The 108,375-nt window shown below is 33.7% G+C and overlaps 1 protein-coding gene across 2 annotated transcripts; it reads right to left on the bottom strand.

The window, feature by feature from the left end:
* Window positions 1–2,565: 2,565 nt before the first annotated feature.
* LOC132948418 (beta-1,4-glucuronyltransferase 1) lies at window positions 2,566–76,950 on the bottom strand. Of its 2 annotated transcripts, XM_061018858.1 has the most exons (9): window positions 76,592–76,950; window positions 40,159–40,197; window positions 26,931–27,067; window positions 26,131–26,360; window positions 18,497–18,983; window positions 17,324–17,810; window positions 5,686–5,928; window positions 4,486–4,847; window positions 2,566–4,151 (listed from the first exon to the last, which is right to left on the bottom strand). In XM_061018858.1, the coding sequence occupies exons 3-8, from the start codon at window positions 27,017–27,019 to the stop codon at window positions 4,650–4,652; spliced, it is 1,734 nt and encodes a 577-aa protein (XP_060874841.1). In that variant the 5' UTR covers window positions 27,020–27,067; window positions 40,159–40,197; window positions 76,592–76,950; the 3' UTR covers window positions 2,566–4,151; window positions 4,486–4,649. The 2 variants fall into 2 exon arrangements, with proteins under 2 accessions (XP_060874841.1, XP_060874842.1); XM_061018859.1 differs by lacking the exon at window positions 40,159–40,197.
* Window positions 76,951–108,375: the final 31,425 nt, after the last annotated feature.

Genomic DNA, 108,375 nt, shown 5'->3' with positions numbered 1-108,375 from the left:
AGCACAATATAGGTATTTTTTTTTTATAAGTCCAAAACAACGGTAAATTATACTACCGCAGGGAGGGAAGGCACTCGCAGTAGCACCACGACCCGACAATAATTTTGATAGTTATAATTCCATTTCCGTTGCGGCAAAAGTCTATATTTTCCTGTGTACTGCGCACCCGGTTTCGCGCATACAAGTGTACGAAGCTCCAATAGCCCCGTGACGCATACAATTACACGCGCGCGCACGTTCTTCGTTTTTAAAACTTTTTTCGAGTGGTTTATGCATATATATAGTACATACCGTTCGCTATCCGTGGCACTCCTCCCCGCGCGGGCACTCCAGATTCGTTGAATTTAAAACCTCTCGCGATTTCGTCACGATTTATTTACAGAATCGCTCGAACCGATTCTTGCGTGTCTTGCAATATTATTATTATTATTATACTTGTTGTATAATAGGTATATATTTCGAGCACGCGGAATACCCGAATACACGTATAATAGGTATAGGTTGTCACCCACCTACTATTTTATCGTGTTGCTCAAAACAATATTATCTAACGCCAAACGCGTAAGTCTTATGCGTATGCACAAAAAAACACTCACGGTCACGTTTCAAGTGGTTCGTACGCAGTGTGCCTTGCTAACTTTCATTGGCGCTCCGGGGCAATAGTATGTGGCACCCCCCTATTAAACACACGTATTTAAACATTTTCCACCCTTTGAAATGTTACTACTTCTGACGGCCTTGGGACACTTGCCCTATTTGCAACCCCCTTGCAGGCAAGACTTTATAACACGACCATTATGCACCCCCGTATTGCAGCAACACCACATGAGGAAATACGACGGAATATATAAATACAAAACGGTAATTATCTACAAAATATGACTGGTTTAATAGTGAGAATTAGAATTAGAATAGCGGAATACTAATTATTCCAGAAATTTTTATTTCTTTCCATTTTCTGAGACGCGTGCGATTTTCACATTTTGTATTGCTTTTAGGGATTTTACGCTAGTTTTTAAATGTAAACCACTATCAACTGGAAATTGATTTTCAAATGGCAACTTATATTTTTTAATAAACATTATTATCTCTAAGTTGAATAATACTCTAACAACAATTTCGATGTATACACAACTTAGATCTTGAGATCTATTAAATAATCTTACAGTTTGCACATTTTCAGGGGTATACCGTATACTGAAATTGGCTTTTTAGTTAGTTCTCAAAATATTGAATGATTATCATTCATTAATATTTGATATCACTAAAAATAAATCATTATTATTTATTACAGATAAAAGTTGCCGTTAACAGACGAATAATTGATAGTGGACCCAACAACAAACATAAGTGCGTGAAAAGAATATCGGCAATCTAAAACGTGTTAGAAGGGTATATATTTTATATATCTAAGTACCTATTCCTAATACGTTTTCATAAAAGAAAATGATCGTTTTAGAAATAAATTAGTGTCCACTGTTAACATAATAACTATTAATTAATAACCAAGTAGGTATATGATTTATTATATTAATATATGTATATTTCTCTATTTGCATCATCAAACGGAAGACAATATGTTTTGAGCATTAAAAATCACCAATAATTTTTATTTCTTGTCATCAATAGTACAATATATTAAGTTAATCGTCGTGTTGATTATATATAATAGATGAAAGCATTCCAATGATATTGAAAACCATCTACCGTAAACAGTAGCATAATATTTGAGGTGGTGTATAAGGTGGAGTGGTATCGATAGATTAAAAAAAATAAATCAACAATCGATTTATTAGGGAACTTTCGATTTTTTTTCTTCAATTGTAGTAAATTATTTACCGACAGATGAGATATTAAAATACTCTTTCATATATTACATACAATTTTTTTTAAATTTTTTTGTAGAAAAAAATCTAATTAAAATTGTAACTGATGGCAACATACTATATATATAGTATAAGTGTATAAGGTACTCAAAGTTTAAATAAAGATCAATAATAATAATGATGAAAATATTCTATCAGTTATATCAACTCGACGATCTGGTAAAAAAAAAAAGTAACTTCGGCCACGGCTTTTCGGTAAGTTAAGAAGTGGTGGATATAATTTGAATACATTATAGTGAGTGGTGAGTGTATACTTTTATTATAATTTTACAATAACAATCAGAATAATATTGAGTTATTATTGTATTGATTATATTACATAATACGTCTTATTATAATATTACAATAACAATGCAATGCCTCAGAAACGGAATTTCGGCATTTTTCATTTAGATGTACCTATAAGTAGTTATTACTCGTGTTGAGGAACGATATTATGGAAATAAAAGACAAATACCAAACGTTACAACGTATATAACTTTATTACTTTTCAAATAAATTAAAAATATCATGTCCGTATATTATATTATATTGGCAATTGATTCTTACAAGCAAAAAAATTTTTTTTTTTTTTTTTGACTGGAGCTATAAAAATTATTTCTATCGATAAAAATATTATATATCTGCACGTTATTTCGGATAACAATAAAATGGTACGACATCGAACATTAATAATAAAATTAATGTTTTAAATATCAAACGGTTACAACTTTTAATACCTACTATTACGATAATCACGTACCGTGCAGTTATACATTAATATATAGATCTAATATACATTGTATGTAGGTATATGAACAATTGTTACAAATGCAATCGATTCGGTTATATCGTCGTTGTCAACATCATTGATTAGTCTATAAAAAATAATCTTACAAGCATACGAGAGATCACGATAAAACGTTATAATATCTTCTATACCGTTATACTGATTTTTTCGTAAAATATATATTCATATTTTTTATAATCATAATAATATAATATTCGTACATAGGTAAGTGTACTAATGTGTATAGTCAAAATTTGATCTGGCATTAACGATAGTCATACTACCAATAAAATAATAATAATATTAATAATAATAATACATATAATAAAAGTATAATATAATGACTGTATATATTATTCTCGTGTGTATATTAAATAACTATTTATCGTACATATTTTTCTTATACGCTAATTAGGTTAACTTAATATGCCTACGTATTTGTTTTACATCATCAATACGTATGCATATAATAATAGATCAGCGATTGATTGGCAAATTATAACTTTATATAATGGCATAAATATTAAATCACAAACTACTTAATGATAGTATAATAATAATAATAATGATAATTGTATACAAGAAGGACTTAAAACAATACTTATGATCGCATCGAATAGCATAAACGTTTTGATACTCAAAAATTGACTAAAAAAAAATAAATAAATAAAAGGGTTCTGACGATTTAAGTGTATGCGCTGAGGGAGAAGGACGAAGGGTGAACGGTTCGATACTAAAAATGTCAATGGAAAATTGTCTAAACGTTTGCAATTGGAGGCGATCCTTTTTATCCCTTTGAAAATATCCCGAACACCAAAATGAAAGAAGTACAATAGTAAGAAAATTAAATATATTGCGCGTTTAAGAAGATGTATGATAGAAAAATCAACATAATATAATATTGAAGACGAATGAAAGTGAAAAATAATATTATGTAGCGGAGCATTAGCGTGTCGAGTGGTGTGCTCGGAAAAGTATAATAATTCCGTTTGATTGAAGGCTTCAAATGTACACGTACCTATAAAACTAAAAATTGGCATCTATTTTGTACAGGCGTTAACAAAAAAAAAAAAAATTTAAAAAAAAATACAATTACATTTTTTTGGTTGTCGACAAGAACACATACGATACATATAGGTATAGTAGGTACTATTATGTACATCGAGCTATTTTATACGTATATGGGCTGTGTGATACCTAATTAAAAAAAATTTAAATAAACTTATTTTACACGATAATTTTACGATACAATATTATAATAATAAAAAAAAAAGTGACGCGAGAGACAACACCGCGCGGTGACGCGTATAATTCAATATCGTATGTCGCTGTCGGAAATGAAACACTCGTCCCGATAAGTACTGTACACCAACCCACATACACACACGCATACACAGCCACCACGTGATTGTACGTATTGGATGATATCCGGGAGGGGAGAGGGGAATAATAAAGGAAGCGTATACATATTTTAATCTATCAGTCGATGAGTCTATCTGAAAAAGACAAAAACAAACGCGTAAATTAGAAAAAATTAAACTCGGTTAAATATATATAGTATGCAATATAGGTACATAATAATATTATAATGATATGATTTATCAACCATGCACAGCCCATTTTTATGCGCACTTCAGTTGTGCAAAATCATCAAAATGGCGAGTGTAGCGTATGTGCTTGAAAAATCATTCATCACTTTGCACATAATATTATATTGTCATCAGGTAATTATATTATATTATAACAATATAATATATAATAATTATATGATAATAATATTATTATGTAAACAAAAAAGCTGAGTATAATCCGGACGGACATTTCACTGACCTGTGGTCCCTAACGCGCACGAGTGTCCTCGGCGCGACCGTGCGTCCCTATATATATATAATAGATGTGTTTGTGTGAGTGTGTGTATGTGTGTGTGTGCGTATATATATATTATATTATCATATAATATTATATACAATACGTATGCGTCATACGTATACGCACTACACGGCGCATCCTTTTTTCACGCCGTACAGGACCTTGAGCTCGGGGAGTATGACTTTCTTGATGAGACTGTACGTCTTGGACGCCAGCACCTGTCGGGCAGGGTCCTTTTTCAGCGTCTTGATGCCCGGCTTGTGCGTCAGGAAAGCGTTGTCCAGTATGTGGAACTCGTAGTCGAGCACGCACAGCGTGTAACCCTGTGTGCACAGAACAATAGAGACAATGAGAACCAATCGCACTAATTTGTTGTATAGGGAGCAATCATATTATCGTAGTGGTGCCTTTTAACCGCACCTCCCCCCCCCCCACCACCACCACCATGATAACGGAAGGACCGCAGACGGATCCCGAGGGCATATAACCATGCGGTAAATAAATTATTACTCGATATGATAATAATATAATATTGTGATATTTTTATGATGGCGGATTAGCATATATATACCTATACATTATATTATTATTATTATTATTATTAAGAGACGATGATCGATTGATGTTATTATTTTCGTAAAGACGACCGTCGGGACCAATAAACCCCTTCGGTATAATATAATACGCACAACGATATAATACGTTTATACTTTTATGGGTATAGGCACATAGAAAATGGCATAAAGTTCTTAAAGATTTTCAAATTGAGACTTGAAAAGTATTTTTCAGTGATTTTTATCGATTTATTGCGAAACAATTGAAATGGCATTAATAACAATAATATTAGTATAGCATAAAATATTTTTAAAATTATAAATTTATCCTGATTATAAAATATGGGACTATCTACTAGTATTCTATAGAAGTACCTGTGTAATTTATATTATTAAAGTTTACTCGAATATGCAAAAAACAAAGTATTACCAACTATCGAATCTACGTGTTACAAAACGTCGACATATTCAATCAGAACTACTCCAAGTTAATTAAAGAAAAATATGCACATATCATACAAATCCGGATCCTACTCACTACTGTAAATATTACAATAATTATTAACGTTATTGCTGGTGACGATCTGTATTATACACGCTCGCGTACCTGAGTCATTTTGTCCATTTTACCCTCCCAGCTCAGTCTCTCGTCGTACAACGGATCGTTGTGTGTGCCGATGAATATCGGCTCCCAGTGCAGATGATATCCGGTCCGCTTACCCGTGTGGAACACGCTGACACCAGGTTTGGGCTTGGCGCTGGCCCATTCCTTGAACTTGGGCACCGTGTGACAGTCGGGACACACTTTTTTGTGAAAAGTGATGGCCGACCCGTTTTTAAGCATCGACACCTGTTGTAGAAAAAAAAAATGATTTAATAAAAAATTGCAAAGGCCGTCGTATATGTATGTACAAAATAAAATTATAGCAATGTATTGGCGCGCATAGTATTTTAACATATTATACTATCACAATTGTAAACGAGAGACCGGTATAGACGACGACGACAAACATCAAAAGCCTGTAAAAACTGCAGAGTGAAAGTTTATAATATCGAAACGTTTGTATTTTGTGCAAACAGACGTCGTTATATAGACGGGCGCCAGCAGCCTGCAGAGGACGAGACATCTCTTTCAACAAGAAAGAGGGCGATCGTCTCCCCCCCCCCTTTCTCGTGGGCCGAGCTCCGAAGAAAAAATTATGTATCGATATCAAATTGCGTATACAACATGAAATTTTTTTTTTCTAAAACTGAGTTTAAATACATTTTATTAAAAATTAAGAGTTGCCTACCTAAATATTAATGACTTCCTAATAATAATTAACATGGGTAAATAAAACGTATTTACAGGTACAAATGGGTATTATTATAATTGTACAGATATTATATGCACCTATTGGCTATTATTGACAAAATTATGAATACTGATGTTTGGGGGGTTTTTTATTTTATTGTGCTAGGACTCACGACTTTGTATTAAAAAATGTTTGTAAAATAGCCCTCGTCCCCCCTCATTTGAAACACTTCTGGATCTGCCACCAGGACGAGATATCGGTGTAAATCTGGTTTGTTTTGTCTTTAATCACGCCTATATTGTATCCGGCACCGAAGATACGGTTATTATTTTGTACAACATGGCGACGCGGTCATGTTCTCGTGACGGAATCCATAAATATTATAATACGCAACGTTCGTAAAATTATATGTGGGTAGGTACACTTATTATATTATTATACATTGTCTACATGCGTCTCGACGTGTTTGTCTCCGTTGGTGCAGCCTAACTTTTTATTCAGCTACTTAGTGTATTTTAGATTCTGAGCGGAACGATGTATAAACGGTCATAAAAGTCGTCTGATTATCAATTTATACGAAAAGGGGTGTGATTCTCGTCTGAGAAAAAAAAGAAGTCCGTTCCTGATTGTTTGTTAAATTATTGTATTAAAACAAATTATCTTCCGGTTGTTTTGCGGTCAAATTAATTTCCACCACACGCGTCAGGATTATAATGTAATCTTGATAAAAGGCGAATACCATGGACTATTATTTCATTAACAATATTATTTTAATGGTACGTCCACCCGGACGAACGATGTCACGGATTAATGCCGAACACCGCCACTCGCGACCCCGTCGCCAGAGCGACTCGGCTTTTGTTTCATTCTATCCGCGTCGACACGTCTCTTCACTTCTCGCCGTCCCATTATTATTATTATAATAACATCGATGGGGGAGGGGGGGGGGGGGTTAGGAGACGAAACTTTTATAATTCTATTGCCGGGTGGGGTGGCAAACCACCAGTCACCACCCACCCCCACCCGACCGGTGGAGTATTAAAAAGCGTTTTATAAGGATTATTGCGCCCGGCAACTTCACCGCAGCGTATTATAATCATTTAGCATTCGCGTTTTCGCGTACGCAAAGGTCGCGGTACTCGCGAGTCGCGATAACGGTTTTAATTGTTATTATTATTATTATTATTCCTATAAAATAATAAATAATAATAATATACTAAGCACAACAATAATTTTACATTCGCTCCGCGTTCCAAACAAGTTTTTGTTATTTTTTCTTTCAATAATAATTCCAACGAGGCTTTATTAAAAACTATAGAGACAAACGGGTTTCCTCCTTGTGACCGTCGGCTGCACATAGATCGTTTATTATAATATTATCAAGACTATGGCCCCGCGGATTCGGGTAGATGGATAACTTTTATAACATAAAACACGTACCTATACGCAACGACATAAATCATACGCGTTTCGGATATTATTATTATTATTATTTTCCTAATACGAGTTCGGCCGCCTGTTATACATTATATTATTATGTTATATATAAATGTGTATTAATCGACATCGTCTCATTATTATATGCACTCGTAATTTACGACGGAATCAATTACGCTCCGGAAACGCGTATTTTCCGTATTTTAACCGGTGAATATTCTGTCCCGGGGAGGAATCCATTATGACAATATAATAAAGTTAATAGTTATTATCCTACACTATCGGTCTGTACGAGAAAATGAAAAAATAAAAAAATAAAACGACTAATAAATAATGGGACGCGGTAAACGCCGAAGCAATCGTTTTGAATGTCTATAGAAGATGATATTAATATCCGTTATGCGAGTTACCTATATTAAATATATATTATGTACAGGTATTATAAATGCAATATAATAATATAGACGATACACATGATAATATCGTAGTCACGTGGCAGAGTATCTATCTATATCGATCGAAACGTCGACTGTGGTCTGCAGTCGTGGGAGGGGGTGTGAATAACAAAAATAAAATAATACTGTAAAAGTTACGACCCGATGATACATAATATTATATTATATTATAATTACCTACACGCTTGTGCTTACGATATAGTATAATGTTATGATATTACCATCATCAACCTTGGAATGTGTTTCACAAACGGCGGCGGCGTTTGTCAATTATTATTATTTTATAGGTGTAGATATATTATTATATACAGCTCTGAACCCATTATAAATATAGTAGTAATAATAATAATAATATGTATTATAATTATTAGATATTATTTCGTGGTGTTCCGTCGTTTTTTTTTTTCGGTGGACAACCGCGTTTCACATCCAAGCGAAGACAATACTAACTATCATAACACGATAAATGTATATTATGTTATTACAATTATATAGTCGGGTAGTGTGGCCAAAGTGCTGCTTGCCCGTCGACGATCGTAATAATAATAATAATAATAATATAAAATATTAATTTTAGTGAAAAGTTCCCCCCACCCCGTTATTGCGTCGTTATAATTTTGTATCGGTTCAGAATTATTGTTTTTAACTAAATCGGTTCCCATCAATCAGAATTTATTATTAAAATTAAAAACAATTTGTTTGAATTTCAAATCATTATGACAAAACGTGAAAAATATATAACTAGTGTTATTCCGCTTCGTAAATATTTTATGATCAGAATTTTTCAAACAGGTTATTTTTGTCTACTTAAAATTAGATAATACAATTGATGACAAGTAAATTGTAGACTTGTCATCTGGCTCTTGCAGGTCGTCGTCGTTGTCGCCGTCCCTCCCAACCGAACCCGCGACGAATCTCAAGGCAACCAATTCCAGAAGACATTCGTTATGGTGTCGTACTAATATAATAATATAATGTATATTTTTTTTCTTCGCATATTATATAAATTATACATATTATACTTGTGCAATTTCATACATGAAGTCAGGTACCTAATAGTACCTAGTGTTAACAAAAAATATATAATATTTAACTCTAAAAGTTAAATGCAATTTAACGTTCGTATTATCATTCTACAATGTCGGCTATAGTGGACAACTTTTGGGCAGCGTATTATTCCCGTAAAAAACGACTGAAACGAACCGACTGAAGATTTATTGCGAAATATAAAAACGTTTTTTCTGGTATTTCAAAACGTCTATGGGCAGTGGCGGATACCTGCGCTCGACCGAAATGGTATAATAATAATAATAATAATAGTGATAATAATAGAATGCATCCTTTTCTTTTCTTTATTTTTCTCTCTTACGCTCTATTGTGTATCCGCAGAGCTACACAACCTTGCGGTTCGTCAATGGAACCATAATTCAAATATATACGTATTTGTTTATAAAACTCCTATTGTTCTGCGGACGAGTGTATTTGGTACCTAATGCAGTAGTACATATTATTATTATTATTACAATACACGCGCATAATAAAATATACCTATTACCTATATAACATTGTTACATCGAGATGCCCGCGGCCGAGTTAATATTATATCCGCGTGAGGATGGCGATGACACGATAACGATCGGATTATGCACTACTAGGTACTTATAATATACAGGGTGATTCATCAAGCACGCGCACCTCCACTTTACTCTTTTATTTATTTAAACTTTTGATTTTTAAAATTTTCATGAAGGTATTCTTCAAGACAATTTTTTCATAATATACATACTATTGGATTTTTTAGTTCATAAAGATTGCTGATTCAAAGATTACTAGTTCGAATTTAGATTAATGTATATACATTAACATTTAAAAAAAAATCCATTTGTTAAGCAATTTACAGTAAAAAAAAAAGAATGGGCACCCTCCGTGCGCCGTGGCAAAAAATCTGAATATTGAAAATGTGGTCTTTAAGTAGACACAAGACACCCGCCTACATTTAGAAATTCCGAAATTCATAATTTAATTAAATTAGTGATTAAAAGGATATTAAGAGGACGCACACCTTCATGCGTTGTCTCAGTCTTACAAATGTGCAACATAGCAATGACCATTTTGGTTTAGACAACTCTACTCACTCTATATTTTTAGTAGAATTACCAAAATTCCACGACGCATAGGGAAGAATTTTATCTTGTCGCTGTTTTAATATATTTGATAGCACCGACTATAATAATTTTTTATAACTAAATGAAAAAAACAAAACAAAATAAACCTAATGTTTTCGAGCTTGCAACTTTAATTGTATTTGTGTTATTCAAATAATAAAAAAAATGCCACTACTCAGACAAAGTATTGTTCCCCGTGCGTTGTGGAACTTTGGTAATTATACTATAAATGTAGAGTGAGTAAAGTTGACTCGCGCAAAACAGTTGTTGTTATTATATATGTTGTACATTAATATTGTAAGACGGAGATAACACGTGCGGGTGTAGCGTCCTCTATTAATGAGCATAGAGTGACTAATGGGCGAACAAGCTTGGTGAATCACCACCCTGTATACATACATGATATTATAATAGTATGTATATTGTATAATGTGCCTAATAATATATATTAAGCACTCGCTCATATTACTATCTGTGCATTTTACGTATTCCACCCATAATTAATGTGATGCGTATATTCAGCCGCCGTCGCTCTCGTACCGTTAACTGGTTGTTTTTACATTTTCATTTTTTTTATCATAACATAATATTATTATTTCCTGTAGTCGGTCGCCGCGGCCGATAGGCGAACCGTGAAAATATACATTATATACCAAAGCGCGTGTACAGCGTGTGTATTATTATATTGTTCATTATTATATTATATAGGCATTGTTATAGCCGTGTTGGGTTTCGTCTCTTTGAACTTGAACTTTAGATCCGAATCGAAGACGAGAAGTCGTCGCAGTCGCAGCCGCAGCCGTCATAGTCGTCCTCGCCGCGGTCGCGGTCGGTCGTGTTTCGCAGTGGCGGCGGAGGCCTTGAATGATAATAATGATATAATAACAATATAACATTATGTGCTATACTATTATGTCTACGCGTGGTTTTGCCGGAAAATCGTAAAATAAATTCCGCCGCCTCCGCTCCAGCGACTTTTAATAATACACCCATATAATATATAGGTACCCGACAAACAGAAATTACACCGCCGGCCGTTGCAGTTGGCTATATACGTTGGGCAGTAAAACCGAAATTAGTTTTTCCCGCCGTTAAGGTACCTATATATATTTTTTTCCAGCTAATTATTAGGTTCTCCCTCAAGTTTTATGACCGACCTCTGGATTTTATTAATATACACCGCGGCGTTTTCCGAATAATAATAATAATAAAAAAATAATCGTGCATTGTATACAAAACGGTGTACCTATAGTTTTTCCGAGACGGAACTTTTCGCACGAAGAAAACGCTCGATATTCGCGGTGGCGAAGGGCTTTCACGAATATAAAAACGTTTCGGTCGAAAAAAAAATCAAGAATTAATCCAAGTTCACCAACTACCGATGCTATAATATTATATAATACCTATACCTATATATTATTATTATTCTGTACCTATACATGATATTCTATGTTGGCCAAACGACCGGAATTGGACCAATCAGCTCAAAGTTCTAAGATAATATAGGTACTTCAGAAAATATAATGTTTCCGGAACAATGCGCTGTTACCATTATTTCTGCAAACGCAGTTGATTTATTAATACAATTTTATCGACATAAAAATAATATAATATATTTATCCGCTTCGACTTCCCGGAATTTCTCTCGGATGTATCGCGTTGAAAAACTTCTACCGATCGTAAGCGAATTACGAGGGCGCCGAAGTCCAATAGTTGACCTCTTTTTTGAAAAACGTGGCCGGCAAGTCACATTTTATTTACACCATAACCTTATTAAGAATATACTTAAGCCATTGTTATGAGTAAATGTATATCAGGGTACCTATCTCTATTAACTATAATTAAGATGTATCGAGGCCGCGAAGTTTTGAAATTGCCCAACGATATTTTAAAAATTTCGGCGCCACTGCACTGGTAGGTAGGTAAGGCGTAGCCAACGCATCTAACCGGCCCTTTAAAACAATCACTGCCGTGTGTTGCGAATTGTCTTAAATGTATTTCGTCGGTCTCGGATGTTGTCGTACTGAAAAGCTATGTCAGCAGAACACCGAAGACTCGGATAAATCATTATAATGCAGTGTGCGCGGTTTGTGTGGAAATTCATATGGTACACCGAAGACATAATAATATTATGATATTACACGTGCTAGCTATATTGCACAGGATGATTCACCGAGCGTTCTCACGCCGTTTTTCTTTTAACAACTTTCCAATTCTGATTTTTGATTTTTTATATAAGTATTCGAAAACAATTTTTTCAAATTCTTAATTTTTTTTTTTGTGCTACTTAAGGAATGTCCTGTGGCGATACAACCCCCCCTCCTTTTTAATGTGAATTATTTAGCGGATAACTTTTTGTGATAACATTTTGGTGTACTTTATTCAAAATTTGTGCGAGTAGTTATAAACCCATTACCATGGTTATTTTATCTTAAGCTATAAATAACTCAAAAACTACGAATTTTAATTCTGATACGTCGAGTTTTTTAGAAAATTTATCCACTGAAAAATGTGCAGTTGAAAAGAGGGGTACTCATTTTAAAAACAGAAGTCCGTTTCTCCATCGGGACACTCCTAGGGCAGTACACAAACATCTCAAGGATTTGAAAATATGGTGTCTGTAAGCATAATTGAAAATTCCAAAAATCAGATTTTAATAACCGCGTTATTGGTGAGTCACCCTGTAGACACGCTGTTTTAATGCCAATCCGGTGCATTGCGCGCTGTATAACGTTCGGACAATGGCAATATAATAATAATATACGACATATAAATTACAATAATAATAATATACTGTGCGTGTCAAAATCCCTGTCGTTTTGCGCTTTGTATAATACATTGCAGCGCTTACGGGACTTAATAATGATAAACAATAATAGGTATAATAATGACGATAGATACCTACCGTGAACGAGGTAGGTAAACGTTTCGAACAGAATATGATATAATATTTTTGAAATTGCGGTCCGACCCCGGACCCGATTCGATTTGTACATACATTATTTCGGAGGCGTGCGATATTGCACGTAAATGGAAATAATATGGGAGAAAAAATAATTATGTTCATCAAACGAGCCGAACGACGTTTGGTGGTAATAAATACTCGTGATCGTCAATATTGCACCAATCGTTTTCAAAATATACAAATTAAAATAAATAATATTATGTTAATAATTACCGAGAAAGTATTACTTAGTAAGATGATAGAGGAATAGGATGTTTATAGTAACTATAGGTGAAACTTAAAATATGTGATTTGATTCATATTATTTTCTAATTTAATCAAAATATGCATCATAATCGCATCGCGCATATTTATTTATTAATATGTATTTTTTAAGCTATTCGTTTTTTAATTAACGTCTCAAACGTGTTTTTTGTTTTGTTTTTATCGTTTATTTGATATTTTGCTTTTACCGTAAAATATGTATTGTAATATTACGTAAATGTTGAGATTAACTAAAACGTAAATTCGATAGATTATTTATTCATAATTAACCGTATACGGTGTAAATGTGCTATTTTATTTTTATGCATGAAAAAAACTATATTATTTACGCATAGCCTAAATTTTTCAGCACGGTTGACGAACACCTTATTTGCCTGATAACGTTTCAACTTTGCGCTCGTGTGCTTATCAAAATTATAATATACTTGAAGATTTTGATTTTAACTTATACAAATATACCCACGGCACAGTGCACGTGCAGGTATCGAATGGTATGCGTGGTTTGTTACCGTGGGTACAACACCATAAAACGCATTAACGTGCATATCACAGTCGTGTTCTTTTGTATTTTGTTTTATCGTTAAGGGAAAAATCGTTAATTTTTGTGTAATAGCTTAATAGGTACATTAAGGGCGGTCTTATTATCATGTCATCCTTCGATAGAACGTGACGAAAAATAACTAGGTACTATATGTTATTATTCCTAAACTGAACAAAATATCTCGCTCTGGTCGGGGGAAAGTCCTGCTATGTCTAGAGATCGGACATGAATGCCATACAAATCTATTCAAAATATTATATAGGTATATACAGTCATATGCGCTTAAATAGCAACAAAATATTCATTTAAATTTTGTTTTTTTATTCGCGGACTACAATATTTTTACATTTAAAATTAAGGTGAGTGTATTTTAAGTTTGTGTGAATTTTAAATTATTTCAAATATTAACATAAATAATTTAATTATCTACGTTTGATATCTAAACAATCAACTTACGATATAGATACGTTGCATTATAAAACAGCTATATAATATTATAAAATATATTGTTAGTCATGAATTCACGAAATGGATACAAGATTAAAATCTCAAATCAATATATTTATTTTTATTGGCGAAGTTTTAATTCTGTATATTACTATTATAGTACTTCTATATCGACAGCAATCAAGTGCTAAAATCTTAAAATGTACAATAGGCACTTTAAATTTAAAGTCTGTACGGACAAAAATCTGCTATATTTGTATTCGTAGGTAGTCTTGAAATTAATTTAAAAATACCTCATCTACAGTAAGTTATGATATATATATATAATTAGTAAAAAAAACGACACAGAATTCAAGATAGTTCGAGCCCTATAACCTATGACGTACATTCTTTCTTTTGAAGAAAATCCTAATCAATATTTTTGCCCGTTCGAGATGACAAAAATTATTATTATAATGTTTACGTTTACCGTCGCCCGGATCACAGAAGATATAATATTGATTATGGCTTTTCGGACAAGGAAAATCGAAATGTCGTACGACGTAATACGCTAATATATATATATATATACATAGCTGTTTCGAAACTTCAATTATTATTACGTATGTACTATGAAGAAATAAAATAAAATAAGAAGCGTTTAAAATTTAAGCGCTACCGCAGACTGTTCGTACCTCGCAATATTTAATGTGTGCTCGCAGATGTATTATAGTTGTACGCAGACGGAATGAACGCAGTTTGAATAATAAAAATCTTCTGTGCGTTATTTTTAATTTACACGAATCTAATTCTCGCGAAAGCAAGTATAGGTGTGCAATGTTTATTATTATACCTTGGCAGCTATTCGGAATCTTAACTCAGATACGCACGGATTTCAAAACAAAACGTTTTCATTTTCAGACAAACCGTATTGTATATAATATATATATATATTGATTAATCATATCGTCTTGGACGTACTACATATACGGTTTTTTTTTCGACCTCATATAATGTGTCTCGCTGATAAGTGATCGGAGATCAGTGGTCACTGATTATACAACGCCATACTGTGTATGACGTGTCATATCGAACGATTAATGCAGTCGCAGACTATAACAGAGATTGTTATACCGAGTATTGAGATTTAAAGTAATAACATAAAATATGTCGTTAAAGAACTTCGTCAAGACACGGTGGATTGCATTTAAAATTGAACCGTAGTACGCATTAGCTTTCACCCGATAATTGCTACTCGTGATGTAACTGCAATAATGCACAGTAATTTTGCATATAATGCGATAATTGGTAAGTAAAAATGATTAAGGTTACTTCGTGTGTAAATGCACAATGCACACGATTGTGTGTCCATTTTCAATATCACCAAAGCGTATTGTAAATAGAATAATAGTCGTCGCCTTGAAATTTTAATTAAACTCCTAAATACATGTTATTTATCATAAAACTCGGCCGATTGAAATGTTTGTTTGGACTATATACATTTTTTTTTTTGCAGTATACCGCTATACACCACCAAAGTACTATGTTTACACTGTAAAATTATTTTTTTCCTTCGGTGCCAGTACCTACACTATAATATTATAACAGAGCGTATTTTTATTGTTCGCGGCACATGCAAAGAAAAAGTTAAGTTATTTTAACGAGGTTTTCATTCAATAGAAAACTTATACTTTTTAGCTCTTTCAATGATTTAAAAACTCGTTTAAAACCGTAAACTGTTGCGTAAAAGAAATATAATTATTTCTCATATTATATATTGTACGATTTAAACGATTTTCGGATGAATATAGTAATATATTATGGCGTATAGTTATATGAAAAGACGGCGGCGGCCGATCGCGGTAGTAAATCGTCAGTATACCGACGCGATATTGGCGTTGAAGATTTTGTTATAAAAAATATCAGTTGCGGTGACTCGTCGTCGTCGAGTACAATGATAGGTATATAATATTACAATGGTAACAACAACCACTACTACAATGGTAGTCATAATAATAATATAATATGGATCCCTGGCCATTGCAATATAGATGGCAACGAACAAGCCGATACCAAACTCGCCTACTCATCTCCAGATGCTCTCATCTTCTCCTATAACGACTTGAAGAGAATAATATTGAAAATGACACGTTACTGCGGCGTGTGAAATGGAATGGAATGAACTGTACACCAAGCTAAACGAAATTAAAAAATCCGTTCAACCTATTCGCTTCCCTGTCAACACCACAAGAAAATACTAGACCTCCATCGATCGTCTTAACACACACCCCACACACACACACATTTAATGAAGAAATAAGACCCCCCCCCTATATGTGTTCATGTTGTCCCTTACAGTAAAATATATTCTAACCGAATGTAGAATATACGACAAGGAGAGAAGACGATTTCAAATATCCTAGCTGAAAAACTCAACCCTGAACCCGCAACAACGTATCCAATAGCAGCTCATCCAGTTCCTCCAATCAGAAACTCACCTTACAAATAAATCGTATATCTAATACTTAATAGTTTTTCATTATTCGTTATAATATTATATTATATCGTTATAGTTAAGACGTAAAAATCGTGTAATTTATAAATGTATTTCCAATGTAAAATGTCTACTACGGCCGATGGCGCTGACGGTTTGCTCGGCGGCCATCTAAATAAATAGATATAATATTCTTCACTCACCAGTTCCTTCTTGTCGGCCGGCAATTTCATGTGGGACGCCAGCTCGAATATCGGTAACGGGAACACCATTGGCTTCGGGCGCCGGAGGGGCGGGTCTTGTCTCCGGACCAGGTCCATGAACCCCTCGATGACGCCCGGGCTGGGGTACAGCTCGATGTCGGACGGCAGCACGTAGTGCGTGGTGGCCGACTCCCGGGCCACGTTCCGGCCCACGTTCACCGGGTACAGCAGCTTCTTCTGCACCTTGTACGCGGCCGACGCGTTCGTCCACGGCGGCGGCGCCGAGCAGTTGGCCACCGGCGCGTCGATGTCGTGGTCCGTGTGCGGCACCGACTTGGGCACGTGCCCCGACCCGAAGTACATGTGGAACGTAACGTACTCGGCCACCAGAGGCGAACCGCACTGCCGCAAGTACCGGATCGAGGCCAGCGTGGGCACGAAGTCGTTGCCCGGCGTGTACAGCGCCACCGATATCGGGCCTCGCCACCTGTGGATCATCGGGTACACGATAGTGATTATCTACAATATTATTATCATCATGTACGGCCATATACGGGTGAATGTGCGAATAGCGTCATATTATGCCGTGCGTTACTTCCTATACGTGGGTACTTTAGAGATGAGATATTTCTTTTACTTCACATAACTTCGTTTTGGCTCTGATTTATTGTGGCCCTTAATTTTTTGTAAGTAATACCTATACGTGTTGTTTTCGAAAAAGTTTAGGAAATTTTATCGTTTTAAATATATTATGTGGGGGTTGCAGTTGGTCAGATAAAAGTTCGAAATAAAATCCGAGTGAAAACTTTCACACCCGTTTGTTCTATGGATAGATGATGTCCATTATAGCCTATAAATATTTTTGCAATATTTAAGCCGTGTACGGTGTACAGGAACTATACTAACACAAATGTATAGGGTTAAGAAAATATTGATTTTGTTGGTCTGATCGAAAAATCGTTTTTTATTATCTTTTGGTGTTGAAATGGAATATTAATGTAAGTACGGAAGAAATGATAAACACCCGTTTAAAATGTTTCCACATCGCGATCGTCGTGGAAATCGTCATCCCACGACCTGCACCTCCTTCGGCTTTCATCGAAAACTCCCCTCAACAAACCAAAAACATCGAACCACGTGTGGGGTCGGGATAGAACCACTCTGTAAATTTACCTGTCCAACAGCGGTTCCAGGTTGTCGAGGAACGTGAAGTCGGCGTGCGTAGTGTACGTAATGGACTCGTCGCACCGGAACCAACGGCGGGCCGGCACGTAGTTGTACAGCACCCAATAATCGCCACGCTGGGCGATCCGCCGGCGGTTGGACTTGTCCTTACAGCCGAGCAGCTCGCGGAGCGGCCGGACCTGTTGTACTGCAGCGGCCGAGTTCGCCATCGCCATGGCCACGGCGGCCACGAAGGACGTGCCGGCGGTGGTCGTGGCCGACGTGGTGGTCGTCGTGGTGGACGTCTGCTGCTGTTGTTGGGTGGGCGCGTCTTTTTTTTCGGGCGTCCACGATTCCGCCGGTGCGGCCGCGGCCGATCCGCCGCCGCCGCCGCCTGAAGCAGACGAAGTGTCGGCCGCGTCCAACGATTCGGCCGCAGCAACCACTGACTTGGGTTTGATGCGCATCACATGACCGTCGTCCCGCAACGTCGTCCCTGCAAACAGCGATTTAAATTATAATAATATGTATGGGCAAATATATATAGGTATGAACAAGGCCCCCACGAGGAGGGGGGATGGTTGGACCTAGAGTACAGGGCCCCGGCTGTTTTAGGGGCCCGTTGAAATTAATTTATAATTTTTGAAATATAGGATAGGAATACGTCTTATTTTATATCAAATAATATTTTACGATATAAATGTATATTATAATAATATATTAAGTCGTTTTGTTATTTTAACCATTGATTGCCTAGAAATCGTGTATGAGACACCCGTATCGCTTGTAAGGGGTTGTATTTTATTGGAAGTTTTGTACAGGGTCCGCAAAAACATTTAGTACATTTGATGTGAGGGGGGCCTGGGTGGCTGGGTATATGAACATAGCTGATACAGTGGCGGACACCATTATCATTATGGTCTTAAACGATGACCTTGCCATTTTAACACTAGTACTGCTCAACGCTCGATCCAGAAATAATTCAACCTCCTAATATTATAATTTAAATATTTTAAAACCGAATCGGTCCAACTCACTGAAAAAATTGCAGTCTATTAGATGGGAACATAACATTTGTTTTGGCACCAAAATATTAATAATTACAGTTCCGCGGGAGAGCTCGAAAAATGTTTCCTAAAATAATATATTTTTGTTGGTTAAGCCGTTCTGGCACTCTACACTTCAATGCCATAGGTATACGTAAAAAGTACATTATGTATGTACGTTTTTTAAATTTAAGTATTTTAACAACAATATTGTTAGTTTTCTTTATTATAATACTTATAACAGTTATATATGTTTGAAGTTAGTTAGTTATAAGTTTGTCTGTTGGAGGGAAATTAGCTCATATTTTTTTTGCTTGTAGAGTTTCATATAAATGGTTGGACAGCCTTTTTCGTTTCATATATTTTTAGGTTCCATATAACCCATATTTGATTAAAAATTCGAAACATGCTGAACACCAATAATAATGTTATTCGTTAATAATCACTAATTATTAATATAAAAATGTTTGTTTATTATTAAATCAGTTTTTGTTTTTATAATATGCTTGTGTATCAATAACAAAGAGAGTTTTTCGTAAGTAACTACCTATTCAGTCTTTAATAACGATGAGTTCAGTTCATAATAATTTATTTTATAAAACTGAAATATACTTTTATAGATTCGGGTCACAGAGTGGTCTGTAAATTATGATGTCGCACCTTTGGTATTATTTAGGTAAATTATTGATGAGCTGATATCAATTGCACGTACTTTCACGGTGAATGAGCAGTCTAAATTACTATCTCCAAAAATCGTTTAAACAACCACTTGTCGATAAACGCGTTTACGAAACGATAAGAAAAATCTCAGCGACTGTGACGGAGGGTCAACGGGTTAAAATCTCGGAAAATCGTAATACATGAATAGTCCGGAACCTATTAATATACAAAAAAGACCGCTAAACGGTTAACCGTTAACCGTATTGTCGTCACTACGAAAACAAAATACCAACAATTAAAAAAAAAAAAAAAAAAAAATATAGAATGCCACTTGATATCTACGTAAACCATAAATATTGTTTCGTTAATAATAGTAACCATGACGACGAAAAACCTTAAGAAAAACCCGTCAGAAACAAAAAACGTGCATCCAGCCCAAAAACCTATATTTATGTTAGCAACCTTTATCCAACCTCTCGCCCCACCGCCCCCCTCTTAACCACGCAGCAGAAACGGCGGACGTCGCCGACGACTTCGATGAGTGGACGATGCGCGGCTTGCGATCGAACGTAAATATCAAAACATTTTTCATTCACGAGGTCGTAATGTGTAGCAATAGTTGTGGCAACAGCTCTATATAGCAACGCGTACATGACGTTACACAGCGCCTACCTAGTGTAATGAATAATAATAGTCGTCGGGGTAATTCGCGCGGCAGAAGGTTGTGTGGTTTCTGGACGCGAGGGAAATCGGTAAATCAGGGCACGCGTCACAATTGAATTCCTTCGCGCACGGTTTTCGTTTTAATTATGCGCTCGTTATACTATTATTATTGCATATTGTGCGATTTCACCGTCGTGGCGGCCGACGAGCTTCTTTATATAGGTACGTAGTATTGTGATGATCAAACGTATCATCGTTGTAGTGCAATCGGTCGGTCGAATGTGTGTGTGTGGATTTTTCACGCGAATACCACAAAACGGGAGCGGACGGTGGGTGGTAGGATGGGGGGAGGGGGAGGGGTTTGGACAAACTATATGTCGTCGCCGGCGACAATTATATCATTTTTTCGATTTGTTTTTTAAGTCTGCTGCAACTCAGTCCGACGAACGCGTGTGATCGTGAACCGACGACGTAATAATAGTATTATAATATAGTATAATAGCTCCTCGAAATACACCATCGCGCATGAGACCAGAGGTAATTGTATAAAATTATAATAACGACACGAATTTTCGTAGCTAAAAATAATTATGTTGTATATTATTATGCACTGCGCATGTGTATTATACACGTAATTAAACACTATACCTAAACATAGTATAGTATGGTACCACGATAATATACGGCAATACGACGACGATTACACGGCCGAGATAACGTACGAAATGTCATTTTGTTTTGCGGGTTGTAGCGATTGGGGCGGGGAAATCGCCCTTGACGACGACTGCCGCGTGACAAGTCGCATTCAGTGGCTTTTTTTTTGTTGTCAGTGCGCCTTTAAACGATGATCTCGATTACTTAGCACCGCACGAACGTCGTCCACGCACGTGGGGGGGAGGGGGGGGGGGAAACAGTAGGTATTATACGATGTGTATTTACAGTATACAAAATATAATGGTATAATATATTATCGCGGGCAGCGCACAATACGCGCGCATCGAACAGTCAGTCAAAACGGCACGTAACGCATATATACCTACCTACCCACCGTTTACGATAGTAATATTATGTAGACAAAACTTTGCTTTTTTTTTTTTTTTTTTAATCCGAGGGGGAAATATGTCTAACCCTGCGGCCGGGGCCCGCGAGGAAAACACAATGCAATAACGACGACGGTTTTACTTTGATTAAACGTAAACACTCATAACTCGTACCTCCTATAGCCATATTATGCGTATGCATTATATATTATGTAAAATGTGTGCGTAATACGGATAGTTTTGTGTCGCTAAAACGGTGGTGTATGTACATATATTATACCTGCGGCGCGGCAGCCAACGCGATGCACGAGTATAAATAATAAATATTATATACTATATATATGTACACCGCGTCCGTGTTGAGCATTATACATATACGATGTACATTTTTTTTTTCCCATTCGGTTTCGACGAGCAGCATTTTAGCAGAGACGAGTTTTTGGTTTACTCCCACACTATATGCGGGACAAAAAAAAAATTTCGTGATTTTCGTGTTCGATAAGTATATAATATAAGATTATAGTCGGTCGGTTTAATCAGGTGAACTGCACCGTTAGAATCTGGTACGCATATTTTCATGCTAAATATACATATTAGCCACGTCGAGGAGTACAGCAAGACGCGTGCATGACGTAGGAACCTAACACACACAGTGCCTAACACTATAATATTAAAATATATATAAGTATACATAGTATATATATATAACCTGAGACTACTACGCCGCCGTACAATTTATTTAAGAAATAATGATAGACTGCCGAGCAATGGAATCCAGATTACACTATCGGGGATAACACTATAATATGCTCAATAGTACAAAAAAGTAATTTCTTTTCGAAGATGCAGTTTTTTTTTCCTTTTCAATTAGCTAAAATACGGTAAAAATAGCAACGGGCGAGAGTAGACGCATAAAAAATGTACCTAAATATATTTTGATCGCCTCGTCCGCTTAGTATATAATATACTGTACAGTGATTGTGGATTGCCTTGAAGTTCAGTTTTAATTTGTTTAAACTAGTTATGATTTTATAAGCATGTTTTTTATTTATTATATTCTAATGTTTACGATATGTGTATTAGTGTCACAATACTCCAGCAGTGTGTAATAATATTGTATATTTTGCAAATTGCACGTGTACTGTAAAATCTGAATCTGCAATGGCTTAATTTGTGGATTAGCATATCTGTATCCCGTAGATAATCTACGGGTGCATTTATTTTTTTTACCCATTTTTAATGTAAAGTGTTTTAGAATGTCGAGAGTTTACTGGGACGGACGGTGATGATGCAAGTATACCTAATTCTCTCGGGAATAATTTGGCCACTCGTACGAAATCCTTGAGAAGTTTACCCAATTGCTTTTTTTCCTTTTGGAGTTAAGCTATTTATACGTTGTCCAACTTAAAAGTCAAACACCAGAAGCTCGAAATAAATATGACATTATAACATAATAATATTATTATTTAGTGTCAATTGAACTGCACATAATACCTACTATGTTTTCTCTTTAGAAATCGGTAGTAATTGTAGCTGAATCTTAAGGGCATGCCATGGCAATTAAATGAGTAGGTTAGTTTTATTATTCAACATTTATGGTACATATTTTATGATTTATCAACGCAGTTATAATGAGTTTGTGATTTTAACTGAATTTTGTTTATTTAAGGTTTTTAAATTAATAATAAACTCATTTTAGTGTAACCCAATTTTATATCGAATACCGGAGTCCGGAGGTTATAATATGAGACGTATAATATATAGATTATTTATATGATCCAACTGCATAATTTCACCTGTTGATATACGTAAGGCTATTGCAATTTACAGTGTCGTAAATGATAACGGTTTATCGATGAAAAAAAATCAGAAATTGATGTTAATAATATATAATATATCGACAGGTTTTCAATGGATAAATAGCTATGTGTGTAAGTGTATTCTAACCATATATTATTATAATAATCAATCGAATGATCTAAATTATTGTCGTATTCTATTACCGTCGTAAGGTTAATGGTTATCTATACTTGTCTATCACGGTAGGTATACCAATGTGGTATTATTCATTGACTATAATATCGTACCTATATCGTATATATATATATATATATATTGCAATGCACACCGTCGTTTCGGTTTTCTCGCATATAAGTGATGTCATCCGTTTTCGAGACCTTGCGAAAAATGACGCTTCCTATTCAGAATCAAATTATTATTCGGCTTTGCGCATCAATCTTTTAAAAACAAAATAAATCCCCAGCTGTCGCCTTGGCGGGTGAATGCGTCTGTGTACAGTGCGCACTGAGAAGCGCTATCGCTGTATAACAAGCGGTCATAATATCGTTATAGCTGTAACGTGTTTTTTTTTTCCCCGAAGGCCGACCTCTGGCCAGCAGCGAGTTTTATTAGCACGAGGTAATTCGACAATAAACGCAATTATAAAACAAACACCGTCCGCCGTTTCAGATGATATTTTCCCCTCGCATCGCGCGCATTACGACAACTAATACTGTACGATGGCCGTCCGTCGCGTTTTCGTCATTGTGCGCAGGTACGGCGCTTAACCCCCCCGCCGCGCCAGGTCTGCCGACGTAAACATGAAATACCATTCTTTTATCCCGCAAAACACCTGCGCCCGCGAGGGTTTTAGGGCACACAGAAAACGCGAAAAATCAAAAATCTTGTTTCCAAACAATCATACAAGTGCAGAATAACATGATGTACAAGCGATATTGCGGGGCATATTAGTACATATAAATATATTAAATAGTATGCGTATTTGTTTCACGGAAGCTTAAAAAGTTAAAAATGAAAACTCGAGCCCAACGCTCGATGTAAAATACGCACGTGTGTTCCTTCAGAAAACAGTGCACACAGAAATGCATAAATCATAATAATAGTATTATTATGTCGTGTTAAGTAAAAAATGTTCATCCCCAACACCTCTCTGTACCTATATAGGTGTCTTATGCGTCTTCTAAGGGGTATAATAGCAAAATAATTATAATATTGTTCTATCCAGTATCCAATAATGATCGTGTATTATAATAATATGATGATAGACCACGAAAGCGAAGAATAACGCGTATATGGTACGTATTATTAAGAACGGCATACGAGCACGGTAACAATCCGTGACGTCATATTATAGGTTGGGGGTACAAACGCATGGGGGTTTTTTTTTTAGTTCAAGCTTATTTTTTTATCCACTAATTTATAATGAAATTCCGAGGTGAATAATATTTAAGAGGATTGGAGTGCCTGTACATAATACGAGTATAATATTGTGGGTGTGTTGCAGCCGCTATAAGTGTATCGAGAATTATTTATCGTACACATTATATTGTTAAGGAAAACGGTGCACACTCCGACACTCGTTATAACAGTCTGCCACCCAGAATCGCGTAGTATCGTCTACCATGAATTTATCGCGTTCGTTAAAGTTGCGTGTAAAAAAAAAAATCTTAATGATATATTGACATCTTTAGAGCACCTACCTGCTGGCTAGGGGGAGTGGTCGGGGTACGCGCGTACATAATATAATATTATTAAATAAAATACAAACGCGTATCGTCGTGGGCAGCATCTATATTATAATATGATGTTGCTGTCTACAGGAAACCCCGCCGTCGTCGGGTCAGGTGGGAGGTTGGTGTATTTGGCATACGTTTGCGAGTTTGTTTGTTTGTTTCCTTTATTTTTTTTTTTGTGGTAGGGGCGCAGAGGGGTGGCAAGTGGATGTAATGAGTGGGGAAGGTTCGACAGTGCGTCTATATACAATAATATATCAACCATGTGGTCGCTGTATAAAATACACTGAAAGTAGACGCGAGACTGAAGTGGATATTAAAAGTGATTCAAGACGACGGGCGCACTCGAAACCGAATAAGGTATATACAGAGGTGTTCAGTTGCGCTCGGTTCTCGCGGGCAAATACAAACTTAATATAGAAATATTATGTACATATTGATATTGTACAATGTACATTATACGTTTATATGACGTCCCGTCGTTGTGATTCGTATAGAAAACTTTTATTATTGTACTTTTAACATAAAAATGACGTTTTTTGGGGTGGATACACGGTAAAAATATGTTTCCGATCAATTTTTCGTAGGGGTTTTCGTTGTCATGGTTACTTATTGACAAAAACATAATTATGATTTATAGATTTTCCTTGCAGTGGAAAAATATCGTGTGGGGCGTGCTATGGGTTTTTTTCTTGGCGTACCTTGGACCGGTGTTTGGACAGATGAACCCTGTTGTTGTTGCTGTGGCTGTCCAGCGATTGGCTGTATGCTGGCCAAAAGCGCTAGCTCAGGATAGTTGGCCGATCCGCCGGACGCGCTCTGGTAGTAATACGCCGCCGTTTCTTTTTCCCCGTTTTGAGAGGCTTCGGCGATGGAGGCCAAGTTCCTTCCGGACATCTGCACCTCCTCCACGATTTCTGAGTTTCCATTTCTATAAGAACAAAAACCGTTTCGAAACATTACACGACCGTTGTCGTATTATATTATACAATACTACAAAACGATAAACATGTTAGTCGAAGAGTATGATCACAGATTATATCAAACCAGATGTCGCGCTCCTTATTTGGACCAAGTAATTCTCAAAAATGTAAAAAAATAAAAACCCGCCCCAAATCAGTACCACCACTAATAGAGAAAAAGAGTTTTTATGAGAATTTATTGATTTTTAACTATGCATCACTGATATTTAGCGCCAAATTCCTAACCATTGTCATATTATTTGATACAATAATTATATAGTAAAGGTGTTTTACAATAATTATTTTTTCACATGTAATCCTACTGCATCGAGATAGGTTTTAGCTATCAGTAAATTCAGAAGTGCGCCATCTGGTTTTATATAATCTGTGGTATAATATCATATTATCATAATACACTCTACGACCAACGCGTTAGTTGAATCCGCGGATTCAATAGAATCAGTATATGGTAATAAGGTATACACCCGACGAAGGACGACAACGTAGGGAATCTTCGTCGTCGTCATCGTTTCACATACCCGATGGTCAAGTAGGACCCGAAATAGAACAATACGGCTACATTCAAAACGACGCTCAGTCGTAGTAGCCAGTTGCGTCTTGTCAGCATAATCTAAACTGCTCGCTAGCCACGACGTCTTGTACACCATTACCGAACCTGAAACACACGACATTTACATAAATACCAGATTGCAGACGGCGTGTATAGTATTTTATCATTTTCCGGCTACATTATAGGCAGGGGAAGGCGAATCTCCGAATCACACGCGCGCGCGTGACACCGAAATCTGATGGTAACAACAATCGTTTTCCGGAACGTCCACGTGAATATATATTTTGTACAACATCGTGAATCACGTCCCAGTGGAACTTAGAAGCTGGTTTGGCGTCTTAATATATCACAATGTATAGGCATACTATTACGACTACCGGCTGCACTACACGCCTATCCGACACTGCAGTTGTCGTGGGCGTCGTTTGACTTTCGATGACCGTCGTCTGTCGCGAGTCACTCGTTTCGGTCCGGCTAGGCGTTACGCCAAACCGAACCGCGTGCTATAAGCGCATTACTTGTAAGCGTACGATGCCGTGTTTTCAAATGGGGATATCCGGCAAGACATAGTGATTAAAAAACACACATATACCTACTTATATATATTATTACCTAAATTCATTATTTAGAGAGAAAAAAACTACATCAATGTGATACGATCGAGTAGTACACGCGCTTAGTACTCGAATCCTATATATATATTATATATTATTATAATTTTAATATAATATATTGCGTGCGTATACCTTACGAATAGGTTGCCCATATCGGTTGTGTCATATTGTACGGCCAAATTGGATTTTTTTCCGCGCACAAAGTGTTTTTTATCGCCCATACTATTTTTATTACTATTATTATTATTATTTTATTTTACGCGTGACCTAGAGATTAGAATGTTGGTTTGTCGTCGATACATATTTAACGATTGAATTATACCGATCGTCGTATATACAGTGTACAACGATATTATATTAAGCCCACGTACCGAATATTTCTCCCGAAATAGTGATACACATCACAATAATGATATATTATTATATTATGCTCGGTATATTATAATAATAATAATGTCATGTGCCGTGTGTAGATCGAATGCGACCAGTATAAATCCCGATCGAAATAACAATATAGTATAATATCGATTCCTCTAAATAGCACATGCGTACATTACACGACGGGGCCGGTTAACATTTATTTCGATTGTCCGCCTCTGTGCCGTGTCATTTGCATTGAATTATATTCTGATCTCGTCCGAGTTAGGTTGTCTATCCATTTAGACGGCGCCGCCGCCTTGTTTGAATAGATTTCTCTTTACGGGTTCATCTTTTTTTTTTCACACCATTATAGCTGACACGTAGGGGTTAAAAGGGTAAAGATTTTGAACCGGGAATCGCGTGTCAGCTATACCAGCAAATAATATATTATAATTATAATAGTCCTCACACACAACAACAACAACAACAACATAAAAAATGTTTAAAATTTTCCTTTCAGAACTTCCCTATATCGACATGTGTATCCGCTCCGTTTTTGCGTTTCTCTCGGTTGGTTATTAATAATATGACGTGTAAACGATATTCGGTCCTTTAGTCTGTTTGCTCAAATCATCCACCGAGGTGTATACTGTACCAAAGACGGGCAACTCAACTTAATAATGGTAGGTCATAAAACGCCTCACGGGCCAAGTTGTATTCAAATTACCATTAATTTTCTTGCTCAATTTCCAATCGAAATTCTTAAACTATTTTTACTTTTTATTTGGCACGGGATTCCCACCCCCGAGTACAATCAAACGTGTCTCCGATACCAAAATCGAAATTCTAGTTTCAGTATTAAATTAATTGTATAATATTATTAATTTGTACCATTGCTTATTCGTTGATATGTAGGTATGTAAAAAAAAAACAACCTACAAAAAATGGGTTTTAGTAATCATAAATATCTTCTAATATTAACATGCGCAAAAACAACCACGTAACGGTGAGGGTTTATTTTGTTTTCAATCAAATTCTAACGAAATATCACAATATTCGTGTAACGAACGTTAGCTAATATAATAATATATATGGTGCCTAAGCTCTGCTGAAAGTTAATAAAATAATTGGATATTCGTATCTGGAACATGCAGTATCTACTTGTACGAGAATTGTTTTCTATTCACCTCAGTCTACAGAGGTTATCCATCTAATTTTTTTAACAAGTGTACCGTTAAGTCGGAATGACGGAAAATGCATTGCGCACGATCACAGTGCCAAATAATTGCAATACGCCATACGCCAGACGCCACTTGGGAAGTCACGACTTTCTCCCCCCCCCCCCCCCATATTCCCACTATTTTACTTTGTTGATCGGCTATTATTCTATTGAAGAAAATAAAATTAAAATAGTTTATTTGTATGATATTCCTATGCCGCAAGTACCTATATAATATTATGTACCTATAACATAAAAAGGTTGGTACCTATTCATATATATATAATGAAGTTCCAGTATAAAGTTTAGTTATGCATGTTAAATTTTAAACGTTAGTTGATTTGAATGTCCTTTGTATAAAAATGAGTTTTCTTCAAACACTTCCAAAACGTTTTAAGGTGCTATATTTATTATTATTATAATATAACCCATTTTATACTCTTGTCTATTTGACTAAAAAACATTTAAAACAATACCTAGGATGATTCATTCAAAATTACTTTAAAAGGGTATTATTATACATTTCGATAGATCTCTGTGATACCAATATTGTATAATACCATGTAACTAACGAAGTACATAAATTACAAAAATAGAAGAATATAATATACATAATAATTATTGTTTTGTTTTTTAATGATTTCATTTCTCAACAATCAAAATAAATGCACTAAATTAATTAAGTAAAAGTACCTATACACATTTAGGTCGTGTTACATATTTTTTTTCCCATCCAATTCTAATTACTTTTTATAGACAATCATTTTCAATTTACTTTAAACGTGTTATAATAATAGATTATTAGGTAATCATATATAGTTTTGATATATTTTTATCGTACGACTATATGTCAATAAATGATGAACTCATTTGTATACATAAAATAATCAAGTATTATAGTGTTTATTTCGAATAGGTATCTAATATCATAAGGTTTAACGTACCGTACAAGTGTAGAATATAACCTAGAAAAAAAACCCGTGGGTAATGATATTCGTTTAAAAATCGTATTCCGTATTCAAATTAGTCACCCCAACGTCCCCAACACCGCAAATATTTCGAAGGTAATTTGATGACTAATATAAACAGAATTCTTCAAATACCCACTGTCGGTTAAAAAAACTCCAATCGGAATAAATTAATTCATCTAAACAATGCGTCAACATATTTCGACTGGAACGAATAATTATATGTACTTTAATCAATGTTTTCACGGATCAACGGAATTTACGATTATCTTAAATAAATAAATATATATATATATATATATACTAGCTGATCCCGCTGGCACTTCGTTGCCCGTTAAATGTACCAATCCTATATGACTCAAACTTTGTTCAATTCGTTATTTAATATTCGGTGTATGGTGTATGGTGTTCAAAATGTATCTTAACTTTTATGCTGCCCGGAATAAAAATTCTGATTCGCAGCCGTATATTATCAGGTAGGCAATCTATCTGCGGTAGATCGCGGACCCCGTGCTGTTTGTACGTAAGTGTATGATTTAACTCTATAGTATTAAAATTGTACCAAGTTTGTCATTTTTACTTAATTCCACCTACGGAGGATTAATATAATCAATTAATACAAAAGCCTCACGCAACCGTACTAAAATCCGATGAATAAAAAAACACAAATTTAACACTTTTGATATTAGCCTATCTTCTTCCCAGAGGTCTAATCTACACACGAACATTCATTTTTATCTATACTAATATATAAAATGATACTACAGTGGTTACTGGTAACAGGTAAGTGGTTGACAATTTAAAACTATAAAGTTACTATTACACCGTCACCGTAATCCGTGTAACCGTGTTCCGTGTTCAGAATTTTCTTATAATTCACCAAATTAAACAATATTGTTTGGGTAAAACGATTTCACTAGTCATATTAATAACCACATTTAAATAACCCATGGTCGAATAGTTGTACATTTTCAACTATTATTTGCATACTTTGGTAACCGGGGTTAACTACACGGTTTACGGAGATAGTGTAATAGTACCTATTAAGACGCTGTTAATCCTATAAATTTAATTTATTTTTAAACACACACACACATCACTTAATTATCTGTTTCAAAATAACTATGTTAACAACCGAGCTGGATCCCAAACACTTTAATCACTGGTAGTATACTAGTTTGGGTTCCAGATTTTTTTCGGTAGGCAACTATAACATTCTCCTACTTATTTTAACAGATCTAGGGTTGTCCATGATATATTATCTTTGACCACAAATATGGTTAAATATGTTTTTTAGCCAACAAAAATAAAGATCATTAGAATCTTACAAAATTTAATATAGATACAACGCAAACGAAAAAATAATAATAATGTTAAAATTACATAACATACGATTTAAAAAAAAATCACTTTTGTGTTGTCAAAAATTGTATGTAAAAATAAATTTATATTTTTATTGGCAAAAAAACATTTTCAACCATACATGTGTTCAAAAATAGATCATAGACTCGACTGGACACAACTCTGGCACAGCCGTTCATTTTGTCGATATCGTTAATCGAAGTGTGTTCCATTGAAAATTAATTAAAGCATTATTATCATGATATATAGGTAAGTCATGTTCATTGGGACAAAATATAATATAGGTAATAGTTGTTTATTGATTTGGTTCTTATACAAACTGTAAGTTCATAATGTTCACATAATATTGATAAGTGACCTTTATTAAAAGTTATAATGGTATGAAACTGCTTTCATTAAAAAAAAAAAAGTATTATAGGTCGTCTAAACGTAGCGAAATGGTCATGCGTTCCAATTAATGATATTTTATTTGTATAATACCATCTACAAAACGAAAAACATTTTTGTTTTTTCAAACAATCGTTTGTTAAATTTGATACGCTTACGTTTTTTCCCTTTCTTTTATACGAATATTCATATTTTAATATTTAAAGCCATACACATTCATATTATATAAATGCACTCACTCGGTTCAACGAGTGCCTTGAACTAGAAAAGCGATTTTTTTTTTTTCATTATTTCGGGAAAACATTGAAACGCGTGTTAATGACACATTTTACACTATATAATATACATACATGTATATGGTTTTTTCACTCGGTGGGGAAAATGATTTCGATGTTTATCAGTATGATTCACACATATCAAAAAGGGTAAGTATACATAATATTTACATGACAGTGAAATACATTACATATACACACACACGCACACGTCACACACCCATACTATATATATTATATGTATGATTTATTATTATATTTTTTGCGAGTACGAGTCATACACTGCAATTAGGTCAGATGGTCTTGCAGTTGGTCATTGTTATTTGTTATGAATCCGAGAGGAACATCACTTTCATCCGACAACCTTTAAACGCATATGCGGTTATGATATTGTTATATACCTACTGCGGTTATAGGCACCTACGCGCGTTTAATGTCACGGACCGGATTTTTCTTTTCCGCTAATAAAAAACCTAACTGTATTAGTCGTACCTATATAATATTATTATGACGTTTGGTTACCTTTTTTTTTTTTTATTTTTTTGTCACTCGTCCGACCCGTTTGGTGTAAAACTAAATAATATTACAGAAATATCTAAATAAAAGCGTATTATTTCACAAACTTCGCGTAATAACGACGTTATGCAAAACTCGGCGGGCGTCGCGCCGGAGAGAAAACTCGTACCTATACCCATATAATACGCTTTCATTGTATATTATCCTCGCGCGATGTGTATTATTACTGTATATTATTATTATTATTATTATTATTATTATTATTGTTATATAGCAGTCCGTGGCAAAAAGCAACGGGACGCGTAAACCTCAAAATCAAACGCGTCTTCGCCGTGCCATATAATAGAATTAATAATAATGATTAATAATAATAATATACGTATAATCGCCGTGTCGTTACTCAACACGCACACGAAACTAAAACCGTTTCCCGGTAGAATAATAATAATAATAACACTATTTTTTTTAGTCGGCTCAGACGAACGTGTGGTGTGCAATACGTATATTATAATATTATTTAGTCGTACGCAACGTGCAAATATCAGTGGAGGCGTGGGGTCGTCTTGTCATCGTGGTGAGATTTTTTTTTGGTAGTGGGGGCCTGATTAACCCTAAACCCTTAAAGGCGACAACTTATGTAACAAAACTATAATACCTTTATGGAGGCCTGGTGTGGCTCGGTGGTTGGCCTCAGTCACTGACGTGTTCTTGAGGTCAAGCATCGGCCGGCGCGGCGTCACTATAAGTTCCCGGATGGATGACCACCCGGGATTTTAGTGACAAATCCTCGCCCCACTTACACCTCAACCAACCCTAAACACCTGTTTTAAGAACAATTAAAAACAAAAAAAAAAACCATAGTATAATATAATATATACTATAGGTACTATTATGGTCAAACTTGGAGGACTTTGTAATCAACCGAGCGCCGTTCCCCCCCCCCCAAAAAAGTGACCGAACAACTCGATTTTATTACGCAAAACCGTTGTGTCGAAGTGTTGTAGAGGTTTAGTAGACGGTTGTGGCGATTTCGCGTTTTTATCACCCGTGGCAGAAAGGAGAAACGCGGCCAGCAGTGAATATTATAATATAGGTACCTTACATACATTATTATATTATATCGTTGTGACGTCGACGTGATCAGCTGCAGACCGCGTGTTGAAAGGTCTGCCGGGACGGAGACGCGACCTTTGAAATAGATTATATTATTATATTAGGTAAATTTCCTTTTTTTTCCTTTCTCGAAAACGCAATTCAACCCGACTTTCAGCGTCCAAACGCGGCGTGACGGTAAACTCTTGCGTGCACGGGGGAGAGAAAAATATTAAACCCCGTCAACGACACGTCCCGGGTCCGTGACCGTCGTCATAATAATATACACGTCACGTGTGCGTTAGGTTTGTTGCCTCCTTAAACTGCAGCCATACATTAGGCATACCTATATGTATATCTTATATCCGTCCAGATTTTTTGTTTTGAGAATGTTTCCGAGCGTCTCAGATCGCGTCGGAACACTTTTTGTCCGCAAAGGATAGGTAGTCACAAAAAAAAAAAATTCCAAATTAAATAATATGTATAAACGACACGGACTGCCAGTGAGACACGTTTCGTCGACGCGGCTGCAGCACACTCACTTTTCACCTCCACAATATTGACGTACATTATTCGTCGTACATTATTCGTTGTACATTATTCGTCCATCCGATGCAAATGTAATTTTCTATAAATGTTGTTCGATTGTATGCCAAAGGCCACACTGCAATGCGGACACCTCGGCCGACATACACAAAAGTATAGACGTCCGAGACAATATTGTTGTCTATGCTAAAATCTGAATTAAATGGTTTTTGGCATCGGTTTATCGTTTATCCGTTGGAAATTTATAGCGTTTCTCGACATTCGTTTTCTAGCTAACAATAGCAGTACAGTCGCGTAAAAGAATGTAAAATACAATTTATTATTTTAATTATGGTTAGAACGATATATTTTGATCTATTTGATTATATTATTATTATATTGAAACCATTTCAAAACAATATTTTATTTTACACCATGATTAATTGTAATACTAATTATTACTATATCGATTAACCATTTTGATACTAATATGCTGTTAAATTAATTAACTCGTTAATTTTACGTTAATTAAAAAATAAATTTAGTAAGTTAACAATTAAGTTAATGAAAAGCCAAAAGTAACTAGTTAAGTTAAAGAGTTAAAATAAAATTAACTTTTAACTCGTTAATGCCCAGCCTTGCATAATAATAATATAGTCTACCTATTTAAAATAGGTACATAGTTTTTTATTTTAAAATTTGTTATGCACTTGTGCGTAATAATTATTATTGACTAGGTATCGGTTTACAGCGCTATATAAATTATATACATTGTTAAACTGCAGTTGAATTTTTATGTTCATTCTAAACGAATGGATTTTAACTCTACAGGAATGTCCTGTATGTGTAGTGCGTATATGTACATTATATTGTATAGTGTGTCTAGAAAGTTGAAATATAGGTTCATTATTACTGCATGCTCGTCAGTATGCAGCGCAGAACGTTTAAAAACTTTCTAGACAACATAGTACCTGTGTAATGTGTACAATGCAGGTAGGTGGGTATATATTAATATTATTAGCAACAAACATGCGTTTTTATTAAAAAATATATATTATATTGACAATTGACAATATTATGTACTAAATAGAACGGTGTGTACTATGCATTTCAGATATTTTAATTGGTTTTTTCCAGGTGCAAGGTGGTGTAACTATACCGTTGGTAATTTATAGTGTTTAAAACAATGTAATACGTCATTATATACCAACTACCTACATTTCTTTAAACAATTAATTTGTACATTTTTATATCAGTGTCGACACGAGCACACGAGCACAGTACCTACATGATATTCAGCTGTAATATGTATTGTAATTCCGCGGACAATGGGCACTAACGGCTCCTACTTTGAGACATCTAGGAGATGTTCATTCCCGTTCGTTTTTGATTGAAGATTTAAATGGGATAAACCGAAGTGTAACGCGAACCGATTTTAAATCATTTCGAATCAGATGCCAAATTGTGCGATAGTGTCTTCAAATTTATACAGTCGTTAATCAAATCTAAGTAACATAATGATGATATAATACTATAATAGTATAGATAATACAGATACGGTATTCCATCACAATTTATTGTTATGCATTGCCGTTTCGACGGATTGTTTTTCTGCTCCGAAAATATTTCGCACGTGTGTATTATATTATACTCGGCGGCTCTGTGCTGTGCACAGTGGATACTGCGGCTGGTACACTATTTCTGAATTGATAATTTATTTTGATAAATTGCATCTTGATACGCATAACGCCAGAATTGTGCGTACAAATAATTTGCGTTAAATGTATGGGAAAAAACCATTGTTTTATAAAACAATAATTTTATTAGCGTTCCGTGAGACTCGATCTGTACGAGGCGTAATTGTCATCACTTCACGGACGGTAATACAATATAGAGGTGTAATGTGTATACTCTTTATCTGTTATGATAAACAGATAACAAACGACTGCAGTCAATATAATATTACACCGTTTAGCGTTTCCAATCGATTGCCCCGCGATGATGGACCGATCACAGCAACAACATATACGCCTGTGGCTTGGTAAAAAAGGACTGATGTCGAGTAGGATTTTTAGTTTTTCAAAAATAACATCATTTATTATTTATTAAAATCAAAATTGCCAATCACGTCGTGTGTATTAAGTTGTTCATAAAATATATTAATGTTTCATTATTTTTTTATACTTATTTTTTTGTTTTCAAACAAGTCAAATTACTACGTTTGCAAATAATCTCAATCTCACAAAATAGGGAAATTGGCCGTTCAAGTTTTACCGAGCAACAGTCATATTATTAAAGTAAGTATACTTATATATGAGTACCTATACATAATAATTATAGCAGAAGGAATGTACAGTAAACGTTCTTCCAGAAGGCCGTAAAAAAATTCGACGACATTATATTATGTTTCCGATTATTATTCTTATTTCTCGCACGAAACCAAACTTCGCGTGTCTTAAACGCACGACGGAACGTGTACACGGAGATGGTGCACGTACACGTGGAAGTCGCCGTCGGTTCTGAGAGTACATAATACCATACAATATTGTACGTATAGATTGCACGTCTGAGTATTATATTATACTATTATAGACGCGGAAGAAGAGTAAGAGAAACGACCACAGCAACAGCAGCAGAAGATCACGACCCAACGTTTCCACGGCAAACAGTATTCGCCGCACCGGGTCATGAGGACTCTACGATCACCGTCGCGAATCAAAGCTTCAGTGGCGAGGGCGACAGCGAAAATTCTGTCTATTCGGAACGATTACCCGTGTAGGTTATAATCACGGTTATCTCATACGAGTACTAGATAACCGCGGTTATGATGTATACGAATCGTAATTTTAATGACGTTACCGCCGATAATGGTCAGCTCGTCTAATATAATATTATGACATCAGTGGCGTAGCCAGGGAGCGCCAGGGGAGGTTAGTGGACTGAGGGCCGAAGGGACTTCCTCGAAATCTCAGCAAAATTGGAAAATGCTTTCAGTGTTTTGTGAACGTATCGTATTTTTCATGACATCGCCGATGGATAACAGACCAATCGAACTACCACTACGAACTAATCCTACACGGCTACACGTCTCTGTTGTTTTTAAGTAATGTACAATAATATACATATTGTAATTTATAATAATATTATGTATTATTGACCACGGCGATACGCGCTGGCATTTAAATGGAACCAGCAGGCACGTTTTTATCGGCGAAAACAATGACGTTTGACATCGCAACAAAAGCGTAGTTACAATAATACATTATCATGTAATGGCGAATACAAAAAAAAAATTGAAGAAGTTACGTCAAGAGCGTGTGACTAGAGAAATACTCTCGTCGTGTCAATATGTACTTACTTATTATTCACAGGGCAATGAAAAATTGAATGCGTACATTATAATATTATTATTGATAAAATTAGAGCTGGGTAATTAATATTTATTGCCGCACAATAGTTCCACTAAAATAACAATTCAAAAACGCCTTTAGTAGTAATGTATGAATATCACTCAAAATGTGTATTTTACGTGTTTTAATTTATATCATATTATACAGTATTTACACTGTATACATTATAATTGATCAGTTTCTTTTATTCTAAAAAAATACTTGAAAGTTACCAAATTATCGGGTAATCACAACCCAAATACATCTTTCCCTTGGTTATTGGCTGAACATGCATTAGTTGCGTTGGTAGCTAATATTGTGATTCGCGTCACAACATCACACGACGAATATTTAAAACATAGGTATATGAAATACGGTAACCTGTACAAAAGAAACGCTGGACGTCTTCGTTTGCCGCCCACGCGGTTTCGGCGGCGACGAATCGTAACATTATTATGACAGCGTCTGCACGCGATGAATATATTATTATTTTTCATCGAACGGTTTATCATTATTATTGTTTTTTTACGTACAACCGTCGACCAACGGCGTATATATGCGCGTATAGGGTAATTATAATATTATCATCGTAAAGTCGTATGATGATATCGCTGAGCTGTATTGACATCCGACGTGGTCGTCGGACGGCAAACATATTATAATATTGTCGTCATCGTCGTTTACACGCGGATAATTGAGGACGAGCCGTTCGCCGTCGCTTATAATATACCTACGTGTGCCGTGTGAAGTGTGTGTGTGTGTGTGTGTGTGTGTGCATACGTTTTCGGTCAAGCACCTCGCTCTGGCGAGCAACAACAATAATAATAATAATAATAATAATAATAATGATAATGATAAAAAAAAAAAAACAATTCGGATTAGACTAAAATAACGACGGTGGACTTGGGAACAGAAGAAAGAAAAAAACCAAACCCGCAGCACTGAAATACGCGCGCGCGTTTAAATTGTTTAAGGTCATCCGTTACAGCGATTTTGTCCGCAAACCGTGCAGTATATTATAATAATACATACGCCGTATACCTACCATCTATAAGACGTATATAATATTATTATTTTACTATTTTACATGACGGGCTCGTTTATATATTATATTTTTATTTACTACCGCAGGATTACAGACCAGAGACACTTTTTTTCGCTAATATTATACTACACGTCGCGATTATCGGAGACGGTTTTCTATTTTTTACTCCCTCCCGCCCCGCGTCTATATTATATTTATATTTTTCCATCTCTACTATCTATGCACTGCAACGTGATTATCGACGACCAAGTTTCCGTACAATGTTTTCCTTTTTAGTTTTCTAACGAAGGAATCGCTACTGATCGCCGTCTCCGAGGTCTCCTATAACCACCACCACCACCACCACCACCTCCACCACTCATACAAGAGAATCGTTGCCGCTTGCCGAAGGCCAAAAGTCTCCGAGGCAATGCGCCTATAGTGCATTTGTCGCGTGTACACGAAAATCGTTGCGAAACTATAAATTAGAATATTATAATATTATACCGGAGAGTGGCCCACAGGTCGCGGCGGTCGCTATTTACGCGTACTTTATAATAATAATAATAATATATTGTTATGTGCAGTATACGCGTTACAAGACAAATAGACAATATTGTTGTTGAATGGCCAATACACATTGGGGGGGGGGGATAGAGCGTTCATAAGTAGGCATACCGCAGTGTTAAATTAACACCATAACTGGTCGGCCTATAATATGCAGTGCGATGTATTATTTTCGTTTACCCCGTTTACGACCAAGGTATAAGTATATCGATCCCCCCCCCCCCCCCCCCCATACCAAATGTGTATAATATTAGTACCAAACTCATGAGGGATCCTATAGTTAAGCCTCACCTATATAACAAAGCATTCCCTCCCCTCTACCAAGCAAAATCCTGCAGGCTACGCCACCGCATAATATATAATGTCCTGCGGCATAATAATACAGCGAAGCTTCCACATTACGAAGCCTCGTGGGCACCAAAAAAAAAAAAATCCGTATCGTAGAGAATTTCGTTAAATAGAATTAAATAAATGTGGTTCTAATTTGGTTTAGTCCTCAAAAATATTTCGTTAAACAGAAAATTTTGTTGATTGGAAGTTCGTTATATATTGAAGTTTCACTGTATAACCTATTATATGGATTTCGTAACTCCGGTGCACGCGTATAATATAATAACATCATATATAGGTTGAAAATCTGGTGTAAGTATGCCAAACTAGTATGTGTGGTATATACTTACATATACTGAATATACACGAATATTATCATTATAACATCATGAATTCGGATTTTAAGAACATACATATTATTGTATCATAATAAGTAATAATACCCAGGACGCAATCCACATGTTATTATATTGTTCTCCGAGCCAGTTTTGATATATTATTATAAAACTCATATACTTAATGTAAATAATAATTGCACGCGTTTTCGTCACGTCACGTCTGCACTTACTTCATTGATCATTAGCTTCGAGACCTCGACGTCTACCGGCTGTAACAAAAACAATACCAATATGCGTTAAAAAAAAAAAAAAAAAACGAATAAACAACATAAACACTATTTACAACGTAATAATAGTAATATATTATTATATAGTTGCAGTTGGTCATATAGTATATGAATTATTATATAGGTACTGCAGTGAACGACGAACGCAAGTATCGTTCACTACGGTATAGGCGCTGTTATATTATTATTTTTCTCACTGCCTACGATAATATTATTATTATTACATATTGTACAGAGATAGGAACACGAGAGAGGTCTGAGCGAATTTGTCTCCGTTCGAATCGGCCGGTGGAGATTACAACACGCGCAATAATAATATAATATACAAGGTTTTAATGCGACAAACACAATTATTCTTCTGAAGTGTAATAATAATAATAATAGTAATCGCAACAAAAGTCGTATAGACACAGTGCCGATAAAGCAAATGTAGGTGGTAGGTACCCACATAATAAATAGTAGGTACATGGCGTATACAATATAGGTCCTAGTTGCGAAATGTAGTACAAGTGTATATCACGTTTTTACTTTTTTTTCAATAACTTTTTGACTCGGCTGATTAACCTCAAAAATACTATACGACAGCAGTTGACTTTTCAAATGAAACAATTATGTAGGTATTACAGTAGCACTTAGCCGTTGGGTATAATGTTGTTTGAGACTCTGTTACTGCAACACTGCAGCAGTAGCTATAGGTAATACATAATATTATGCACCATTAAAACACGTATTTTCTACCATTATACGTGCAGTATCGATTTGGGAACTACATATAGGTAGGCACTAGGCACCTAAGTAAACAAAATTAAGTGTTTAAAAATATATTATATACAATTATAGTAATTAGTAATCGCATACATAATATTGTTATATACACATAATACTGTTTGTGTTTGGTAGTAGATTGTTTAAGGATATAATATAATAAATTATGTACGTGTACAAATAACCAAGTACCTACCTACATGTATAATAATAATGTGTATATCGTATTATGGGCGAGACCTTGTTATCGATCATGACAAAGATGACCAATCACATTATCATTGTTGTTTGATGTTTGACGTATATGAGTGTCATAGTATGACTCTATTGGGTAACGTTAATCAAGGACAGTACAGTATACTCTCCTGTCATATATTATATCTATATAATAATATTGTACAGGTATGCGGTCACATTAATATAAAAAGGTTCGTTTGTCTCAGATAGTCAGATCCGTCACAAAGGCAAAACTATAGGAACATTGCAGCGATGTATAAAGTGTGCTGTATAGAAGTCATTCCGGTCCACTCTATATAGGAGGCATTTCAAGGTAGACACGAGTGTCGAGTACCTATGTTATGTTAACCAGACGTCGTAGGTACTTGCATGTATTATGTCTCAGTCCTACTGAAGCATATAAAATACGGGAAATGTACGTTCAGCAGTTTCAATTTTGTGTGGTCAGCGCGAATTGACCTGTTATCAAACTTAAAGGTATATAAGAACATTATCCGTATCATCTCGTTGGAGTTTTCCGATATTTTCAGGGGCGTAGGCAAGGGGCGGCAGGGGATGCAATTGCCCCATCCCGTTCATACCTAATAAATATACTAATGTTCAACGAAATTTTAAATTGGGGTAACAATTTAAAAATACACTTGGTTGCCCTCCCCTGATGAAATTTCTATAGCTACACACTTGGATATTTTAATTTTTAATTTTTACAGTGGGTTATATAAACATCCTGGATATGTAAAATATTAATATTTAAAAATGCTCATAGTTCACTCAAAAGTTAAAATATCATCGTATGAAACCAACGAGAGAACACAATATATGCGGGTACGACGTTCTCTTAAGCTTTTTTCAGTGGCTAAACGATGACACGAATCATCCACGACCACACTATCGACTGCCTTTCTCATGGCGTTCACATAATCACTCGGATAGTTGTTATGCAATACCTACTGCAATAGTAATTATTACTGTCTGTTGTAGACTACAGCCTGTATAGTCGACGAATATAAACGTATTTGATACGATGGTTTTGACGCATAAATTATTACATTATATTATACTCATCAGGTATGAATATCGAAAACCATCGTTTTTATAGAACTAGATATCGGATGTAGTGTGCCTGCCTATAACTATCGTTTTTCTTTCTCATCACGAATCCATCGAAATCCTGTTGGTGTTATGCAACTGTATGAAATATTATGCCTAAAATAAAGTATTTAGTTTTATTATGTATACACACAAATGTAACTCCTTTGTATTGACTACAAAACTAGTTGCATAACCATCAAATAGACATAATATTATAAGCGATAAAATGTTAAGAAAAAACTGCTAAAATCGAATTAATACATATTTTGTCTCGAACGAATTTCTATGTTGGGTATACACGATGACGTGATTTTTTTTAAACGAAATGTCATTAAAAAAAATCCTGTTTTATCGGAGAACATTATTTAGAAACCAAATAAAAACGTTATACGGCGCATAGTAAATACATAATATAATATGATAATGTAACAATATTATTATCATGAATTATCATTTGCGGATATTCCCGCGGCGGAGCTTCCACGCACATCCGGCACCCGCGAGGCCGGCCAAGGACGCGCGGGCGCCACCGTCCGTCCGGCCATTCTAGGACGCGGACCGGTTCGATGCTCCGAAAGCAAAAGAATAATAAAAAAAAAAACACCGAAAATCCTAAGCCGCTCTGACGCCGCCAAGTCTTCGTCGATGATCATATTATTGTGGCCGTCGCTGTATATCTGCGCACATTCCAATGACTAGCGGTTACAAGTCCCCGCCACCCCCCCCCCCCCCTCATGTATGCGGTCCTAAATAGTTGCGAATCCTACGCGTGACCTGTCCGCCGAAAACAAACTAGACCATTCCACACGAACGGTTCTCGTGCGGGGCGCCCAATCGATATAAGTAATAGTAATAATAATATAATATTATTATGTTAATTCCGCGTAAAACGGCCGTCGCCATAATCCCACTAACGGCGAAACGAACAATAAAGTTGTAACGACAGAGAATAATGAACGACAATTTATGTATACACAGTATAGGCGGAGGTACAGATTTTTACGGCAGAAGAAATAACTACGCATTCGAGGGTCGTAAATATTATATTTTTATATAAAAAAAAATATTATTATTATATTATTTTGTCATAATGTATCTACGGGAAAAACGACGGGCGGTTTGCCGGATATTTTCACGCGGGACACGAGCATATTAATCGGAGACGTTTCACGGTAACCCTGATATCTGTCTATTTAAAATATTAAAATATCTGAAAAAAATCGCCGACGCTTGAGCACGGATCTTACCAAAAAGTCTGACAACAGATCGATTATCATTCACTCCGACGTCGAAATTGCAACAGCACACTATATTTAGCAAACTGGTTAACGACAATAATTGTCCATGTCGTGCGCGCGTATAAGACACTGTCGGACAATAAGACAGAGACGACAAATGCGTCCTCTTCAGGGGATTCGATACCGTGATTTTCTGTTTTTGTCTAACACACGCGCGACATAGTATTTTAGACGTGTTTTTTGCCAAACATTCGAATTGATCTATTGAAGCGATAAGAATTCTGAAAACAGATTTGAATTCGTCGTCAAGTCTACTTGAAATCGACTTTTCCACATTTATGATAATATCCCCCAAATTCCAGAAAACGTCATATTAAAAAAGAGAATTTGAACATTTTTGTATTTCAATTTTTGCAGAAGCTAAAATTTCAAAAATCAAAATTGTGGGAAAGTCGATTTTAAGTAGACTTGACGACGAATTCAAATCTGTTTTCAGAATTCACATCACTTCATTGGATCAATTGATGTGTTTGGCAAAGAATCCGTCAGCAATCCTATGTCGCGCGTGTGTTAACACAGAAAATCACGGTATGGAATCCTCTTAAGGTATTATTGCGTTCGCTTAAAACGCGTCACTGAGTGCTCATCTGTAATATCATAGTGTACTCTCCGAAAAGCGCGTGTCACCGTATAATATTATTATAGTACCTAGGTATGAACAATAATCGTCCGCTTAGTATTTTCTTCTTTGTCGTTCAGTAATGCATTATAGGTACGCGATGTCGACCATACAATATTATTTCTGGCGACGCCTATTTCATACCATATCGCGTCATTGCAATAGGCATAGGTGATATATTATAATATAATATTATCGTACACACGACGCGTCCGAGCAAAGTGTACAATATAATATTATTATATTATATTGTCATGTACCTACGGGAAAAACGACCGGCGGTTTTCCGGTGTGTGCACAGTGTATGTGTCCATCTCATATTATTATAATATACATATATATATATAGCAGTACGTGAACCGATTTCGCACACACGCACCCACACACACCCACATGCATGGGTAAAACGTACGTGTATGTCAATGTGTACACGAGTGCAGTAATAATAACGACACCGGTCAACAGCGGCGGTTCATTACCATCGGCCGAGGTGTTCCGCTGGAGGTCGATTACGTTTGGGCACTATAATAATATTATCTTCGTCGTCGTCGTCGTCGAGTTTTTCAACGCATTCGTCGCGTCTTTTTCTATTCACACTCTGCGACGCTCTGCGCGGGACGGGCGGCGGGGGCAGCGGGACGAATCGACCGCGCGAGATGCGTCCTCCTCCGTGCTGCTCCTTCTATAATGTCCTCGTCTAGTTCTCTTGTCCCCCGACATCACACCATAGCGAAACGCGTGTGATTCGCAGGCGCCGCGGCATTCAATGACACAACAACAACAACAACAACAACATACGTAACATGTATAATTTCAAATTATTAATAATTATGCCCGTGTGTCGTACAATATTATATGAGGGGGTCGACGAGTCATATTTTATCGAACGGCACGCGGTATCTGGTAGGCATACCCCATGCCTATTGTGCGGGTATACAGCTGTAGACTTAGTGTCGCGACGACGTGTGACACCACCGAGGTATTAGGCCGACCTAGAGCGAAATCATGAACTGTGCGCGGCAAATGTCTTCGGCGTGCCTCGGTTATCACTGCGCGTGCGCGAATGACTGACAACCCGATCTCAATTATTAATCGCACATACGCAGTCGTCAGTCGCGGTTCTAGGTTCATACGCAGTGCACGTATTCGTCATACGACACCAAGAGTTAGCTCGATGACTACGACGCATCCATAGTGCGATACCTAAGAACACTGCTGAGCGAAATCGTTAATTATTACGATGGTATACATCTCTTTCGTGCGCATGTAACGCGTCTCGTGCAACGGCGCAATATACGATATAATATGTATAGGTGGTAGAGTATAATCATTTTATGCGGACGGCGGAAAGAGATGGTCGGAGGAAGGGGGAAAAAGTTCGCCTTGGCCGTGCCCGTGCGCTGAACAACACTGCTCTCGATTTCTTCTAGACCAGGGTCGGCTTTCTACGCGTGTCGCGGTCGCGCGGCCCCGCGGGCCAAAATTGTTTAATGAGCCCGGACGCCGCACATTCCACTCGACGTGTAGTCGTGTGTACAGGAAAGTGCGTGGACAATTTAATCATCGCATTATTACGACGTCGCCGGCTGCAGCTGTTAAAATAACATATATGCGTATGGTGTCGATAGTCGGCACGTCAAAAGGTGTGTGCAGCTATTATAGCCGACGACGATGTTATGGCTCTCCGCTATTTTCTGATCGGCACGGAAATTCGTGATGTACGCGCCTCCGTCTGCCGCTAGAAACTTCGCAACGGTCGGTATACACCAGTATTATACCAGTCCAGCTGTATCTACCTATCCGTACCTAGGTACGTCATAACACGCTGCAACAGGTATAATTCGACACGCATTATCACTGTAAAAGACCTGCACTCGTCGGCTTCGGTGCATATCATATATAGGTAGAACCCACACCGTCACCCCGGTCTCGTTCGGGTCGGGTCGAATATAAAATAATAATATTATTATAATATCCATATTCTATGTATATTATACGAGTGTCTACCGCCGCCGTCTGCTGAAAAAAAAACCGTAACATTTCTTTTTCCACGTCGTTCGATTAGCATAAATAGAACGTTTCCGGCGTGAAATGCATACGCCGTTCGAGGATATTAAAACATACTACCGTATATACCACGCATTATTATACTCTGCAAAATGTAGGTATATACGAAGACTTGGCGTGTTTAGATACGTGCTCGTTTGTGCTGAGGTTATTATAACCATTTTATTATTAGTAAATTTAGGTACGAACGTACAATATAGTAATATAATATTGTGGTTCCCATTTCAGTCGGTGACAAAGTTGGAAGTTCCGCGCCCAGTGAGAAAATATCATCGTCGTTGTCGTCCGTCATATACAATGTATATTATCATAATAATTATAGTACGTTCGTATAGATTATATATAGCTCACTACTATATGGGCGCCCAGGTACGTTTAGTATGTGTGTTTTACGGTGCCAACAGATGTGCATATTATATTATAGTGTGCGTATAAAAATAAAAAACTTAATAGTTTATATTAATTAGTTTTGACGATGCAATCGCATAAGATTATCACGTCTAATAATATTATCGTATTTATACACCGATGTGCGAATCTCGATAAACTAGAATATTATATCGGAAATGGTTACAAACGTGTTTTACAATTAAAATTTATGATTCGATCACAACGTAAAATAATTTATTATCATTATATATTATATATACAAGGATAAGGTGACTGACAGATCTATCTACGCACGGCCCGAATCACTGGACGGATCGGACTTAAATTCGGCACGCAGATAGCTATATGTTATGACGTAGGAGTCCGCTAAGAAAGAATTTTTTGAAATTACGGAGGACTCATAGGTGTACTCGATATAATAATGTTACATCTAACCGGCGATGATATTGGAAATCAAGCTACGATGGTTAAGACTTTTCTGGGGACACATTACGTTGGAATTACGTGCAACGCGTCACTATAAGATTTGGGACCGGCTTGCGAATATGCGACGAAATTAGTAGACGTCGATAGTTCGACGACGAGTGCAAGTCGACGTGAACAAAACCGGAACAACAAAAAATCGCTCCGTGACTTATCTGTGTATCTGCAGGTATTTTATTATTATTATTTATTATAACTATTATTGTTTCTTTCCCCTCGTGTTATTGATTAAACTCAAATATTTCATATACCTTCATTATATAAACGCTCTGATTATTAGTCTCGAGACATATAATTGGCGCTGGATACGGTGTGTTCCGCATTTTCTAAGGTTTTCTGGAGGGAAAAAAATTCCTTACCATAGGATCGCCGGCACCGTAGCTCAAGCGAGCCCTCCGCCTCGTATAGTCGTACCTATATATTATACAATAAAGAAAACGGTGTGAGCTCCCCCGAGAATAAAGTCCACTCTTCACGACTGCAGTGTCCGACCTTGAGATATTCTTGTCAATATCAGCAGCTATTGCTTTTTACACATTGTAAGGACGTTAGCATATTTTATTTTACTTTTTTTTTTAAATTTACCGTCGTATAGAAATAAAAATAACTCGACGCAATTACCGAACGCTTATTAAAAAAAAAAAAAACGTGAACGGGAAAATATTACTGGAATGTGTATATACAAGCACAGACGCACAGAGGTATAAAATATTGTAAACAAATAAGACACTGTTTTTATTTTTTAATTAAGTCTCCTGCAGCTCAACTGATTTTCAATTTAGAGTAACATTGCTTTAGCGGGCATAATTCGAACTTAATACGACGGATTTCCTAAACGAAATACTATTTAATAATTATATTATAATAATAAAATAAATTACGTACCAATATATACAGACCTCGTATTTATTAACATTATAATAATTTTGTATTGAAATTGTCAAACAACCTCGATAAATATTAGGTGATAATAATTAGTAAATGTACCTATGATAAAAAAATAATTTTTTTTTTCATTCAGGTGTAAATCAATTGTCTCAATGGGTATAAACTCTCTATTAACAGTTACGCTTTTATTGGCTTGTGTAGACGAGCAAATTGATTTCAAGAATGGGCGAGAGAAAGAGACCACTGTCTGTGCGTGTCCCAAAACGCGTTCAATATAAGACTGATGATACAGGCATATTATAATACATTAATACCCGCCGGATAGATTTTTATCGTTTTTACCATTATGAAAAAGAAATAACGAAATAGGACATTATATTATATATGGGGGACACCCCGCGAGTGCGAAGACGAACGATTGATTTTATTATACCTACCTACATACGCTATTGAAGACTCGGACGGATAGTAAATTATTCAACCGAATACCGCCGAACAATGAAATGATTCGCTTGATATTCACCAGATTGTTACGCCGAAGAATACCATTATTAATTAGACATACACACAATTAAATTATTATTATATTAATCACAATATGTTATAGTACGTCCGGTAGGTACAACAGGTATATAATATGACTATTTCCAAGCATACACGCGGCACTCACCCTCGGGCCGGTAAAGACAAGACAATCATTACACTTTTCGGTTTGTATACAAAGTACAGGTATAGGTTATACGTATGTGTGTATGTGTGTTCGTTTGTGTGTGTGTGTGTGTGTGTGTGTGTGTGTGTATAGGAATACTTACTCGTATTGTATATTATAGTATGATTATATTATTAATTATTATTAGTTTTTTTGGCAACACTCGCGCGTCGGAATGACATTATTTTACAATATAAAACAACTAAAATATATAAAACATACGTGATATAGCGTACCTACCTCCTTATAGCATTAGGTAATTATTAGCATAATATAGTGCGTTGACTATAGAACAGTAAAACCTTGGACCATATTTAAAACTAGTTATATCCCACCCACGCAACGGCGCCGCGCCACATTCAATCGAATGGAGTTTTTATAGTTTTCATCACAACAACAACAACAACAACAACAACAAATGTGGTAAAAGGTATTTGAACCGCTACTGGGCGTTGGTGCAGTGGCGCACTTTTGACGATATTATTTTATAATATCCCCCCCCCCCCCCCACGGGAAAAAATTGTTTGTCCTATTTATTCGAGGTTTTTTGAAAAACGTTTTGATTTTCTTAAGTTAGGTGAAACAGCTTTCTAAATCACGCGAAAGTATTTAACCGCTGTATAGTGTTGTAGTTGTATAGCAGCGCCTATATAGTTGTATATAGGTATTCACCGTATTACATACCAATACACACAGTAATTAACGATAATAGAGAATATATTGGAGAAAATACGTCAAATGATAATAATACATCAACGAGCGATGCCGCTGCCGAGTCGTCGAGACCTCTCAAACACGCACGCTGGATTTAATCTAATACACGTCATTTCGGAGCGGACCTATGCCACTATATTAATACAGTACATTGCAGTGTACATATATAACATATACCTTCCGTCGTATAGTGATTTATATTGTTAATTATAATCGTTTTAGGGTAGATTACAATGCATATAACATATAATCAACATTACATGGTTATATTGTAATCTATACACCACTAGCTCGCTGATCGTCATTTACATCTCCGACACTACAAAACGTACAAACTTGAAACTTGGAACAGTGGTTCCTCTGTAATGATCTAGGTGTGCAATAATAATAAAGGATTTTCCGAAATTCGCATTTTAAAGAGGTGCTCAAACGGGTATTTTGAGATTCACGATGGATTTTTTTTTTGTTTATATAATTGGTTGAGGTTACAAATATACAATTATACACGACTGGAATTCAGGCTAGTGTATTAATATATAATATATATAACATCTCACTCCATCTCGCGGCAGTGGCGTACCTGAGATTGGCGATTGATGGACTGTCTCTACCGGAGTTGGATACCTATTTGGTATTTTTCATACATCCATAATAATAATAATTGTGTTAGTATATTAACAGTAAAATAATAATATTGTCAAATTGGCAGTAAACGAAATAAAAAATTAATTTTAAAATCACTGTTCAGAATAAAGTTCTAGAAGTTTATTAATGTGGGAAGTCCAGGGGGAACTCTTATTACGAATTCGTACCAACAGTTGTATTGAAAAATATTGTAATCCCGTTGGTTATTAGATTTTATTATATTATTAAGTTCAGATATTACGACATAATATTTGCGGGGGCTTTTCAATTTTCCGGTACTGCGACGGTGACATTGAAAAACGGCTGCGTTCGTTTTTCTTTCTTCGGCAAAATCACAAACAATTCTCCAATGAGTGAATATAATATTATCTTATTTCATAAAATATTTATGCGGTTAATGGACTTTTCGTATACTCTGGTACCACCGACACCACCACCACCCTTCCAGACGGCGGATAATTTTATTTAAATACGTAATGTTACATTTATAAGTTGCATATTATTTTATGCGTGCCCGCTTTAAACAGGTTCGAAAAATTACCATACAATGAACTGTTGCTCGTGCGTGCGTGTGGGTTGTTGTTGCAAGGTCGGCGCTTAAAACGACACGCGTTATCGGAACATATTGTAACGAAATTAAATAAGCCCGAGCGACGTTTGTTTTTTTTTTTATTGATCTTTAAGCTCGGCATCTATGTCCATTAGCTGTTTGTAGGGTTGTATTGTGGCGGTGGTATAGGGTTTGGAACGGTGAGTGTTTGTGTTTGGCAGAATTTTTAAGCGGGCTCCCGTAGGTATCTGTCATGCCCGGGTGGGGGGGGGGGAGATGGCGGCCTTTCTCTCCGGACACCGTGACTGCCCGAGGAAAAATGCCACCCGTAGCCGGGATCGAACCGGCGAGACATTTGTTTGTTATTTTTCATAATATTCTCTATAGTTCTTATCGCGCATACGAAACGTATTCTTTCATTGATCGACTTCATTCCGGAGGAGTCCACTTTGAAACAATACTATAATCCGGTATAGGTACGTCCGATGAGACGTCATCATAATATTAATATCGTTACACGCGTTATAGGGCAGTAGGAAATAATCGTTATCAGGGACATGCGGGCTGGGCCAATCGGGGCCGACGACGTCATAATAATAACGTGTGATATTAATTGATGCGAACGATTATTCCAAATGAATGTAAATATTTGTAAACGTAAGAGTTAATTCGTTTGCACAAATCATCAAAGCTAAAACTTTAAACTAAAGCCACTCCAATTGGACGTCATAGGAGTGTATAGAATATAATGCGATATATTATGAGCATTTCATAGTATTTCCAATAATTTTTTGTGAAATTTAATCTTACCTATATATCGCTTAAAAATTTGAACATTGAAAAAATTCAACGCGGGACTCCGCACAATACTAGCCACTTTTGGCTTGCGCAATATTTTAATTTATTATAATATATTAAGAAAGACGGGTAAAATGGATTCCTCTGAATGATTTAAAACGTGTGTTGGTAAGACGGAGTCAACACGTCATGCGAGCACTTATATTCTTAAAGTCGCTGCGGCGATGTTACAGTGGGCAACTGCGAGAACGACACGCGCAGCAGCATTATTATTATTATTTATTTGTAATCTCAAAACGGCTGACGAACGGTGAAATTGATGACCGACCGCTCGTAGATTAATACGTCTCGCGGTCGCCGGATTCGCGTACAAGGCAATAATAATATATACATATAATATATATATATATAGGTAAACAAAGACGAAAGAGTTAACTATATAATGAGTGTACAGCATATGTAGTTGCCGTATTTGGCGCATACCTGTAAAAACCAGTATCTGGTAGGTATACGATCTGTAATGAATCAACGATATAACGGTATGGAGGTATACGCGATTATGTGTCGGATTTTTTTCTCGCAAACGACCAAGCCAATACGACACGACATAGGTTAAGATGTCGTAGTATTACATAGAATAGACACTAAAATTTCAAACGCACTTATACTGCGTAGGTATATACGCATACATATGCATATATTATCGTATTATATACCGTATTATATAGTCGTGTCGCCGTCAAATTTCGATCGTAATTTGAATTTACCACCGATATGATATTATTATGTTATTACGCTATACGCTGCGAGTATTTTGGGTTTTTTTTTTTTGTTTTTACGTTATATTATATTAATTGAATAGGTAGATTATTTAATTTAGGACCCGTGAAAGGAACGACGGCTGTCGAAATATTATAATATAGGTACTGCAGTCCGCACGATCCCGTTCTCCGATCGAACCAGCTCACACGAGTGCAATACCTCGTCGAAACAATATTGATGTAATATCATACGAGTAATATTATACATAGATATTCACTATATATGCAGTCTATTTTACTTAATTTACGTATCGCGACATAATATCACTGTCACCTATATATACATTCGTCGGTAATTTTAGATCATTTATCGTTGTCGTCTGTTTCGTGTTAGAGGTATACGTGTTTGGATGTTATTTTATTTTTTTTGTTTTATTAAAGACCGTTTCTAGACCATTCTAGATTAATAATTAAACAGAAAAATTAAATATATATTTCAGTATATATAGTTGACACGTTAATATATAAAGTTCATACGTTTTTACATTTTTAAACCAATATGAATGGCGAAAACAAGGACGGCCTTTACGTCTTGGATGACGTCATTGGAGTAAAGAAGTGTTATAAGATAACAGTAGGGACCGAGATATGAAAAAAGGTGTTTTAAATTTAATCCAATGAGGTGGCGAGCAGGACAGTCAATCATAGTAAGTGATGGAAGTCACACGCGCGAAGTCCCGCCACAGTTGGGAATGGAATAAATATTAAATCGTATTAAAAACCGTTTGATTGAATGACGTCGTTTAACCACCCACGTCATGGCGTCCGAAAACTGACGGTTCTCTGGATTTTCCCCAAAAATTCGTCAAACCATGCGATATGACCGCGATTTGATTTGCTGTCGCGCCAAGACTTCCGGTGTCCCATTTTAAGCTTCCGCGTACTAAACTACGGTGATGGTTTGGGTTTCCGCGCCATCGTGTACAGTTCTACAAACACACACACACACACACACACACACACACACAGATACGTATTTTTATACTTAAGCTTTATACAGTGTACTTATATAACATCGCCTCCACCGCGCCGTGGTCCAGGAACACTGAGTGCCAACATTTCTGCGGCCAAATTGACCTTTTTATATTAAACCATGGAAGAAACAGAAGAATATGAGCGTTGCGGTTTTAATTCGGGGCCAGACTCTACTTTTGACTTATAAATCAAGTCAACAAAAAAGTTGTAAAACTGTGACTCTAGGCACTCGGCAGTGTGTCCAAGCGAGTAGAAACGTGCCAAAAATAAACGAGTATACAAATATGTGCGACCGCTGTTTCGCCAGTGAAAAGTGAAATAACTGTATTATACAATAATATATAATAGTATGGAGAATAAAAAGAAGAGTTAAAAGTTGAGACAAAAACAAACACCATACGACCGCATACGTACGACTATATGACTATAATCAATCCACTATAATAATAACATCTTAAGCAACGATATTTTTATTGTGAATGTAGGATAATGACCTAGAAGTCGAAGTCTTTATTTCTAACGAAAAATTGAAATATATTAATAGAAAAAAAAAATAATAAAATTTTAGAGCATTTAAAAAACAAAACCGTAAATAATGAATAATCAATGGAATATAATATTTTATGGTGCCGATTCGTACTATATATATATTGTAATGATATATTATGTATATTATGTACCGTATTTGCATAATTATTTCACACGTCTATTTTGTGGTGTTTTGTCCCGTTTTTAAATTTAATTATCGATCTGTATTCCGTATAGGTATGTGAAAAATATATTAAATAAGTAGTAGGAGGTACCTACTTCATTTCATTTCACGGGCCTGTTTCGTGAATTCTAATATAGCGCGCAATTCTTTAACGTCGTTTTGGGCTCTTTACCGCAAACCGATTCATTATTATTAGAAGTTTCGGTGTCTGCCCTTGACCAGCGTAGCGTACAATTTAAAACATTGAAGACTTAAAGGGCTGGAATTTAATACACACATTTCACAATAACACGACTATAGCTGGTATAGTAAAAAATGTATCATAAAGCATAATATCTTTTAATATAAATCAATATTATATCCTTTGTTATATAACAAATATACATTTCATATAATTATCAGAATATAGTTTTATAGGCTCGTACGATTTGTAATAGTTGTATAATATTATATTGATTACGGAGAGTAAAAAATGGCTGTTTTAACGGAACTTGCGCGAATTAAACGTAGTACAATGTGTTTATCGCATCCATAATATTATAGTCATGGATTTTATTCATAACACATTTGGAAATTATTGTGTATATTTTTAAAATCGGGGTCAGATGTTATTAAACCATAATAATCTGAAAAACGAAATAAATGTTTATTACCTATACAGATATAGCTTCACAGCCGTAACAGCTACTATATAGGTTTTTAAAACCATCGTTAAACGCATCATTAAGTCGGAGGTTATACATTTTGGGGCACTAAAATTTAAACGGCTCATTAAAATCAAATCATCGTTAAACTATGTGCTTCATGATAATACCGACGTTAATGTTATATATATCAGTTTACCTGCATTTTAAAAATCGTGTACAGGTACACCTAAGTGCGTATTACTTAACACCGTTGCTTCGGTAAATATTATGTTAAACGTAACAACGTAACTAAATACATGGGAATTATATAGGTTCTATGTTTGAAATAAAATTATAGTTTTCGGACGATTGGCCACGTAATGAAACATAATCATCGTAGCCATCATTTCAATCGATCGATGTTTGTTACCACCGTATATGTTTTCAGGCTGTTCCGCGGTATAAAAAGGATGTTAATTAGAGTCGTATGCAGTATGAGACATCATAACATTGATAAATATGCCATGTCACTTTATGCTCATGATGATGTCCTGCAGACATAATTATGTATAATATTATTATCAAACGACACATTTCTATTTGGTAAATGAATCATTAAGATTAACATGCACGAAATATTATATGCGGCCATGTTATATTGGTAGGGCGGGTACGAGGGCGTTAGAATGCTGATAAGATATCGCCGGAAACGGTTTTTTTTTTTTTTTTAAAAAACGCGCCCGAGTTTGCGCCTCAATTTCAATCGAATTTTCTGACCCCAATGATTATTGCACACAGCACACGACGTGGCACCACGACGATTTACCATTATCTCATAGAATACGAGCACATAATATTATAATCACCAAACACGAGTTCCTCCGTTAAACCCATACACAGACGGTTTATGTAGCGTGGCCTCTGCAGATACGTTCGGTCATTGTAGATAATAATATTTCATTCATCCGCGCACTCGCCGCCTGCCGACCCAGATACGACCCGACATCAGTCTTCGTCGTCACCGTCATCGCAGTCATTCTGCACAGGTGAATTATACACGAACTCAAACTGGTTCCGTCGTATATATATATAGGATTATAACACCGTACACGCAGTTAATTTAAAATTATAACCGTTAATCCTGCGCGCAGCGTCCTGCAGGCGCACGTTGTTCGAGGAGTCTTTCTCGTCCCGACGACAATCGAACACAAAAAAACAAATCACTTTCGCCAGTCATCCGCGCTACGTTCATTCATTATTCACAATAATATATATACCTACACGAGTATTCACAATATCGTTTTAAGACGTGTGTGTGATGATCATAATTATACAGTACGCGTGTAACATCCCTCCATACTTAACATTTACAGAATTATCACTGTATTATATCTCTCAAACGAATACTTCGGACTTCTATGCTATACGTTTACTGAATTATCACTTTATTATATCTATCGAACGAATACTTCAGTATATGACTATGGCGCAGGGTATACGCTCGCAGCTGCTGTAATCAGCTGCAATAAACGATAGAATTGTCTGAAATAATTCTTATCCCTTTTTGTTTTTATTGTTGTTATTAGCGGTTTAGGATTTGGGTTTTTTACTCGTATACGATTAAGCTAACTCATAACTAGAAAAATTAATTAATGAAAAAGCCTAAAGTTATGAATTTTTTCGTGAAAATCTAACCCGAGATATCGAGATCCTGTTATTTTTAACGAAAATGGTGAATGTTGCGGTACATTATGTCGGTTGAGTACTTTACAACAAATATTGTGGTGAAATTAATTTTTTTAATAGCTAATTAGTTTCAAAAAAAAAAAATCTTCCTATACGTCAATGAATATAATTATACCTACTATTACCTACTCGGAGAATAACAGAAAAAGTGGGTGTATTTTGTTAAATTAATTAACGAAATAAATTTTAGCTCGAGAATATAATATATTAGACAATCCGTCCGGTGTGAATTTCGTTGAAAATAATACGAAATCTTATTTCAAGCTTTATCTTAAAATCTATATAATGACAGATTTCATCGGATAGGTTTTTACTGTCAAACGCAATTTTATAGTGTTTGCAAATAAAAACTTATAATAAATTCGTTGGATTTGGAGACGGAAAAGAACGGAAAACCGTTCACATTTTCCGCTCTGCCTAAATACATTTACACTATGTATTATACGCACTATCTGCCTAATATGTATACATTAGACGTTTACACTATACAAACGGCTGTTAATATATGCACTAAATAATACATTGATATTATCGATATCATAATGTACGCATTATAATATATTATTATATTGGATCGCGTTGAAATAATATCTGCGTACACAGACACACGTGTAGAGCTTACACGAAGTGTATAAACATCGGTGCGGAAAGATAATATTATTTGAATTGTGACGTAGCTGCATGGACCGTAAATCGCACGTGGATACAATGGGGGCATTTTATTATCTCCTCGGTATACGCCCTATTTTCGCGGATTTCGTAATAAAATAGTAATTAGTACCTATCTGTATATACATTCGCGCAGAACACCATTAAAAATGTTTTATCACAATGCGCTGCACGGCACGCTATCAATTATTATAATAGTATAACCACTGCAATACCTATGGCAATGATAACATGTATATGTTTTTAATCAGAACAATATTTGATTTATTGCGTACATAATTCTGAATGGGATTTAATACATTGCAATCGTAAAATTATGTTGTATTATAAAAGATTCAGAAATCACTCCAGACCCAAGCAAATAATAATAATAATAATATTATTATTCTGGAGTGATTTTTGAATGTTTTATAATACATCATGATTCCTAGATAGATCCAATCCAATCACATTATTTTTGAAAGTACTCCTGGCCGCGCCGCCACGAAATTGGTCATCGCGTAAATCTTTACGCGGTATAGTTAATAGAAACACGGCATTCTTTGGCTTTCGTGTGATAATAATATAAATTATCAAATACGTACCTATTATAGTAGACATGAGCGTTTTCGAAATTGTATAATCCGTTATCGACATATCATTATCATTATTATGAAGATTTACGGGTGTGCGTGTGCAGTTAGTTTTTTTTTTTTAAATTAGGCAGATTTACGCGTATGGGTGCACACCGGAGCGTATTACCGCTCGGGCGAAAGTCGTACGAAGGAACTGCAGATGCAATCAACTAAATTTCGGAAGATGTCGTGGATATAGATTATGAGAAAAAAAATTGTGCGAACATGTGCATGCGCGTGCGTGTAATGATTACTAGAAGACGCACCTCGGGGGGAGAAAAAGTCACGTTCCGGTGAAATTGCCGCCGCGTACGTACAGGTATAAAACGGGGCAAAATATCGAGTCGGTTGTGTCCGCCGAACTGGTGCAGTGCGTATTACGCATTATAATGTGGGACGAACGATAATCGTTTTTCCTGGCAGCGAGCGGATATAAAAAATGATTTAAAAAAAAAATGAAAAAGAACAGTTAATAATAACAAGAATTACATTATGTTGTGTTGCGAATTTTCAAAAATGACGGCTGAACGGCGTCATAATATTACCAGGACACGTTAATACATAGCAGCGGATTCGACTTTTTCACGTTTCAGACTTCGCTCAAACCGGGTCGTGGCTAAAACGGTATATACGTATGTATATAATATAGCGCAATAAATTAAAACCAGCTGTTATCTGTCCGGTATACTAACGATAACGCGATTCGAGAGATACAATATAATATCATTTCCGTTGTATATACATATATACCTGACCTTATATCGCACGGGGTCACATATAATATATATTATGTATAATATATGTGTGTGTACGATGGTTTGTGTAGTGGAGCGAACCAGCAATGCGCAACGGCGCCGTGGAAGCTGCAGTGCATCGACGATGGACGACGAGTGCCAAACATCGGTCGAATAATTGGCACGCGCGTATATACCACGACCGAGATTTGGTGGTCCCGGGGCGAGCGATAATCGAATGATAACATGATAATAATTGTATAACTATGTCATATACTGTCAGTTCCACCAAGACACGTGTACACGGCGTGCTCGATACGTTCACCCGCTTTCAGTGTATTTTACCTTTAGCCTGGAGCACTGGGTCGTCGTATATACATAGCCGCGCTGCGACGGACCTATATATATGGTGGGATCCTCTGTAATGATATATATATAGATCCTATAATAATATGGTCCTATGGGAATGATATCAAATATATTATATTATATTAGCGAACAGCGATCGCGGTAATATTATTATTACGCACGAGTATACCTTGGTACATAACATAATAATACCACGCGTATAGGAAACGCGCAGTCATACACGTGTGGTGCAAAATATGTTTGTCCGCCTGTCTGCAGTGGGCGCGCGCATGCAGCTACGAAACGGATAATGTACGTCATAATAATAATTATTATACGTCATGTATACAACGTGATACATATTTTATGCGCCAACACAATGCACTCGTTTCATTGTTTCAAAAATTTTTTTTTTTCATCAATAATTTGCAGGTGTCATCGCAAAACTGCGATATTATTTTTGAAAGAAATTCAATTTTATACTCTTATTGATTTTTAAGAATTTCAATTTTTTTTTTTTTACCACAACATAACATATTTTTAATATCATATTCAGCAGCAGAATATTTTACAGAGATTCCATTACAATACTCGAATTTCCAACGAGTGGTTAATTAATTATGATTTATAAGTACATATAAAGTATAATAGATGAACACGAGTAGATTGGTACCGTGCATAGTGTCGGTCCACTATATAATACTTCTCTCGTATAGATTTTACGTTAAGACTATAACAATCGCTCTTCGAATATTCGATTTTTATTCAACGAAATCACTGTAAAATATGACGTTTTGAATAACGATATGATATTAAAAATGTACACGGTCGAGTTACGTTGAAAAACTAATGACGGTGAAAAAGAAGTATTTTTTTTCAAAAATGTTGTTTTGCAATGGCCGTTGAATCGTGTAAAGATAATATTTTCAAAACAGCCGAGACCTCTCGTCGGCGTATAATATGAGCGTGGACACTTGAATGGATCACCCTGTGTGTCTTGGCCGTGTACAACACTGCAGCGGCACGCACAGTACGCCGTGTGCTGCAGCGGGGAGACCCTAAAAACCTTGACCGTGTCCGCGGGGAACTGGAACAGAGCGTTACGTTATTGCTGGAGGTGCACACGAATAATATATGTACAGTATACACGGACACGCTCACACGCGCATACGTGCGGTGGAGGTATATAATGAACGTGTGTGTGTGTGTGTGTGTGTGTGTGTGTGTGTGTGTGGTATATAATCGAATTAAATCTGGGTTAAGTGAACGTCGACGAGTGCGCGGTGTGCGCGGGGTTGGCGGCGGACAACCGCGCGGTTTGTGTACGAAATAACACAGTTACGTGTTCGGCGACGATTATTGGACGGACAGCGCGGCGGCGGCGGCGGCGGCGGCCGAGAAAGACAGAAGGAGAACGAATAATAATATTAATAGTACGGAAAAAAAAAAAAGCAACAGTAAATATTTTTCGCGTGCGCGTAAATATATAGAGAAAGCCCGTCGCAAAAACGTCTCGATGGGTGCGGGCACGCGCACTACCCCTGTGGCGCTTGCGACGACTTCAAACACGCGTTTCGAACGGAATGCAATTTTACAACGAAAGTGGTCTACGCGAGCGAGTGCTCTCGATTTTCTCGCGTTCGGTCGGAATCGACGAAATAAGTTGTCGACTCCGGCTCGGAGGGTAGTTTATCGATATTATAATATTATAGTATACTTTAAAGCAATGCGGGCAGTAAAATTACGAATTATCTGTACAGTGAAGACTGTATATTATACATTAAACGATCTTTTTTTTCGGAACTTTACGGGGGAGGGGTGGGCACCCGTCGACTACCCTTAATGAATGCGCGCATCTTTGTTTGCCAACAATTTTAGTATCTATTCAGTGCCGACATTTTCGCACTAAAATAACAATTATATTATATTCGGTTACCGTAAAAATTCAAAAATAATATATTACAATACCTATACCAATGTGTACGTCGCGTGCAGGATGTTCGTTCTGAAAAACGTCGCTAGTGTTTTTTTTTTTTTTTGTAAAATAAATAACTACAATAATAATTATATTATTATGCACAATGCACTCCGCTGCCACGCCGTTAATGAATAAAATAAAAAAAACCAAACTACTCCTACGCCACCGTCACTATACATAACCTAAGGTGTAACTCGAGGGGTTATTGAGGGGATGAAGTCCTGCCACAATTGTTTGAATCCCACTCAGATTTGTAGACTAAAATAAAATTAATATAAATTATGTACCTATATATGCACCTACAATATTTTCATTCTTGATGTACAATTTAAAAAAAAATTACCCTTATGTTTGATTTATAAACTTACACAAACAATATTCAATTTTAATATTGTTATAACTGTGTGGAGATGACTCTCGACTCTGTTTACATTATTCGACTCCAGCCCCGCATCCAACTTAAACGCTTAGTTATACGCAATACGCATGCATATTACGTATATCGTATTGCACCCGACCGACATATATACATATTATTATATACATTTACCCACGCGTCTTATGTGCGCCCATAAGACTTCCGATGAACACATATACATTAGTTAAGTGTAATTATTTATGCTGTGCGGTAAATCGTTGCGAATATCGCGAATTAAACCCGTCAAGATGGTGCACATAATAATATATAACACTATATTATACGCACTGCAGCAGGGCCGACCGGACGTCGCAGAAAAATGTAGACGCGGACACCATGTGTGAGTGTGGGGCGCCTCGCACGAGTCGGTCAAACAACACGTGGTCGACACATCATACATTATTACTACTTGGATTTGTTTTTTCGTCGTTTTATTCTCCCGAAATATTCTATACTCCGCAGCACTACAGGGCGTGTAAGTATAATAATTGTTGTGACTCGGTGCAGAGTCTTATCGGTTTCAGCAGACCACGTGTTATATATTATACACTTTGTATGCGTATATAATGTATTATATATTATATCATCGTAGGTATACGCTCGACGATAACGTACGATTTTTAAACTGCGGTGTACGCCTGCGGTGTCATAATATAATGGACAATCACAATATAATATACACGTCATGTGTGTGTTACAGAGATTTTTACAATGTCGCATTAAATTTACGTTTAAACAACACGTCAAATCTTCGCGATACACGCCCCTTGATGAACGTTTACGAGCTTTAGCATTTTGTATTTTATATTATAATAATATAAAACAAGAGTAGTGTTTTTTGTACGACATAACCTTGTAGTAACACGTACTCCAACCGCCTTTGTCGAGGATTTTTTTTCTCTCCCGATGTTGCTGGCTTATATAATGTCCTGTCCCGCCCTAATATTGCACCATTCACCTCGTCTCGTTTTTATCTCTTTTCCCCCTGTTTCACAAGCACATATAATAATAATAATATACATATTATATTGACGTAGACATAATATTGCAACTATATGAATTATCGAAAAATGTGTACCTCGATGTTTGCAATTTTTGACGAACATGTGTCTTCTTATCGATCGGTACAATTTTTTTCCAAGTATTATTTCAGTGGGTGTATGGAATGTGTACCAGCAAATATTGTCAGAGCTAATAATATTACTAACACGTGGATGAATCATCTCACTCGGACTTCGGAGCAATAGAAATACGCGTCACAAATCACAATACTACTATTATATTATTACGCGGAGGACACTGTTGATATATATAGTGAAAAGTGTGTACATTATCGTACGTATATATAGTTTTCAATCGAAGTATATATCTCAGTGGGTGTAATATTGTAACGTGCTCAAATATCTTTAAAAGCTTGACCAGTGGAGCACGAAATTTTCCAATAATATTACCAAGAAATATAACACGCCAACGGGTCGCTTGTGACTTATTGCGTCACCTATAAATACGTCTAACTGAAAATATTATTGAAGCTGACGTTGTAACGGGATGTGCGATTGGACATGAAATAGTTTTTTTCAAAAATACCAATATTCCCATATGATTTTCTGGTACGATTCCGGGGGTTAGGTACTTATACAGTTTCCAATAAAAGTATATAATATGTTTCGATGTGACAAATATAGACAAAACCCGAGGTACATATTGCGGTGTTGTTCTGGAAGGCTGTTATAATTTTTTTTATTCTACATATTCCCGTACTCGCATTGGTCTAAACTAGAGGTTTCCAAACTTTTTACGGTACGACCAATTTTTGGAAATTTCGGAAATCTTTGCGACCCATATGTCACAACATATACCGATGGCCGTTTTTTTTTTTGTTTCATCGATGTTCGCTATCTTTGTGAGAACGGCAGATCGTTGTGGTGACACATTGACATGTCACTGGTACACTCGTAATCGCGTTCGCGAACAATAATAAAACAATTCAATAGTCACATGGGAACTAAACTGCATGTATACCAAAGTATAGATTCTATAATAATTTGCTACAATAAATTATTGTATATTATATATAAGATCGCGACAACATATTTTGCGCTTTGAGCGTCCGACAGATTACCCAAAAACGGTTAAGGACGATAAATCGTATAGATTATAATATAATTAATATTAACATAATATTATGTATAAAATACATCGTAGTTTTGTTTCGAACGTGTGATCAGTGTGATCAAGAGACAGTGCGTGTCTACTCTGTACTAAGCAATACTATTATAGTGCCTTGTTAATAAATAAGCATAATATATTAGATGCTATATAATATAATATTTTGTTCGGTGTATATAAAAACCCGGTTATTAGAATTTAATAATATACATTTTTAGTGATTATTTTTTAAGCATACTTTTAGCAATTTCGCACATGTATTTTTGAGAATATTTCGTGGTAATTTTTTAGTGCGTTGACGACTTAAACGTCATAGACCCTTTTTATAATATTGTAATTTAGGCCGCGGTAACGATTCCATACAGGATAGGCATATAACGTTATATTGACTCAATCGGTACGTTGGCATGGGAACATTTGGTATAAAAAAAAAAAAAAATGGTGAACCAAAGCCGGTATATACCCGGTGTACGGTTATATATTTATATGATAATTACACGCAGCTCGAGACGGGGTTCGTAAATTTTCCGTACCGCGTGTGGTGCATATCACGATCGACCACGTTGGCGGACAGCTCACGCGAAACCGTCACTCGATGTGCCGGCCGCCATCGCCGCAGCACATAATATTATATTAGGGGATGATTATTGTGTTCATATAATAACGCGAGCGACGACAAAAACGTGGTCGAAAACGAGTGTGTTTTCGTGTGCGTGCGGGTTGCCCCGAAACCATAAGTCGTCGTGTTATAAATAAATACGTAATATATGTCATATTATTATTACTATACTATTTACCTACGCGTGTCGTACATACTGCGGATAGTCGACATCCCCCCACGCGGGAGAAATTAAAAATCAATAATACGAATAATAATGAACCAGAGCCTGTAACAATATAAAATAATAATAATATACTCGAGTATATAGGTACACTATAGAGTCGTGCAAATCTCGACGGGGAGAGTAGCGTGTGTGTTAGTTTTCTTTAGTTTTTTTTTTTTTTATTATATTTTTATTTTTATTTGAGCTGCGAGTGAATCGATCTGTTCGCTATAATATTTTTGAAGATATTTACACACACAGGGTTGTTGCAACAGCTGCTGGACGTCAATTTCGTAGAATGTGTTATGCGTTTAGTAAGACCGGAACAACAACGCTGCACATATTATGGCCATCATGTGCGCGTCTCGTAGGTTAGTCTGAGCGACCACCACCACTGTATGTGCAGTATTTTTTTTAACGTCAATTCTTCGATCGTCGACGAACGGGGAAAACAATCGTCACGGCCGTACGATACACACGATGTAATGTTAACCTACAAAAACAAGTGGCGCGTCTTGTGCGATTCCCGCGGACCGACCACCGGATATCCACGCCGCGCACAAGTCGCACACAACTCGCGTACATAAATAAATTGCTGCGTGATGTGCATTATTATAGTATATTATAAATTATAATACGATATAATACGACTGCGATAATTGCGGGTCTGGGCGCGCGAGGATTATCGGTCGGAGGCTTCCCGCGGTGGACGTACGACTCGTCGTTACGTATCATAGATATAATAACATAATCGCAATTGAGATTTTCAGTATATAATATAATAGCGTACGCCGAGACTATATTATATATGCGATTCGTGACGGACAACACGACATTAGACTTCCGCGTGCGAGAGTATCGGAGGTAGGTGTATACCCATTATTATATAGCGGTAGATATTATAGGTACCTGAGATTTAAGTATTATATTTTATAGGTACACCACAATCGATGACTTCGGATGATTGTGCAAGACAATCGATTCGCGATTTTCCGCGAGTGCCTATTATACTCCCGCGATAAATATGACGTATTGGTATAGCTGGTACTCGTGATAAACACCAGCTGAAAGAGTCATTAGTCATTACAATAATATTATAATACATATGTGGTGCCGATGTCCACCGTAGCCGGCTACTTATAATCGATGCACCAAGTCGCGTTGGGTTACACACGTCTGTGCAAAATGAAATATTTATCAGTGCGAACGTCATTGAACATCGTCGCGGACCGAATGCTGCACCAGTGTTTGGCATGAATACAATCTTGATTAAATTCAACTAATTAGGCGCCTATTAAATATTATAATGTTGTAGTACGCGCGTGTCTCAACGTACAAATAATACCCACTCATTTTGATAATACAACTTATAACGCGATTACCGTACCATTTGAATGAACCTGGAAAAATGCTCTGTCGATAAGGGTGATTTATGTATGGAAATGCGGTGCATGTAGTAAATTATAGCAATTAGTTTATTAACACTCGGCAAACCTCAAGGTAAAGTTAATTACGAAACAATAGCGATTCGTTTATTTTTTTTTCAAGTATTAATTTTAACTCGAATATGCAAGAACAAATTATTTCCCCAGTAGAAAGCGTTTTTATATTCAATTATATTCAATTATTATTAATAATACAATAAACGTCATGCATAATAATATTTATAAATTGTAATGTACCTACATATACTATACATATATTATATTATATTATTTACCGTTGTCAGATTCACTAACACGTCAAAATGCTGCAGGGTCAAGTTAACATAATGTGACAATTCGTTTATTATATTATATAGACACAAAGTCTCTTAGTCGGTTCTCCTTCTCGAATGACGATGGAAATTTTATTTAAAAGAAAATCAATAAATGCCTATAATAAATTACGATTTATCTAGTAAACCGCATATAATACCTAGGTATAGGTACCCAACATATTTCATATGTGTGCGCCTGCATTGATATTATGATAAACTGTAGTAATATACACAAACGTATTAGACAAATATTTTGATTTCAATGCTTCTTCGTATTCGAAGGACAAAAATAATAACATTTAAAAATGTTTTTAGTCACGAATTCATTAAGTTTGCGAACCCGTATACTCGTTTTGACGTATATAATAAGAATTTTATGAAGTAAATCGCGAATTTATCTGACGTTTTCAAAAATATACGACAAAAAAAAATTAAATTTACAATATGTTTTGAATAAATTATTGTCATTTCAATATTATTTATAATAAATAAGCAATGCAAAAAAAATTATTGAAATAAGCAAAATAATACTTATGTAAAATCTCTAATCGTTTTATACACAATACACACACAACACACACATGCATACGCGTACATATTATATTTGTTTGGAGTAGATCATAATATCATTTATATCATATTATGATTTAATATTATTAAAGTACCTATATATGAATGTATTAAATGTGCGACTTCTTTTCGACACTTTCCAATGAAATAATGACGAGATGTGCGTCCCCTCGGGGGTTTTGCGGCTTTGCGCCGCATCTATATCTATATTAAGCACGTCAGTTGTGACGTTTTAATAGTATATATTTAAAGAAAAAAACTCAGATAATAACTGAGTAATTTTAGGTTAATCGTAATATAAGAAGAAGACATGCCATGAGTAGATTGTTAAGTAGGTACTTATTATGCATCTACATAAATGTGTATATTATGTTTGGCATAATTGAAATATACAAAAAATATAATATTTAAACCAGAACCTGAGGTTGTTTAAAAAATATAATAATTGGCACTGTTCAGTAAAATACTAAACCTAAATGATATTTGGTATACATAGATTATGGGTCGATCAATATCCGATAGTTCATATTATACCTAAAACCTAATACACGTAAATCCATCGACGTTTGTAACTATATCTTTATAACTGTTGTATACACCGAGTAAATAATTTTTCAAACATTATAATATGGTTTTCGTGTTTGACGGTATAAGAACAAAAATAAGTAATAATATATAGTGTTATGTATCGGGGTTACGACGACTACGTATATTATATAATATACACAAACGTTAATGAAACTTAAATCTATACGTGGACATAATATGTGTCCTGAAATTTAGACGATTAGGCCAAGTCGTGAATTCGATCATCAAAGTTAAATCAAACGATATAATTGAAACGGGATAAATTTGTTTGAAAAGTAATAATATCTATTGCGTTGGTATGCATATAGCGGATTTGTATTGTATACGCGTATTAATCATAAGAAGTTCTAGTAAGGCGCATATCCAATAGTAGGTACTTATATTATAATAGTGCATTGACGGTGCATTTGCTTCATATACTTAACTACCCATACTGCATAAATTGCGTAAGTATTTCAAAGTTATTCGCGTATTTGTGATACGTGATAATAATATAATATGGGACATGGGTACTATTATATATATATATTATAATTAAATTCACAAATCTTTATTTAATTAGTCTTTACATTGAAACCTTCGAAACTGAACAAAACGTTTGTACATCATAAACGTATAGTACGAATAGGACTATATATAGGAGTATTATTTTAAAAATATAATACCATCTAGAGGATTCTATACTGTATCGTCACGGTTGAAGATAAACCCGACTAGTGTTGACGACCGAACTAATAATTATTATAAATTGCAATAAAACTTTGTGGCCGTCAGCGTCTTCCGCGGCCTGTCGATCCACGTGACACATTCAAAACGGTTAGCCATCATTATTGGACATACACAATTAATAGTATCGTACAACATTCGCTTACAACGAAAATCCCATTTGCATTGCTATGATGACGAAGTTAATAATTTTACACAAAGTATAATATTTTTCGTTAATGCGATCGGCGTCCTACATAGGCAATATGAACGGATATGAAACCGTCCAATGTTTACACTTCTTCTACATGCTCATAATAAAATGTAGGTGCTCGCATGACCGAAAATTATGAACATTTAGTGAGTGTGTAATGTATATATCATAGACCTATAAATAAATTGACAGTGTAAAATATAGCAAACAACTTGAGGCCATCTACAGAGAGAGAGAGAGAGAGAGAAAGAAAGAAGTTCAACGACATTTTTATAAAAATATAGCCGTATACTTTAGGTATGCACAGGTATATCTCTTATTCTAACAATTTTTATTCTTAGCTCTTAAAAATACTAGAGATTTTGATTTAAAACGTATTTGAAGTTTGAAGTTTCACCTAAAGGCTAATGTCACCAAACATATAGGCATACATTATACTTTTCCAAATATATTGATTTATGGGAGTACCTATATTGAAAACGATCGATATTGATGTACGCATATTTGTACCTATAATAATATAATCTATATCCTTATTTTTAAATTTAGTTTTTTATGCATCACATAATATTTTTATGTTACATGATTTTAAAAAAACTGCCGAGCCCTTGAACTTTGACACAGTAGCCTTTCGGTGGGCCACACTAAAATGCCAACGTGTTTATGTGTATATAAATTGATGTATTATATACAGTGCACGTGTATTATGTATACTGTACCTATACACTATACAGTATACTCCCTACATTATAATAATGCAATATCATAATAAATGTCTTTGCAAATAAATATGTACAAAATGTTCCGTATAATGTGTCAGTGTGCGGTCGAGTGCTTAATATTCTATGGTGATGTGGATGGTGCTGTGGTAAGATGATATGGTAGCCGTTATGTGTTTATAATATTTACCTAGTTGCCCTTCCCCGCCATCGGAGAGAAACCAAAATAACTCCCCCCCCCGTTCGCGCCTTTTGGTCTTAGTGGTGTAGTGCTACCTACCTCATTATAGTGTATACTTTATGTGGAAGAGTCTTTGAAAAAATAAAACCGTATAGGTATATAATATAGTAGAGGCGTGTTTGGACGTCGTACACCAAACAGCATAATCGAACGGGCACGCCTATAATATAGTGCCATTTTAAGTGCGGTATATATTATAATATATGATATACCGCCACACCGGTACTATATATAGTGGTATAATAATGCAGGTTATAGTTGTTGCTGTTTATGACTGCTCTGAGGACGTATCCGTTCTATTCGTATAATATTATTCCAATCTCAATGCAAAAAGTCGTTGATCGTAACAACCGTCGAAAAGTTCATGTTTTGGAAATCTAATAATATTGTTGTCCTTAAAATGAGAATTCAATGAATGTTCGACGGTTAAATTCACAATTTTTTTACTTTATTTTAATTGGCTTCCAAAAAGTTGTAGGATTTTATCCGACCATATTTGAAATTCCTGGTTCCAACTTTTAGATTAAGTGTATAACTACGTGAAAAGCAGATTTCATCTTTTTATTTAATTTTTACGAGTTTTCCGCACCCAACCTACCCATTATAATGTATAGTGTGATACTATATATATGATAAATGATAATTAATGAGACTTTTTTTCCGTTCGTCGGGGAAACATGAATCAATTTCGTACAATTGTTGTAATGTATAAAATAAGTAGATACCTGTAGGTAACTTATACATTTGATAAATTATAATATTCCTATAGAAACCCCGTTATGTAATTTAGTAAGTCATCCTTGAGACGTTACGATATTGTCGAATAGTTATACAATAATACAATATAATAGATAGTAATATTATATACTATAATATCTGAATGTGGCAGTACAGTACGTATATTATAATATTTCCTGGAAAATGAACTATATTCCCTGTATTGTTATGCTCACTGTACCAGGGTGTCAGATACATCGTATTTAATTACCACTTTGGATGCCAATTGAACTTTAAATATTATCTCCAGCGTGTAAGCAAAATATATTATTTATTATTTAATCAGACCGTACAGATGTATGATAATGGTGTAGGTATGTATAATATACGTGGTACATAACACACATTTTACATTTATATATTTGTATTTTGTATGTATAACAAGTAAAAACTAAAAACCTGTCTAGACGACTTAAATGTAAAAACCTTGTTTATTGTTATTCCTTAAAGGCCTGGGCAAATTGATTAAATATATGATACACTGCCTTGGCAACATTACCTGCGGCTCGTGGGTGGGGATGTGATACTGTTTCTAACATTTCACACCGTAATCAATTTATATTATTTATTATAGGTGCATAGTGTATTACCTATTATAATATGTATATACTTGATTACGACCAGCACGTACGGTTAAGGTGTCGACGAAGGGTAATTATTTCTTAGACGCGCGCGAGTCACAGCTCTTTAGTGACGTTGATTTTAATTGAAAGAATGTTATCGCTCGTACGTACATATAGTAATGTACAAATATGTTATTAAGTGTACGAGGAAATGGTTATTTTTTATTGTGCGGGTGTGTGTGTAGTTGGTAACGAAATGAGTATATATCGGACACGTGAAAATAAATTCCATTCGGATGTAACCATAATACATTTTATATTCGCGTCATCATCCCACGGGTTTTATTTTAACACCCGATATGCAGAAAAAACGATAAAAAGGAAAATATTGTAATGATCTTTATATTTTTTTTTTTTGTGTGAACATCGATAAAGTGGACTACGAGTTTATTCGGACATTTTTTTTTCCAAATAATATCAATTTTTAGTACATACAACGTTCAATTTTGATTAAAAAATCTAATAATAAATATAGATGTAAAATTTTTATATGACGGAGCTAATAATAATATATAATCGACTAAGGATAAAGTGTGCACATTTTGTCAGTATGCATTTCACGTTGGAAAAATTAAAAGTATAGGTATTCTGTGTGACCTATATCATCATGGCCGACAGGTGTTCGTTTCGCGGACAACTTTACCCAATTCGCCGTAGAAATATAGACGGCTATATTATTATATTATACTATTGAACTATTCACAGCAGCTACAGTGATTGGGGATTTATAGTAGTAATAATGAAAATATTAATAATAGTGTTTAAAATAATATTTTATAGTAGTAATAAACGATATTTGTAAAACATTTATATTCATTATTCAATATCCATCTCTACAGTAATGATTTAAAGATACCTAACAAACTTTATACAATTTATTTTAAACATTGGAACCTTTTTTATACTCAAGTAGCTGTTATTATTTTTGGTAATTTTAGATTTTCAGTTCTCGTGTTATATTTATGAACGTCTGATAATTGGATTGTATTGTAACGTCTGATTTTGTTTAATTATATGCTACATTATGTAGGTAATATAATATTTATATTTTTGTAGCACAGTGTTTATTGTTCAACAGTTAATTTTCTATTTTCGGAGTATAATTTATTGTTTGCTCGGGAAATATATTCTAATTTCAGTGTAATTTGGTCGTCATGACCTGCCCGGTCAGAAGTCACAGAAATGCTAATGACTTACACCCCTGCGACGGATAAAATATTATCCAAACAGAGAAATATCAATGTCCTCCAACGACAAAAAAAATTGTAACAACCACAATATTGCGTATAGCGCCGGTGTAGTCTGGTGTCGGGTATTGCGCGTGCGCGCGTGTGTGTGTGTTGGTGTGCCCAGTGGTGACAAAACACGTATTATACATTACGTGCATTGTACGGGATACGATAACAATGAGACTGGACGTCTGGACCGGACGAGACAGAAATACGGGGGAGAGAGCGCTGGAGATTAAGACAACAAAAACGCAAGCATAATAATAATATACGAATATTGTGTAGGTAATTAATATAATACAATGCGTCTACGAATAATATAACAATCAGGCCATTTCGCATGTACGCTTTACCGGCTCATATATTATATTATATTATTATATCCGAATAACGATGATGGTTGTAGTATATGTGACGGTCGTCGAAACATAATACGCCAGCGAATCGCGGCGGGATGCAGCCGAGACGCGAAAATCTGTATATATAAAGATCCGGATTTGAGAAAACATCGCGATCGGCACCGGTAATAATAATAATAATAATAATAAAATATGCATAAAACTTGTGTAACGGAAATGTTTTCTCGTTTTATAATATACAGCAGGTATAAGTATTGTATGCGGATGATGTGTATTGTAATGAAAACGGTGGATAGAAGAATGTTTGTTTATGTGCATCGTATTATATGTGTTGTTATTATTATTACTATAGTATATACATATATATATATATAAAATCATAAAGAGATATAGTGAGAGGGGGGGGGGGGGGGTGAGAGAGAGACACGGCAACCGGTTTTCGGAAACACAGAGTAGGTACACCTATGTAACGAGTGTAGTGTATATAGCTACCCAAGACATTTATATGATATTATGTGTAGGTATAATGTGCCGTCCACGTGATATACACTTTCTACGCGCTGCGCACCCGGACAAGGTATTTTCGAATTTCCTATCCGTCCGGCGCAGACGATAACTGAGAAGTCGCGGATGAACGCCGGAGTACGTACGCGGGCCATTGTCAAATGTTTGACAACGGTCAGAAAAATTATTTGTCAAATGGTTTTCGCTAGTGTCGGATATTATATCGAATATCTTACCTTTTCGTACGCGGTGTGTACCGTGTGCAAAAAAAAAAAATAAACCGACACTGCGGACTCCGACTAGCATTGAATAAAAGACGACCCATGTACAAATTAAATTTGCTGTTCTTTTCAAAAAGAGAAAATCGAATTCGACGAACCCATCGCCGTTTGTAAGACGTATATCATACCTATATGTTAACTTGGTAACAGACACTATACCCTTCGGACGCCGTGACCGTACGCACAGTTTATTATTACAAGACTCGAAGAAAACACCCGCGGCGTCCGGCGGAATACTAAAAATTTAACTGCGATCAAACATTTTACGATGCCGGAATTAATTATTATTTAGGTATACCGTTTAATATATTCCAAAACGTTCGCATATTTATGTTAATCGCGATATATTATAAACGATAATGTAATTCGTTTGATCTATTGCCAGCAAGTTCGTTATTAATTTCTACTATGATAATACACAGGTAGGTATATGGTACGGGTGAGAAACAAAATCGTGGAATTGTTTCAATCATATTATTATCGTAGGTATCTACCCACTTATGTCATGTGCATAGATATAAACTGTAAGGACTAAAAAACGTATGTTTTAAAACGTATAGCCTCTCCTTCGTTAGAAAATCACCCCCTCACTCGGAGTACAGTATTTGTATTTACATGCCTACTCAATACTTGTCAAGGACACTGGGGCGATTGAAAAAAAAAATTAAAACCGTCCTGTCGGAAAAAAAAAAGTACGTCTGGTCACCAATGTCACCATGATAATATTATATTATACGAACAACTAACGACTGTAAGCGGTGTTGCCGTGTCGGTGCGGGCGGTGACTGGACGGGCTCGTTTTCTCGAGACGGGTTGCTTCGAAGTGCGTAATAATAATAATAATATGTGCTGTGTGTAGTGTGTACACGTGGTAGCCGCCGATCGAACAAAACAGATTTGACAAAACAGAGTATAATAATAATATTATACCGAATGTTGGCAGACGGTCACAATATATTACGCACGGCTGAAGAGTTATTTTAGAACGGTGCACTTTAAAATAACGCGTGTACCGCGGCTGGTCTTTGGGTTCCATCGCTGGAGTGGAGACCGGTCGCGCCGGAAAGGGATATAATATTAATATCATATATATATTATATGATATACATATAAATACGCGTACAGACGTACTACAATATATGTATTATGTAATACGTGTGTGTGTGTGTGTCGCTTTATTTGTTCTTGCTGCCGCATCGAGAAGTCTGCAGAAATGTGTATATAGACAGAAATCCGGGCTGTGAACGACATCCTTCTCAAGTAGGTATAGGATATTATTATTATTATTATTATTATTATTATTATTACTGCAGTTTCGTGCGATGAATTTGTTTCGGAACGGCGCTCTCTTGCGCCACATAAATACTAATGCATAATAATGTATTAATGTATTATATATATACCATGTACGTGCGTATTATCAAATGCCTGTTTGCACGTCGTCTTATACTGCAGCAGGGTCCTGTGTATAGGATCGATAAGTTATAATATGATATATATTGCGTATTTATTGTACGTCCTATATGTGTCCTACTGTATCACATCTACACTCGAGTGGCGTTATTTCTGTTATTGTTTTCTTAAGATTATACGAGTGAAAAATATGCCGTTTTGTCGTCAGCCTTCCTCCACACCGCCACAAATGACGCTACTTCCTACACTCGTAAAAATGTCGGTATTGTGTATATAACAGCCGAGGTTATATATTATACTATGTTATACTTTTATTGTTATTATAGTTAGGTACATACGACATATTATTTGCTGATATATACAGGTGTACAGGGCCTGTCCGACGGCGTAAACCTATATATAAAATATACTATATAATATGTATTATGTACGTATATATTGACGATACTTATGAAATCCACCCTCTAGGTGACAGCTTGCTCCTCGGCGAATAAGAATATGCCGTCATATACACACACAATCACACGACACATAGCAACCAACGGCGGCAAACGGATTGTTGTGCGCGCGTTTGTATTATTATTATATTATTATTATTATTATTTAGGTACAGGTAGGTTGGTTGCGCGTATAATACAGTCGATCGATTGTTGTCCACGCGCGGCTAACTAAAGGTCCCTCGTACATATTATTATTATTGTTATACCTTTAGTCTATGCATAATATGCAACTTGGGGTCGATTTTTGTATTAACATATGTCAGTAGGCTCGTAAATAATATCCGCTCAGTTTGTTTATATAGGTATAGCATGATGTACCGTGTGCGACGCATTATGGAAATGCGGTAAAATCGTAAAAAATATAGCCAGGCATTGTATGCAAAACGCTAATGCACGCGTATAGAAACTCACCTGGAGCGCTTTATTGTTCGTTCGAAAAAAAAAAAATATATATTTATTACATACGTTTTTAATGGAAAAAACTCGAATTTTTCGAAAAAAGACTTATTGGCTATTCTCTCCGGCACTACCGCGGTGGTTGGTAGGAGTGTGGAGGGGTCTGTGGTTCAGATGGCGGCGAGGTAGTCAGTGTTGGCGCCACGGCAAACTGTGTTACCCGACAGCTGACATATCGCAAGAAGTCCGCAATGCGTGAATTTCCGCGTCGATTTCCGCGCGTGTCGTCCAGCGATCTCTCGTCGTCCGCTCCTCGACTACCGCAGCGGTATTCGCCGGCACGTGTGCCTCTTGTACGCATTCGCAAACCGCCGCCTATATATATAGGTACATAAGCTACGACCATGTCGTTTGCAAAATGCAACTATATAGGTACGTACCGTAGACACTACATAAACACATTAGGCCGATTACGGGATTTTTTATAACTACAGACCATCGCTGGGACGAGGATTATACCACGCGCACTAACACAACTCACAATATATTATATTATATCAAGGCGCGCTGCGTTGTAATTAATATTCCGAGCGCAGCGCCACGATATAATTAAAGTCGACGAATTCGCGTGCGAACCGAATAGCCACCAGGGCTGGGTGTCACGCGATTTGCTGATCCGCTGTGGGGGAGAAAATGGCCTTTTGCCCTTTAGTCTTTACGTCCGATGCCGCAGACTTGGCGTTAAAAAAAAAAAAAAAAATCGTTGAAAACATTAAACTTTATATTATAACCGATATTATTTTATTATGCGTATAACGCCCGGTATTCAACGAATAATAAATAATAATATTTATCGTAAGCATCAGCGAGTAATAGAGCAAACGAGATATTATAATGTTTTACGTATAAATTATACATTAAAATGTGTTTCAATTAGGTAAGTACATTACGAGTCACGGAATACGAAATTTTAAAATGTATACCTATATAAAAAAAATGCACGTGTGACAAAAAAAGTCGATATAATCCGTTGATCTTATTAGAATTTAGAATATGACAGTTTGCCGGTGAAACTAAAATTTTTGATCGTCCAAAACAATGTTCAAAATATATATTTTTATGGCAACCGCGTAAACCGTTTTTCACATATTATTATTAAAAATCGAGTGATTGGAACACACAAGTGAAACCGGGTAATCTGCACCACTGCACATCCATTCAAATATAATCAATTCAAAAGTTAATTTCCAATTTTACACAAACGAAAATTACAAAACAATACGTTTTAGATATTATGTCCCTATAATTAAACAAATGCATGACGTGCATGTATGTAAAAAAAAAAAATTGACAATAATAATTATATATTATGTACGTGAAAAGAGTTGGAATTTTATTCGCGAAAAAAATAATATTAGTCCAGCGACAGTTTAATATCCAAAACGAGTATAATAAATTACGACAAACTCGAAAACGACGTGCCTACATAAACACGGTTAATAAGTACACATAATAAGTATTCGTATTACAAATACCTATACAATACTACGTTGCGTGGAACCTCGGTGAACGATATTTTCGAAAAACTATTACAACAGGTTTAACTTACCGACGACGTATACTGCTGGGTTCGTTTCTAGCACATGAAAAAAAAAAAAAACCACAGAAATTGAAAGAAAAATATGACGATAAAAAATTTCGCACCGATCCGCGCGATCGGGACGACACTTGCACAAGAACCGAAAATACTACTATTGATACCGTTGGGTTTTATTATTGAAATATTTTTAAGTCGTATTATTATTATTATTATTTTATTGGCGCTGCGACACTCGATGGTCGACGGGTCTCTCCGATGGCGACGCACTACGACTGACGACGGTGTCGTGTGTGAGAGCTGCAGACGAGACGCGCGCGGTCGTTCCGTGACGGTGTGTCGGCGACTGTCGAGTGTCTGCCGTCTGCGGCACTTGGGCACTCGGCGGCGGCGGCGGCGGAGAACGAGGACGCCGGCCATGTGTTGAATATACGGTTCCGCCGCCGCCGTCGCGGTCGTCCTCGGGCTGCGCCGATCGCGCTGCAGTTGCTCCTCTCCGGCCGCCGCACCACCCTTTGACGATGATGCACCGGCCGTAAAATAATAATATTATATAATAATAATAGTAACAATGTTATATGTACCAGTAGCGTGTAACACCCTGCCCCTCTCCTCCCCCCCTCCCCTCCGGCGCATCGATGTTCAACCCTTTGGCCAGTACAACAGTCGCACCTCAAACATTATAATATTATAATAATATATATGTTAGAATTTACGGCGTCGTATAGGTATATTATAACACCTGCGTACCTAGGTATTATTATTTATCGTTATGATATTGTCTGGTCCTGACCAGCGGTTATCACACCTCGCACGCTATACATAGGCATGGTAGTATATGGTGTCGTATCTAGAAATCCGGTATAATGACGCTGCCGCATTAGTTTGATAAGCTATACCATTATATTGTATGCACTTCTCCCCTGCACCAAAAGAATATTAATGAACATTCATGTTATATAATATTAATGTTTAGCGTCCAGTATTATACATTATGGTTTTTTGGATGGATTTTCGAGACAGTTTTATACGGTATGTACCTGGTGATTACAATTATTTATATTGTAATGCGATAGAGCGAGACAGTGAGAACATGATAATTAGAGTTACGATGTCGATGAACTAGAAAAGTAAAACACACACAAAAATGCCATAAAAAATTTTATTTATTTATTATTTATTATTTAAAAATAATAATTTTTATGAGCTATGGGTGTGATAATGGGTGTCAGAATAAATTAAAATAAGAATTGTAATATTAATAGACAATAGTATATACATTTAAATTTTAAGAACTACATAAAATTATTAAAATGAGTATCATCGAATGTGTGAAAAAGCACTTGTTTTATAAAATATGTATAATAGGCAAACGATTGCGATAAATTTAATCACAATAATAATAACAAAATTATTTTTTTGAATATTCTACAAATTTTCTTTAAAATCTAAAATTTGAGAAAAATGCCCCCACATTTATTCAAAAACTACATAAAATTACCTAAAATATGAAAAAAAGTAAAGATGTAAAAAAATGACGTTAAAAAACAAAAAAATGCATTTCTAGTTAGAAATGACTAAAAATGCAAAAATTGCAAAATAAAATTAATATATTCTGAATCCAGGAATCATGAAACCAATTTTTAACTAAGATAGCATATTGTGTAGGATCAAACAAAAAAAAATGCAAAAGTCATATACATCCTAATAATCTTTTAATAATCTATTAATAATAATAATCTATTTATACATTAATCCTCCCAAACCTGTATACTTAGTATTGCCAAAACTATATAATCAATAAACTCGTTATCGTTATCGTTGTTAAAAATTAAACAGTAGAAATATCTATACGCGATTGGGAGATAGACGGGAGATAGGCGGGCGAAATGGTCACATAGTCTGATATTTGAAATACAATAATATATCATACTTGAAACGCCAATAAATTATTCTAAGTACACTTTTTTGGCATTCAGTAACTATTAACTAACTCAAATTAATTTGTTTCATTAACATCTGCCCACTTTTAAATCTGTATTTGTATTTTAACTCTCAACGAATCACAAAATGTAATGGTTCGATTATTTATTTTTTTTCTGATATTATTAAAATCTTTTTAGTATAATTCAGAACCACCTCCCACCTAAAAACATTAGAAATCAAACATAATAATTAGGGCTGGGATTTTAATGTCCCTAAAAATCGCGAAAAATGACCTTAGAAAAATGCAAAAATGATTTAAAAAACTCAAAAAATGCATTAAAAAAATGTATTTAAAATAGGTTGAAATTTAAAAAAAAATACATTATATGTACATAAATGTTTTATTTTACTGCGTGTCTTCATATATTAATAAATAAAAAATTATTCTTTATTGTTACACTGAATCACGAGAGCGTGCTTCAGGTTTTCAAATAGAAATGCCCTCCTGTTTTCCGTCAATAAGTTTTTTTAAGCTCCTTTCTACATCTACTGAAGTTATAGGTGAGTATTTAAAGTACGTCAGATCACTCGCTGTAAGATCGATCACCCGGAAATTAATTTTGTGTACCTTCTTGTCCGTTTAAAATATCAGATATATTGGAAATAATTTTGAATCCTTCATTTTTATTTAAAACCGTAGTAAGCTTTTGACAAACGATTTTTCCAATTTCCTTTGGTGCGATTTTATTACTCTAGTAGATCGCTATGCTGGTTAAGAATATATATATTTTATATAATATAAATTTAATATATAAGAACTGTATATAAGAAATAGGTCATTTGGGTTTTCATATATTGTTAGCATATAAATATTTTATATAATAAATCTATAATCTTTAATTTTAAATTCAATAACATCAAAAATTACTTAAAACCCTTAAAATGCCCTAAAAAATGTCAAAAATTACCTAAAAACTAAAAAATTCCAAAAAATGCAAGATAAATTTTCTTATTCTCATTCAAAAGTACATAAAACAAATTTGTGACAAGACGAGCATCGCACAGTAAGCTTTGGAAAACAATGCGAAGTGCATCGAAATCCCAGCCCTAGTAATAATATATTAGGTATGTGGTAATTTAAGTTAATTTTGGATTATCCATAGTTGTTCAATGGATAAAAAAAAAACTAAGGCTGGGCATTAACGAGTTAATAAGTTATATAAGTTAAGTTAATTTTAACTTATTAACTTAACTTATTAGTTTGCCGTTGTAATTAACTTTTATGTTTAGAGGATGTCAGCGCACTATTTGTTTTCTCTCTTTGACCCACGGCGCAACACAGACAAAACGCATTTGCGCAGAATCGTTTTTTCTATGTTTTTAAGTAATCTTAGAGTAAAATCACCCATTACAAAAAAGATAGTGAATAATATTTTTGAGGGAATGTCATATCGATTTTATATTTTATTGTTATTTGACTTTGTATTTGAGTTTCAAAATAAACCAAAAAATGTTGTATATTTAAATGATGTTTAAATTGTTTTGAAACTATATTTAGAGAAATCGATATGACTTTCCTTTAAAAATATTATTCACTATCTTTTTTGTAATAGATGATTTTACTCAAAGATTACTTAAAAACATAGAAAAAACGATTCTGCGCAAATGCGTTTTGTCTATGTTGCGCGTGGGCCAGAGAGAGAAAACCAATAGTGCACTGACATCCTCTTAACTTAAAACCAACTTATATTATTTTTAATATTTCCAATTAAGTAAATTTTGAATTTTCAGAAATTTTTAAGAAAAATATTATTTATTTAATTTATAAGTTTGTAGGATATAGAAATTAGTATCAGAAAAAAAGGTATATTTCCGAAGAATTTCGTATACAATTTTATAAATAAAAACCAATGTCAATAATATGTCGTATTAATTAGGAAATAATTAATAATAATATAGGGGTAATTATGTACCTAACACTAATTGTCCGTAAATAAAGACATCAGTATAGATACGATCTCCAAGCTATGATTTCTAATACCCATTTATAGGTACTCATTATAGTTATTACTTATTAATTTATTTTATAATATACAAATTTTATTACAAAAATACCTACCTACCTACCTACCTATACTGGTGTATTATACATTTATACATTATTAGTTCATACCGCGGTTATCGGATTCAAATAACGATTATAAACTCCTCTTTTTGACAGTTATTTGTCTAACACAAATATTAAATCTCCTTCAGAATTACTAAATACACTTGAAGAAATATATACAAAGTATAGGTAATACTGCCATCCCTTCATCTGCAAATGTTGAGCGGCTTTTTAGTGCTGGAGGACAGTTACCAAACAAGAGAAGAGAATCAATGGCAGATCAAAATTTTGAGATGACATTCCTATCAAAACTTAATAGATATTTTCAATAAAAATATAATATTTTTTTATGATTTTTAAATGATTGAGTAATTTATTTTTTGAATTATAAATGTTACAATACAGTACCTAAGCACATTCACGCTAAAATTTAGATTTAAATGAACCCAGAGTGAAATATAGATTTCTAAAATGATATGTATCTTTATGCATATGTATACCTATTAGTATCCAAGTGATTAACACGGCTTATTAGTTATTTTAAAACCTTTTCAATGAATTTTTTTTTTAAAATTAACTTAACTCATTAATTGAATTTAAGTTAAGTTAACATTATTTGTTAACTTAATTTAAACTTAATTGATGTTTTAAAAATGTCAATTAACTTAATTTTTAATTTACTTGAAAAAAAAATACTTAACTTAACTTATAACGAGTTAAAAATATCATTAACTTGCCCATCCTTGAAAAAAACTATCCTAGCTGACTGCATTTCGTTTTGTTATTTATATTCTTCTATTTACCCAGATGTATTGTGGTGAATAATGAATAAATGTGTAACAAATTATTGTTTATTCATCAAAACCGAGTTATTTGTTTGGAGGTTAGTTATACCTATCATACGTTATTATATTTAAAAATTAAAGATATAGGTAGGAAGTAGAAACATTTCAATAGTTAAACTATTACAATATACCTTAATTGTGTATTTAGAGTATTGTGATCTATTTATATTTATTTTTTGTTTAAACCAGCGGCAACGTGGATTTTTGGGTGATGGTTATAATTTTTTAGGTTGATTTTTACTGTGGGGGAGGGTACGGTTGGTTTGAACTGCACGTGTATATGTGGCGAGAATTTTTCACTAAAGACCCGTGTGGTCACCCGACCGGGAACCAATGAAACCGACCGGTGCTTGCACTCAGTAAACGTTTTATGACTGAGGACAACCACCGCCCAATACCAGGCCAAAAAATTTACGAAAACACTGAGATGAGATTTTAATATTAAGAGCGCCTATATTTTTCTAAGTTTTTAAACTTTTTGCAATTTATTATTCTCCATTATACTTTACACTTCGTGTCATAGGTATACTAATTACCAACTGACGAAATTAAGTTCAACATGTTGAATAATATATACAATGGCGGTTGGCTCTCAAGACTTAAGTTATGAATTAACCAGGGGGCAGTGGTGACATGGTTGGGGGGGGGGGGGGCTAAGTCGTAATTTTCAGAAAACTTTTGATATTATAATATGTTTTTTTGTAATTTTGTTTTTAACAACATACATTTTTTTGTAAATACGGGCTTTGGAGGGGCCACAGCTCTTAGGGCCCCCTAGAGCCACCCCTGGAATTATCATTGTTTTGACGACTATACAAAATATATTGATTGTAGTATTAATATAATATTTTAACGTAGAACATAATATACGATTTTTGCAAACTGTTGTGAAACGTAAGTCGATGGCATATCTGTATATTGTAATGCAGTTTGTTTTTCCACTCGACGTGCATAATATAGCGTAATATTATAATATAGGCTAATCATAGTCGAACACGACTGGAGGCGTTGTTACTGTTTTTAGTAGCGATCGACGAAATAGATTATTGATTCGCTGGTCGTACGTATAATTTTCATGTTATCGTCGTTTGTATTTTGTTCATATATTTTGTAATATTATGATTGTAATATGACGCATTGGTCGAAAATTAAGCATTGACACAAACACGTAAATCGAGAAATGACATTGACGAAATGCACGCCACTCGACAATTCGCCGGCAACGAATATACATTAACGTCAACCGATTACACGAATAATATTATATATAAAATGTTATATTTTCAAACATTATATACCACAACCCGAGCGGTTGTTACACAGCGAATTGCGTATATATTCATCAAATTCTTCATCAAAACTGTGTTGTAGAAATCTTTTTTTTTTTATTGATTCATATAAATGCATAATTATTTTGTTTATTTGTACATGAATTGACGCAATTTGGATTTTAGAAAACAGTATTACATATAAGAGATACAACGGGAAAACAAATTTACAAACGGTATCACAAATTGAATAAATGAAAACATTATTTGTAAACAAAGATTAGAGTGCGACCTTGATAAGAATGATTAGTTGTTATTGGCTCAGGATATCATTCTTAGTGTCGGGGCACTTTTTGCGAAATTGGTCCAAATCACCGGTACGTAAAAGGGGCGCCTGCTGTAAAATGGCGATACTCGGGACACGATTGCAAAGTCGTCCAACAAACGGAGTGCATCTGCAGTGTCCCTCAATCAATATCCGAGCAAAATTACGACTAAATGTAATACGACGTTATGTGGTATGTAATATATGAAATATAAATATATATACGTTTATTATAATTTATAGCCATCGTGTTTGATACTTCTCGTTACTACTCTCCGATGCGTTATCGTGTAATATATATTTATCACAAATACGCCAAATATGTTGAAATCGTTTTTAAACATTTTTAATAAAAGTGATATCTGCCAAATAACAAATAAACAAATAACTGTTGTAGGTGTAACCAAACACAATATATACATAAATACGTAATAGGCCATTTAGGCGCATCACACTGTGCAGTATGCATTATAAAGAATATAATGTGTCTAAGTTATGTATAAGTTTATAAAATACAATATTCTTGATTGCCAGCCTCAATGACTATACTTTTGACTTTTTTTTTTTGACAAAATTATTAGTTCAAATCTGATTAGGAAAGAAATGTGTACAATTTACTGTATTTATTGATACTTGTGTTTGGATCGAATTTTATAACTAAATAGGTACTTCATAGTATACATTGTGTATATAGTGTATTCACATACATTACAAATTATAACATACCATAACAAAATAAATAAAAAGTGTTGAAATTAAACTACCTATGTATTGTTTTCGAGATTTGTTCATTTGAAGATCCATTTTTTTATACATGGGAAAATCTCTCACGAGCAATATTACTTAAAAAATAAAATGTACCTAGAAGTGATTATATTTATCACAATGATTAACAAATGCATACGATTTGTAATTGTTTAAGGTGTTTTTAAAACAGTGGGAATTTGTCAAATTTTGAAAATGAGTAGGTAATTAGAAACGTATAATTATAATTATGTTGTTCAGTACATATCTGTATGAATTTGTTACTCAATATCAAGCTGGGTTAAAGTGAATCAAACGATGATCGATCAGTATATATACGTTAACTAAATATTGCTCAATTGCATTGCATAACCATATTATGTGACTTATAAGTCATCTAAGGCGGAATAAATTTAACGATCGATTACCTACCGTTGGAAATCTTACAGAAAATACAGAAAATGAATTGTTCTTGTAGAATATCTGACCTTTTACGAAATCATATCGCAGGTAGACTAGCTTATATCTAAATATAGCATTTTGGATTCAGGCATTTGTCGTACAACGTCGATGGCCATCGATTTTTCTGTAAAGTAAAAACGAATAAAGACCGACCGATCCTTTAACTCCTCGAAAAAAAAAGAGATACATATTATAATATTATGTTTAGGCATTCGGTAATCAATGGTAGGTGCGCAGTGCGCCACTGCAGTCTGCGCGTTCTTTTGTACGCAGTCCTAGGCGCACAAAACACGGATTTATTCACAGAATAGTGAACCACAGTGAAAACTTTGCGAATCTCCGAGTATTGGATACATGGACGATATCATTATAAGTGTGTACGATGGAGATTATGTTAAGCGCGTATAATATACTATTATAATATATCAAACAGAAAATAATAACTGAGTTCCTCGAACGAAGACGGTTGTTGCAGAGTGGCGCGTTCGTGTCGTACTCTATTCGGTACACTATTTTATGTGTTAGGTATATATATTACGTTTACAACCAAGACCGCCCTCGGGTGGCTGGCGATGTTCGAATTACATTTTTCCGTGAACTATTGGACGAATAAAAAACTTCAATAGGTAATAAAAATAGTGTAGTGGCTGTGGATCAGACGCATGTACAGTTTAACCGGTACAGCAATTATATACCAAACGGTGAATAATACGATTATTGAGAAATCAATAATCATCAGTTGCTTTTCTCTTCATCAGCATTTCAGATCTAACTAATTATGCTGTACGTATATTATGAATACCTCTTGCATTTCATACTGAAAACCACATTTACTAATTATAACATATTATACACTATATAATTGCACGCAGTTTTTTTTTCTTCCGATCTATAATTATTATGTTTTCGGTGCACGAGTATAATGTAGTATCATGCTCGGTTTTTTGATTTAGTTTTCTATAGTTACATAATAGAAAATTTCGAAAAATCTTATTTACAAAGTATAATTTTATTTGTTGATTAAAAGCCCCCCTCCCCGGGCCACATAACCTCACAGTAAAACGGAGATTTTCACTGAAAGAAATTTAAATGATTACAAGCCATCACAATAATGCTACTTGTCACGTATCTATACGTTTATTTCAGGCACATAGAATTGCATTGTATATTTGTTGTTTGATAATTTATACCTATACACTATAAATTGTATAATTGTATAAATTGTATATAATATCTAAAGTTTAATCAAATTATTTGTTTGTTTTAATAGGTGTTCGTTGGAGTTTATAAGGTGCCAAACCGTAACAAATATTATACAATATCAGTAACCGCGAAATTTTAACTTGGTCTGCCATAGAGCCATTGATATTCAGTTTTGAAACATATATGATAACAATGATATTATTATCAATGATGTTTAAATCATTATAGTATTTGATTGATTAAATATTAAACATTTTCAATAATTATTTGTATTATAATAATTTACTATAATAATTATAGTAGGTGCATGATAGTGGTATATAATATTATATTAAATTCATACCAATAACTTTCATTAAAAATAATGTTTATTTAAATTGTTCACGTTGATTTGCAGTTTTTTCAAAACGAGGTTATTTTCTTGTTTAAAGAAAAACAATAGAATCGCATTAATTACTTAAAATTGTAAAGATTTTGATTGTGTTAGGCGATATTATACACGCAAGTATATAGGCACAGTTAATGATTTTTATATCGCAATTAGATTCAACGAACAAACGATGGCATACACCTTATAAAAGAGCGATAGAATTTAAATTTTCAGACCATTAAAATATAAAATGTATATTAATAATTCATGTGTGATAATTATATTATTTATAAGAGATCGTAATTGGCGATTTTCTCGTCGAATACAATGCGGCGTGTGTGTTGAGGAAATCCGCTTTTATACGCTTCCTATTTCTACATAGTTATATTTGTATTGCGTTAAAGTAATATAAAATTAGCCATTTAGTTTAAACGCGTTAAAAAGCGTGTAATTCGTGTGCATTTTTTTTCTGTTCATAAAATCTCCGTAACCGCCTCCTTTGCAGACCGACAAATATCATAATAATAATGGTACAATTTGGTCTAGTCGACGATCGTACTATGAAATATAATCATCTTAGAATATTATGGGGTTGCCTTTTCGCCGCGGTGTTCATAAATCGTTAATCCTTTACATTTCAACGCCTATCTTCGCATTAAAATATCACGGCGCTTTTTTAAGATATACCTACCGAACGACAAGAAACATAATCATATTTATATTATTGGTTTTATAATATGGCTTTTATTTTCTCAGATGGAAGCCACTGTATAGTAGCTGCAGCGCTAAAAAAAAGTTTATTTATACACGATTAATATAATAGTATAATATATGTATTTATGGACGTGATATCCATGTATAATGCGCAGATAATAAGTAATAAATAATAATATACGCAGTTTCCGCTTATCGAAAAGCGATATATTAACATAATTGTTATTGCAATACATCAAAAGTTTAAAATTATTTTTCAAAATATGGACAGATGAATATTTTGGTAAAAGCGGTATTTAAACTCTAATAGCAACCCGCATGCCATAATTCAAAATTTTCTACTTTGTGCGTTAGATTGACGGAGACAGCCATGTGTGAATACATATTATTGGTATGTTATACACGGGTATCACGTGTCATCTTATGATAATATAATTTGATATCTAGCTGTAGTATGCCTGTTAATATTGCTCATTTGACCCGATGACACGACTTAGTCCAAATAGCTTCAAACAGTGCGAATATCTGCATAATTTTACCGGAGTCATTTTCAGAATTTGATATAGCCCTAGTTTTTGCTTACAAACCGGAAACAAACACGCCGTCCCGATATTATTTTAACGTTGCAACGGCACATGACAAATTGTTATGTAATAACAAATAATTTAAAATTGGTATCAACGATTTGCAACGACATATTTTGGAATTTTCCACCCTGTTTCCGATTTCGCAATGAGACACTTTCGATTTTGCAATGCTGCTTGATTACTATCTGGCAATAATTGATTAGCATAGGACGTTCATTATTTCCTTACATATTTATTATGTTCTCGTGTATAGTTGCGTTTAATAACGAATTATTTGCTTTATGCTTTTATCCACAATATATACCTAATCAACGGTTCTTTCCTGCATATAAGTGTATGATTTTTTTTTTCATATTTCCAGAAAAGATATTATTGTGCGTCGTTGATTGTGCGAATACTTTAGACACTCACGCATGATATCATACACGTTCAAACCTTTTGTGATATAAACATGCAAAGAAGTCGCAACAGCCGTAAAAGCAGCTGAAAAAGCTGGCACCACGTCCGCTATTCCGCTGCCGTTTTGAGTTTATTCGTCAATAGTTATATTAGCTGCGGGACACGATCGTCATTATTCTGTGTAGTGTGTATATTAGATACATAGTACGATTTACGTCTGGCACTACACATAATGACTGAACAAATTACAAACTATTGTTTGCGTTGACAAAGTGACGTTGACTTTAAGAATATTTAAATAAACATTGAAACATATAGCGTTTTCATTTTCCCCGGTGACATGTAGGTTAGGTTGGTTATGTAGTATATCTATATATTATATTATTATAAATTATAATACACACCTAACAATTAACAATGCACTATCAATATTCACTGTAAACGATTTACGATTATTAAAAATCGTATGACAACGGTCTCCGTTGTCGTCAACTAACAACGATTATATATTACATTCGCCATCGCCGCCATATGCGTGGGAAGTATTTGTGACTATACAGTGTGATTATATTACGACTATATATTATTATAATATAAAAGTAGCCATAAAAGTATTAACTTATGTTTTGAAAGTTTAGGTTGTACGAAATTATTCTAAAAAGTTGTATTTATCTTATTTTATTACCATTATAATTGTTGGTGAACTAAATGCCTATATATCAACAATGGATATGTCAACATGTATTTTTATTTTGTAATCTAAATCATAATACTTTTCAGAAAATGTTTATAGATAAAATATACTGTATATCGTACCAATAGGTACTTTTATTCGGACATTACAATGGTACAATTGTATATTGTAGGTAGGTTACCTATTATATCTAAGTAGTATAATATTTAGTAGTAGTCTTATTAATATTTTCCAAAAATAAAAAAATAATGCAGAAAAAACATAATGTTTTAACAAAAATTAGCAAATTCGTATAATTATATTTTGATATCACTTTGGAGTTATTCAGATTAAGCGACGGTGTTCGAAGTTTTATATTATCCGGGATTGTTCAGGAAAAGCCAGATAAGTAATGGCTTATTCAAACCTAACCAACAACTACACAATCTCTGTATTACTTTCGCAATATTTTTCAGATTTATTTTGATAGAATTTTAATATATTCTTCTGTATTAATACTTTGATTTTGATAAGTTTTTCCTATTCAATAATATGTAAATTCGAATAGGTATTCAATTATTAATATCGAAAATCTCTGTTCTTTATTGTTACTCCGTTTTATTATGAATCTGAAAATTGTTCTCATAGGATTGATCTTAACTGTAGATTATAGAACATGAATAGTTGTATTACACCAACCTCTGCTCAGAATCTAACACTACATATAAATTTTAAATTTATAATTTCTTCCTAATTAACAACCGTTATTATAAATAATACAGTTACACTATACTATCCAATATCAAGCATATGCTGATGTGACTGAGACTGTATTCTATTGGAATTATTGTTTTACAATAAATTCCAATATATTTTATAAATTTCAATTGACCTTTTAAGTAAGGAATATATAATGTTTGATCGACTACATTTTAATAACTGAAAAACTACTCGTTTGAATTATCCTGTACATATTTTACAGTTAAAATGGGAGGTTCTCAATTGAAGTTCTTAATTTTTATCACTACAGGTCACATGACACTCCTTAAGTAGAACTTAAAATCTCAAGAATTTGAAAATATGATATGAAGTATACATATTTAAAAATTTTAAATATCAGAATTTGAATATTATTATTCAATGAAAAAAGGGGGCGAACCTGCTTGGTGAATCACAATGTATATTAAATACTTATTCAATGAGAGTTTAACTTAAATTATGATTATATCTTATCCATTAAATTGTACAAGAAATTACTTATGCAAATTATAAAGCATTGATGATAAAATTCAAAAGAAGCTTTATTAAAGTTACCTACGTCATTAAAAGTTAATGAATTGACATAGAAGACAGTTTTTTTAAATATAGTTTGATTACTAAAGTTGTTAATCATTAGATATACGAAATAAATATATAATAGATGATTAATTTTGTATTCATTAATGAAAAGGTGGAGATTTTCAGTATGATTCATGGCAGTCGCCACCAGAATATTGGGGATAATCAATTTTAAAAAGCGAAAATCGTGTCTTCACAGTTGACACACTCCTAGGCGCATATGGGGAGGAGTGTTCTTGTGGGTACTAAACATACTGTGATCGATATTTGAATTGAAGATGTTTTTATTAGAAAAAATACCAATTACAAGTGGCGCTTGTCGACATTTATATTATCATAAATTCATAAAACAACCAGTAAACCCATAATTATCGTAATTCTGTTACAGCAAAAACTAGATGACAACGTGCGATTTTGGCATTGTTGTAACTTGTACTTGTTCATGGATGGCTGTACGCGTAAATACGAACTGAATAAGTAAAAATGTTTAATGTGGCCTGTCACTTTTCACGCGCAACAAGGACGTTTCAAACGGGGCAGGCGGTTGCCTTGACTTTAGCACTTATTTTATTTGAATTGTGTTGTTTTCATTCCGAGTAAAAAGTATTTATACCTTTATGATTTAGTAACAAAACTTGGCCTGCTTAGCAACTTACTGATTATAATGTAGTACGATATAATTACCATAATTTTTATTATGTAGGTAATCAATAAGCTGCTAACCGAACTGACTTTTGGGACGTGTACCAGTTGCCCTCAAAAGTACCTTTTTTATATCGATTCTCTCTAAACTACCTGGAGAAAAATGCCAACTCCCTCAACCAAATGTACCAATTGCCCTAACATAATATATACACGATTGTCGATTACAATATCAACCAGTAAAATAAGGTAGGTAAACATGTATATAATAAATGGTATATATATATAAAAAATATATAATAAAAGATTAAACATAATATGTATTTATAATAATTACAAGTGGCATGCAGTGTAGGTAATTTGTCAAAAAATAGTAAACAATTTAGATATCTTAAATAATATATTATACTAGCTGTCTCCCCCGGGCAAAAGTCACCTTGGGGGAAAACCGAAATATTTTTACACTGACAATATTAGAAGTATAATAATATAAGTAAAAGTTCAACGACTCAAAAACACATTAATTTTATATATATTATTATGTATTTTCACGATTTTCTATTGAGTATATCCCGGCGACCCGGCTCGCCCGTGTGCAGTTTCTTGTGTAGTAGGTATACATCAATAACGAAAACATGAAAATATAACTAATAACACTTGTTTTCGACCACACATTCGCACAATATAATTTATACCTACCTACACATATTTAAAACATTTTACTTAGCGTTTTTAGGTGTTGAAAATGATTGAAAATAAGTATGCGTTTCAAACTTTGAAACACTTTTTATTGCTACTCTCATTGTGTGGAAATTACATCATGGAAATAGTGTGATATTATTAATATTCTATCAAAGATCAATATTTAAAGTTTTAAGTTTGTGATAATTGATAATAATATACTAGGTTTTATTTATTTTTATCATAACCTATAGATTAGCTTCAAAGATTTAAGTAAATTTGATTTTTTCAAATGATTAAAGAATCATTTAAGTAAGGATCTTATTTGAAATATTTTTAAAATAATTTTACTTTTATTCTGTATACTTATATCATACGCATATAATAATACAATAACATATTACAGTACTCTGTATAATGTATATAACTACCATAAAAAAAAAAATAAAACAAAAAGTTTTATAAAAAAGACGTCGTACCCGCATAATATAACTCTCAGTCTTATAAACATAATTTTGTCATTCTATATAAGGCATGAGAAGTTCAATACATAAAATATTATTTACTATTATAATATATTTTTATTGAGTTTTGTTTATAATAAAATTATTTGTTTTGTTGGTATACATTTTTTTATAAATTTCTAATATTTTAGCTATTTCGTAAAAAATTGCGTCATATCTGACTATAATTCAAATAATAATTTGTAATAATAAAATCATTTAATGTAATTTTTATCTAATGGTAAATACCTAACCTTTAACCAAAAATAAAAATAAATATTCATATGTATAGAACATTGTTTTAAACAAAACGTTTTTTTCTACAATGGAAAAAAAATACAACCAACCACCCTGAAAGGTGTGAGTAAAATAAAAAAAATATATGTGTGCCTAATGTCTGTATAAAATAAAATAATTATACTTTTCGATTACGTAGATATTTTATCTTGGTATATCATTTTATTAAATCGCAGTTTTCGAATAACCGATTAATAGCGATATGCATCATGAATAAATTGTTTTCAGTCAATGATCACTAATTATTTCAGTAACATTTTTTACTTCGTTTCGCCATGCACATTTTTTTATACAGATGTTTACTGTTGCGTAAAACAAACATTATAACAAACGTTGTGGTTAATTTCAATTCATAGGAGGTCTTGGACCTTCAAAATTTCAGTTGAAATGTATAAAAAAAAAATCGAAGATTTATCACTTTGAATCTGAAATCATTGCTGTCGACATGGTTCCACCTATGCATTTTCTTATTTTGTATGATATAATTGAAAATCTGTGCGCTAAACTGCTAAAGGATATATTATATTATATAAAGTATACGCGTGGTATTTTTAGGACCAATTGTACTGCTGCTATGCGATAGTTGTTTATATGTGTTAAATATATGTATAATATATCAGCAAAGTTATATTTTTATTATTTTACCAGCAGAACTAGATATATCAGAAAACTTTATGGTGTATAAATTACTTAAAAAATGAAAGTGTATTTTAGATCGCAATTCACAATAGTGTAATATTGTAAGTACCAACTTGTTTTAGAAGAAATATTACAGTTTGCAAAAGTTGTGTAAATACATCATAATATGATAAATCGATATCATAATATATATAAACATTAAACATATCAAAGACACTTAAACACTAGGTGTACCTATTCAAAGTACTGTATTATAATACTAATAAACTATATCACTATATTATAATATGACAATTATTAACCATCATAGTTTTATAAAAAAAAAAAAACAAATACTTTTTAGTTATTAAAATAAATAATAATGATAACATTTTTAATCTGTACCGATTTTGTAGAATAATAATAATAAAAAAGATGAGCAAGTGGGTGTCACTCTGCTGTACAGTTGGTTAAAAGTGGGTCACTGTAATGGATGGTGTTAAATTGTAATTCAATGATATAATATCATTGTATAAGAAAAACGATTCTGAGCGAAAACGGTCAGTCGGCCTATGATATTACTAAGCACATAGTGTTACTAAGTATATTTGATGATATTATTGTGAATAAAGTAATTTATATTTTTACCTATTGAAGTAGAACCTTGTTTTAAATTTTCAATCCTTAGCTATAAAAGTTGAATATTTTATACATTTTTAACAACAAAAAAATTATCAAATTTTAAATTTGATAAATGTTGTCAAAATTCGAACTTTAAATGCTTATAAAAAAAAACCGTGCCTATGTATTTTTAATATTTTTCTACTGCTATTGTAACAATATATCAGGAGCGTTGGATTACATTTTCACAGACAGACACAAAAATAAAAAAAACACACACACACATCATTGTAAAATCAATACATTCATCGTTCCACTCAGAATCTAAAAATTACACATTAATCCTTGTATAATTATACTTAACATCATATTACATTTTATTTAAGTGTTTCTGGTGTTGCAGCTCATATAGACGCCATACGAAATAATAATAATAACATTTTATTTTATGAAAACTGAATCGATGATTAATACGATTACAGAATAAAAATATGTTTGTATTCCAAGAATAACGCTAGATTCGATGTACGTAATGTACTTACTTATGACTTGGGTTATATTGCTCAACAATAATTTCTGTGAAATATTTTGAATAGGTTGGTGAGCAACATAACCCACATTACTGATGCCACCACTCGTAATGATTTAAGTATATTTATTTAGTATTCAATGCACACGTGGTTTAAGATAATTCAAGTTGGTACGAAGCTTAATAGTTAATGTAGTAGGTAACTAATAACTAAACTATAATCGACTGTGTACGTTTTCTAAGTACTTAGCGTTTTTTAAATGTAACAATGTAGGTAAATTAAAATATCTAACCGGACGCTTCTGATAATAAAATATGCTAAAAGAGTAAAATACTAAAACGTTAAGTATATTATAATCGTCATAACTGAATTACTCATAATACATACTTAATAAATATGGTATGTACATTTTACGTAGGTACACAAAATTAAGTTCAGATAGAAGATAATATATTATAGCATGGGATCAGTTCAGCCGTGTGTTTTACTCATAATTTTGAACAAACAAAACGATTTAAATCTTTTGAAGTTGATGGTTTTAAATATAAGTTCCATGTACGTCTAAAACTATAAAATATTAAATGATACGTATACGCTCAATTTAATATAATAACGATATTGTATGACTGCAATAGTGTATGTGGACTTACTGGTTATAACGCCACTGATTAGGCGAATTTGTTGAAATCAATAACTCATATAAAGGATTTAAATTACGAAGTCATTGTTAAATTGTACAGTTAATTTAAATATTGTGTTTTTATTTCGAAACCTTTGATATACATAATATCAATTATTGTACTGTTGTCACTTGTCATTGGACATTGCTACATATTTCATAACAAAAAAAAAACGTTGACGTTTAAACACAATCATCCTGAAACTAGTTGGATAATAATTTTTATTGTTAAGTTCAAATGATTTCAGCAATTCAAATTTAAAAAATACAACGTAGAGTAATGTTTACTTTTATTTTATCTGAAATGATTTATATTGACGAATAACCATTACATTAACATAAAATATAGAACTATATGAGCTTAAAAAAAAAAAATTAACCTTCGATATTATTTCATTGTATAAAAAATGAATTTCCCATAATGGTTTTTTATGAATTTGTTTATATTAGGTAGATATGCTATATACGTCTATATTATTAATTATTGATAGAGTGATATTAATCGATTAGAAAATAAGGTCGGTAAACAACGTAATTTATTGACTAAAGTAAACATCAGCTGTGAGTTATGATTTCTGACTATTAAAGTATAAGTTATACGTTATTGTTCATATAATTTAACGTTTTTTTTTTTTTTATTATTCATTATTCATCATATTTTTTCAAAACAGTAATTGTCTGACATAATATTTCGTAAGAAGTTATCTACTTCAAACGTAAAAATCCATGTACCGTATATATGAAAGGAGGGAGAAGGCTGCAAGGTGGTTCGCTGCCCATAAACGTTTATGCGTATAATAGGTTAGCCTACCCACTAAATTGAAGAAAATCATAATTTGGATGAAACAAAAATAGGCATGTAATAATTGTAACAGCGCATATGTTGTTATATTTTTACACGAATGTTACAGAATATATTACACATCAGACCGTTAAAATGTTATGGAAAGACCAGAGAGGCGAGTTAGGCATAGACTGGGAGACATCATACGGTTCTTAAGAAATTCACATTACTATTTTGAATCATGAATGTTTCTAATCACCTCGAGTACGTGTAAATTTTTCTCACACTAAATACGTTGATTATTATAGTTCGTACGATAGTTTTTTCGAACACATGGAATTCAGAAATTTTCGATAAAAAAATAATATAATATAGGTATATACTAATAACAGTACGTAGGTACTGTACGTACGCATCGATGATTTAAAAAAAAAAAAAAATGTTTAAATTTAAAGATTCTCGTGTAGGTACATAGATATTAACCTGGTTGCTTATACCACGAAGATATAATTACTATAAGTACCGTATTACATAATAATTATATTAACCATACATTTTGTTTAAGTATAAAAGATAAGAATTATGGAAATAAAACACTTATCTATATTAGTTTACTAATATGGTTTGTTTTATTTACGTTTACTTCTTTATTTCGGTAATAATATAATATTACACTATATTACTATCTTAAAAAAGCAATTGTATTGGTTGTGTGCTCGATTCGCTCAAATTGTAATAATCATTACTTATGACAATTTATAATTTTTTTTAATCTTAATAAAACATAGAAGACGTTTATAGAGAATAATAAACATTATATTGGATAATATATTAATAATTATTTGTCCCTAGACGGTCTGGCCTACTATAAATTAATACCTACCTAAAAACAAACTATATCTTTAGATTGTATACAAATTAGTTTAATTACATTTTGTTTATTTATACGATAAATAAATTAACTGAGATATTTAAAAAAAAAAATTTCCGGGTAACGCCCTACATGTATATTATTATATTTAGCAAAATTAGCCATGTAGGTATTTACAGTCAACCTGATACCTAAGTATTCAAACTATTTAACAACAATTAAGCTAACCTGCGGTAGTCATTAATCATTGCAGTGCATATGCAATTCTTTAATATAACTTGACGTGCATTATATTTATACAATCATAATAACTTATTATTATGAATAATATTAATCAAATAAATATATAAAATATATTTATCTACAGTGTTACCTGTTAGGTTGTGTAGTTGATGATTTAAGTGATATTACTACAGTAAGAACCTACTATATAGTTGGTTAATAAAGAAAAAAAAAATTGTAGACTTATTTTTTTTTATTTCTCAAAATGTTGTACCCAAGTACCAATGTATATTCAATACATATCGTAGATACCTAATAATTATAATTTTTTTTTGAATCAGGTTATGTTTAAAAACAAAATAAATTAGTAATAATATCAATAATTGTTTATACAATTGCGTGTATGCGTGTTAATTAAATTAACTACGATGGATATTGATTAACGTTAAACTATTTTTGTGTTTATATAGTTTTATACTTTAACTAACATAATATAATATACAATAATTTTAATTTATGGACTAAGTTTACGTCTCATACTCTTATAATACGTCATGTACCATTGTACCCACACATGAACTAAATAATGTGTTTCTAATAAAAAAATTAATTTGATTTTAACTAATAAGTTATTCAAATCGGTAACCTGTAAACACTTCGGTTGATGATTATTATTTATTGATTAGGAATTGGTATTTTGCAGCAAAATCATTTGTTAATTTTAGTTATTTATAATTATTCTTATAGGACTATGCTATTAGCTTATACCTAATATTACGAGCTAATTAAATCGTTTATTTATGAATGATTAAATTACATTTTTTTTTTTATAAAATAATATGTTTTGTGGATATAGAGTATAATACAAAGGATTTACTTTTTGAACGAGTAAAATTCCCATGCTAGTTCATCGTATATGACAATATTCAAACATTTAGTTTATGATCAGTGCTAAGTGCTGGTATAGTATTTAATTTCCCGAAAGTTTTAATTGTTAGCTCATCCACTTTTATAAATGATAGATTCAGTTATTGCTACATAAAGATGTGTAACCAACTGCATTCAATTTCAACTCTTTTATGTAGTGTGAATGACTATGTCGCTGTAGTACATAATATTATAATATATTAATGATTTTGTATGAACTTTGGCAGGTGTTTTTTTCAATGATGCATTGTAATTATTTATGTTGGAGATCTTAATAGCAACCCACATAATTGATACTCCGATTTGAATACCACGTATCCAATATGTTAACAATATTTTAAAAAAATGTAAATAAAGTACAAGAATATTGTATTTTATGCGTGTGTGTATAATATTATCATCTATTTTGCAACAGAATATATTTTATGTTCGCACAAAGACAGGACGTGTTTATACTGTTTATAGTTGTAACCTATCAGATAAAATGATAATATTCCATAAGAAAAATATTGTATTCTACGGTGATTGACATTCGTACAAAAGAAACTCTCTCAATTTATTAACAGAAGCGCTTGTTATTGTGTTATATCATTATATCAAATATATAATTATTGCGTGAAACTAAGAGTGAAATAATAATTGCGACGCCCCTGACATTGCAAAAAAATGTTTACAAGGAAAAACGTTTTTCCATATAATAATATGTTAATGCATAACGTGGTTACGGTTGGTCGTGGCATGAGTTTGATAATTCTATATTATATATTTCGCACAACAACTTGGTCGACTTGAAGTGATCTAAATTACCAAGAAACCAATGTAGGCAATTGCGTGCAAAACGCTAACAATCTATATAAGTCCCAGCAATTACGAATTTTCTGAGTTTATGATTATACACGTCATATAATATATTGAGTTTTTTTATATATATTATTAGTTATTAATGTCGAGTATAAAACGATTTACGAAGTAGGTAGATTTAATTTGTAGCTATATAATATAGGTACACTATCAATCTCTGAACTAATCTATCGTAAAATTATATTAAATTTAAAACAGATAAGATAGAATTGTTTTTGAACGTGATTCCGATATTAAAGATGAGACGTACGCAAAATGATAACAATACATAACATTATTAATTATTATGATACACTCTGAAAATTAATATTATATCAACAACAGATTTTCATTTTAAATAGTTGTACCACATACGGTTAATTATTTGATTCGGCATATTTACTTTATTAAAATCAATATGACATCAATGTGATCCGCATATAATACATAATGATTTATTGGAATAAGTCTATTGGTATAATATAGGTAATAATTATAATACGAAACATATTACGTCAATTTCGACAAATGATCAATGTCTTATATTATGATGCATTTTTGCAGATTCTATGAAAACAGCGCAAACATCTTTGAAATTGCATATTTATTTAAAACCAAATACTCAATAGTTGTTATTATTCAAACCCGAAACCTTCAAAACTATAAACAGAATACACATTCCAAACCCACTATAAGGCGTTTTTTTTTTAAAAAAAAAAAAAACAATAATTAGTGTCCTACATTACTCGAACACTCATTTTCACAGAATTCTTCAATGGCAATGTATAATATATACCTAACTGCAAATGGACCTACTTTGCTCTATAAACATGTATATAAAATATTATGCATAATGATTAATCATCAGTGTATTGATGGTGGTAAACAGCACAGTACATATAGTATATAGTAAAGCTGCGGTAAAACCAAAGCCTAAACCACAAAAAATGTAATTAATTTGTGATTTTTATTTACACAATACAAAATATAATAGGTATTTGTTTTACGCGTTTGTCAATAATATTATGTTAACTTTAAACAATACATATAATATGATATTATACATGTAGGTATACATTATAGGTAGGTAATGCATCATTTTATATTTCATTGAGCGCAATGTCTATTATGATGTGCTGTTACTTAGTATTTTTTTTTTTTTTGTTCTTAGAACGCGTTAATAGTTTAATAGTTTGTATTAAAATAATTTTTTTAAATGTGTTTTGATAAGAAAACTGGTGAATATGCATACTGGATTCTTAATATAGGTAGATGCATTTGATGACTGATCAGTGTATTTTTTACAACGTTGGAAATGCATAACAAAATTATAATAATAAGGCATTGCGGTACGTAGGTAATATAACTATATAATACTTACGTTATAGTTTTAAAAGATATACCTACTTGTTACGTCATTTTCACGCCATAATATAAATAATTTAATGCACAAATTTATATATTATAAACTATTGTTTGATGGTTCATTTATTTTAGATTTGATTGGAAAACGCCAAGTTTTGTAATTAGAAACTTCGTAAAATATTATTATAATATACAAAACGATGTGTCAAAACACTCAAAATATGCACGCGTGTAATAATAATCGTGGAGTGCATAAAATTATAATATTGCGTATATACCTACCGACTAGTGTTTCAAAGAGACGACACGTGCAGTAGAGTTATGTGTAATTGAAAACGAACATAAAAATAATGATGATCCGTACACATAATACGCGATACGACATAATATAATATGTACAAATTATAAATTCTAGTTGGTGGCTTTGGTAAAGAATTTAGGGCTTAAACACAGCTGGTAACTCGAAAGAACCAAATTGTAATAATAACACCTACGTGGTTTTTTTTCGTATGCACTGCTATATATAGTATATTATTATAATATTTAGGTATTTGATTTAACCTGACATATTTTATTATAGTTATCATCATCATGTTATAATATGTGATTATAATAAAACAGAGCTGTGGCGTAGCCAGGATTTTTTTTTTTTTTTTTTTGGGGGGGGGGGGGGTGATAATGCGTTTACACATAGTTTGTTCCACCATGGTCTACCAGAAGTTTAGCAAACTGATGTCGACGTTTTATTTTAGGTTTCGGCTCCTTTACGGCTATACCTCACCCCCCCCCCCCCCAGCACCCCCTGGCCACGCTACTGATGCGGAGTATTATTTTTAATAATGGATACTAGTTATTCTTTAAACGACAACGTACATTTTTCATTTCATACTTATTTTTTATTCATCGAAATCCTCGGTCAATTATTCTATTTTGGATTATAAAACTAAAAATGAATGTTTAACAATTTAAAACATAATTATAACGATATAAATAAATACAAATATAAGACTATACAAGCAAACTGTAGACTCTGGCTCATTTGAAAATGTTTATTCCGAAAATGACTGAAAAAAAGTCAGTACTTACCTATACTCTTAACAAAGACTGTTGCAATATGTGACCTACTGGCTTCCACCAATTTTAATTCATCCAATTCTCACTGATTTATAAATCGTTAATACTATGACTATGTTATTTAACAACATTCAATTTTAGACCCTATAACGTTAAACTATTATAATTGCAGTATGTATAATATTTAACTGTGTAGGTAGTGTACATGATGTAACAGGAATACCTGACAGATAAAATAACTTTTGTTCTAATCATTATTTTTAAATTTTTTTTTATATATGTATATAATTTTTATTCACTTGCGTAGTTGCGTTACAAATATAATATAAAACAAAATTTTTTTTATTTTTTAATATTGATATATTAATAGCCAATTTGTGAATCTGATTATAAGAACAATTTTGATGAAAATAACATTTATCTAAGTCAAGTAGTTTAGTTCTTAAATTTTTTTAAAATATCAGTATTTTTTTGATTAGATTAATTTGGAACGAAATAACTTTTTTCAAAATATTATTTTTGAGAAACATGAGTATATTTCTTAAAAAATTATTTACTAATCATATAGTTTTAATAAATTTTGTCAAACGTTTGAATAGCATCTTTTTTTTTTTTGTCAGGTCTTACTGTAGTGCCTAATACAATTTTGAATAAGTCGAAAATTGTATTATAATTGTTATTCTTATACTATTATCTTTACGATATTTTTTTCTATACAAATTCAGTTTATAATTTTATATGATATATACCTAAGATGGACTATAATAATAAATAATACTTTTATTAGTCATGCAACTAAATATTTTAAGTGAACGGTTAGGTTACCGATAGCTGGTTGCTATAGACGGACGAGTCAAATTCGGGGGCAGGCCACATATCATACTGGTACCTACAAATGTTGAACTGTATAGGTCCCATATCGGACCAGTGCCCTTTTCGTGACATTGGGTGTTCGCCGTTAAGAGAATCTGCCAGTATGCCGCGTCTATATAGACGGACGAGTATTTAGTACGACACATGATATAAGGGCGGCGAATATGTATATGTTATGCGTGACCCTCGTACAATCCGTGCAGGTCGTACGATGAACCCGTCTGCGGAAACGCACGTGTTGCCTAAAGATCCCCTGTAAAAAAATATGGTTGCTTATTTTTAAATCTAATTTTTTTCCAGGTACACTGGTCGCACTTTGCCGGCGGAGCGCGGTGCGAGCGTTGACGGGGCGTGTTTGATCACGAAATGCCCAAGAAAGCAATAATCGCCGTAATCACGTATATATACGTATATAAAAATACGCCATATTGCTCCCGATGAAATTATCATTATAATATGCATTATACGTACAATATGCGCATGCACATGCACACCGTATCGTCGATGCAATGCGCGTTACTGTGCATAAAGATCCAAAAAAAAAAAATGGGTTTATCGACCTCTCCCCCGATCATCTGTAAAGCCATCGCCGTTCACCACCTCCCCTTACCACTACTGCACACGCGCATAAAAACATATTTGCAACCCCGGATAACATAACGCGAACCTTGACCGCTGTTTATGCACGGCAAACGCACACCAATAATCCCAAATGGAAACAAAAACCCGAGTCGCGAGTCCGATAGTAGAGAGCAAACGATATTCGTATAGAAAGTAAAAGAAGCTCGCATTAACAATGTTTACATAGATGTTTCAAAAACTGTTAAATGCGCAATATGAATACAGAATATTTCTATAATGTTGTGCACATGAAACTATAAAACAATATCATAGTATTGTTCAGACTGTTGGTAGGCATAGTACGCGTTACTTTCAAAATTATAATACAATCGACTATAAATATGTAGGGGAACATAATGGGACGGAGTGGGGACGCTAATGTCTGAAGACCTGCAATTCGCTTGGAAATCAATTTTTTCCTTTCAAATTTTGTTCACACAATCTATAAGTTATAGTTATTGATTACACATTTTTTATGATAAAAAGTACAGTTTGCCCCATACGTGGGACTAAGTGGGCCCGTACTAAAATTTGATATATTTTAATTGTATTGATAAACACAAAAAATTAGCTATAAAAAACATTAATATACTTAAATGTATAGGTAACTTAACTTAGAATTAAAAATATAAATTGTAACTTTTTAAATGTAATAAAACTTGAAAAAAATTTTAGGAAAAAAATTCAAATTTAAACATGATTTTCTAATATTTCTCTTCAAACTCAGCATAAAGACAATGAATCAATTTTTACATAATGGATACTGAATCCACCCATCAACTAAAGTTCTTCCTTTATTTTAGAAAAATTTGGGACGTTCCTAAATTGCTCCAGATAGGTAGGTCACTTTACCCCAAATAATTAAATTACCTAGAGTGGTTGATTTTATTTTATTTGAATACCTAAACTCAAATAAAGAACTTTAATCATGTAATCATAGATTATATATTATGATATAATATAACATAATATATATTATATAATAACATAATAATACATAATAATATATAATATTTAATATAATCTGAGATAGAACTAACAACATACACTTTTTAATAAAAAAAAAAAAATTATTAAAAACAAAATAATTGAATATATAAATAACTAATTATACAATTCTATTATCAAGTAAATTCTAATAGAAATATGTACAGTTTTTCGTCGATTAATTGGAAAATAATTGATAGTTTGATTCAAAAATTTTATCACGCAATCTCAGATGACCAATTTTATGCATTAAATTGTGGCGATAACGCGAAATAGATATTACAATGTTCCAACTTTGCCCCATGTTCTCCTACATAATAACTAATATTGTTTGAAATAATTTGTAAGTTTTTACGGTTCTTACGGTTACTTTTTAATTGTAAACTCTCCCGATGGTAAACTCTCCCGGGTTAAGTCCAATACTACCTGACGGAAACATGTTCAACTCTCCCGGGTCTACTTCTACATATTTAGAATACACGTATAATTAATAGTCTAAGCGATATAAATATACAATAAGAGATTCACTAATAACTGGTGATTATTAATAATAAGGATAAGTTTTCATGCTTGGAACATGGAAGTCCCACTTCATTCTTAGAAATAAATGTAAGTATACCTACTGAATAGTTTTTTTTTTTTTCAATGCATGAAGTGTTTGATGTTCAAATCACTTAGATATCGTGTTGCAGGTTTTCATACTAATATTTGAATTGTCATTAATTCTTCAACAATTAATAGTATTGCACTTATTTAAATTACTCAAATCAGTTATTATAAACCCAGACTTCTGAAAAAAACAAAATGTTTTTCCGATTTGTTTAACATTATAGTTATATTATTAGGTTATTGATATTCTGTAATCGGTAAAATACTTTTGAGTTTTAATAAATTCATAATTGTGGCTTGGCTTGGCGTGGTGATTACAATCAATCACGCAATGTCGTTAAGAGTAAGCAACGCCCTCTGCTACTAGTTCCCGGATGGGTGACCACCCGGGTTAGTTGTGGCAAAAGCTTTGCCACACATATACGTATTCCTAACCAACCGTACCAACTGTACCAACCATACCAACCATCCCAACCCAATCGTCCTAACCATACAAACCTTACAGACTAATGACCTCAGTCAGTCGTCGAAGCTTTAATCTAATAAAAAGAAAAAATCATAATTGGTAGGTCCATATTTATATTGAATGTAAAAACAGTATTTAAAAGTGCTATAGTCTTAGTTAGTACGAAATCCCGGAATAAAGGTTTCGTTAACTAGTTTTAAAAATAATAAATTAATCGTCGATCAGACGTCCATTGGGAGAGGAGGATGATGCAATTTTGGTAAATACTTGTCTTAGGAATCTATTATAACTTGATGAGAAAAATCCATACTCAACAAAAGAAAAATATCAGATATAACATTTATATACCTAATCAATAACATCAGGTATTATATTATATTATTATGTTTGCATATTATATTACATATTATATAAAATTGTGTCTAACCAATCGGAACGGATCGGCTACCTATATAATCATCATATTTGAATGACCCGTTTCTCGTAAAGACAATATTAGCGTGCGGTATACTTCTATTTTCTTGTTGTTGTTATTGTCACTATAATTATATATACTTAGCGTTTTCTTTAATTGACACATCTGAAAATTATCCGTTCTATTCGTGCGAAACAAACAGTTTAATAATTGTTATAACTTATAAGTTATTAAGTCGCATAGGTGCCTACCTTGTAACTTGTATAGTATTTCCGGTCTGCATGATATTTAAAAAATGTCGTACATATTTTGAGACATTGTGGAATTAAGTGCATACTGCATAATAGTATAATATTATGCGTATTATAAGCTGTGCAGCACTGCGCAATATGTTCATTCATAGTCGTCTTAGTACTTATATCCTACGTACTCTATTAATTGCATACGTGTGTCCAATTACGCGTGTCCAATTAAATAATAAGCAGCAAAAAAAAAAAAAAATGTTTTTCATTTTTATATCTAGGTACATTATATATACTACATAGTTACATTCATAATTATTCTTCGAATCAATGTTCCACGACACTAATCATGAATATAAGATATTTTAAATTTATATAGAAATATTGTAGAATATATACTATTATAAAAGAAGACGGAAGTAGCTTTATTTTCAAGATGACATTTTAATATACAAATGTCAAATACAATAGTTTACTTCAGGGTTTTAAACCGGTAACCGGTTTGTGACGAAAACCGGTAAAAAACCGTAAATTTGAGAACCGAAAACCGATAACCGCTTTTAGTTTTGGAATGCTGGTTATTGGTTATCGGTAATCAAGGTAAATATCTAAAGATTAACATCGAAGCGGTTACCTCGTATTTTCAATCCCGGTTTTATAACCAAAACCTATTCCCGACCAAAAAAATTAACGGTTTTTTCGTGGAATTTAATACTTGAATTATGTCATGAATCATACCTAATTACATTATAGTTGAATTTAATTTTCCAGCTATTTTTAAATTTTTTCCATCAATTAATTGCCGTCAAGTATTGCTTATCCGTTGTGAATATCACACATATATATATAGGTATATAAGTGTTTAACTTTATATGTATTATAAATACCGTCATAAACGTCGTCGTTAGTGATTATTTTTTTATTGATCTTTGTTTCTTAGAAATATACACATTTATATACAGTGCCACAACTTACTATAGATGGCAGACCTTTCAAGTTTAATTTTAAGCAATTTGTTTCAAAATTGTTAGGTTTTTATCACATTATACTTTGTTTTGCATACATTTATAAATAGTTTAGTATTAAATTATGACTCCCAGAGCCCAAACCCTCCTGGTTTTGCATTTGTTATTTGTAGTGCTAGCTCCAAGGGTATAGGTCCGAAGGCTAGCGTAGAATACTCGATCTCCAGACCTAGGTTTTGGGGTACTGTAATATATGCAATACAACCAAAAAGTTCCGTGTCAATGTATCACTCTTAGTGTCATCTTGGAAAGTTATTATATTTAATTTTGGTTTTTTACAGTTATAAATAAGAAAATCATAACAATAACATTTTTTCATGCAATTTATTTTTTTGATTTATGAAGATCGCCACTATCTCAAGATTAATCATTTGTTTTAAACTTTAAAGCAGTTTGAAAAAATAAATTATAAATATTTAAATTGAGTGAAATCGACCAAATTAAAGCATATTAAGTTTTTGATTTTGTAATAATAATAGTTATGAACTTATTTTATCAACCCACGAATGGCCTGAATAAACTGTTTTAAAAATATGATTAAAAATTGAAAAAAATTATTTTTAAAAACCGGTAATCGATTACCAAAAAACCTTATCAACGGTTTTTAAGCGATTAACGGTTATCATAGTGTTTGAAATATCTTTAAAGAAACGGTTACCGGTTACCAAAATATCAAAATTAAACGATAACCGGTTACCGGTTTTCAAAATTGAGTTAATTTATTAGATAATCAGATCACGGCACCAGTTCCGATTGATCGTCTGCAGGTTAGATCCCTCAGAAGTGCGTTTAAAACAAGTTGTGACTACTTTGTGAGATGAGTTGATTAGGATTTGGATAAGTCAGAAGTGTTTATAAAAAAAAGTGATGCAATTTCATTGATTGAACCGTTTTTAAGATCAGATAGAAAAGTTCAAAAGATTGATTCATGGGTATTAAGAACCTGCAGGGTGCTTCCGCAGCTCAGGTAATGACGCAAATGTCATCCCAAGGATTTCCTGAAGATCTTGAATAGTTTTCAAATTATTCTTGGCAAGACCCCAGATAACATTTTTGTACAACTCTTAAGTGGTTGAAAAATAAATGTACGTAATATAATGACTATAATGAGTATGTGAGCAAATATGGTAAGTTGTAGCGAAGGAGTGACCTTAGCAGTTGAAGTCTGAAACGCAGCTCCTTATTAAATACATTTGTCAAAAAAAATTCCCAGGTTAAACTTCGGTCCGATGTTAAGTCAAGATTATTACCTCTGGTCTCTGGATTCCCCCGATAAGTACTGGGTGATGATATTATTACTTTTTTAGGACAGTCACGAGTTCTGAGTGAAAATATGATAAAAGAAGACTTTGATTCATCGATAGGTATTTTAATTTAATAAATAGTAATTTTGTTTATACAGGGTGATTCTTTTATCATAAAACACTCATTATTTCCAAAAGTATTAATGTACTAATATAATATTAGTGTCGTCTGCCAACAAGAATTGAATTCACAAAAAATTAAAGTACTGTTTGTGTATTTTAATTTTTTAGTTGTTTTAAGACACTTATAAATTATTTCATTTGCTTGCGCTTTAAAGAAAAAATTATTTCTCGGTACCTATAGGTTAATAGTTTTTATTTATAGTTTCCTTCCTCCAAATTTTTTTGAAATATTTTTATGAGAAAAAAAACCTATAGTACATTTGGTGTATTTATGGCTACATCTAACACATGAAAAAAAAACTTTATTTTAAATTAAATTTGATTATTCATAATATTATGATTTAAAAAAACAAAAATTAATGCACGCATGATAAATTTTATGTCATCCATTATTTACAAAATAAAAAAATGGACAGTATAATATGTACCTAGGTTTTATATGGCGTATTTAATTATTTTGTGATTAATGAATTTAATCAGTTAAAACTAAATGGTGATACTGCGGTCTGTGTCGATAATATAGATATAAAAATGGTTAACCACATTTTAATTTGTATAAAATAAAAACATAAAACATTGTATTTAATTGCTATAAAGTTTTGACATTTGTGGGATAAATTCACGGTATAATTTTATATTAAACCACTTTATCACTTATAAAATATCTTAAAGTATAATTTTTTTAATCAACATAATAATAATAGTCGTATTACACAAGTGATAATACAAAATTATAAACACTATTTAGTTAATAAATAGCCAATAGGTCATTTAAATATTTTTTGTCTAAATATTTAAATGAGTACATAATATATAATATAATGTATTCCTCGCCGATCTATACTATTATATAATATGACCTGTATTCGTTTAGGAGGTACCTAAGTCGTAAGATTAAAATAAACAAATCACGCCTATTACGACCGTTTACCATTTAACAAAAATAAGGCACACAGGTATAGTTATTTATTTTTTTGCATACCTAACAACCATTATAGGTCTATAAACTACTATCATAGTCCAACTACCTGACTAGTTTATTGAAACATAATTACCTATAATGACGATGTTTGTATAATGCCTAGGGAAAAAATCAATTGAAAAATATGTATAATATGTATACGTGTTTTAATTATTAATTTTATCTTGATTATTGTATATATTTTGTATTATGTTATAATAGTTATAAACTATTCATCGTTCATAAATTAAATATTACAAAAGGGGTTTTTTTCACCATAAAAAATAATAAAAAATAAATTTAATTATTAAGTTGAACGACACATTATATAAATCATATTAATTGTTTTTGAAAATAATCGGACTGAATAAAATAACGATTTTTTTACTATTACAATAACCTTCGTTCAGTTCAACGGCGTTTTCGTTACATTTGGACGGAATTCGCTAGGCGGATGCTACCAGTGCGCATTTTTTGGTAAATTGACTTTCTCGAAACCACGGCCAAACGGGGCTTTGGACTTCACCCAAATTGGAAAGAACGTGACTTGATGGC

Source organism: Metopolophium dirhodum, chromosome 7, assembly GCF_019925205.1.
Source record: "Metopolophium dirhodum isolate CAU chromosome 7, ASM1992520v1, whole genome shotgun sequence".
NCBI lineage: Eukaryota > Metazoa > Arthropoda > Insecta > Hemiptera > Aphididae > Metopolophium > Metopolophium dirhodum.
The sequence above is the reverse complement of the archived record's forward strand: the minus strand, read 5'-3'. Positions and strand labels throughout refer to the sequence as shown.

Coding starts and splice junctions, on each gene's coding strand:
- LOC132948418 (XM_061018858.1), bottom strand. CDS start 27,019: ATGCTGACAAGACGCAACTGGCTACTACGACTGAGCGTCGTTTTGAAT. Junction 18,984..26,130: donor TGTCCAAACACCGGTCCAAG/GTACGCCAAGAA, acceptor CGCTGTTTGCAG/GGACGACGTTGCGGGACGAC. Junction 5,929..17,323: donor CGGCCGACAAGAAGGAACTG/GTGAGTGAAGAA, acceptor TTTCTACAACAG/GTGTCGATGCTTAAAAACGG.